At 46.5% G+C, this 123,578-nt stretch overlaps 1 protein-coding gene across 1 annotated transcript; it reads left to right on the forward strand.

Moving 5' to 3' along the window:
- Window positions 1–41,531: 41,531 nt before the first annotated feature.
- LOC137562388 (embryonic protein UVS.2-like) lies at window positions 41,532–102,467 on the forward strand. The gene is made up of 10 exons (XM_068273725.1): window positions 41,532–41,538; window positions 42,928–42,993; window positions 45,971–46,084; window positions 82,012–82,093; window positions 82,189–82,316; window positions 84,586–84,701; window positions 90,698–90,923; window positions 91,504–91,658; window positions 97,024–97,243; window positions 102,412–102,467. Exons 1-10 carry the CDS (start codon window positions 41,532–41,534, stop codon window positions 102,465–102,467), a joined length of 1,170 nt encoding a protein of 389 aa, XP_068129826.1.
- The last annotated feature ends 21,111 nt before the right edge of the window (window positions 102,468–123,578 follow it).

Below are 123,578 nucleotides of genomic sequence, written 5' to 3' on the forward strand. Positions count from 1 at the left end.
TAAAGGTGAGGTACTGAACACTTTTTTGACCTAGGCGACTTCTCTTCTCACTGACAATGCCTCCAGCTGCACTGAAGGTCTTTTCTGACAAGACGCTTGAGGAAGGGCAAGCCAGATGTTGGATGGCAAATTGTGACAGCTCTGGCCACAGGTCAAGCCTGTGCACCCAGTAGTCCAGGGGTCGATAGCCGCTTAGAGCGTCTATATCTGCACTTAAGGCCAGGTAGTCGGCTACCTGCCGGTCGAGGCATTGGTGGAGGGTGGATCCGGAAGGGCTAAGGCGAGGTGTTGGAGTGAAGAATGTCCGCATGTCCGACATCACCATCAGATTGCTAGAACATCCTGTCCTTGCCTGCATGGATATGGGAGGAGGAGGAAGATTACTGGCAGTGACACCTTTATTATGTTGTGCTGTGACATCACCCTTAAACGCACTGTAAGGCATACAGTACTTGCCAGCTTGTTGTGCAAGTGCTGTATCCTTTCTGCCTTCTGGTAATTTGGTAACATCTCTGCTACTTTGTGCCTATACCGAGGGTCTAGTAGCGTTGCCACCCAGTACAGGTCATTCCCCTTGAGTTTTTTTATACGGGGGTCCCTCAACAGGCTGGACAGCATGAAAGACCCCATCTGCACAAAGTCGGATGCCGACCTACTAGCCATCTCCTCTTGCTCTTCCTCAGTGGTGCAGGGCAGGATCTAGCTACAATGGGGCCCCAGGGCAAAAGTAACTTGGGGGCCCCCTAGCACAGCCCCACCCCTCACAGCAAATTCACCACCCTGGGCCTCCGAGCTGGCTGTCAGGCCCCATCATCCCCCATCCCAGTCACACAATATCATTAGTTGTCCATCATATGTCCCCAAAAGCATTGTTGGGGTCTCCATTATCCCCTCCGTCTTTACCTTACAAATGCAGAGTGTACACTAGGGATGATCAATGCAATGCAAATTCTTCTGAAATTATGCAAATGTATTCAGTTTGAAAATGGACCAATCAGTTTATACCCAGGTTTACCCAAATTGATTGGTCCACTTTCAAGCTGCAAATGTTTGCATAAAAATGTGCATACATTTTCATCAACCTTGAAGAATTTGCATATCTGTGATCACCCCAATTGAACACACAACAGAGTCTTATCTAATCCAGGCAGGACACAGGAGGCAGCACCGTACTCTATGCTCTGGACTTCTTCTCTTCTTCGTTTCCTGTAGGCATGAATAGGGTCACCATAGCTGGAGAGGAGGGGGTGAGACACCTTGGGGAGCCCTTAAAGGCTCTGGGGCCCTGAGGTAATTGCCCCCTTTGCCTCTATGGAAGCGCCGGCCCTGCAGTGATGTCAGGAAAGTTCTCCTCCTCCCCCAGCCATGAACAATACCACGGGAAAGGTGAGCAGCACAAGCCCCCTGCAATGCCTGCTGCGGTTGTTGTTCTTCCGCCTCCTCCTCAAAGCCACCTTCCTCCTCTGACTTCTTTTCCCCAGACGACTTCTGCTCCCCCTCTGTGATGCTGCAGGTGTTGATGATGACGCAGGTGATGTTTCCAACAACTCTTCCTCCTTGTAACGATCGGTGTAACACAGAGAGGGTCTGATTACCGGTGATCTGCAGTATCACCGAGAATGCAGAATATACCCGATTATTGATGATCTGCAGTATCACCGATAATCAGATATATATTCTAACCTCTGGACACCTGAGAGATAAGAGTGTTTTGGTGTAACAGTAATACTTTGAGTATTGCACCTTAGGAGAAGGTACAGAAGCAGTAAGGAGTACTGCACAGAAGTAAGTTCCTTCCGTATGCCTAGACTCTCCCGGGGGAGGAGCTAGGCTGAGGGTAGGAAGGACAGAACGTGAGTGACACCAGTGAGGGGGTGTCACTAACAGATCTGGGAACTGCCTCTAACAGTAAGGCCAGTTCTCATGGTCGGGCAAGCCAGGTCGTCAACACACAGACAGATAAGGTACCAATACAGGAGACAGAAACGTAATCCAATAGACAGGCAGAGTTTGGCAACGGGGTATCAGAATAACGAGGTACAGAGTCAGGAGGCAAATACAGGGTTCAGGAACGAGCAGAGGTCTGCAACAGGATATCAGAAATAGCAAGGTACAGAATCAGAGATCAGGAGGATAAGTCAGGCAAGCAGAAGGTCATAACAAATAATACAGTTCAATTTCCTAACGCTAAGGTGTGAGGTCCGTGATCATCAACACCTTTGGAAACTATGCTAGAACACAGATATGACAAGGTCTGAGTGCTACCACGTTGTGATCGCAACGCCAGACACCAGAGAAATGACCAGCACCCAGTATATACACATCAGCGCCTCCAGCGCCTCCCCTAAGTGCTGGACCAATGAGAAGTGGTGGAAATGTCAGCTGACCAGCTGGGTCAGCCGGCCCTCTTCTGGCTGTCATATAAACTCTGCCTCTCAACGCGCGCGCGTCATTCTGAACCTGTGTGGACCATCAGCCCCAGCCACACCAGCCACGCCCTGAAATGTCTCTGCTGGCCTGCACGCGGGGTGGGACGCACCGCTAACAGCACATGCGGTGGCCTCCCCGCGCCTGGTCATACTGTCAGTAGCAGGCCTATGTGCACAAACCGCCGCGTCTGACGCTATGCCAGCCTCGGAAACAACCGCCTCATCCTGCGTCCATGCGGCGGCTTTTCCGCGTTTCTTCACAGTACCCTCCCCCCCCCCCCCCCTGAGGAGTGGACTCCGGACAGCTCCTTCCAGGCTTCTCAGGATGTAAAGCGTGGAATTCCCTTCTCAGTTTGTCAGCATGCATGCGACATTCAGGTACCCATGATCTCTCCTCAATACCATACCCTTTCCAATGAACCAGATATTGTACTGAGTTCTGAACTATGCGTGAGTCTAAAATCTTCTCTACCTCATACTCAGGTTGGTCATCTATCATCACAGGAGGAGGAGGAGTGGGACCCACATGGACTGCTGGCTTAAGCAGAGACACATGAAAGGATCTTACGCCACGCATACTGGCCGGAAGATCAATGGCATAAGTAACATTGTTGATCTTTCTAGTTACTGGAAATGGACCACAAACCTGGGCCCCAACTTGGCTGAAGGCTGTTTCAAGGTCAAGTGACGTGTGGACACCCCAAAAATTGTTCCAATGATTGGTTGATTCTCTCAGTCTGACCATTGGTCTGTGGGTGGTAGCCCGACGAAAATGACAGTTCCATGCCCATTTGATGACAAAATGCCCTCCAAAATTTTGAAACAAATTGGACTCCCCGATCTGACACAATGTTTTCCGGAATGCCGTGCAATCGGAAAACGTGGATGATGAACAAATCGGCCAACTCCTGGGCCGGGGGGAGTCCTTTCAAGGGCACAAAATGGGCCATTTTACTAAAGCGGTCGACTACCACCCAAATGACCGACATGCCCTCAGACCTGGGGAGCTCATCCACAAAATCCATGGACAAGTGGGTCCACGGCTCACTCGGGGTGGGCAAGGGCTGCAACGTTCCCACAGGTGCCAGCCGGGAGGGCTTACTTTTTGCACACACCGCACACTCTCTAACATACTCCTTGCAATCCGTTGCCATCGAAGGCCACCAAGCGCACCTGGCAACCAGATCCTGTGTTCTGGAGGCCCCAGGGTGTCTTGCATTTTTGTGTGAATGAAACATCTGTAAGATCTGAAGACGGAATGGCAGTGGTATAAACATAACCCCCTCAGGCTTCCCTCCTGGGATGTCCAGCTGAAAGGGCCCTAAGGTCTCCGTCCAGTCTTTCCATGTCTCAGTTGTTGCTAGTACCAGTCTTTGCGTCTCTGGGGTAGAGGGCTGTGCTGTCTCTGGCTCAAAGCATCTGGACAGAGCATCTGCCTTAACGTTCTTGCTACCTGGAGTGTACGTAATTACAAATCTGAACCTCGAGAAGAACAAAGACCATCGAGCCTGACGGGGGCTTAATCTTTTAGCTCCCTCGATGTATTCCAAATTTTTGTGATCAGTGTAAACTGTGATCGTATGTTCTGCTCCTTCCAACCAGTGACGCCATTCCTCAAAGGCTAACTTGATGGCCAGGAGCTCCATGTTGCCTATGTCGTAGTTTCTTTCTGCCGGAGAGAACCTACGAGAAAAATAGGCGCATGGGTGTAATCTACCCTGCAACCCTGATCGCTGAGACAGCACAGCCCCTACCCCAACCTCCGAGGCGTCCACCTCAACAATAAAGGGGTAGGAAGTGTCAACGTGTCTCAGGATGGGTGCTGAGCAAAACAAGTGTTTTAAAATAGAGAATGCTTGCAGGGCTTCTGGAGACCAGTGGGTAGTATCCGCCCCTTTTTTAGTGAGATTGGTGAGGGGTGCAATGACAGTGGAGTACCCCTTTATGAACCTTCTATAGTAATTGGCAAAGCCTAAGAATCTCTGAAGAGATTTTAACCCCACAGGTTGAGGCCATTCCAGCACAGCAGAGACCTTGGCCGAGTCCATCGACAGGCCCGAGGTGGAAATTATGTATCCTAAAAAGGTGACAGATGTCACCTCGAATATGCATTTCTCTAATTTAGCGTAAAGCATGTTTTGTCTGAGTTTGTCCAATACAAATTTGACATGCGACCTGTGCTCAGAGAGGTTGTTAGAAAAAATAAGTATATCATCCAGGTATACTAACACGAATTTGCCCAACACCTCCCTAAATACCTCATTGATCAATTCCTGGAAGACGGCCGGGGCGTTACACAGCCCGAAGGGCATCACTAAGTACTCGTAATTCCCGTCGGGCGTGTTAAAGGCCGTCTTCCATTCATCGCCTTTTCTGATCCGCACCAGGTTGTATGCACCCCGTAAATCTAATTTCGAAAACATTTTAGCGTTGGTAACTTGTGTAAACAGGTCATCTATCAGGGGCAAAGGGTAGCGATTCTTTTTTTTTTTTTAAAGAGACTTTTTATTGATTTTGATCACACAAACAACACTAAAAACAAAAACATGTTTCCTCCGTTAGCCATAGTAACGTACATTATATATATCAATTGTATGACAAGAGACAGCTGTATTCCACTTTATACATACAAAGTACATATATATCTATATAATAATATATTATGTAGTTGGGCATTGTATCTGTTAAGTAAAAATATTACAACACAGTTTTATGTTTATCAACCATCATACAGATATTATACTTGCAAGTCTTGTACCATAGCTGTGATATCTAAGTTAGAGATAGGTGCTATTGTTTCAAAGGAGTCTACCCAAATACTCCATACCTTGTTGAACTTATTAAATTGTGCTCTAGCCTGATAGGTAAGTTTATATAGAGGTATCGCATCATTGACTAGTTTTATCCAATTTTTAATTAACGGTGGGGTAGGTTGTTTCCAATTTATCGTTATAGTTTTCCTAGCGTAGTAGAGTAGGATTCTAATTAGAATTTTTTTGTATTTCCCGCAGGCTATGTCTCCCAGCATACCCAGCATGCATGTTTGAAATGAAAGGACCACAGGTAGTCCTATTTTGGTGGATAGGAAATGAATAACAGATTTCCAATACTTTTGAACTTGCGGACAGGACCATACAGAGTGTATGAAATCCGCATTTGGTGCAACACATTTAAAGCACGTTCCATTTTGGGCTTGACTTATTTTTGCCAACCTGCTAGGGGATAGATATGCGTGGTGTAACCATTTGACTTGAATGATTCTATCTTTTGATGCAATAGTTGTGCCAAAGTATGTAGTTTGGAATTCCTCCCAATCTGAGTCTGTTATTTCAGGATCTGCACGCTGCCATCTATCTCTATATGTACCCCGTCTGGTTGTGTATTTGTAAGTCATAATAAAGTTGTAATACTTTGATATTAATTTTGTGGATTCTTTATTTAGTAATAGTGATTCTAATAAGGATGGTATAAGGGGAACTTGCTGTAGGCCCAGTTGTGCTCTGATGGCGTGCCGCAGTTGAAGATATCTGAACAGCGAATGCCGGGGGAGGTTAAATTCCTGCCGGAGTGTTATGAAGTCTTTGAACAGGCCACCAGAGTACAACTGATTAACATATTTAATATTATGCCTACACCAAAAAGATATGTCCGGGATTGTCAACAGCTCCGGCAAGTTGTTATTGTACCATAGTGGAAAACTAGGAGACATAGCCATTGGCAATGGGTCACACAGCTTTTGTGTTTTTTGGTATATTTTAACTGTGTTTTTTATAAGAGTTGTGCCTTTATCCCCTGTGGGTACTGACCCCCTGTAGATTGCGTTGCATAATGCTTCATAAGAGGATGCAATATCAGCCTCCGTGTTCATGGCTGAGTCAGTTCTGCAGGAGCCCAGCCAGCCAGAAATCGGGACCAGCTGGGATGCCAAGTAATAGACATGGAAGTCAGGTAGTGCAAGCCTGCCTTGCGAGGTGGGGAGTCTGAGGACTGCAAGAGACAATCTAGGGGAACCCCCACTCCACAGGAAAGAGGAAATTGTAGAGTCCAGCTTTTTAAAGTGTTTTTGTTGTACCCAGCATGGTGCCATTTGAAGAACATAAAGTAGTTTTGGAGCTATAATCATTTTGATTGAAGACACTCTTCCCAATAAATTCAGGGGGAGTGCCATCCAATGTTTTATTTTCAGTTCAGTATTATTTATAAGGATAGTTAAATTATTGTCTACATAACTGTTTATATTTTTGTGTATCCATATCCCAAGATATTTGAATTTATCCACAATTTGTAATTTGGAGGCTGAGCATATAATGGAATGATCGAAATCATCTAGTGGGAATAGCACTGATTTGGTCCAGTTAATCGTGAGTCCTGAGATTTGCCCAAATTGTCCGTAAAGTTCTAGAACCTCAGCCAAGGAGTCCCCAGGATCTGCCAGATAAATCAGCATGTCATCAGCATACAAAGAAATTTTCTCTTCTATATGATTTATAGAGAGTCCATGTATTTGGTCAGATTGGCGGACTGCCTGGGCCAGAGGCTCCATTGCCAAAGCGAACAATAATGGAGATAGGGGGCAGCCTTGCCTGGTCCCCCTTGTTATTTTTAATTCTTGGGATATGGTTTGATGTACCCTAACTTTTGCTGTTGGGCTATTGTATAATATTGTTATCCATTTGCGGAACCCGGGTCCAAATCCAAATCTCTCCAAAGTTTGCAGTAAAAATGGCCACTCAATAGAATCAAAAGCTTTGTTGGCATCCAACGAGAGAATGACTCTTGTACTCGCGCATGCATGTGGATATTGTATGTTGGAGAATAGTCTCCTTATGTTAAGTCTAGTGGACCTTCCTGCAATAAAACCGCACTGATCTGGATGTATTAGTTTTTGCATTACTTTATCAAGTCTGATTGCAAGGATTTTGGCCAGAATTTTGGTATCAGTATTGATCAGCGAAATAGGCCGATAAGAATCGCATTCAAAGGGGTTTTTTCCAGGTTTTAGTATTATTGTGATAAGAGCTTCACGCATTGAGGCCGGTAGAATACCTTTTGCAAATATATCTGCAAAAAGGGCAGTTAATCTAGGGACTAAATCCGTTTTATTTTTAATATACCATTCCACCGGTATCCCATCAGGGCCCGGTGCTTTGCCTGTGTTTATTAACGAGATGGCCGTACTAATTTCATCTGCGCTAATGGGGGCATCTAGTTGCTCAGTATCGGCTATTTCTAGGGTTGGCAGGTGCAGATTAGTTAAGAAATTTGAGGTAAGGTCTGTGTACGAATTAGTCCTGGAAGAATATATATTTTCATAGAACTCTCTAAATGCATCAGCAATATCTGCTGATAGAGTGACTGACTGTCCATCTGGCAGATCAATCCTGGGAATGGCGGTTGCTTCAGTGTGGGTTCTAAGAAAATAGGCTAGTAATTTTCCGCACTTATTGCCGTATTCAAATTGTTGTTGTGTTTGAATTATATCTTTCCTTTTTATGTTTGTTAACAGTGTAAGTTCTAGTTTTTTACGAGCTACCTCCCATGCTTTGTATGTTTCGGGGGATGGGTTGGCTAGTAGACGTGTTTTGCAGTCCTCAGACTCCCTTTTTTTATATTCCTGATACGCGGTGTCATTGTTTCTCACTATAGACATTGCTGCTCTAAATTTATCTCGTAGAACTGCTTTACTGGCGTCCCAACAGATATCTACAGAAGCAGACCCCTCATTCTCCTTCCAATAGTAACGCATTCCTTTTTTACATTCAGCTAATACTGTTTCATCTTCTAGCCAAATCTGACCCATTCTCCAGAGGCCCGGGCAAATGGAGCTTGGGGTATTAAGAGTACAGAGTAGTGGTGTATGATCAGATATGCCATGTGACAATTGGTTAATCTCTAAAACTTGAGGTAGTAAGTCTGGGGAAGCTAGCGCTAAGTCGATACGCGACATTGTTTTATAGCTATCTGAGAAGCAGGAGAATTCCCTACGCGTGGGATGCTTCCACCTCCATATGTCTGTTAAATTGTACGTATTCATCCAATCTAGTAGGGGTGGGCATGATCTGTTACTTTTGCTAAGTCTATCAAGGTTTGGGTCTAATACCGCATTGAAGTCACCCATTAAAAGTAGTGGGCCTTCTAGGAAGGTATGCAGCCTTGTAGACATGCTTTGTAAGATTTGTACTCTGAAGGGTGGTGGCATATACATGGAGACCAGAGTAAACACCCCTCCCTCAAGACTATATTTGATGATGACGTAATTACCTTGGGTGTCAGTATAAGCATTTAATACTTTACCAGTGAAAGATTTTGAGATAAGAACTGCTGTGCCCCTGGAGAATGTGGAGAAGTGTGCCAGGTAATAGCTTGATATCCATGGCTTTTTTAATGATAAAGCTCTAGCCCCCACCAGGTGAGTCTCCTGCAGACAAATAATATGTGGTGCCTGTTTACGGATATGATCAAATACTAATTTTCTCTTTATATTATTATTCATACCCCTAACATTCCACGATAATATTCTTAATTGTCCCATTCTAGTTTAGGGAGTTTATATAATCGCTGGGGACTCTGAGAGTACCTGTCTCTGTCAATTGCATACAAATACCAATACCATTTACATAGTGAATAGCTTCTGGAGGAAAACAAACGCAGTAAAAACATTAAACCAAACACCCTTCCCACCCTGCTTCCCAGATTAACCTTTCTAGGAGGCTTATTACCCTAACTTACCCTTTAGTACTAAGTACTAACTATTAGAGGGAGCTGGTTGTAGGTACCTGCTACCCTGCACCCGCCTTATATTTATTTATTTGGCCAACCGCCATGAGTTCTTTTTGTGTTATAACACTAGAGAGAGAGGAGGGGGAGGGGGGGGGGAAGGGACCATAATCACAGGGGTAGTTCACGGGATAGTGCCAGCAGTGAACCTGAGGGAGGGAGGGGGAGGGGGGGGGTTGCATTGTGACAACAGCAATATCATTTATAATCATTCAGTGACATTTCTAGTATTGCAGTTTTGGGACTTTAAAGTTCACCTTTGTATTACACAAAACTATTCCTGCTGAAAGAAAATGAACTATTAAATGTTATAAAGACACATAATGATTTCAAGTTCAATACAAGCTTTTCTGCCTTGTTGCTCAAATTGGCATGTTATTAAAGAATCAGAAATTTAAGAAATGTGAGCAGAGTTCCTATACCCATGCTATCAAAGCATTGTGATTGTTCTTTCAAGCTCTGTTAACTTTTTCCCAGAGTATCTGCTGCCACCTACTGGACAGATAAACATTGTGCATGTTGTAGTAGAAGATATAATTTTTCCCCCCCTCTTTTGCATGTTCCCTTTCCAACAGTACCGCCAGTTCACAACGACAGTGGCCTAAATTCACTAAGATTTATCAAACACTTTATCAAACGTTTGATAATTTACCTCATGCGTAAAATCTAATTTTGAATTCACTAAAGTGTTAAATATTTATCAAATATTGTATTGATAAAATGTTCAATAAATATATAACATAATATAACACCTTAGTGAATTCAAAATTAGTTTTTACCCATGAGGTAAATTATCAAACGTTTGATAAAGTGTTTGATAAAGCTCCGTGAATTGAGGCCAGTGTATATAGACCAAGTTGAACTGATCCCTTGATCAAACAGAGATAAACGTAGATAGTAGTGATCCGCAGAAGAGGTGTATCCCACGATATACTTAACAGTTTTTACTTGCACACATATTAGTATTGCTTCTTAGCAATAGGTTGTCGCGCAGTGGCTACATTCATGCCTTTTTGCTCCATCCAGGCTATTGCGTCCTCCGGAGACACAAAGAAGTGTGTTTTTGTTTCGTATTGTATCCGAAGTTTTGCCGGAAACATCATGCTGTATAATACCTGAAGTTCCCGTAGACATTTCTTGACATTATAAAAAGTAGCTCTTTGTTTCTGGATTTCATTAGAGAAGTCCTGATATATAGATATTCTTGAGCCATTAAACTGAATGTCGGGCGTTTTACGTGCAGCACGAAGTATTTCTAACTTGTCTCTATAATTAAGCAGTTTCGCTATTAGTGGTCTAGGAGGGGTCCCAGGCTTAGGAGGGCCCCCTGGAATACGGTGGGCCCTTTCTACTGCGAATGCGCGTGATGGGGACATTTCAGGCAAGTTATCTTTTAGCCAATCTTCAAGAAAGAGTTCCGGCTGATTACCTTCTGACTTCTCTGGAAAGCCCACAAATCTTAAGTTAGATCTCCTGGAGCGATTCTCCAGGTCATCCAGATTTGCTGCTTGTGTCTCAGAGGTTTTGATAGTGTTGGTGTGGGCACGCTGCAGGGGATATACAATGTCCTCTAATGCCCCAACCCTCCTCTCCGCCTCAGCAGTTCTGTCTTTTACCTTTCCTAGGTCTCCTTTGAGAAAGGACAGTTCTGTGTGAATAGTGTCCAGCCTGGATGTCAGTGTGATCTGGAGGGTTTGAATGGCTGCCATCAATTCAGCTCTCGTGGGCTCCACCTCCCTTTCTTCATCCCCTGTGACTCCATCTTGGGGCCTTGTACCTTCTTCCTCCCACTCCCCCATCTCGCCGCCTCCTCTGTCTCTGTGGGGCCTGGGTGGTAATGGCTGCAGGGGCTGGCGTACCTGTGGTATCTGCGCCGGGCTGGGAGGCCTGGATGCCTGGGAGTGCTCTGTGTCTGAGGCTTCTGTCGGAGGACAGGGTGATGCGCGCTCCTCCCCAGTGCCGGCGCCATCTTGTGGGGCATCTCGGGCGAATCTCGCCAGCTTCTCCACGGCTGCTGTGGGGGCAGACGGCCCGTATTTTGTCATGGCCGTGTCCCCTGATCTCTCCCCTCTCTGCCCGTGTGAGCGGCGAGATCGGCGGCGGCGCTTTCCTCCGGTTTTTGCCAGGATAATTGTGCGGGTGCAGAGGAGCCGAGAAGAAGACGTCCTCACGCGCTCATCGCAGGCCACGCCCCGGGTAGCGATTCTTTACTGTGATTTTATTCAGGCCCCGGTAATCTATGCAGGGTCGCAGGCCTCTGTCCTTTTTCTTAACAAAAAAAGAACCCTGCGCCAGCGGGCGACCGAGAAGGGCGAATGAACCCCTTGGCTAAATTCTCACTAATGTACTCCTGCATGGCCACTTTCTCTGGCCCAGACAAATTGTAGGTTCCGCTATGCCAGCCGCGGAAACAGCCGCCTCGTCCTGCGTCCATGCGGCGGCTTTTCCGCGTTTCTTTACACTCCTCTTCCTGTTCATGCTCCTCTACAACTTGATCCACCACTCTACGCACGGCACGCTCCAGGAAGAAAGCCTGCAGGCATTACGCATGAGTGTCCAGTACTTTGGACAGAAATTGCCCAGCTCCCAAGACTAGCACTGTAGCTGTACAGATACTCGTTGATGACTTTCTCCTGTTGTAGCAGGTGGCCAAACATGAGGAGCGTTGAATTCCAGCGAGTCAGGCTATCGCAAATCAAGCGCCTCACCGGCAAGTTGTTTCTCCGCTGAATATCGGCAAAGCACGCCATGGCTGTGTAGGAACGCCTGAAATGCCCACACACCTTCCTGGACTGCTTCAGGACCTCCTGTAAGCCTGGGTACTTACACACAAATCTTTTGGTTATAAGATTGAGCACATGTGCCATGCAGGGTACATGTGTCAACTTTCCCAAATGCAAAGCCGACAAGAGATTGCTGCCGTTGTCACACACCACGTTGCCGATCTCCAGTTGGTGCAGGGTCAGCCACTGATCCACCTCTTTGTTCAGAGCAGCCAGGAGAGCTGCTCCAGTGTGACCCTGGGCTTTGAGGCAAGACATGTCCAAGATGGTTTGACACTGTTCGTACCTGGCATGCAGCATAGTCCCTGGGGAGCTGGGGGTGTGTAGCTGGAGAGGACTACCACTCAGCCGAGAAGGAGGAGGACAACAGTAAAGAGGATGTAGCAGGAGGAGTAGGAGGAGAAGGAGAGGAGGTGGCAGCAGGCCCGCCTTAAATCTGTGGAGGTGTCACAACTAAGTCCGCTGCACAGCCTAGTACTCCCTGATGGCGGCGGTCACCAGGTTGACCCAATGTGCTGTATAAGTAATGTACCTGCCCTGACCGTGCTTTGCAGACCAGGCATCCGTGATCAGATGGACCCTTGACTCAACGCTGTGTGCCAGAGATGACACCACTTGCCTTTCAACTGCACGGTACAATTTGGTTATCGCCTTTTTATAAAAATAATTGTGGCCTGGTATCTTCCACTGCGGTGTCTCAATCACAACAAATTTTCTGAAGGCCTCAGAGTCCACCAGCTGGTATGGTAACAGCTGGCGAGCTAACAGTTCCGTCAAGCCAGCTGTCAGATGCCGGGCAAGGGAGTGACTGGCAGACTTTGGCTTCTTCCTCTCAAAGATTTCATTAACGGACACCTGGCTGCTGTGGGCAGAGGAGCAGGAACCGCTCAAGGTGAGAGGCGGAGTGGAGGAGGGTGGCTGTGAAAATGCAAGGGATAAAACGGCTGAAGATGCGGCACCTGAAGAAGGAAGAGGAGGCGAAGGGTGTCTTTGTATTTGTGTGCTGCTTTTCCTCAGGTGGTCATCCAATTGCTGTTTGTGCTTTTTCATCATGTGCCTTCATAAGACAGTTGTCCCTACATGGGTCTTGGTCTTTCCACAACTCAATTTTTGGTGGCAGAGAGTACAGATGGCATTTGTCTCATCTGAGGCAGACACACAAAAAAATTCCACACCACTGAGCCCTGGAATGATGGCACTTTGGTGGTGGTGGCAGAAGCTGACCTTGAAGGACATGTTGGCTGGCAGTCCATAGGTGGCGATACATGCCGCCGGACGCTGCCATGAGCTGTTTCTGACGACGAGCTCCCCCTGCTTCTTTCAGCAACTCGTCTCCTCCTACTCCTTTCTGACTCCCCTTCTGAACTTTCACCCTGTTCATCTCGTCTATTGGAATGAATGGGAACCCACGTGACATCCATGGCAGTATCATCATCATCATAATCATCCTCCACAGCTTCGCTTGTATCAGACACCTCCAAAACTGCACCAAAAACAGCTTTATCATCCTCACACCTTACGTCCATACTGACGCCTAACTCAGACATATGAGGTGGTGGTGTAACATTCTTAGCGCCGTCATATTGTAACATTAATGGCTGTGAATCAGTTAATTCCCCACCAAATAACTCCTGTGAACTGTCAAGTGGAGCGCATGTGGTGCTAGTAGCAGCAGTGGTGGCTGCCAGCTGAGAGTTGAGTGGGGTGCCAGAATCAGAGGAGGAAGATATGTCACGGTTCCATGCGGAAGCTGAGGAAGATGAGGTGTTCTGTATTAAATAGTCAACAACGTCCTGACAATCTTGGGAGTTGATGGCACGTGCCTTCTGAACACTGTACTTTGGTCCAGGGCCACACGAAATCACGTCAGCATGACCTCGAATAGACCTGCTGGGTGGCCTGCCTCTGGCTCTGCCTCTGCCTCTGCCTGTTGTTTTGTCCATATTGGGGAGGGGGGGGGGGGGATGAAGTGAAAGGTATGCACTGACTTGACTAATACAATGTGCAGTCACAGAGATGCAGTGAAAGGTACTGACTGCTGGTATAATACAATGTGCCGGAACACAGATGCAGTGAAAGGTATACATTGACTGCTGGTATAATACAATGTAAAGTCACACAGATGCAGTGAAAGGTATACACTGACTGCTGGTATAATACAATGTACAGTCACACAGCTGCAGTGGAAGGTATTGACTGCTGGTATAATACAGTGTGCAGTCACACAGATGCAGTGAAAGGTATACACTGACTGCTGCTGGTATAATACAATGTGCAGACACACAGATGCAGTGAAAGATATACACTGACTGCTGGTATAATACAATGTGCAGTCACACAGATGCAGTGAAAGGTATACACTGACTGCTGCTGGTATAATACAATGTGCAGGCACACAGATGCAGTGAAAGATATACACTGACTGCTGGTATAATACAATATGCAGTCACACAGATGCAGTGAAAGGTATGCACTGACTGCTGTATAGTGATGAGACAAATACACTTGAAATCCTATAATGAGAATCTGTTATGGAGGGCAAGTCTGCCATTGTTTCAAGTGAAAGGTATGCACTGACTGCCAGGTATAATACAATGTGCAGTCACACAGGTGCAGTGAAAAGGTATGCACTGACTGGTGTATAAAACAGTGTGCAGTCACACAGATGCAGTGAAAGGTATGCAGTGACTGGTGGTATAATACAATGTGCAGTTACACAGGTGTAGTAAAAAGGTATGCAGTGCCTGCTGGTGGTATGATACAATGTGCAGTCACACAGATGCAGTAAAAGATATGCACTGACTGCTGCTATAATACAATGTGCAGTCACACAGGTGCAGTGAAAAGGTATGCAGTGACTGCTGCTATAATACAATGTGCAGTCACACAGGTGCAGTGAAAAGGTATGCAGTGACTGTTGGTGGTATGATACAATGTGCAGTTACACAGGTGTAGTGAAAAGGTATGCAGTGCCTGCTGGTGGTATGATACAATGTGCAGTCACACAGGTGCTGTGAAAAGGTATGCACTGACTGCTGCTATAATACAATGTGCAGTCACACAGGTGCAGTGAAAAGGTATGCAGTGACTGCTGCTATAATACAATGTGCAGTCACACAGGTGCAGTGAAAAGGTATGCAGTGACTGCTGGTGGTATGATACAATGTGCAGTCACACAGGTGCAGTGAAAAGGTATGCAGTGACTGCTGCTATAATACAATGTGCAGTCACACAGGTGCAGTGAAAAGGTATGCACTGACTGCTGGTGGTATGATAAAATATGCAGTCACACAGGTGCAGTGAAAAGGTATGCACTGAATGTGCTGGGCCTGGCACAGTATAGCAATTAGCAAGGGCCAGCTGCGACAGACAGGGCTGTATATGCAGTTTCAGTGCAGTGGGCCACAAAAAAAAAAAAAAAAAAACACATCACAAGAACATGAGCTCTCAAAAGAGCTGTTTTGGTTTTGCTTTTCAGCAACAAATATCAGCAAGGAGCAAGCTAACAAGACCTGTCTAAGCTTTCCCTATTTCTGCAGCAACCTCTCACTTCTCTCACTAAAACAGCAGCACACAGAGTGAACATGGCCGACGCTGCTGCATTTTATAAGGGGGGGGGGGCTCCAGGAGGGAGTGCAGCCTGATTAGCTGCCATGTGTCTGCTGACTGTGATGTACACAGTCAAAGTTTAGCCCAATTATGTAGTATAGGGGGCGGGTCAAACTCGCTATATGTTCGCGGTTCACCGCAAAGTCGAACCAGCGTTGTTTGCGCAAACATGTTAGCCGGCGAACCATTCGGGCCATCTCTACTCCAATCCACCATACTTATCAATGTTGCCTCAGCTGAGTCGATAATGGTCTGGACGCTCTGGGGTATTCCCCTTTTCCCATCTACTCAATCCCAGCCCCTGGAGCCGCACCTATTTGTGTTCAGGAAGTGAATGGATAAATTAAGAGGGAAAAGAGAAAAACAAAAACAAAGAAAAGAACAGAAAGAGAAAAAACATAAGATTTTCTAAGAATGAGACTCACCCTCCACCCCTTTACGACACCGTGGCATCCAAAGCCTTCTCTCTGGCTGGCTACATTTTTTTTGATCCAAGACTTCTGCCTAATTTTGTCCCTATGCCCTGGGCCCTAATTTCTTTCCCTGCTGTCAACCTCTCCTAATCCTCCTATACTCCTCAGAGCTGGTAAATTCCAGCCACCTTCCCCACATCAGTTGGTTTATGTCTTCACTCCCATACACCAATAGAGATGGCCCGAACGGTTCGCTGGCAAATGGTTCCCGGCAAACTTCCGTGGTTCGCGATCACTGCGAACCGGGAACTTTTTTTGAAGTTCGGTTTGCCCCCATAGTGCACCATTAGGGTCAACTTTGACCCTCTCCATCACAGTCAGCAGCCACATTGTAGCCAATCAGGCTACACTCACTCCTGGAGCCACTTCCCCCTTATAAAAGGCAGGCACCGCCGGCCATTACACTCACTCGTGTGCCTGCAGTAGGGAGAGAAGGGACAGCTGCAGGAAGACTCTCATAGGGAAAGATTAGTTAGGCTCTTGTAGGCTTCTTAGCTTGCTCCTGGCTGATTCTCATCGCTAAAATAGCACCCCACAACAGCTCTTTTGAGAGCTAATCTTGTTCTGGTGATCTATTTTTTTTCTGGGTGTCCCAGCACATTCAGTGACTACCTCATACAGGTGCACATTGTAATACCCATTACTGCATATACCTACCTACCAGTTGTTCACAGTGCACCCACCTACCTAAGTGAGCGCACTTAGTGTCACTGTGCCTGTCCACTACCTGTCTGTGTGACAGGTGCATATTGTAATACCCATTACTGCATATACCTACCTACCTGTTGATTCATTGCACATATACAGCATGGCCTCGAAAGTCCTCCTGTATTGTTATTTTTGGTCACTACCTTGGGACGTGCATGCAATGCCTGCTGCCTTCCTTGGATGTGTGTGTTAGCCGTTCCTGCTCCTTTGCCCACAGCGTGCCTGCTGCCTTCCTTGGATGTGCGGGGTGGTAGCCGTTTCTTAGGCTCCCACTCCGGACCGGAATCGTACCCTGATTCCCCGGCCATTACCCGTGGTCACTCACAATGGCAGACTTGCCCTCCATAACAGATTCTCTCCTCCTTGAGGAGGTGACTAACCTGGTGCGTCGCAGTGAAGGCACCATCAGACTTGCCCTTCATAACAGATTCTCGTTAAAGGATTTAAAGTTGATTCATTTCACATATACAGCAGGGCCTCGAAAGACCTCCTGTATTGTTATTTTTGGTCACTACCTCGGGACGTGCATGCCATGCCATGCCTGCTGCCTTCCTTGGATGTGTGGTGGTGGTAGCCAGGGCCGGGCCGAGGCATAGGCTGGAGAGGCTCCAGCCTCAGGGCGCAGTGTAGGAGGGGGCGCACAATTCATTCAGCTTTCATTCCTAATTGTGTTTGAAGCAGAAAGAAATAAGAAAAGGGGATACATGGCAGTGACTGCAAGCCAGATAACTAGATATTAAGGTGTTGGGGAGGCTGTGGGGCCTGTGGCGCTTCTTAGTCTAATAGCAATCAGTGTGTGATGGCTTGGGTGGGAGGGATTGAGGGGCGCACTTTAGTGTCTCAGCCTTGGGTGCTGGAGGACCTTGTCCCAGCTCTGGACTGGTAGCCGTTTACTTAGTCTCCCACTCCGCTCCGGAATTGTACCAGGATTCCCTGGCCATTACCCGTGGTCACTCGCAATGGCAGACTTGCCCTCCATAACAGATTCTCGATGCAGGTACTGAACTGCAAGCAGAACAAGTATTTACAAAAATAGATGTAAGCTTTAACAGTGGTAGAGAAAGAACCATCGAAAGTTGATAAGGCAGTCAGACATTACCTGACATCACTGAGTGAGGAAGAGCAATCTCGCCATGGAGCGCACCAGTCCAGCACGGCCGTCACTACGCAAACAGCTGTTTGCGGTGCGTTACACAGTGAGTTTGGTGTGTCAGTGTGAAGCAGTACTCTAATTACACTCCCTGGTTGATGTATACACATGCAAGATGTTTTAAAGCACTTTTGGCCTGCAATTTAGCATTCAATGCGATTTCTGCCCTTAAAACACTGCTTTGCGTCAAATCCAGATTTTTCCCCAGGACTTTTGGCGGGTATCCCACTCCGCCATGCCCCCCTCCAGGTGTTAGACCCCTTGAAACATCTTTTCGATCACTTTTGTGGCCAGCATAATTTTTTCTAGTTTTCCAAGTTCGCCTCCCCATTGAAGTCTATTGCGGTTCGCGGAAGTTCGCGCGACCCAAACTTTTTGCGGAAGTTCGCGAACCGAAAATCGGAGGTTCGGGCTATCTCTATACACCAACTGAGTAAGTTCCTTCATCCATTTGGTATGATTGATTTCCGAGAACCATTCCACTACCAAAGGGGTCACATGTGATTTCGAATATGTACAGACTATCAATCTTGCAGCATTAATCAGGTGTACTCCCAAGGATCTCCTATACCTTTTATTTCCATATGAATTGAGATGTAGCAGGTAAAAACATGGGTCTTCTGAAGGTGTAAGGTCCGTCAGCTCCCTAAGATAAAGCTTCACCACCTCCCAGAAACCTCTGATTCTTTCACATTCCCATAAAATATGTAATAATTCCCCCCCCGTCCCCTTTCTTCCCACACCTCCAGCATCCCTGGTCTGAGCCATACATTCTGTTCAATCTATCAGGTGTGTAATACCATCTTATTGCAATCTTGTATCCTGATTCCTGTACCCTAGTTGGCAAAGAGGTCTTTGGGGCCATAGCTACCACCCTGTCCCACTGAGCATAGGTAGCCCTATTTTGGGGGGGCACGTGCCCCCAATCTGTCCTGGGGCGCCACGGATCTCTTCCCCAGGGGTGCTCGCAGGGCCGCGCCTGGGCGGGTGCATTGCACCCAGGCGCCTGTCTCTCACCCCCTCTGTCCGCGGCTCCCTCCAGCCCTGCCGCCGCCGCGTCACTCAGACCTCGATCAGGCGGCGACCAATCGTGCGGGCGCTAGGACCCAGCGCCCACACTGATATGCGGAAGTGACATCACTTAGAGCGGGTGTGTCCGGCGCCCGCTCGTATTGGTCGGGTTGCCGCTGATCCCAAGGTCTGCGGGGGGAGCGGTGGCGGCGGGGGCTCCCTGTCACTCGCTCACTACCTAAAGGGGCTCCCTGGCACTCACTCACTGCCTAAAGGGGCTCCCTGTCGCTCACTCACTACCTAAAGGGGCTCCCTGTCACTCACTCACTACCTAAAGGGGCTCCCTGGCACTCACTCACTACCTAAAGGGGCTCCCTGGCACTCACTCACTGCCTAAAGGGGCTCCCTGGCACTCACTCACTGCCTAAAGGGGCTCCCTGTCGCTCACTCACTACCTAAAGGGCCTCCCTGTCACTCACTCACTAACTAAAGGGCCTCCCTGTCACTCACTCACTACCTAAAGGGGCTCCCTGTCACTCACTCACTGCCTAAAGGGGCTCCCTGGCACTCACTCACTGCCTGAAGGGGCTCCCTGGCACTCACTCACTGCCTGAAGGGGCTCCCTGGCACTCACTCACTGCCTAAAGGGGCTCCCTGGCACTCACTCACTAACTAAAGGGCCTCCCTGTCACTCACTCACTACCTAAAGGGGCTCCCTGTCACTCACTCACTGCCTAAAGGGGCTCCCTGGCACTCACTCACTGCCTGAAGGGGCTCCCTGTCACTCACTCACTACCTAAAGGGGCTCCCTGTCACTCGCTATCGGGGTCCCTGTCACTCACTACCTAACTGGAGGCGCCTGTCACTCACTAGCTAACCTGGGGGTCCCTGTCACTCACTACCTAACCTGGGGGGCTACCATATTAACCTCCCTGGCGGTTAATTTTTTTTTGCCAAATTGGCAAAAAAACTTTTTTTTTAATTTTTTTTTTTGTTTCATGTAAAGCTACCAGAGTGGTAGCTACCTGAAACACCACTAGAGGGCGCATGTGTCCCTCTAGTGTGATCGTCGCCGGCATCTATAGCAAACAGGGGAACGCGTATACAACGCGTTCCCCTGTTTGGCTTCTCCTGTCGCCATGGCGACGATCGGGATGACGTCATGGACGTCAGCCGACGTCCTGACGTCAGACACCTCCGATCCAGCCCATAGCGCTGCCCGGAAGTTATTGGTCCGGGCAGCGCAGGGCTCTGGCGGGGGGGGGGGGCCTCTTTCGCCGCTGCGTGCGGCCGATCGTCGCAGAGCGGCGGCGATCAAGTTGTGCGCGCGGCTAGCAAAGTGCTGGCTGCGCGCACAGCAATTTACAGCATAAAAATCGCCCCACCAGGGGCTGAGATCTCCCCCTGCGCGGCATAGCCCGAGCTCAGCTCGGGCTTACCGCCAGGGAGGTTAAGGGGGCATTCTGCCTATTTATGTGAAATGCTGCCTATTTATGTGCCTCATGACTGCTGAATTTGTCTTGTTTGGAGCCTTATGATTTGTTGGGGGCCTCAAGATTGCTGAATTTGTCTTGTTGGGGGCCTCATGATTTGTTGGAGGCCTCATGATTGCTGAATTTGTCTTGTTGGGGGCCTCATGATTTGTTGGGGGCCTCATGTTTGCTGAATTTGTCATGTTAGGGGCCTCACGATTGCTGAATTTGTCATGTTGGGGGCCTCACGATTGCTGAATTTGTCATGTCGGGGACCTCATGATTGCTGAATTTGTCATGTCGGGGGCCTCACGATTGCTGAATTTGTCATGTCGGAGCCCACACGATTGCTGAATTTGTCTTGTCGGGGGCCTCATGATTGCTGAATTTTTTCTTGTTGGGGGTCACATGATTGCTAACTGCGAGACTATGAGAAAAGCTGAATCCTTATCATATGAGACAATAGCATTAAACCTACTTTTTTAGCTTTTTAAAACAGAAAATAAAACTGGGAGGTTCTAAAAAATTGAATACATTTTTCAGGAGTAGGATGGATGAAATTGTTTATCTTCACAGTTTATTTTCAACTTGGATTTTCCATAATGTTCATGTATGAGTTAAAACGTTTGTACAGTATTTAGTTTAAATTGCTGTTGCCACTTTGCGATAGATAAGTGACTTTTGGGTTGCAGTTTGGGCACTCGGCCTCCAAAAGGTTCGCCACCACTGTCATAATCTAATGTCCCACCATTGCTAGGCTCATGTAAATTTGTCTCCACCCGTTATCACACCTATATTCTGGTCCATGGCCCACCCATTTTTCGGTGCGGCGCGATAAGCACGCCGCACAACGTGATCCTCATATTTTTGGCATGCTAGCTGCAGTGTGCTGAATTCTGATGCCTACAGTATGTACAGTATACGCTGTTCTCTAGTGCCTGCACTGTGTGCTGATTTACCTCCAATGTGTACAGTGTAAGGTGTTACTCTGTGCCTTTACTGATTGTAAACCAGCTGTATTGTATGCTGATACCTGCTACTTTCAGTATGTACAGTATTAGCTGTAAAGCCTGGTACACACATACAATTTTGATTAGCCAATTTTGGCCCTGTTCATAAAATTCATTGTCTGTTGGCCTACTTACTGCACGGGAGTGGTAAAATTGGGGGTCAGTGATTGACCAATCAAAATTGTATGTGCGAATACATCTTTGATCTATGCCTATACTGATTGTAAATTATCTAAATAAAGGACAGGGGGCTCCATCCAATATCTCGATGGGCAGGCCCGTTATCTGTAGCTTACACTGCTGCTAAGTTCATGTACATTTGGCCCCACCCACTCACCTCATGGCCACGGCCATTTTTTGCCGCAGCGCGCAAAAAATGGCCTCCCCACCTGGTGCCCACAGGTGCCCCTGATCTCCAAGGACCCTAGAAACGCCCCTGCCACTGAGTGTCCAAAAACTCTCTTTTTAATTCTCCTTGCCACCTATCTCTAAAACCGTGGGTTTAATCCTTAGCCTCTTCCAGTATACCATTCACATGAACTAGTGACCCCCTAACTCTACCCTCCCTTATACATAGCCGTTCAAACTGGGTTAGTTCTTTTGAGAAGTTCACCTTTCCCCCAATTAACATCAAAAAGTGTCTGAATTGCAGTAAACTCAAAGCATCAATATCATTCTTATGCATCATCCTAGCTATTTCTTCCAAAGACCTTCATGCCTCCATTTTTACCAGGGTTTGGGCCTGGATTACCACATTCCCCTGTCAGTGTCTATAAGCTCCCCTCTGACATCGTTGCTCAAATTTTGATTATCAAAGACTGGCATCAGTTGGGAGCAGGGTGGCGAGATATTTTCCTTCCCTCTTACTCTGCTATATACTTCCAAGGTGTGCTCCACCAGGAGACTTGCTGGGTGGTGACTTCTATATTTATATGGGAGCCAGGGCATATTTAACAAAGGGATGTTAACCAGATTTGGTTTGCACTAGTAGTGCTATTTTAATCCTCGTTTTCTTTTGCCAGATAAAGTTTGCAAATTCTTTCCGGACCAGATCCAAAAAGGCCCTCAGTAATGGTTTAGGCATAGCCTGAAAGACATATAGAAGCCTTGGCATAATATTCATTTTTAGCACGTTTAGTCTCCCAAACCAGGAGAGCTTTACCCCTGTTATCCAGGTACCTTTTTATTTTTGTCAGCAGTCAGTAATAGTTCAGGTGCACCATATTTGGGATGCTGGTAGCCAATTTTATGCCCAAGTATTTGAAGGATTACCTTACCCACCTGAATGGGAAACTTGCCTTAATTATCCCTATATCCTCCTCCTTCATCATTATCCCCATAACTTCACTTATCCCAGTTTTTTCTTAGGTTAGACCAGGCATGGGCAAACTCGGCCCTCCAGCTGTTACAGAACTACAAGTCCCACAATGCATTTGCCTTTATGAGTCATGACTGTGGCTGTCAGACTCCTGCAATGCATTGTGGGACTTGTAGTTCCTTAACAGCTGGAGGGCCAAGTTTGCCCATGCCTGGCTTAGACAGTTCCTTTTTATTCTCCAAATTGTTTTATTAAATTGGGGAGCATTAGCCTTGGCCTGGTCACGTAAAACATAAGGTCATCAGCGTAAGCAGCGACCCTGTTTTTCACTCCCCCAACTCTCAGTCCTGTTATGTCCTTATTTTTCCTTATTGTCCTCAGGAAGGGTTCCAGTGTGAGGGCGAAGATCAATAGTGAGAGTGGGCATCCCTGCCAGGTACCATTTGAGATCTCAAACACCTCAGACAAGACCCCATTAACCTTAAACCTAGCTGTCAAAGATGAATACATTAAGAGAATCCATCCCCTGAATTTTCCCATACCTATATGCCATAGTACGGTTCTTATAAAGCCCCACCTGACCTTGTCAAATGCCTTCTCGGCGTCTGTGGACAACAGTATGACAGGGTCAGGTGCCGTCTTAGCCCACTAGATAAGGTTTATTGTTCTGATTGTGTTGTCCCTGGCTTCTCTATAAGGGACAAATCCCACTTGATCATAATGAATCAAACTTTCCAGGCAGGGGGAAATTCTGTTTGCCATTATTTTAGCGAACATCTTTAGGTCTATATTCATATGTGATTCCACAGAGTCCCAACTAAAACCATTCCACTCCCAGTTCCTCCCAAATGGTAATTTTATGCCTCCGCCAAGTTGGGTTATAGGATCTCCTTGTATTTTCTATAGTAATTAATTATCAACCTATCTGGGCCCAGGGCCTTTCCCCTGGGCATTTGTGACACCACTTGGCTCAGTTCCTCTGCCGTTTTTTTGGCTCCTCCAATCTAGATACCTCTTCCTGTGAGCGTTTTTTTCATGCGAGAGGCCTCCACATATTCCCTCATTCTATCTCCATTCTCCCCCTCCCCCCAGGGATCACCCAGGGCCACTTCGTGGATTTTATATAACCTCTTATAAAAGTTCCGGAACATTCTGGTTAAGGACTCACTTCTGTAATGTTTCCTGGAGCTGGCGTCACAAGTGGACATAATTAGAAGTCTGCTTGTCCTTCAACATCCGTGCCAGCAGCCTCCCACTTTTATTGCCAAACTCGTAGAATGCCCTACTACATCTTTGCACCGCGTACTTTGCTCTGTAACAAAGGAGAGCCTTAATGGACTAGTGTAGGGGGGTAGAGGGAAAAAAGAGTTGAACTTACCCTGGGTTTCTAATCACCCCCCACAGACATCCTGTGCCCCCACAGCCACTCACCGATGCTTCGGTCCCCGCCTCCGGTTCACTTCTTGAATTTCCAACTTTAAAGTCGGAAAACCACTGCGCCTACACAGCTGTGCCCTCGCTCCTGCTGACATCACCGGGAGTGTATTGTACAGGCACAGTAAGGTCTGTGCCTGTGCAGTACACTCCAAGTGACGCCAGCGGGAGCAAGGACACAGCTGCACAGGCTCAGGGTTTTCCAACTTTAAAGTCGGGAATTCCAGAAGTGAACCAGAGGCGAGAACCGGAGCATCAGTGAGTGGCTGCGCGGGCACAGGACGTCAGTGGGGGACCATTAGAAGCCCCAGGTAAGTTTAACTCTTTTGCCCCCTACCCCCCTACAGTAGTCCTTTAAGCTTCTCCTTTTCTACCGTCAAACTCTTCAGTACATTATCAGCTAGGGAGTTTTTATGAAACTTTTTCAGGTCTCTTATTACTCCGAAGCTATTCTCTATTGCCTTCTTGGCCCTAGCCCCCTCTTGGATCAGTATCCCCCAATCACACTTATGTGCATCCCAGGTCACCAAGGCTGTCACATCATCCGTACAGATAATTTCAAAATAGGTTTGAATTTCACCTGCTACTCTCTCTGCTATTTTCTGCCTCTCTAGCATTGACGCATTCAGTCTCTAGCTAAATGACTTCTTCCCCCTCTATAACCCAACCCCAAAAACCCAAGGGGGTAATGCAGCCAGTGACCAAACACAAGTACTTGTAAATTAAAGGAAACATTTCAAGCTATTGTTAGTGTTATTATTTTGTATGTAGTATGTACTGTATATATTGTGTATTTATATCATGCAGACATTTTCTCAGAAACTATCGCCATGTCACTAATTGTCCCTTACAGGAGCGCACAATCTAATTTCTGCCATAAGACAAAGAGAAAGAGGCGCCCAGTAGGAATAAAATACGTTAAAAACAATTAAAACTAAAAAATGTGAGGTAGCTTACCTCAATGAAGACCAATTTGTATATGAAATGAATAGGAATTTATTATAAAGCACAGGCAACACATTTCATGGGACTCCGCCCACTTCCATAGGCCAAATAAAAATGCCAGTTGATGCTATTAGCCACATATGGAGCACCTCTCATATGCAGCTAATAGCATCAACTGGCACTTTTATTTGGCCTGAGGAAGTGGTCAGAGTCCCATGAAATGCATTGCCTGTGCTTTATAATAAATTCCTATTAATTTCATATATGAATTGGTCTTCACTGAGATAAGCCACCTCACATTTTTTTAAATAAAAAAAGGGTCATTATGGGATAGTGTCGGAGGTAATGTGTTAATGTGTGTGTATTTGTGGGTCTTTTTTAAATTAAATGTGTTTAGCTGTAATTTTACTATTTGGCCACAAGATGTCCTCACGCATTACTTCCTATTGTGTCTCTATAGTACGCTAAATAGGAAGTAATGCGTGTATAGGTTTTGTCGGAAGTAAACAAATGATTGCGGCATCTCTTTGATGCCTGCGACCTTTAAAACAGGGACAGAGATTAATGAATGGGAACTGTCCCTGCTCAGATTATGTCATATTTAACTCTTTAGAGTTAGTATAAGAAGAGCTAACGAGCTCCCGGGCGGGAGGGGGGGGGGGTCTGCTGCTACTTCTGACTTCCACTTTCTACTCTTTTTGTAATGTCTTGTCAACTTACCTAACTGTATGCTGTATATAGGCCTAAGTGCAATGTAGGATAGATGTAACATAAGAGAAAGCCTGGTCTCCATTCAAAAGGAATGGACCAAGAGCTGTAACGCAAAGAGGACTTACTACAGAACAATTGCTTCGCTGAGGTGTAACGAACATGTAGAGATAAGCATCTGTATATCTGTTGTTACTGAATAAACTCCTGAAACTTTGACGATATCTAAGAAGTTCTATGTCCTATGCTGTTGCTGTGATGAGAGTCAAGTTATCACACTTCCTGTGATATGGTGCCGAACGAAGGTGTAGTGTTGTTGCCAATAGCAAGCAACGTATAGATTCTTACAAGTGCCAAACCTCTTGCAGCACTTCCGGGCACCCCCAGCCCCAAGCAATTCACCGCTCAGTGCAGGGGCATAACAATAGGGGTTGCAAAGGTAGCGACCGCATCAGGGCCCTTGGGTCAGAGGGGCACGAGGGGCGCTCCCTCAAGCACAATATTAGCTCTTTATTGGCCCTGTGCTGGTAATAATCACTCAAACATATGCTTTGAATAGCAGTAATCATTAACAAACTGTTTCCCACCCCCTACTTGCACCTCTGAAACCGTGAAAATCCTTGGCAGGTTTTGGTGCGCCATATCAATTGTTATGTATAAAGTGCTTGGGGGGCCCCATGTAAAACTTGCACCGGGGCCAATAGCTTCTTAGCCAGGGGCGTAGCAATAGGGGTTGCAGAGGTTGCGACTGCATCGGGGCCCTTGGGCTAGAGGGGCCCCAAAGTGCCCTCCCTCAACTACAGTATTAGCTCTCTATTGGTCCTGTGCTGGTAATAATCACTTCTATAGATACTTGGAATAATGGCAATCATTAACAAACTGCTCCCCATCCCCTTCTTGCACCTCTGACTCTGTAGTTGCCATTGGCAGGTTTTGGTGCGCCGTATCAATTGTTATGTATAGAGTGCTTGGGGGGCCCATTATAAAACTTGCATCGGGGCCCACAGCTCCTTAGCTACGCCACTGTTCTTAGCTAAGCCTCTGCCTCAGTGCCACCTATTATCAGCTCCCCCTTGCCGCTCTATGACAGGACACTTACCACTGTAAAATACTCTGAGCACCGGCAAAGCATCTTTGAAGCTCCTGCCAGACCTCCCCATTGGTCCATTGTCTGGACCAATGAAAATCCTTCCCAGGGAAGATTTCAACAGAAATTATGTTGGTTTAAACAAAAATGTACATTGCAAAATATGATATATTCCCTGCAATATTCATTAAAAAAAACAAGATTCTGAACCAGGGCTTTGAATAATGCATTAATAATAGTAATATTAGGTCCATATAATTCACACAACACCTGTGCATTACACATAAAACATTTTTGTAATTCTTATTACATCTTGTCTCACTGGATTTTCAGTGCTGACTCCCTGTGCTATGCCAGATGCAGGTTGGCCATACTAGGCAGCAGTCTATGAGGTGCCAAACTTTACCCCATCCCATCATCACCTACAGGAGGTTGTCAGGGAAGAGATGGGAGGGGGCCCTAGACAGTCATTTCCTGTGAACACAGAGCTGACTTTGCCCACCTCCTCCTTCACAGGTCAGTGAAGAGGGAGGGTGTGGGCATGGTTAAATGATGGTGCTGTACAGAGGAAGAAACTCCCACTCTGATGGCAGCTCCATACTTTCGCATAGATCTGTTAGTCATGTGGCTGATTCCAAAGGGAATTTGAAATATATAAAAACTGTGTGAGATTGGCCTTGCCGCTGTCTGAGGAGCTTACCCACATGTCTGTGAATATGTGGAACCAACAATGTCATTTTTGACAAATAAAAAAAGGCGCCCAGAGAATGATAACATGAATTAAAAACAATAAAATAAATAAAGTTTGAGGTGGCTTACCTCAATGGAGACAAATTCATATAAAATGAACTTTAACCATTTCAGCCCGCGGGTATTTTTGACTGTATGCATCAGAGCAATTTTCACCTCTAATTCATTCGCTAATAACTTTATCACTAATTATCACAAAGAAACAATCGATATCTTGTTTTTTCCATCACCAATTAGGCTTTCTTTGGGTGGTACATTTTGCTAAGAATAATTTTTTTCTAAATGCATTTTAACAGGCATATTAAGAAAAAAAGTTTTCATCCATTATAGCTTTAAAATAATACATGCTACCATAATTAAAACCTATGTATTTTATTTGACCATTTTTCCCGGTTATAACACCATTTAAATTATGTCCCTATCACAATGTATGGCGCCAATATTTTATTTGGAAATAAAGGTGCATTTTTCAGTTTTGCGTCCTTCACTTTTTACAAGCTTATAATTAAAAAAATGCTTGTGATATACCATCTTCACATGCATATTAAAAAAGTTCAGACCCTTAGGTAATTATTTATATTGTTTTTTTTATTGTAATTTTTTTTTCATTTTATATGAATTTGTCTCCATTGAGGTAAGCCACCTCAAACGTTATTTATTTTATTGTTTTTAATTCATTTTATCATTCTCTGTGTGCCTTTTTTTATCCTGTTGTGCATTGTATACCCCCCAGCTCAGGGTAGGGCCCTTGGATCCCGTTAATGGGCCCCTAGGGCCATTTTCTCAAAAAGTGCAACCACCTCCGGCTAGCCTGGACCCCCAAGTTGGTGATTCCAAAGGGAATTGGAAATATATAAAAACTGTGTGAGATTTGCCTTGCCGCAGTCTGAGGAGCTTACCCACATCACTGTGAATATGTGGAACCAACAATCTCATTTTTGATGTACAACAGGATAAAAAGGCGCCCAGAAATAATAAAATGAATTAAAATGAACTTTAACCATTATAGCCCGTGGGTATTTTTTACCTTATGCATCAGAGCAATTTTCACCTCCCATTCATTCGCCAATAACTTTATCACTAATTATCACAAAGAATTGATCGATATCTTGTTTTTTCCGCCACCAATTAGGCTTTCTTTGAGTGGTACATTTTGCTAACAATAATTTTTTTAAAATGCATTTTAACAGGAATATTAATTAATATTAATTAATATTAATATCAAATGGAAACAATTCATTATTTTTAGGTTTTCATCCATTATAGCTTTAAAATAATACATGCTACCATAGTTAAAACCTATGTATTTTATTTGCCCATTTTCGTGACACAGCTGTCCCTTCCTGAGACACATAGGTGAACGGCTGTCATAGGCTGAAGCCTATGACAGCTGATCACGGGGATTGGCTGACGGGGGGACGGAGGGGGGCTTACAATGAAATTGAAAAAAAAAACACTTTTTATTAAAAAAAGAACAAAAAACGTAAATAAACAAACACAGACAAACAAACATTGGGGGGGGGGGGGGCGATCAGATCCCACCAACAGAGAGCTCTGTTGGTGGGGAGAAAAGGGGGGGGGGATCACTTGTGCGCTGTGTTGTGCGGCCCTGCAGCTTGGCCTTAAAGCTGCAGTGGCCAATTTAATGAAAAAATGCCTGGTCTTTAGGGGGGTTTAACACTGCGGTCCTCATGAGGTTAATATTGTCACAATTCTTGATTTTTTTGGGGGGAATGTGTTTAAAGTAATATTCTTTTCCAATATATTTTTTTGAAAGTGCAAGTAAAGGTTACAACGTATTTAAGATGATATGAGCATATTACAGTCAGACAGTATAAGAGATAATAATTTAACAAGAAACTCAATAACAATACAGCAGGCTTTAACATTGGATTAAGCTACACTGCTGCAGTTGGCTATATAGACAGTATAAATAGAACAGACACCTCTAGGTTACCCAGTGCTTATTGGATCTGTTAAGTATTGAGAAGAAATTTTGCTTAATAGGAGATCAGTAACGTTGTGCTGGTAAAGGAGGGTCACCAAGAGGAGCTAGGATGAAGCCTATCAGAAGAGGAGTTGGGGTAAAGAGAAAGATCAAGGAGAAAATAGTACCGAATAGAGAGAGAGAGTTCCTGTGGTGGTAGGGTTAGTGGGGGGTCACTATGGCTCCTTTTTTTACATGATATTCTTATATTCAGTAGAGTCTGTGTAGTCATACCAACAGGCCCAGATCTTAGAGATCTTGTGGACTTGGTCATGAGCAGTTTGGACCAGTTCCTCTAATTCTTTTGTTCTCTCAGCCCTTAGAAACCATTTTTTCAGAGTGGGGATTGATTTGGTTTTCCAGAGTGCAGGAATGGTAGCTCTGGCTGTTGTGATCAGATGTGGTAGTATAGATTTTTTATATTGAGTGGGAGAGATGAGTGAGCTATGTAGTAGAAATGTTTCTGGTTTGAACGGAAATGTATAACCGGAGATTTGCTGAATAATCCTGTGTACATCTCTCCAGAATCCAACCAACTGAGGGCAAGAAAAGGAAGACTGTATGCCCATGTCTGTGAATCCCCTGATAATAAATTTTTAATGAGGGTCACTCTCTGACTTTCTGTCCCTGATGAAATAGGTCTCATCTCAAAGTAAGAGAGGCAACGATTTCTGAAATTCTGAAAGTCAGATTTGTGCCCTGAAAACTTTTCAGGGAGAGGCATTCTAAGATCTACAACCGGAGGGGACTGCACTGGTGCGGTAGCAGGCTGGAGGGTTTGCACAACTCCAGACAGCTGGGTGATCTGAGTCTGTTGGGTATTGACCAGCACAGTTAAATTGTTCACTGCTGTGGTCAAGTCCCCAACTTGGCTGCAAAGTGCGTCCATAGACATTTTGATCTGCTGTTCTGTAACGATAAGTGTCAGCAAGTAACAGAGTTCTGATTATTAGGTGATCTGCAGTATCCCCTATAATGCAGATATATACCTGATTATATGGTGATCTGCAGAATCACCAATAATACAAGTATACCAGCAGCTGATGTGATAGCAAGGATAGTGCTTGGTGCAACAGTAGTACTGATAGTTTGGCTGTACCTCACCAGAGGAGCTGGAGGGCACTAACAGTACAGAGCCTCTCACCAGAGACAAGGGCCCTCTGGTGAGAGTAGAGCGGTCAGACTAATCGAGTTGGCAACAGACAGACAGATACGGTACAAAATCAGAAGGCAAAGACAAGAAGGTTTTAACAGGCAGAGTCTGCAGCAAGATCACATGGACAGAAGTACAGAATCACTGGGAGTAAGGATAGTCAGAACGAGCAAGAGTCATACACAGATAATAAACAATATTCTGATTATAATTATAGCTATCAAACAAATCCTATCACTGTGTGAAATCCCCGGTTTCCTCCCGGATCAAAGCACACCGGATCTATCTAAGGTCTGAGCGCTAACACGAAGTATTCGCAACAGCAGTCAAGTTGCGAGTGAATCAGCAAAGCTTAAGAAGCAGAGGAGACCCCTTAGGCACGCCCACTCCCATCAACCAATGAGGAGCGGCGAGCGTCTCCTCTGACGTCAGCCGACCGGCCGGTCAGCTGACGCGCCTCCTCCCCGCATAAAGGTCCCGTCTGTGCGCGCGCACGCGACAATGCAACCCTATGTGCAACTGACAGCCCCGTCCTCGGCGTGCTAGACGCCCGAGGCCCAGATAGATCGCTAGGCAGATCGCTGTTCCCCGCAGCTGTCTCTTCCATGTTTGTTACACCAAGGATTTGGCCTTGTCAGAAGACCATGAAAATAGATTCCTCTCTGACCTACAAAATATCACTGTTCTAATAACCATGATGCTGCCACACCTGACATAATTATACATCTACAATATCCATGACCCCAGATCTAATCTCCATGTGTGTCACGCTCACGCCACTATCCTGGCCTGTGATTGGTCAGGACCTCCCCAGATCTGTATAAAAAGGGTTCTGGAGACTGAGCACAACAACAGCTTCAGACTGACGATATTTCACATTACGGTGAAGAAGTCTGAGCAGCAGAGGCGGGACAAGGTCCTCCAGCACCCAAGGCTGAGACACCAAAGTATGCCCCTCCATCCCTGCCACCCCAGCCGTCACACACTGATTGCTATTAGACTAAGAGGTGCTACAGGGCCCACAACCTCCCCAACACCTTAATATCTAGTTATCTGGCTTGCAGTCACTGCTATGTATCCCCTTTTCTTATTTCTTTCTGCTTCAAACACAATTAGGAATGACAGCTGAATGAATTGTGCGCCCCCTCCTACACTGCTCCCTGAGGCTGGAGCCTCTCCAGCCTATGCCTCGGCCCGGCCCTGCTGAGCAGGATGGATAGAAGAGTCTTTCTCTTGGTTTTGGCTTGTGCTGCTGGCTCAGTGATGAGTCTCCCGGTGGACTCTCTATCATCACAGGTGAGAGAATACAAAGACAGAAGTCTCTTCTGATTTTTTATTCTGGAGCAAGGTGTGCTGTAAATTGAACCTACATTATTTCCTTTTGTTGCAAAGAGCCTGTACCCTAAAGGTCAGCCATACACTTTGCCAGGATTTTAGGAGACATTTCAGCCTGCTTCTGCTTTGCATCTTATATGTTGAGTTCCCAGCAGGAGGCGCTATCAGGAAAGATCTGCCAGCTTTAATCGTATTGTCAACCATGCAGCTGTGAAGGTTCAGATGTTTCAATGATTTCCCAGAGCAATTAAGATGTGGATACTGTAGCCACTGATCTCCTGATCACACAGGGATTGCTCCCCCATTGCTGCAAGCAGCGTTTTGTGATCGCTCCATAGTTACAACACCACTAGTGGGACCACCCCCACAAGGATACACTGGCATAGCGCTTTGCTGATAAACTGCCAAAGCAGGCTTAGTGGGTTCCAGCCCCAAAAGAGAGATGCACCCAGTTCTAGACTTTTTGCTGCCTGAGGCAGGATGTGAGGATGCGCCCCTCCCCCTGATTTGCAATGATCGCACAGCAACTGAAAATTTTCACTCTCTGTTGTGCCCCCTGTATAGGGTAGCTAGTATAGTTACCCTCAGTATAGATAGTACAGTTGCCCCAGAATAGGTAGTATAGTTTCCCCAGTATAGATAGTATAGATGCCCCAGAATAGGTAGCTAATATAGTAGCCCCCAGTATAGAAAGTATAGTTGCACCAGAATAGGTAGTATAGTTTCCCTTAGAATAGGTAGCTAATATAGTTGCCCCCAGTATAGGTAGTATAGTTTCCCCAGTAGATAGTATAATTGCCCCAGGATAGGAAGTATAGTTTCCCCCATGCCTGCTCCCCCTCCCCTTCTCGGCAGCCACTTCCTACAGTCCCCATCCTGCTGCTCACTGATACACAGACCTCAGATCAGACTGAGCCACTGTGACAGAACAGCAGCTCGCCTCCTATCAGCGCGTGTAAAGTAATTACTTCCTGTACATTCGCTGATAGGAGGCGGACCGCTGTCCTGTCACAGCGGCTCAGCGGGTCTGTGTAGCAGTGAGCAGCGTTGAGCAGCGGGATGGGGACTGTTGGAAGTGGGCGCCAAGGAGGTAATATGATCGGTGGCTGGGAGAAGGGTGGGAGGGAGGCGGGCAAGATGCTGCTCTTGCGTACATGCCGCCTGACGCAAATGCATCACTCGGCTTCATAGGCAGGACGGCACTGGATGCAGCACCCTCATACTCCTGCAGACAGGTAGGTTCTTAGAATGATATAGAAGAAATGCAAAACAAATCTATAGTGAATTCTGTAGCAATCAGCTATAATCCTTCCTGTGAGCTGTGTGATCAAACAATGGAATGTGAGTGCTGAGAGCCATAATCAGAGTTATTATAACATGAATACCGCTGCACCAAAAACATCTATAGACTAAAAGCCTTTACTTTTCAGATGTCCCAGCCTGGAACTGATGAGAGCGGTAAGATGAAGTTTTATCTCTGTTTATGTTTGTACATATCTCCAGTGATGCTCATCTGAGCTAGGATATCCGAGGTACTCGGATATCCTAGCTCTTTTTTCACTATTCGAGCTCGAATAGCGAGCTTGAATAGTATTAGCTATCCGGGCTGTGCTATCCGAGCGCACTCGGATAGCAAGCAGCTATCCGGAGATATCCTAGCTATCCGAGCTCGGATAGCGTCACGACAGACGTCACCTCGAGTCCTCACAAGCGAATCAGAGGGCTCCAAGCCCTCTGACTGTAGCCAATCACAGAGGGGGAGCCTGGCCAAGCCCCCCTCTATAAATAGCGGACGCCATCTTGCCTCACTCGTCCTGCCTGCGACTTACTGACTAATTGTACTGAGAGAACTGTTCCAGTGCTTTTTGTCTGTGTGCAAGTCCATTGCTATTGTTCTAAACCTAGCTTTTTTACACTCCAACACTTGATATTCAACTGTATTGCTTTATATTGTAGATAGATTGTATTTTAGGCAGTTTAGGTTGTGTGATTAGGGACTAGGGAGGGAGACCGTCACTGGTGCTGCTGCAGGCCTGCAGCCAGCAGCTAGGCCTTGTGCCTAGGCAAGGCAGCCTGCCCTGCTCTGTGCTCTAGTCTCTACCTTACCTGTGCTCTCACCTGTCCTACTCTACTCCTGTACTACTACTTCTGTGTTAGATAGATTATTGTACTATAGTATTTTGTAGTTAGCAAGGCCCAGCTTTACTGCTATACCTGTCCTGCTTTATCTGCTCTCTGTAATCTAGTTACACCGGTTGTATTATTTAGCTAGATTCTTCTATTGTTTAGTTAGTATTACTGTAGTCAGTGTACTCTAGTCTGTGTATAGGTACCGTCCGTCACCGCGTTACCTAGGGTCTTTGTGTGCGCAGTGCACATCTGCGCTGTCCGCACCCTCTCGTTAGTGCTACACCCGTCCTATTGTTTATATATTACTTCTATTGTGTATTCGCTGACTTGTACTGTAGTCTGTGTATAGGGACACCGTCAGTCAGCGTCAGCTAGGGTCTTTGTGTGCGCAGTGCACATCTGCGCTGTCCGCACCCTCTCGTTAGTGCTACACCCGTCCTATTTTTTTCTATTACTTCTATTGTGTATTTGCTGACTTGTACTGTAGTCTGTGTATAGGGACACCGTCAGTCAGCGTCAGCTCGGGTCTTTGTGTGCGCAGTGCGCACTCTCTCGTTAGCGCTACACCGATCTCTGCTGTAGAGTACACCTGTCCGTCACCTCACACACCCACCACCACCAGTCCCACCCCATTAAAGTACCCCACTTGTCCCACCCACCTTTACATACATAAGTTTTTTTTTCATTTGTATAATATTAAAAATATACAATGTCTGGCACTGGCAGCCGCGGTCTGGGCAGGGGCAGCAAGGGCAGCAAGGGTATCGCCAAGAGAGGAGGTCGTGGGCGTGGCAGCCGCGCCACCACCACCATGCGCAGTTCTGCGTCTGCACCAGTGGCTATTCCGCCATTAGCCACTGGCTGTGGACGCCTTGGCCGCCCAACAGCTGGGAGTCACGCTGCAGAGACACAGCATCAGCAGCAGCGTGTGGCCCAGATGTTCCTCCCACTGCCAGGTCGTAGCTGTCCTATTGAGGAGAAGGATGCAGACGCTGTAGTGGAACTGATGGTGGATGAGCAGGCCACCATTAGCTCTGGAACCGAGTCCTCCACCCCCGCCACCATTCCTGTTCGCAAGAGCAGCAGCAGCCGCCCAGCATTGCCTGGGGAGCAGGAGGAGGAGGAGTGCAGTTCTCCAGCCCCAGCGGGCGACATCAGCACCCTGTCACTCAGCACCTTCTTATCCCCAAGCACAGCGGGGTTATGGAGTGCTGTTGCGGAAGAATTGGCGGAGGAAGGAATGCTCATGGGCACTTTGGGGGATGATGCTTTGGACAGTCAGACAGTGGTGACTGTCATCCACCCATGCATGCAGAAGGGGAGTTTAGGGGATCCCAGCAGGACATGTTTGTGGAGGGGGAGGATGATGATGACATTGTGAAAGACAAAGACTGGTTGCCAGGTCCTGGGAGTGGGGATGTCATCAGCTCTGAGGAGGAGGAGGAAGAGGATGCGTCTGCGGGCCTTGCTAGAAGGATCAGCATCGCAGGCATGGGCAGGATCACACGTGAGCGTGGTATGCAGGCCACACAGCGTGCTGATCAGAAGACGAGTTCTGCCAGTGCCACCACCAGCCGCACCAAGAAACCCCCCCCCCCAACCACAGGGAGACCAGCGGCAGCAGCACCTTCCAGCCGAAGGGGCAACTTCACCTCCCCAATATGGAATTTTTTCACCCTTCCATATTTGGAGTGCAAGTATGCCACCTGCAACCAGTGCCGCAAGCAGCTCAGCAGAGGGAAGGAGCCCTCTGTGTTTGGCACCACCTCTCTGGTCAACCACCTTGCAGGGAAACACTTTCACGAGCATGAGGAGTTCGTGAAGTTGAAGGAAGCTGGCAGTGGCAGTGGCAGACCCGCCACCACTGCGAAGCCGTCGGCAGCAGGAGTGCGTCAGCAACGCACTGCTCCTCCTCCCTCTGCAACTCCTGCCGCCGACACTCAGGCCTGTTCTGGCAGCCAGTCCTCAGTGGCCTCCTCTGCTCCCTCCACTGCTTCCCGTGCCAGCAAAAGACCTCGCCAGACCCTGCTCAGCGACACCTTCCAGGGGGTGGTCAGGGTTCTGCCTCCCAGCAGCCATCGCGTGCGTCAGCTGAACGGCTTGCTGGCACGGGCCATGTGCTCCCAACTCCTGCCTTATTCCCTTGTGCAGGAGGGGCGCGACATGCGTGCGCTCCTGATGTGTGCAGCCCCCGATTGGCCAATCCCCAGCCGACATTATTTTGCACGCACGGCCATCCCTGCACTTCACCGCTCTGTGATGGCCAATGCCGGGAGAGGGCTGGAGCACGCGGTGGGTCAACGGGTCCACGTCACCATAGACTCGTGGAGCAGCCGGTTTGGGACAGGCCGCTATCTGTCCTTCACCGCGGATTGGGTCAGCTTGGTGGAAGGGGGTGAGGAGGGGGTAGCAGCATCGGGCACTGTCAGAGCAGCAGCAGCACCAACAACGCAGTGGGTGGTGCCACGATGCAGGGTCAGCAGAACAGCAGCAGGTTCCTCTGATCCGCTTCCATCCTCCGCCACACCAGCCCAAACCCCCCACCTCAGCAGCAGCGTGAAGCCCCGCCACTGCCAAGCGCTGCTGGAATTGGTCAGCCTGGGGAAGACCAAACTGACGGCGAACCACGTCCTGGCCAAACTCCGAGAGCAGGAGAGGAATTGGCTGACCCCCAGAAGCCTCATAGTCGGAGAGGTGGTGTCCGACAATGGGGCAAACCTGGTTGCTGCCATCAGCAGGGGAGACCTGACCCACATCCCCTGCCTGGCGCACGTCCTGAACCTGATAGTCCAAAAGTTCCTGCGGACCGACCAGGGGATGGACCGACTCCTTGAAGCGGCAAGGAAGGTTGTGCGTCACTTCCGGCACTCGCCTGCAGCCGTGGCGAGCCTGGAAGAGGTGCAGAAGGAGCTGCACCTGCCACAGCAGCGGCTCATGCTCGATGTTCCAACTCGCTGGAACTCCACCCTGGCGATGTTGGAGCGTCTGGTTGAACAGAGGCAGGCTGTCAGCCAGTACGTTGCACGAGCAACAGTTGTTTCCCTCACTGCAACTGGGCGTGCCGCCACCAACCTCCCGTCCATCATCTCTACGGAGGACTGGGGCACATGCAGCAGGTGTGCTCAGTCCTGGTACCCTTCCTGCAGGCCACCAACATGGTGAGCAGGGACCATGCAATGGTGTGCGAGTGGGTCCCCTTGGTGTGTGTGCTGGACAGGGCCCTGTATGCACTGGTGGAAGAGGGAGCGGCAGCCTTGGACCAGCAGGAGCTGCAGGCAGCCTTACAGGCCACCTCTGAGGAGGAGGGCTCGGAGTTGGTGGAGGTCCCTGACCTTGCTGCTGATAAGGGGGAGCAGCAGAGCGCAGCTGGACTGGTGCGGGGGTGGAGAGGGGATGAGGTGGAGGAGGCAGAGGAGGACAGCAATGTCGGCTCTGGGGCTGCCGATAATGTGCCAACAGACGTGGCCAGACTATTCCCAATGGCAGCGCACATGCTGAGGTGCCTGCGCAAGGACCCAAGGGTGATCCAGATGAAGCAGAGGGAGGACATCTGGATCTGCATGATGCTGGACCCACGTCTGAAGGGCAAGCTCAGCCAGTTCCTGCCTGCAGGAGGAGACCGTGTGCAACAAATGAGGGATTTGCAGCTGTACCTTGTTGAGCGCTTGGAGGAAGCCTTCCCTCAGACATCCACCCCCACTGTCCAGCCAGCACAGAGGCAGCAGCAGGTGCCTGCATCCACCAGCAGCAAGCGCACACGCACCACAGACCTGCTGTCTCTGACCCAAGAGCTCTACATGAGTGTAGAGCTGCCAAGGACTAGAGAGGAGGTGCCTGCAGCAGCATCCTTCTCCAGTCACAGGCAGCGCTTGACCCGCATGGTGGCTGACTACATGGGGTCCTTCAGCAGGCTTGACAGCGTGGCCTCTGTTGATCCCATGGAGTATTGGGTCAAGCACCTGCCGATCTGGAGCGAGCTTGCGCAGTACGCCCTGGAAGTGCTCTCCTGCCCCCCTTCCAGCGTACTGTCAGAGCGTTGCTTCAGTGCAGCCGGTGGAGTCATCACTGAGAAGAGATCTCGTCTGTCTCACAAGTCTGTGGACAGACTGACGTTTCTCAAAATAAACCAGGCTTGGGTGGAAGGCGAATTCATGGCCCCTGTTGTCGGCGAGAGAAGTACATGAAGTTACGACTGGCACACACACATACACCTGCTGCTGCTGCTGCTGTTATATTTCATCCTGCTGTCTGTGTCTCCACTGCCAGGGAACACATTACAAGGTGCTGCTTCCCAAGCGCCACCAGCTATTACGCTCAACAATGGCTGCATTAATTTGAAAAAAAAAATTGTAATTATTTTAGAGGTGTCCGGGTTGAAAACTGTGCTGTCACGACCGCCGTCTGGAACCTCATGCTGTTCATTTACGGCCCTGGAACCACCGCTAGGAACCAGGGCCTACTATGTCTCACTGCCTGCCCTCCTGCCTGCTGCCAAATGCCAGTCTGCCACACACACTTATCCTCCTCACGCAGCCTGCTGTTATATTTCCTCCTGCTGTCTGTGTCTCCTCTCCACTGCCAGGGAACACATTACAAGGTGCTGCTGCCCAAGTGCCACCAGCTATTACGCTCAACAATAGCTGCAATAATTTGAAAAAAATAAAAATTTTAATTATTTTAGAGGTGTCCAGGTTGAAAACTGTGCTGTCCCAATTGTGTATTGGACACAATGTGGGCTTCACGACCGCTGTCTGGAACCTCATGATGTTCATTTACGGCCCTGGTACCACCGCCAGGTACCAGGGCCTATTATGTCAGTCACATCACACTGCCTGACACACATTACTCCTCCTCCTGTAGCTGCATTGAGCTTCTGCTGTCTGTGTGCTGCTACCACTGCCAGGGAGAACAGAAGAATAACTATTTTCTACTGCCACCTGCCCACCCACTCTCCTACCGAGTACCGACCGACAATTACCACACACTACAAATAGCTGCAAGCCTGCAACTACTTCCTCCTCCTGCTGATGTCTGTGTTTTACCACCGCCAGGGTACACAGAAAAAGGCGCTGTGGCTTGCAATGTGCCACTACCTACCTATTATGCCATCAACACAAATATAACTGTGTTATTAAAATAAAATATTTCCACAAATGAAGTAAAAAAAAATATTACAAAGGAAAGGAAAACCAAGACACATAATATAATGATAGAGAAGAAGAGGAAGAAGAAGATGAAGATGAAGAAGATATAGAAGAAGAAGATATAGAAGAAGATGAAGAAGATATAGATGAAGAAGATATAGAAGAAGAAGATATAGAAGATGAAGAAGATGAAGAAGATATAGAAGAAGCAGATATAGAAGAAGAAGATATAGAAGAATAAGATACAGAAGAAGATGAAGAAGAAGAAGAAGAAGATATAGAAGAAGAAGAAGAAGAAGAAGAAGAAGAAGATATAGAAGAAGAAGATATAGAAGAAGAAGAAGATATAGAAAAAGAAGAAGAAGATATAGAAGAAGAAGAAGAAGAAGAAGATATAGAAGAAGAAAATATAGAAAAAGAAGTTATAGAAGAAGAAGATATAGAAGAAGAAGAAGAAGAAGAAGAAGAAGATATAGAAGAAGAAGATATAGAAGAAGAAGATATAGAAGAAGATGATGAAGAAGAAGAAGATATAGAAGAAGAAGAGGAAGATATAGAAGAAGAAGATGAAGATGACGTTAATGAAGACTTCCAACAACCATTTTGGACATACCTTCTCATGCAAACACTTTTCATGAAGTTAATTTACTTTTTTTTAGACCTTTTTTATAACTACTACATCACCACATAATCACGTGATGTTTTTCTTCATAAAAAGGTGGTTTCATGCATCATTGACCTCCAATACAAGTTTTACAAGCTATTTATGGCCAGCTCGAATATTTTACTCGAATACAGACTCGGATAGTGACGTCGGATATCCAAGGTCGAATCGGATATTCGATTACATCGGATATTAAACTTCGAGTGAATTCGGATAGTTTACTATCCGAATTCAACCAAACTCGAATAGGATAATGGGGTATCCGAGCAACACTGCATATCTCCCTGCTTCTTCCTCTTCCTCTCTAACATCATGATAGTATGTTGTTTTTCTACCTGTTTCCCTCCCGTTACAATACTTTTTACATTTTTTTACCTCCCCTCCCTACAAAAGGTGAAAGTTGATATTAGTCATGAAAAGAATAGCGCAAAGCTAAATAGCACTTTCTCTTACTCAGTATTGTAACTACTTGCGTAGTCGCATCCATCTTCCCAGATATAATCATATTTTATAAACTGGCTTTTTTTAAAAAAAAAAAACAGGAACAGAAAACAGGACATACGGGGTCCAAAGACATAAACATTCTGGCAGTATGTTTGTTTGAGACCACAGACAGGAGAGTGGCCTGGGTGGGGAGAGGGCGGATCTTCAGCAGCAGGAGGCATGGAGCAGGCACATATTTTACTACAATGGGCGTGCACTGGGTTTTCCCATTGCAGCTGATGCCTCTCATTCTGTTTGGCTCTTCAATCTTGAAGAGTATTCTCCATTTTACAGGTAGAGAGTGCAATGAGCAAACGATTGGTGTAATGTGACAGTGGCAAGGTCAGTTTGTTAGCAATCTGGCAGCAGAATTCTGTACTAATTGCAGGCGGTACAGGTCCTTGTTTGGAAGGCCTATATTGAGGGCATTGCAGCAGTAGTCCAACTGTGATGTGATGAAGGCGTGAACTAGGGTTGGACGATCCTCTGGAGGAAGGAGAAATGTAATTTTTGCAATGTTCCTCAGATGAAAGTAAGAATATTTGACTACATACAAGATTTGGTTTCTAAAGCTCATTTCCCCATCGATGAGCATACTAAAGTTGCCCACGTGGTTGGAGCTCTTTATATCTGAATTCCCTATCTTCATTGGTGTTGATTTAGAGAAGAGCTGTTTTGATGCCACACGCTGGCCTTGGACAACAAGGACCTCAGTTTTGTCAGCATTCCATTTCAACCAGTTGTCATTCAGCCACTCCTGTAGCTCAGCTAAGTAACAATTTATTTTTGGAGCAAGGTCTGCTCCACCAGGTTTGAAGGACAAGTTATAGCTAAGTGTCATCAGCATAGCAGTGGTACTTTGGTCCGTGTTTTTGGATAATTGTACCAAGTTTTAACATATAGATAGTAAGTAGCAGACAGGAAAATCTGAGCCTTGTTGCACTCCAAATTTTAGCGGTGTAGGGTTGGACATGACAGGTACTAGGGATGCATCCATCTGAAAATGGCAACTGTGAATAATGGCGCACAGTGTTGCCGCTAATCCGTTTGCCGCTTATCGCTATTTAACGTTATAGCCTTATTGTTATTTAGCGTTAAAGCCTTATCGTTATTTAGCGTTAACACACAGAACCCTCTCTGCACCTATCCCTAACCCCTAAACCCCCCCGGTGGTGCCTAACCCTAACCACCCCTGGTGGTGCCTAACCCTAAGACCCCCCTGGTGGTGCCTAACCCTAAGACCCCCCGAGAGGTGCCTAACCGTAAGCACACCCCTGGTGGTGCCTAACCATAAGACCCCCCTGGTGGTGCCTAACCCTAACCATCCCCCTGGTGGTGTATAGTGTACTGTAACTATACCTAACCCTACTCTCACACAGAACCCTCCCTGTACCTTACCACCCCCTTGGTGGTGCCTACTGCCTAACCCTAAGACCCCCCTGGTGGTGCCTAACCCTAAGACCCCCCCTGGTGGTGCCTAACCCTAAGACCCCCTTCCCCCAGTGGTGCCTAACCCTAACCTTGACAGTGTTACATTAAATCCATTCACCATTTTGCAGTTAAATGACGTCTGCAGTTTGGCTTATGTAGGGCGCTATTGATAAATAACGTTAGTGTGTGCCACTATTGATAAATAACGTTAGTGTGTGCCACTATTGATAAATAACGTTAGTGTGTGCCGTTTTTCTTCTTTTTTCCCTGTGCGCCATTATTATGCAGTACTAACGATAAATAGCGATAAGCGTATCTTTTTAATGCGGCGCCATTTTTATGCATAGGCGCTGTGCGCCATTATTCACTGATCCCACTAGGGATACTCTCTGTGTTCTGTCAGTCAAGACACCTCATAAACTGTACTGGCAAGATGGGGCTTCATTTCCAATGGTTATGTTATATATCGGCTGAAAATTAATAAAATGGTTTATTCATCCTGCATTTTATATTTTGTTGGTAAAGGAGTATTTATATTTACAAATATGAACTTCCATTTAAATTCTGTAGCAAACTATCCTTGAACTCATTGTTCCCAGCCTCTGTTTAAAAGGAGTATTTTCCCCTTGCTCATTTTCTTTTGTATTTTAAACTACAGAAGAGGACGTCCAAAACTTTTTAAAAGAAGCAGCTGGCCCTCCCCCAGGTAAGAGCCATCAAGAAAATTACCAGTAAATTGTGATTGTAACATGTCCCAAGATAGCCTTTCTTTGTCCCAAGATAGCCTTTTCTCTGTCCAAAGATAGCCTTGTCTCTGTCCAAAGATAGCCTTGTCTCTGTCCAAAGATAGCCTTGTCTCTGTCCCAGGATAGCCTTGTCTCTGTTCTTATGCGTTTGCTGTAAGTAACTTGAGAATCACTTCTATGTTTTTTGCAGCTCCTGAAACTCATAATTCCGAAGCATCTCCTGGAACCTTCTCAGCGATTATAGAAGCCAATAAGAGTAATTATGATTTTCTTATGAATAATAACTATTAAATGACCCCAGTAGGGATGATCAATAATAATACAAATAATTGTCTTTACATTAAAATTTCATGTAAATTATATGCAACTTTAGTAAAGCAGAAGTGGTGTTCATATGACTGATTCCTCCAGACCCTGGAGCCGTGGGAAACAGAACTAAGAAAAACTTCCCTCTAACCAGCTCTGTAAAGGGTAAAAGTGACTTGTGCGCTGAATTTTTAGGTTCATTGCCATTGGGGGAAAAGTTGGATGGAGCACCATTACGTACATACAGGGTGCTGCTCCTCTGGCCCCCGGCCCATACAGCATGCTGGAAGCTTCTATCAGCTTTATAATTGCTGGCGTTGTCACACAGGTGCATATGAAGCAATACATGCTAGGAGATATACATCTCCCGGCATGCATTGCACTGTGTGTGGGCGCATGACACCGCCGTAGGTAAGTAATGATGCCCCCCTTAAATGGCACACACCATTACAGACCTGGAGATAGACGGTGATTCATGTAAGAAGGACAGAAATAAGGAAAGATATGGAGAGGTTTAGCACTGATAAAAGAACAGATTTTCTAATGCAAGTTGTATTAGAAGTTTAAAAAAAAGCCAAAACAAAACAGTTTTTCAAGTGCCGGTTTTGTGGTGTCCTCTATCTTTCAACCTTGATCAAAAGTCTGCTTACACCCATGTCTTCAAGCTTGAGTCCAATCCCAGTGTAGATCTCTCTGTGTAAAGGTGGCCACACACCATATAATAAAAAGATATTATTCAAAGGCAATTCGATAATAAATGTTTGGTTGTACAAAAGAAAAATAATCACATTTTTATTTTTTTATCATCGATATAAGTCAATCAGGAGTGGAAGATTTTTCTGTTAAATTGTTTTATGAAAATAGAACGGTGTAGGGTAGATTGTCAGTTTCTCAATATACAAAGACCCAATTTCTACGTTTCCAATCATTCTTTTGTTCATAATTTGGTAAAAATTGAGCACATGTATAATACATTTGTTTTCTTTTACTTCTGGGTCACGATGCTGCAAGGAGAGAGATATGTTTCTTCTTACAGCATGCAGGGAGGTGGGGGAGCGGCAGGGGGCATGGCCAGGGAGAGAGTTGCCCAATGGTAGCTCTGGAAACCCTGCAGGAACGCCCCTGGTGGGAGTTTTGAAAAGGGAATCCCTCTCCTCTATATACCTTCTAGAATAGCGATAAATATTGTCGCTAATTTTTTTTTGGGGGGGGGGGCTGTAGTGTGAGAGTGGGGGGACAGAGAGGGGCAGTGTAGGGACACAGAGGCATGTCATGAGGCAGAGAACATGCCTCTGTGTCCCATCTGCCCCCCCAGGACCTGCCTTGGGTTCTCTTTAAGATGGTTAGCCCCCCACCCTGACTTGGATCTTGGCCATTTACCTATTTTCTATGCCAACAAGAAATAAGGCAGTATGCAAATTTTCCTCCAACAGAACCATGACATCGGTAATGTCCAAAATAGTTTGTTAGCCTTTTCCGATGTATCTAAAGCGAGAACAAAAGTTTTGGATGGAGTTGCACTCTAATGGTCGCCATGTTACTGGAGTGTGATTCAGCATTCCTCCTCTCCCGTAGAGTCAGAGGAAGGATGGGAAGTCTCAGAAACTGGGGAAGTCACATGACCACCACTTCTCTCATAATAAGAACAAATAAGAATAGTGTATTTTGTATGGTATGATCAGCTGACATTGATCAGCCAGACTCAGCTATTTTCGTTGCATTGGACAAATTACTTTTCTTTGTAATGTTACATTTAGACCAAAGTTTGTTGACGCAAGGAGGTGACATGCTGGTGCCACCTGGACGTAGTGCCCTCCGTTATGCAGGCAAATGGCCTAGTGCTGCCGATGGGACTGTGCCTGTTCCCTACGCCCTAGACCCAGCTTACAGTGAGTAATTGCCTCTTCCTCATCTTATAATAACATCTTCATTGCTTGGTGGCAACACAGCTGAATAATATACATCTGTAATATACTTCATGGAAACTTTGCCTGAGTAAAATGAGTTCCATTCACCCAGCTCCTTGATGTGGATAGTTTAGCCCTTGACATGAGGGGGAGGACAGAGACACTTTGGCCTGGACTGGTGTTGGAAGTGGTGAAAAGGGATGTGTTCACAGTCACCGCAGTTTTGGTGGCTAGGTCTGAGCCAAGCTACATTGCTTACACTACCGAGTACCTTTTGCTCTACAAATATCGCTAGATTTCTGGACCACTAAAGCTTTTGATCTACTTGGCGTGGGGATAATATGGAGGTTCCAAGCGGTACTTTTTGATGAGTATGAGTATACTCCATATATATTTAATTATCAAACAGGGTTCCATTTTTAGATAGTTGAAGCACACAAAAAGTGGACCTGAACTCAGAACGTCCTCTCTGCTATAAAAGATATGCAACAGCATAATAATCTTTAAAGAAATTCACTCCTTTGTTACAGCTTACAAAACTCCTGCCATAAATCTGCAGTGTGTCTACTTCCTGCTTTCATGGAAGCAGACAAAGGATTAACGTCCTGTGTTTACATGTTAGCTGTGTCTGCAGAGGACTGCCAAATTTCTGGGCTGGCGCAGCTGAGAGATCAAATTACACTTGTGACTACTTACAGGTGAGGAGAAATTAGACAGGCTCTTCTCTAAAAAAACACACAGGTTGCATTTATCTCAGATTTCCTTGTGTCGTGTGCAAGAGTTCAGGTCCACTTTAAGTAGAAGTACACTAATACTTCAACTGGTAACTTTATTTTACATTTTTATGCAAAGTTCTCGGACATAGCTTGGTTTTGTTCCATGAATAGAGCAAAGACTTGAGTGCAACACGCATGGCTCTCAGAAAGTAGTCAGAGTCTCTCTTTTAATGGTTGACCCCATTCACCATTGTTTATTACAATGCAGCATGTCATCTTGTTTCCATTTTTCCTTTCTCCCCAGATGCCAACCAACTTAACTTGTTCACGAGGGCCTTTGAGGAGTTCCAGACTTTGACTTGCATAAGGTTCATTCCTCGAACAACAGAAAATGACTATGTGAACATTGTGAATGGAGGCAGGTAGGTTGTTGGCTGTCTCCTGAGTCATTCCCAAGAGAGAAGCTTATGTCGAGTACAGACAGATGAAAGAATAGAGGACATGTATATAGCATAGCAACCCTGGGCAGGGATGCTTGAATGTACCAAAATTCGATTCGGGTACATTCAAATTCGGGTCTGGGACAAATTCGGATTCGAATTCGATTGCGATCGCCGAATTCGATTCGAATTCGGTTCGGGTTCGGTAACTAAATTCGCATAAAAATTCGTGTTCGCAAATTCGGATGGTTTTCTTTTCTTTTTTTTTTAAAGGGAAATCACATTTAAATAGGTGTAATAAAAAAAAAAAAGTGATGGAAAACTTTTTTTCTGTGTTTCTTGTTTATTCTTCTTCACCGTCTTCACCTTCTTCTTTTTGTTCTCTCCATCTTTTTCTTCACCGTCTTCTTTTTCTGTTTTACCATCTTCTTTCTCATCATCAATCATTACTATCATCTTCATCATCTTCTTCTTCACTGGCATCTGGTTCTTCAAGTTCTTCTTCTTCACCTGGTTCATCTTCAATTGGTTTTTCACTTTCTTCTTCACCTGGTTCTTCTTCGTCTTCTTATTCTCCTTCTTCATCATCATCTGGTTCTTCTTCTTCATCATCTGGTTCTTCTTCTTCTTCTTCAATCATCTGGTTCTTCTTCTTCTTCACATGGTTTTTCTTCACCTGGTTCTTCTTCTTCATCTGGTTCTTCTTCTTCACCCGGTTCTTCTTCTTCTTCTTCTTCACCTGGTTCTTTTTCTTCTTCATCTGGTTCTTCTTCTTCACCTGGTTCTTCTTCTTTTTCTTCTTCATCTGGTTCTTCTTCTTCACCTGGTTCTTCTTCTTTTTCTTCTTCATCTGGTTCTTCTTCTTCTTCACCTGGTTCTTCTTCTTCTTCTTCTTCACCTGGTTCTTCTTCTTTTTCACCTGGTTCTTCTTCTTCTTCTTCACCTGGTTCTTCTTCTTTTTCTTCTTCACCTGGTTCTTCTTCTTCTACTACTTCTTCACCTGATTCTTCTTCTTCTTTTTCTTCTTCTTCACATGGTTATTCTTCTTCACCGTCCACCACCATTTTTTTTTTGTTTTGTGTTCATATTCGTCTTCTTGAACCCAACTTAATGTTTTTTCCCTTACAGAACTCTACTGTTGTAAAATGTTATATTCAACACCAGCATAGCTAAATTTGTGGCGTAATAGCTAGTGGCGCATGGCAGCAGCGCATAACTCTGTGGACCCTGGCGGTGGGAACACAGACAGCAGGAGGATAAATACAGCAGCAGCAGGAGGAGGAGTGACGTATGGCAGCAGGCAATGTAACGGGGCCATGGTACTTAGCGTTGGTACCACGGCTGTAAATAAAGACACCAAGATTAAGAGGTTCCGGACAGCAGTCGTGGAGCCCACATTGTGCCCAATGCACAACTGGGACAGCACAGTTTTCAACCCAGACACATCAGAATTATTTTTTTTTTACAACAGTATATAGCTATTGTAGTGGCGTAATAACTAGTGGCGCATGGCAGCAGCGCATAACTCTATGGACCCTGACGGTGGGAACACAGACAGCAGGAGGATAAATACAGCAGCAGCAGCAGGAGGAGGAGGAGTGACGTATGGCAGCAAGCAATGTATTCTGTGGACCCTGGCGATGGGAACACAGACAGCAGGATGATAAATACAGCAGCAGCAGGAGGAGGAGTGAGGTATGGCAGCAGGCAATGTATCGGGGCCATGGTACTTAGCGTTGGTACCACGGCTGTAAATAAAGACACCAAGATCAGGAGGTTCCAGACAGCAGTCGTGGAGCCCACATTGTGTCTAATGTACAACTGGGACAGCACAGTTTTCAACCCAGACACCTCAGAATATTTTTTTTTACAACAGTATATAGCTATTGTAGTGGTGTAATAGCTAGTGGCGCATGGCAGCGGCGCATAACTCTGTAGACCCTGGCGGTGGGAACACAGACAGCAGGAGGATAAATACAGCAGCAGCAGCAGGAGGAGGAGTGACGTATGGCAGCAGGCAATGTATTCTGTGGACCCTGTCGGTGGGAACACAGACAGCAGGAGGATAAATACAGCAGCAGCAGGAGGAGGAGTGACGTATGGCAGCAGGCAATGTAACTGGGCCATGGTACTTAGCATTGGCAGCACGGCTGTAAATAAAGACACCAAGATCAGGAGGTTCCAGACAGCAGTCAATGCACAACAGGACCAGCACAGTTTTCAACCCAGACACCTCAGAATTTTTTTTTTAACAACAGTATATAGCTATTGTAGTGGCGTAATTGCTAGTGGCGCATGGCAGCAGCGCATAACTCTGTGGACCCTGGCGGTGGTAACACAGACAGCAGGAGGATAAATACAACAGCAGCAGGAGGAGTGACGTATGGCAGCAGGCAATGTATTCTGTGGACCCTGGCAGTGGGAACACAGACAGCAGGAGGATGAAAATCAGTGCAGCGTAATATGTTGGCGCTTTATAAATACAATAAATACATAAATACAAAAATAAATAAATTCATAAATAAATAAATACAGCAGCAGCAGGAGGAGTGACGAGTAGCAGTAGGCAATGTATTCTGTGGACCCTGGCGGTGGGAACACAGACAGCAGGAGGATGAAAATCAGTGCAGCGTAATATGTTGGTGTTTTATAAATACAATAAATACATAAATAAAAAAATAAATAAATTCATAAATAAATAAATACAGCACCAGTAGGAGGAGTGACGAGTGGCAGCAGGCAATGTATTCTGTGGACCCTGGCGGTGGGAACACAGACAGCAGGAGGATGAAAATCAGTGCGACGTAATATGTTGGCGCTTTATAAATACATAAATAAATTCATAAATAAATAAATACAGCAGCAGGAGGAGTGACGAGTGGCAGCAGGCAATGTATTCTGTGCACCCTGGCGGTGGGAACACTGACAGCAAGAGGATGAAAATCAGTGCGACATATGTTGGCGCTTTATAAATACAATAAATACATAAATAAATAAATTCATAGCTAAATAAATACAGCAGCAGCAACAGGAGGAGTGACGAGTGGCAGCAGGCAATGTATTCTATGGACCCTGGCGGTGGGAACACAGACAGCAGGAGGATGAAAATCAGTGCGACCTAATATGTTGGCGCTTTATACATACAATAAATACATAAATAAATAATTTCATAAATAAATAAATACAGCAGCAGAAGGAGGAGGAGTGACGTGTGGCGGCAGCAGGCATGTCACGGGCCATGGTACCTAGCATTAGTACCACAGCAACTAAGGAAAAACCAGGCCAAATTATCAGGACCCAGGGACTGAAGGTTGATGTCAAACAATAATTCCCAGGCACCTCATGTCCTCCTGTCGCCGACAACAGGTGCCTGGAACGTGCCTTCAATCCAGGCCTGGTTAATCTTCAAAAATGTCAGTCTGTCCACGCCCTCTGTGGACAGACGAGAGTGCTTCTCGGTGACCACGCCACCGGCTGCACTGAAGCACCTCTCGGACAGCACGCTGGAAGGGGGGCAAGACAGAACTTCCAGGGCGTACTGCGCCAGCCCACTCCAGATGTGCAAGCACTCCACCCAGTACTCCATGGGGCCCACAGGCTCCTCGCTGCCGGTGTCAAGCCCTCTGAAGGACCCCATGTAGTTGGCCACCATCCGGGTCATGCACTGGCTGTGGCTTTCTCGGCTGCTCTACCGTCATGTAGAGCGCCTTAGTTAATGACAGCAGGTCTCCTGGGCGACTGACGCTGCTGCTGGCCGCAGGCACTGGCCGCTGTGCTGGCTGGACAGGGACAGAGGGGGTGGAAGGCTGGGGGAAGGCTTCCTCCAATCACCGAACAAGGATCTCTTGCAACTCCCTTGTTCGCTGCTCATGGTCTCCAGCTGGCAGAAACTGAGCACCCCCTCAGCCGTGGGTCCAGGATCATGCTGATGCAGGCGTCCTCCCTCGCTTGCATCTGCTTGACCCTGGGGTCTGTGTGAAGGCAGCGCAGCACGTGCGCTGCCATGGGGAACAGGGTGGTCCGTCCAACAGAGACATCAGGGTCAGCGTCATCCTTCTCCTCTGGCCCCTGAGCCTCTTCCTCCTCTCTCCACCCTCGCACCACTGCTGCTGCGCTCCTCTGTTCCCCCTCAGCAGCAACTTCCAGCACCTCCAACTCCTCCTCCTCCTTATCCTCCTCCAACAACTCAAATTCCTGCGCAGAAGTGGACTGCGCAGGCGACTGCTGTTCCAGCTGGTTCAGGGCCTCCTCTCTCAAACCCACCAAATCGCCAAATACCCTGTCCAGCAGACAAACAAAGGGCACCCACTGGCAGAGGGATACCCGTTCCTCACTCACCAGGTTGGTTTTCTGCAGGAAGGGAGCCAACACCAAGCAGACCTGCTGCATCTGCCCCCACTGTGCGTTGGAGATGAGCTGGAGTTTGGTGTTGCCAGCGACAGTGGCATCATAGATGTACCGGTGGACAGCCCTCCTCTGCTCAACCAGCCGCTCCAACATCGCCAGGGTGGAGTTCCAGCGAGTTGGCACATCTATGACAAGGCGGTGTCGTGGCAGGCCCTCGCGCTGCTGGATCTCTGCCAGGTTTGCTGCGGCAGCAGCTGAGCGGTGGAAAGTGCGCACAATTTTCCGCGCCGATTCCAACAGCTCCTCCATCCCCTGGTAGCTGTGCAGGAACTTCTGCACCACCAGGTTGAGGATGTGGGCCAAGCAGGGGACGTGGGTCAAGTGTCCCCTGCTGATGGCAGCCAGCAGGTTGGCGGCATTGTCAGACACCACCAATCCGACTCTGGGGGTCAGCCACGTTGTCTCCTGCTCCCTCAGGTAGCAGAGCACGTTTGCTGCCATCAAGCTGTTCTTCCCCAGGCTTTTCATCTCCAGCAGCGCTTGGCAGTGGCGGGCCTTAACGCTGCTGTTGATGTGGTGTTGCTTGATGGTGGGAGCTGCTACTTCTCCCCTGACCCCACGCGGTGACCCCACATAGTGGGCGACTGGTGCCGCTGCTGCCGCTGATGCACCCGAAAGTGGACCTGCTGCTTCCTTGCTCGGGCTTTCCACCAGGCTGACCCAGTGGGCCGTAAAGGACAGATAGCGGTCTGTCCCAAAACGGCTGCTCCATGAATCCATAGTTATGTGGATCCACGCACTCATGGCGTGATCGAGCGCGCAGCCCACGTTCACCATGGCAAAGCGGTGCAGTGCTGGGATCGCCGTGCAGGAGAAGTAATGGCGGCTGGGGACTTGCCTCTCTGGGATCCCAAACTGCAGCAGCGCTCTCATGTCAATCCCCTCCTGCACAAAGGAATATGGCAGGAGCTGGAAGCACTTGACCCGGGCAAACAACCCGTTCAGCACCAAAATGCACCTGTGGGCGGGAGGCAGCACCTTGGTCACACTGGGGAATGACTCGCTGAGCAGGGTCTGGCGTCGTTTGCCTGCATGGGAGGATGAGGAGGCCACTGTGGAGGGAGCTGATGAAGCCACTGAGGACTGGCTGCCCGGGGGGGGGGGGGGGCAGTGAGTTGCTGCTGTGCTCCTGCTGCTGCTGCTGGATGGGCAGGAGGGTGGGATGCTGCTGCTGAAATCTGGTAGCGGCTGAAGCAGCAGGCTGTGGCTCCTGCCTTCCATGCCCTGTGCTGGCCGCCTTGCTGCTGCCGCACCTCTGTGCCAGAGACACCTCCTCCTCCGATGACGAGCTGCCTTCAACCAACTGTGCTGGTGGTACTGGTGGCACATAAGAAGGATCCAGCACGTCATCATCATCATCCCCAAACAGCTCCTCTGAGCCCGCCTCAACCAACTCCTGTACCCCAAAATCCCCTGCATCACGCCCCTCCTCATCAGCGCCAACAACAAACTCCTCCACCTCAAACTCCTCCTCCTCCTCCTTGCGTGTCCCCGTTATTTCCACCTCAAACTGCTCCAAAACATCCCTGTAAACGTTCGCAGTCCCTGGGGTGAGGAGCGAGCTCAGTGAGGGCAGGCTGGTTGATGGGGTCACCGTGGCCATGACCTCAAGCGGTAGTGGAGGCCTGCTGCGGACAAGAGTGCTGGTGGTGGTTAGTCCGAACCTCCGATTTTAGGTTCGCGAACTTCCGCGGAAGGTTCGGTTCGCGGAAAAGTTTGCGAACCACAATAGACTTCAATGGGGAGGCGAACTTTGAAAAATAGAAAAAATTATGCTGGCCCCAAAAGTGATGGAAAAGATGTTTCAAGGGGTCTAACACCTGGAGGGGGGCATGGCGGAGTGGGATACACGCCAAAAGTCCCGGGGAAAAATCTGGATGTGAAGCAAAACAGCGTTTTAAGGGCAGAAATCACATTGAATGCTAAATTGCAGGCCTAACGTGCTTTCAAACATCTTGCATGTGTATACATCAATCAGGTAGTGTAATTAGAGTACTGCTTCACACTGACGCACCAAACTGTGTAACTGTGTAACTGTGTAACGCACCGCAAGTTACCAGCTGTTTGTGTAGTGACGGCCATGCTGGACTACTGCGCAACATGGCGAGATTGCTCTTTCTCACTCAGTGATGTCAGGTAATGTGTGACTGCCTTCTCAACTTTCCATGGCATTGTTAAAAAGCTTACGTTTTGTTTTTAAATTACATTTTCTACTTGTAGCGGTACTTGTTCAGTACCGCTACAATGGAGGCGGGCAAGTCTGCCAATTGTGACCCCGGGTAAAGGCCGGGGAATGAGGGATGGAATCCGGTGTGGAACCTGAGCAACGGCTACCACTACACAGGCAAGGAGGGCAGCAGGCAGGCATGCACGCCCGCCCCGAGGTAGTGACCAAAAATAACAATACAGGAGGACTATCGAGGGCTTGCTGTATTTGAAATGAATGTACTTTAAATCCTTTAACGAGAACCAGTTATGGCGGGCAAAGATGACACCACATTCCTTTCACGAGAATCATATGGAGGCGGGCAAGTCTAACATTGTCACCACGGGTAATGGGCGGGGAATGAAGGTTGGATTCCGGCCCGAAGTGGGAGCCTGCTGAGACCCATGCTGTAGCTGCCCTGACCGTGCTTTGCAGACCAGACATCTGTGATCAGATGGACCCTTGACCCAGCGGAAGACAAACCAAGTCGAAAGCATTTGCCAAGAATGTTTTACGGAGGGCAAGTTTTTTGCCTTTTTTTTCAATTGTTTGAAACTGTAGATGGTTGTATTTTTAAATTGTTTGAAAATGTAGATGGTTGTATTTTTAAATTGTTTGAAAATGTAGATGGCTGTATTTTTCAATTGTTTAAAACTGTATCCATTCAAGTGCAAGTTATGCACTGACTGCCAGGTATAATGTGCAGTCACAGATGCAGTGAAAGGTATGCAGTGACTGCAAACAGCCGTTTGTGTAGTGACGGGCGTGCTGGACTGGTGCGCACCATGACGAGAGTGCAGGTGATGGTGGCTTTTCAGCCCATATGGTCGCTCGGCTAATGTAGCTGAATGACAGAACAGTGACTGTCCAGCTGATCAAATTTGGTCTGACCACAATGAAACAACGACCTTATTATCTTTGGTGTGCCACCCCCACCCGAGACACTCATATATCATTGCTTCATTGTGATACGCAAGCCCCTTCACCGCGGCAAGGTAATGATCACGAAGGGGGATGGGCACATGTACATGCCTTTTGTTTTTTTGTTGCAGCCGCCTGCAGTTCAGCCAGAAAAATTAGGCAGGCATGTGCACGCCCCAGAAAAATTAGTATAGCGGCCGCTGCTAGCAGCGGCCTTAAAAATTCTGAAATCCGCCTAAAATCGTGGACCCTGGTGGTGGTGGCGGCGAAGGCAGTCAAGCGGCCTGCAGGCAGAGATGCTGTGTGTGGGGACTGATTTAGTCTTCGGTCGTGCAATAGCCCTCAGGGATCCATGCCTTGTTCATTTTGATAAAGGTCAGGTACTAAACACTGTCATGACTTAGGCGACTTCTCTTCTCAGTGACAATGCCTCCAGCTGCACTGAAGGTCCTTTCTGACAGGACGCTTGCGGCAGGGCAAGAGAGAAGTTGTATGGCAAATTGGGACAGCTCTGGCCACAGGTCAAGCATGTGCAACCAGTAGAGCAAGGGTTCATCCTCGCTGCTCGCAGTCGCAGTGTGTACATCCACACTTAAAGAGAATCTGTATTGTTAAAATCGCACAAAAGTAAACATACCAGTGCGTTAGGGGACATCTCCTATTACCCTCTGTCACAATTTCGCCGCTCCCCGCCGCATTAAAAGTGGTTAAAAACTGTTTTAAAAAGTTTGTTTATAAACAAACAAAATGGCCACCAAAACAGGAAGTAGGTTGATGTACAGCATGTCCACACATAGAAAATACATCCATACACAAGCAGGCTGTATACACCCTTCCTTTTGTATCTCAAGAGATCATTTGTGTGTTTCTTTCCCCCTTCTGCTCTCATGCACTGAAATTTCAGGCTGCTCTTTTCTTCTTGCAAACAGCTTTGCCCTTGTCTGTAATCCTCAGTATGTGAAAGCCCAGCCAGCTCAGAGGACGATTTATCCAGCTTGTAAAAGATAAGAGAGAAGAGAGAATCTGCCATAATCTAAATAACACACAGGCAGTGTGCAGAGAGGGGCCTGGAGGAGGGAGATTCATCACAGAACCACAACACTGAAGAACTTGGCAGCCTTCCAGACACAGGCCGACAAGTCTGACAGGGGAAAGATACATTGATTTATTACAGAGACTGTTATAGTAGAAAGTGCTGCAGTAAGCCAAAACACATTATAATAGCTTTTGGAACTTGTAGGATGATAAAAAAACAGGATGCAATTTTTGTTACAGAGTCTCTTTAAGGCCAGGTAGTCGGCTACCTGCCGGTCCAGGCGTTGGTGGAGGGTGGATCCCGAAGGGCTACTGCGAGGCGTTGGACTAAAGAATGTCCGCATGTCCGACATCACCCCGAGATCGCCTGCGTGGACTGGTAAGGAGGAGGAGGAATACTGCCAGTGGTACCTTTATTGCGTTGTACTGTCACATCACCCTTAAATGCATTGTAAAGCATCATTGACCGCTTGTTCTGCAAGTGCTGCATCCTTTCCGCCGTGTGTTGAGTTGCTAACAGGTCTGCCACTTTGTGCCTGTACCGAGGGTCTAGTAGCGTGGCCACCCAGTACAGGTCATTTGCCTTGAGTTTTTTGATACGGGGGTCCCTCAACAGGCTGGACAACATGAAAGAGGCCATCTGCACAAAGTCGGATCCAGACGTACTCTCCATCTCCTCTTGCTCTTCCACAGTGACGTCACGCAACTCCTCTTCCTCCCCCCAGCCACGAACAATACCACGGGAACGTGGAGCAGCAGAAGCCCCCTGTGACGGCTGCTGTGGTTGTTCTTCTGCCGCTGCCGCCTCTTCCTCCTCCACAGAAACACCTTCCTCATAATCATCCGAGTCTGACTCCTCTCCTTCCCCACACGACTCCTCTTCTTCCTCCTCCTCCCCCCTCTGTGGTGCCGCAGGTGTTGAGGAAACCTGTGGTTCGGCTAAAAATTGGTCCCACGACTCCTCCTGCCGTAGCTGTTCCTGTTCCCGCTCCTCCACAGCTTCATCCACCACTCTACGCACGGCACGCTCCAGGAAGTAAGCGTAGGGGATCAAGTCGCTGGTGCCTTCAGCGCGACTCACCAGGTTGGTCACCTCCTCAAACGGCCGCATGGTCCTGCATGCATTCAGTGTCCAGCTGGTGGGCCACAACATCCCCATCTTCCCAGATTGTGTCCTTCTACTGTAGTTGTACAGGTACTGGGTGATGGCTTTCTCCTGGTCTAGCAGGCGAGAGAACATGAGCAGGGTGGAATTCCAGCAAGTCGGGCTATCGCATATCAAGCGTCTCATCGGCAAGTTGTTTTTCCGCTGAATGTCCGCAAAGCATGCCATGGCCGTATAAGACCGCCTAAAATGCCCACACAACTTCCTGGTCTGCTTCAGGACGTCCTCTAAGCCTGGGTACTTTGAGACAAATCTTTGCACGACCAGATTCAGCACATGTGCCATGCAGGGTGCATGTGTCAGCTTTCCCAAATTCAAAGCGGAAAGGAGATTGCTGCCGTTGTCACACACCACGTTGCCGATCTCCAGCTGGTGCGGGGTCAGCCATTGCTCCACCTGTTTGTTAAGAGCAGCCAGGAGAGCTGCTCCAGTGTGACTCTCCGCTTTGAGGCAAGACATGTCTAAAATTGCGTGACACCGTCGTACCTGGCATGCAGCATAGGCTCTGGGGAGATGGGGCTGTGTAGCTGGAGAGGAAGAGGAGATGGCAGCACCGCTAGAATTCAACTGACACTCAGCTGAGGGGGAGGAGGTTGACAGCGAAGAGGATGTAGCTGGAGGAGAAGGAGAGGAGGTGGCAAGAGACCTGCCTGCAAGCCATGGAGGTGTGACAAGTCGGTCCGCTGAACAGCCACATACTCCCTGCTTGCTGCCATCGGGCACCAGGTTGACCCAATGGGCTGTGTACGTAATGTAGCGGCCCTGCCCGTGCTTGGCAGACCAGGCATCCGTGGTCAGGTGGACCCCCCTGACCCAACGCTCTTCGCAATAGATGACACCACTTGCCTCTGAACTGCACGGTACAGTTTGGGTATGGCCTTTCGTGAAAAATAAGTGCAGCCTGGTATCTTCCACTGCGGTGTCCCAATGGCCACAAATTTACGGAAAGCCACTGACTCCACCAGCTTGTATGGTAATAGCTGGCGAGCTAATAGTTCCGCCACACCAGCTGTCAGACGCCGGGCAAGAAGGTGACTGGCCGAAATTGGCTTCTTCCGCTCAAAGACTTCCTTCACGGACACCTGGCTACTGCTGTGGGCAGAGGAGCAGGAACCGCTCAAGGGCAGAGGCGGTGTGAAGGAGGGTGGCTGTGAAGGTTCAAGGGAGAAAGCGGATGAAGACGATGCACCTGAAGGAGGAAGAGGAGAAGGAGGGTGGCTTGTCTTTTGAGGGGTGCTGCTTTTCCTCAGGTGTTCTTCCCATAGCTGTTTGTGCCTTCTCTCCAGGTGCCTTCGTAAGGCACTTGTCCCTACGTGAGAGTTGGCCTTTCCACGGCTCAATTTTTGCTGGCAGAGACAACAGATGGCTTTGCTTCGATTTGAGACACACACGTTAAAAAATTTCCAAACCGCTGAGCCCCCCTGGGGTGATGGCGCTACAGTGGCATCAGCAGCTGACGTTGAAGGGCATGTTGGCTGGCTGGCCATAGCTAGCGATACATGGCGCCGGACACTGCCCCCAGCTGTTTCTGAGAACGAGCTCCCTCTGCTTCTATCATGGAGTCGTCTCCTCCTACTCCTCTCTGGCTCCCCCTCTGTACTGTCCCCCTGGTCATCTCCTCTATTGGGAACATACGTGGCATCCGTATAATCGTCATCATAATCCTCCTGCCCAGCTTCGCTTTCCTCAGACAACTCCACAACTGCACCAACTTCAGATGGTTCATCATGCCCCTCCTCAGACATTACGTCCATACTATCGCCACCTAACTCAGACGTATGAGGTGGTGTACCTGCGCCTTCTTCTTGTTGTTGCAGTAGTGGCTGTGAATCAGTGATTTCACCACCACCACCACCAAATAACTCCTGCGAAGTGTCAAATGCAGCGGATGTGGTGCTTGTACTAGCGCTGGTAGCACTGGCTGCGGGAGATGAGGTCTTCTGTGTTAAATACTCAAGCACGTCCTCACAATTTTGGGAAGTGATGGCACGTGCCTTCTTCTGAGCACTGTACTTTGGTCCAGGTCCGCACGAAATCACAGCAACACCACCTCGCACAGACCAGCCAGTGCCAGGTGGCCTTCCTCTGGGTCTTCCTCTGCCTCTTCCGCTACCTGGTTTGTCCATTTTGTCCATCTCGGGGAGAAGCTAGGTATATGCAGTGAGGTGAGTTTACTCAACAGAAAAGGTAGATATGCAGTGAGGTGAGTTCGCTCAACCCAAAGGTAGCTATATATGCAGTGAGGTGAGTTCACTCAACCCAAAGGTAGTTATATATGCAGTGAGGTGAGTTCACTGAACGCAAAAGGTAGCTATGTGCAGTGAGGTGAGTTCACTCAACCCAAAGGTAGTTATATATGCAGTGAGGTGAGTTCACTGAACACAACAGGTAGTTAGATGCAGTCAGCTGAGTTCACTCAACACAAACATAGTTATATGCAGTGAGGTGAGTTCACTCAACAGAAAAGGTAGATATGCAGTGAGGTGAGTTCACTCAACCCAAAGGTAGTTATATATGCAGTCAGGTGAGTTCACTCAACCCAAAGGTAGTTATATATGCAGTGAGGTGAGTTCACTGAACACAACAGGTAGTTAGATGCAGTCAGCTGAGTTCACTCAACACAAACGTAGTTATATGCAGTGAGGGGAGTTCACTCAACAGAAAAGGTAGATAGGCAGTGAGGTGAGTTCACTCAACCCAAAGGTAGTTATATATTGTGAGAATCCGCTTAGCTGCCTGCGCAAGCAGGCAGCCTTTTGACCATTGTTTAGGTTTGCATGCTGCAGGACTCTGGAAAGGAGACCTTCCGTCAGTTTTGCAGCTTGTGCTTGCTGAGGAATTTGCATATGTTGTCATGCAAATTGCCTGGCCACATTCATTGGAGGCGTGTACTATAAGTACTATGTGTTTCCCACAATGCTTGGCTGGTCGTAAGGATTCCTTCCTGTGAAACACTCCTAGAGGAGTGTCAGCCTTACTCTTTGTTTGAAGTTCAGCTTAGAGTTATTCCTGAAACTGCGCTAGGCAGGTTCTCCTAGTGCAGTTAGGATTGCTTATCTGTTTTGTTTGTTCTGTTGCGATTGTCCTGTCCCAGCGGTGGTCGACAGGAAATCATTCTGATCTCTGTTCTTGGAGTATAGCTGGTGCAGCGGTTGCTACCAGCTATCTCTTCTGTTCTGCCTCCCTGGATCGCACTAGCATCCTGCGCTAGTGCTGTGGATCCTTCTGTTCTGTTACTCTGTACCTGGATCGCACTAGCATCCTGCGCTAGTGCTGTGGATCCTTCTGTTCTGCCTCCCTGGATCGCACTAGCATCCTGCGCTAGTGCTGTGGATCCTTCTGTTCTGTTACTCTGTACCTGGATTGCACTAGCATCCTGCGCTAGTGCTGTGGATCCTTCTGTTCTGTCTCCCTGGATCACACTGGCCTCTTTTCGCTAGTGCGGTGGATCCTGTCTCTGGCTTGTTCCTGTTTTCGTGTGTCTGTCTTGTCTGCTACGAACGCTTGCTGGAGGCTCGGTGAGGTAACCGTTAAGCAAGCACTCGCGTCCTCTGTTTCATGTTTGTCTGTCAGTGGTTAGTTAGGCGTGCTTGTCTCTATTGTGCTTATCACGTGGAGACCGCGCATGAACGCGTGCACTGTTGCGAATGAGTGCGGTGTTCGCGTTCAGTTAGCGTTTGTTGTTTTCTTTACCTTCTCATTGTATGATTTGCTGTGCCTTTGCTACTCTCGTGCTCTGCCTTGCTGTAGCCTTGTGTCACGTCTGGCGATCGCACCTCTCGCAATCGCGTTCCTGCTTCATATCTGCTGTGGTGTGTGCACCGTCGCGGGTTGGCGACTAGGTTGGTGCACACACATACAACCTGTCCCTTTGCTCGTTCTCATTCGCAATCGCTTCTCTTGCGATTGCGTTCTGCGCTTCGTACAATTCCTGTCTGCCATTTGTGGAGGTACAGAGGATTGGTTCCTCTGCACTCCCCAACGCCATCTGCCGACAGGAATTTCCCTCTACGGGTGCGTAGCACCTTTTGCTGGGTTCCTGCAATTATACGCTTGTGGAGGATTTCCGCGTTGTGCGCTGATCACGGAGGAAGTTCCACAATCGTTACATATATGCAGTGAGGTAAGTTCACTGAACACAAAAGGTAGCTATGTACAGTGAGGTGAGTTCACTCAACCCAAAGGTAGTTATATATGCAGTGAGGTGAGTTCACTGAACACAACAGGTAGTTAGATGCAGTCAGCTGAGTTCACTCAACACAAATGTAGTTATATGCAGTGAGGTGAGTTCACTCAACAAAAAAGGTAGATATGCAGTGAGGTGAGTTCACTCAACCCAAAGGTAGTTATATATGCAGTGAGGTGAGTTCACTGAACACAACAGGTAGTTAGATGCAGTCAGCTGAGTTCACTCAACACAAAGGTAGTTATATGCAGTGAGGTGAGTTCACTCTACAGAAAAGGTAGATATGCAGTGAGGTGAGTTCACTCAACTTAAGGCCTCTTGCACACTGCATACATTTCCGATTCCGATTCCACTTTTTAATCTGTTTTTACATCCGATTCCGATTCAGATTTTTAATCTTTACTGCATGCTGCGTTTTTTGATCCGTTTTTCTGTTGAATGTATTTAGGAAAAATCGGAAACGGAATCGGAATCGGAATCAGAATCGGAAAACGGATTTGCAGTGTGCAGGGAGCCTAAAAGGTAGTTATATGCAGTGAGGCAAGTTCACTCAACACAAAAGGTAGTTATGTGCAGCGAGGTGGGTTCACTCAACACAAACGTAGGTGTATGCAGTGATGAGGTGGGTAAACTAAACACAACAGGTACTAGTAGTAGGTAAATGCAGTACTGGGTGGGTAGTACAATGTGCAGCTCCCTGTCACACACACAGGTAGTCACTGAATGTGCTGCTGAATGCTGGTGGGCTGCTGGCAGTGGGACACACACATTATGAATTAGCAATGCTGTCTAAGCAACACAAGTGTCTCACACACACAGGTAGTAGTCACTGAATTAATTAGCAATGCTGTCTAAAAAACACAAGTGTCAGTTTCAAACACAGAAAAAAAAATTGATCACACGAGCAGGCTGAGCTCTGAAAAGAGCTTTTCTGGTGCGCTATTATAGCAATAAGATTCAGCTAAGCAAGCTAAGAAGGCAAGAGCCTGACTAATCTGTCCCTAGCAGAACAAGTCTGCAGCAGCTGTCCCTATTCTGTCTCTAGCAGGCACACGAGTGAGGCTAATGGCCGCCAGAGCCTGCCTTATATAAGGGGGGTGGGGCTCCAGGGCTTAGTATAGCCGGATTGGCTACAATGCACCTGCTGACAGTGATGCAGAGGGTCAAAGTTGACCGTCATGGAGCATTATGGGGTGAATTGAACTTCCAGGAAAGTTCGCCTTCGCCGGCGAAGGCGAACCACCTGATGTTCGCCTGGAACCGTTCGCCGGCGAACCGTTCGGCCCATCTCTAGTGGTGGTGGCACTGGTCTCGCTGGTGCTGGAGGCCTGGCTGGAAACGGTGGCTTGCTGCTCTGCCATCATATCCACCACAGCCTGCACCTGACTCTCCACAATGGGCCGGGGGCGACGACCCGTTTCAAAGATGGGGGTAACGTGCTGCTGTTGTGCCTCTGCTCCCTCCTCCACAACTCTGCGGTCAGTGGCTGGCGGCGGACCAGTCACAGACCTGCTGCTGCTGGCAGTGGCTGCTGCAATGCCGCTGCCTCTCCTGGTGGTGCCTCGCCCTCTACCTCTGCCAGTCATTGTGCAATACTATACAAATACAGTAAAAAAAAAAAAAAGTGTAGAAAAGGGCGGGAAAGGGTGTAAACTTTAATAAAGTCTAGGTTGGTGGTGGTGACTGGTGTTGAGTGACAACAAAAAATTTAAGTTTTTTTTTTTAATTTAAATAGTAGTACTAGTACTACTAACAGCAGTAGTGTAGTCTACAGTACTAACTAACTCATGTGACGGACAGTGACAATTAAAGTCAGTCACACACGGTCAGACGCAATCAATAGGGTCGGGCAGATGACAGTCACAGGTCACAACGGATGCTGGCCTGTGATGTAACTATTATTTATTACACAGTACAGAAGCTAATAAACTCACAGACTAACAGTAGAAATTAACTGAACGGGTATAGTAGTACACAGGTAACTAATAAATCCCTAGTGTACTACACAATATTAACTAAGTCGTGTGCCAAAATAAAGTCAGTCACACACGGTCAGACGCAATCAATCAATAGGGTCGGGCAGGTGACTGTTATAATTTAAGTATTATAAGTAGGCCTCAGTTATTTGGACTGAGTTTTAGGTAAAAGGCTTGTTCGCAGAATATACCTTTTAAGTAAGGAGTTTCTCGTTGTCTGCTTGAAGCAGATGATGCAAGCAGATACTGAGAAGATGTTCCTAGTACAAGGTCTTAGGCCTACACTGCCCCAGACAAATAGACTACGGGAACAATCAACATACTAGGCCATATTTACAAAACATAACATTCTTGCAACTAGGACAAGGGGCTCATAGAATATTAATCTAGTAGGTGGGTATTATGACACCACAAGGGGTCTGAGCCAATTGTAGGTTTTGGGGGGACGGCTCAGATGAGGTCACATTTAACTCTTTCTGGTTCGTATAAAACCAACAGCCGGTTTACAGAGAGGTACTTTCTGTCCCTGTCACCGCTGGTCTTAATCTTTACTTATATATTTATTTATGTCTTGTTAGTTTATCTTGTATGCTGTATATACTTAGTTTAGATGTAATTTAGTATAGAAAGAAGATAACCTGACTAACATTCATGAGGACTGTTAGTCAAGAGCTTGTAACGCAAATGGACTTAAAGAAGAATCTGCTTTGCTAAGATGTAACGAACTGTATCTGTATATCTGTTTGCTGAATAAACTCCTAACTCTAAAGACGCCTGATGCTGTTGCAGTGATGAGAGTCGTGTTTGCAGCTCTTACTAATGAGTTGCTGGTGCCGGAATACAGGTGTGAAACGTGAAGTTCTGACAACTGTCTGTCACAGATTACAACAGATGCTGGCCTGTACACAGTCAGTAAATAACTATTATTGATGACAGTCACAGGTCACAACGGATGCTGGCCAGTGATGTAACTACTAACTATTATTTATTATTACACAGTACAGAAGCTAATAAACTCACAGACTAACAGTAGAAATTAAATGAGCGGGTATAGTAGTACACAGGTAACAATCAATAGGGTCGGGCAGATGACTGTCTGTCACAGATCACAACAGATGCTGGCCTGTACACAGTCAGCAAATAACTATTAACTAACACTAACACAGTACTGAAGCTATTAACTAACAGACTACAGCAGTACAAATTAACTAAACTAGTACTAGTACTGTACACAACTAACTCCCTCTGATTGGTTGCTAGCGTTGCCAGGGCCTCGGCTGGAGGACTTCTGATTGGCCCACGTCACCTGCCCACGTCACTCCCGAATCCCGAAGCCGAACCCACCAGGTCATCCGGCCGAATTCGAGTGCGCATATTCGGGAACCTTCGCATTTAGATTCTGCATGATGTGGAGAACTTCGGGTTCGGCTTCGACTTCGGCAATGAGGAAAATCTACCAAATTTTACGGGTACATTCGAATTCGGGAGTCCTGGAGAGAAACCCTGACCCTGGGAAAGCCAGGTAACTTTACCCATGCCAGCTATTAGCTGGCAAATACTTCCAACTCTCACCTTGGTCATAATAAAATGCATAAAGAGTTGATGAAAGGTCAGTGAGTAAGAATTAGTGCTAATGCAAGTGTGTCTATCATCCACATCCACTTCAAGAACTTGTCTTTCAATCTGTCAAAATCCAGGACAGATTGTGTTTGTTTAAAAAAGAACACAGTTGCTGCACATCTTCTATTTTACTAACCTTCTAGCAGGGGTGCTCATCCAATATTCGGGTATCCGAACTACCCCGATAATCCGAACTTTTTCAGCTATCCGAACCTCGGATTCGGATTACGGATATCTGTGCAAATTCGAATAGCGTTATCCGAGTTAACTCGGATATCTATCTGAAATCTGGTCGGATATCCGAATCCAGATACTGTAACCATGGAGATAATGTCATTGAGCCAATCAGAGGGCTCCCAGCCTAAGCCCAAGCAACCAATCGCAGAGGGGAACCCTGGCCAGCCCCTCCTGTTGTCATTGAGCCAATCAGAGGGCTCCCAGCTAGTGTTGGGCGAACAGTGTTCGCCACTGTTCGGGTTCTGCAGAACATCACCCTGTTCGGGTGATGTTCGAGTTCGGCCGAACACCTGATGGTGTTCGGCCAAACCGTTCGGCCGCATGGCCGAACTAAGAGCGCATGGCCGAACGTTCCCCGAACGTTCGGCTAGCGCTGTGATTGGCCGAACGGGTCACGTGATTCGGACCCGAACGCGCTCTGATTGGCCGAGCGGTCACGTGGTTCGGGTAAATAAATACCCGAACCACGTCATATCTCCGCCATTTCTCTGTGGGTTTAGCTTTGGGTAGGCAGGCAGGGTAGTTCTCTCTCCAGCCACGCTAGCCAGGGTCCCCCCAGTCATTGTGTGTCGCTGCTGGGAACAGTAGTACACCGCTCGCTCAGCCAGAGTATATAGCATTCTGTTTACTGCCACTCTGTGTACCTCGCTCAGCCACACTATATAGCATAGTTTACTGCCACTCTGTGTACACCGCTCAGCCAGACTATATAGCATTGTGTGTACTGCCACTCTGTGTACACCGCTCAGCCAGACTATATAGCATTGTGTGTACTGCCACTCTGTGTACACCACTCAGCCAGACTATATAGCATTGTGTGTACTGCCACTCTGTGTACACGACTCAGCCAGACTATATAGCATTGTGTGTACTGCCACTCTGTGTACACCGCTCAGCCAGACTATATAGCATTGTGTGTACTGCCACTCTGTGTACACCGCTCAGCCAGACTATATAGCATTGTGTGTACTGCCACTCTGTGTACACCGCTCAGCCAGACTATATAGCATTGTGTGTACTGCCACTGTGTACCTCGCTCAGCCAGACTATATAGCATTGTGTGTACTGCCACTCTGTGTACACCGCTCAGCCAGACTATATAGCATTGTGTGTACTGCCACTCTGTGTACACGGCTCAGCCAGACTATATAGCATTGTGTGTACTGCCACTCTGTGTACACGGCTCAGCCAGACTATATAGCATTGTGTGTACTGCCACTCTGTGTACACAGCTCAGCCAGACTATATAGCATTGTGTGTACTGCCACTGTGTACCTCGCTCAGCCAGACTATATAGCATTGTGTGTACTGCCACTCTGTGTACACGGCTCAGCCAGACTATATAGCATTGTGTGTACTGCCACTCTGTGTACACTGCTCAGCCAGACTATATAGCATTGTGTGTACTGCCACTCTGTGTACACCGCTCAGCCAGACTATATAGCATTGTGTGTACTGCCACTCTGTGTACACCGCTCAGCCAGACTATATAGCATTGTGTGTACTGCCACTCTGTGTACACCGCTCAGCCAGACTATATAGCATTGTGTGTACTGCCACTCTGTGTACACCGCTCAGCCAGACTATATAGCATTGTGTGTACTGCCACTGTGTACCTCGCTCAGCCAGACTATATAGCATTGTGTGTACTGCCACTCTGTGTACACGGCTCAGCCAGACTATATAGCATTGTGTGTACTGCCACTCTGTGTACACCGCTCAGCCAGACTATATAGCATTGTGTGTACTGCCACTCTGTGTACACCGCTCAGCCAGACTATATAGCATTGTGTGTACTGCCACTCTGTGTACACGGCTCAGCCAGACTATATAGCATTGTGTGTACTGCCACTCTGTGTACACCGCTTAGCCAGACTATATAGCATTGTGTGTACTGCCACTCTGTGTACACCGCTCAGCCAGACTATATAGCATTGTGTGTACTGCCACTGTGTACCTCGCTCAGCCAGACTATATAGCATTGTGTGTACTGCCACTCTGTGTACACGGCTCAGCCAGACTATTTAGCATTGTGTTTACTGCCACTCTGTGTACACCGCTCAGCCAGACTATATAGCATTGTGTGTACTGCCACTCTGTGTACACCGCTCAGCCAGACTATATAGCATTGTGTGTACTGCCACTCTGTGTACACCGCTCAGCCAGACTATATAGCATTGTGTGTACTGCCACTCTGTGTACACCGCTCAGCCAGACTATATAGCATTGTGTGTACTGCCACTCTGTGTACACCGCTCAGCCAGACTATATAGCATTGTGTGTACTGCCACTCTGTGTACACCGCTCAGCCAGACTATATAGCATTGTGTGTACTGCCACTGTGTACCTCTCTCAGCCAGACTATATAGCATTGTGTGTACTGCCACTCTGTGTACACGGCTCAGCCAGACTATATAGCATTGTGTGTACTGCCACTCTGTGTACACGGCTCAGCCAGACTATATAGCATTGTGTGTACTGCCACTCTGTGTACACCACTCAGTCAGACTATATAGCATTGTGTGTACTGCCACTCTGTGTACACCGCTCAGCCAGACTATATAGCATTGTGTGTACTGCCACTCTGTGTACACCGCTCAGCCAGACTATATAGCATTGTGTGTACTGCTACTCTGTGTACACCGCTCAGCCAGACTATATAGCATTGTGTGTACTGCCACTCTGTGTACACCGCTCAGCCAGACTATATAGCATTGTGTGTACTGCCACTCTGTGTACACCGCTCAGCCAGACTATATAGCATTGTGTGTACTGCCACTGTGTACCTCGCTCAGCCAGACTATATAGCATTGTGTGTACTGCCACTCTGTGTCTGCTGGGAACAGCAGACACAGAGTGGCAGTACACTGTATATCATTGTGCTCTGTGTCGCTGCTGGCAATAGTGGTACACCGCTCACCCACCACTGTATAGCATTTCTGTACTGCCACTGTACTGCTGCCAGTCAGCGTGTACTGTAAGGATAAGTGAAATGAGGAAGAAATCCGGTGAAAGAGGGAGGGGCAAGGGAAGAGGTGTTTCCCCTGACGGTTCACGTACAGGCCACAGGGGAGCACCCAAGAAAACCCACTCAATACCGCCCATGTTGTCCAGGACAACAACCCTCACAAATCCAAAAGAACAGGACCAGATAATTACTTGGATGACCTCTCAAGCGTCCAGCAGTGGGTTAAGCAGCACCAGCACATCACGCACGAGGTCCGAGTCCTCAGCCAGTTACAAGGAGCCAGTGGACACAAAGCTGACACAACCGGCAGCGACACCACGCACACAACTGCCAGATAACCAGTCCGATGAATTACCTCAGGACACAATGGGGTATTCGCAGGAGCTATTCCCAGCCCAACAAACTTCCACCTTTCAAAGGTCAATGGAGGAACAGCCAGAAATGTTGTGCCCGGATTCACAACCATTAACTGTGGGAAATGCACCGCGCACTGAAATACAAGGCGAGTCCGAGGAGGACTCGGAAACCCAAATCCCAGAGCAAGTTGGGCAGGAGGGGTTGCAATTGCAGGAGGTCGGCCGACAAGATCTGGAAGACGACGTTGGAGTGAGCTGCGCAGAGGTTGTTCTGGGGAGCTCTACTCCACGGCGGCGGCCCCCCACAATGACATATGACGAGTTTGAGGAGATGGAAGAGGAGGGTATGGACAATGTGGACAGAGACCCAGATTTTGTTTGTGAACGAGAACATCGCCGTCGTAGCAGCAGTACAGATGAGTCTGTTGAAGAACCCACTGCTGCACGAGTTCGCCTTGTGCCACAAGGTAGGCGGCGCTCAATTTCAGGCACCACAAGCGTGGAAGTTCAAGTGAGAGGCAAAAGAGGAGCAAACAGAAATCGCCAGCAAGGCAGGTGCTCCAAAGTCTGGGCTTTCTTTGAAGACTGCACTGAGGATGTTACCATGGCGATTTGCAAGGTGTGCAAGACCCGCCTGAGCAGGGGGAAAAGTATTAACAACCTCTCCACCACCAGCATGAGCCGCCACATGCTATCCAAACATCCCACTCTGTGGGCAAACGCGGCAGGACAGGGTACCAGCAACACTGCCTCCCTTGGGTTCACCAGACTCACCACCAGACCCGCCTCAGCAGCAGCAGTAGCCCAGCCATTGCGTGGTTCACAACATTCACAAACATCAGACGACGCTGACACTGTCACTTTCCGGAGTAGTGCTCTTGAGGTCTCCCAGTGTTCATCAAACACAACAACCAACAGCCCTTCCATGTGCAGCGCTATGGTTCAGTTGTCTGTGTCGGAGATGTTTGAGCGCAAGAGGAAATTGCCAGCAAATGACCCCCGGGCCGTGGCAGTAACAGCCAGCATAGCCAAGCTTCTGGCCTGCGAAATGCTGCCATATCGAGTGGTGGAGACAAACAGCTTCAAGGGCATGATGTCAGTGGCCATCCCACGTTACGTGGTTCCCAGCCGCTACCACTTTGCGCGCTCTGCAGTGCCTGAGTTGCATGAGCACGTGGTCAGTAAAATAACCCGAAGCTTGAAGAATGCCGTTGCCTGCAAGGTTCACCTCACCACTGACACCTGGACGAGTGCGTTCGGCCAGGGTCGATACATCTCCCTTATCGCGCACTGGGTGAACCTTGTGGAGCCTGGCAGCGATTCCTCACCTGCTACGGCGCGGGTGCTGCCCACGCCGCAAACAGCTGCACCGCCGTCCCTCCCACTGGATAACAACAGCAGCACCTACCTCTCTGACTACTTCTCCTCCAACGCATCTCAAAGCTGTACCTCATCCGGAAACGCTAACCCAGCAGCAGTAGGATCGTGGAAGCAGTGCAGCACAGCTGTTGGCATGCGTCAGCAAGCGTTGCTGAAGCTGATCTGCCTTGGGGATAAGCAGCACACAGGGGAGGAAATTTGGAAGGGAATAAAGGAACAGACGGATTTGTGGCTGGCACCGCTGGACCTGAAACCGGGCATGGTTGTGTGTGATAATGGGAGTAATCTCATTCGCGCTTTAAGGTTGGCTAAGCTGACACACATCCCTTTGCGTGGCGCACGTGATGAACCTAGTAGTTCAGCGGTTCCTGAGGACATACCCAGGCATGGCCGATCTTCTGTTGAAGGTGCGTCGAGTGGCCAAACATTGTAGAAATTCCAGTACTGCTTCGGGGGCACTCGCCAAGATGCAGGAGCGATTCAATCTCCCCCACCATCGCTTGCTGTGTGATGTCCCTACGCGCTGGAATTCTACGCTGCACATGCTAGCCCGCTTTTGTGAGCAGAAGAGTGCAGTGGTCCAGTACATGACGGCGCAGTACCGAGGCGCATCCGGACAGCTGCCAAGCTTCTGTGGATCCGATTGGGCCAACATGTTGGACCTCTGCCAAGTCCTCCAAAATTTTGAGCAATCCACGTTGCTTGTGAGCAGTGACAACTCTTCAGTCAGCATTACCATACCACTGCTGTGTTTACTGAAGAGGTCAATGTTGAAAATCAAGGAAACAGCTGTCATGATGCAACTGGGGGAATCTGAAGGAGAAAACGATCAGCGTGATGGTACCAACATCAGGCCATCCGCCTCAGGGAACGCTGGCCCCAGCAGCTATGACGAAGAAGAGGAGGTGGAACAGCTGGAGTTGGAGCAGGAATCTCATGCCACCACTGACGAGGGCCAGAGCGGTGCACGTTGGACTTCCACAATTCAGCGCGAATGGTCAGCAGAAGCAGACCAGGAGGAAGGTGACGACTATGATGCATCACAACAACTATCACAACGCTCACAAGAGGATGATGAGGATTCTGGTAGGACTCTGGCACACAAGGCTCAATTCATGCTAGACTGCATTGAACGTGACCCACGCATTGTGCGCATTCTGGACAACACCAATTACTGGGTTTATACCCTTCTGGATCCACGGTACAAACACAATGTTCCAAAACTGCTTGAAAAAAGAGTCAGACAGGTCAAAATGGAAGAATACCAGCAGGCCCCTGTGGAGACTTTAGAGAGGAGATTGACATCCTCCCCCTCCTCTAGCCAGTTGTACGCCGACAGACTGACTTCTGCAAACCCAGGACGACCAGGAGGGCAGCAAACAACGCAAGCCGCAGCTAGTGCCAAAAAGGGAATGGTATCGGCAGTGTCCTTGGAGTGGGAAAATTTTCTGACACCCATGCAGCAGCAGCCCACTGAACAGCAAGCGTGCAGATCCACCTCCAACACCGATCGCCTGGAGAAGATGGTCAAGGACTACATGTCAGATGACGTAGCTGTGTCGAACAATCCATCTGCACCCTTCAACTATTGGGTATCGAAGCTAGACACCTGGCACGAACTGGCAATGTACGCAATAGAGGTGCTGGCTTGCCCGGCAGCCAGCGTTATGTCGGAACGCTGTTTCAGTGCTGCCGGAGGCATCGTCACAGATCGGCGTATCCGTCTCTCCACAGAAAATGCAGACCGTTTGACTCAAATTAAAATGAATCAATCCTGGATTGGAAATGACTACGCAACACTCCAGGACCCCAACCAAGTAACATGACCAATGAACATCTGGGATGGTGTAGCGTTTCCGGTCCCTGTTTATTGAACCTCTCATCTGTATTACATTGCTGCTATATCCGCACGCTTTTTGTCCTCATGCAAGGCCTGGGTTGTTGTGTCTCACAAAGCGTGGCCTTCTCCTCCTGCGCCTCCTCCTGTTCCATCACGTCTGCTGCTGCTGGGTTAGCGTTGCCGCGTGGTCCCTGTTTATTGAACCACTTATCTTTATTACATTTATGACTGCATGGCGGTACAAAGCATGCTATCCGCACGCTTCTTGTCCTCATGCAAGGCCTGGGTTGTTGTGTCTCAAAGCGTGGCCTTCTCCTCCTGCGCCTCCTCCTGTTCCATCACGTGTGCTGCTGCTGCTGAGTTGGCGTTGCCGGTCCCTGTTTATGGAACCTCTTATCTTTATTACATTTATGACTGCATGGCGGTACAAAGCATGCTATCCGCACGCTTCTTGTCCTCATGCAAGGCCTGGGTTGTTGTGTCTCACAAAGCGTGGCCTTCTCCTCCTGCGCCTCCTCCTGTTCCATCACGTCTGCTGCTGCTGGGTTAGCGTTGCTGCGCGGTCCCTGTTTATTGAACCACTTATCTTTATTACATTTATGACTGCATGGCGGTACAAAGCATGCTATCCGCACGCTTCTTGTCCTCATGCAAGGCCTGGGTTGTTGTGTCTCAAAGCGTGGCCTTCTCCTCCTGCGCCTCCTTCTGTTCCATCACGTGTACTGCTGCTGGTGCTGGGTTAGCGTTACCGGTCCCTTTTCCTGGAACCTCTTCTCTGTATTACATTTATGACTGCATGGCGAAAAAAAGCATGTTACCTGTGCAAAGAAACATGACATTTTCCACATTTAAAAGACAGTTTTTCCTTTGAAACTTTACAATCAATTTTCTCAAAAACTATAAGCTCTTTTTCAAATATTTTTTTTCCTCTTGTACCCACTCCCAAGGTGCACATACCCTGCTAATTTGGTATGTAGCATGTAAGGAAGCTTTACAAAGCACGAAAGTTCGGGTCCCCATTGACTTCCATTATGTTCGGAGTTCGGCGCGAACACCCGAACATCGCGGCGATGTTCGGCGAACGTTCGCGAACCCGAACATCTAGGTGTTCGCCCAACACTACTCCCAGCTTAAGCCCTAGCACCCAATCACAGAAGGGAACCCTGGCTAGCCCCCCTGTATATAAGGAGGGGTGCCATGATGAGAACTCTCGTCCTTGCTTGTGTGATTGCTCACTGAGAGACATGCTCCAGTGCTGCTGCTGGCCTAGCAAGTGCTGTATACAGTGATAAACCTAAAGCTTTTGAGTGCTAAACACCTTCACTACACTATTGTTCTATTGTTTTTTAGTTAGCTAGCTTGATTTCATTCAGTGACAGTCAGACTCTGTGCTGCAGCAGCTGCTAGTTAGGTCCTGTGTCTGTGTGTGCTGTGCACAGATCAGGCCTGCTGCTGGCCTGCTATTAGCCTTAGCTACAGTATAGGTTAGGGAATAGGATTACTGTGTTATTGTGTAGTTAGTAGTACTGCAGTGCTAGTTAGTTAGAGTAGTACTGTGTTAGCTTACTACAGATTTCTGCAGTGCTGCTGTGCTGAGCAGTGTCAATGTGACAGTTAGACAGTTAGTGTGCACTGTCTTCTACTCTGCTGTCTGTCATTCCGTGCTGATTTGCTTTAAAGTCCAACCCCAATTTTAATAAAGTACAAGTACCCCACATCATCTGGCTGAAGCAAGCTGGCACTGGCAGTGGTCAGACTCAGAGCACCAGAACCCTCTCTGCCACTCCTGCCGACACTGAGGCCTGTTCAGGCAGCCAGTCCTCAGTGGCCTCCTCTGCTCCCTACACCACTTCCTGTGCAAGGAAAAAACTCCGCCAGACCCTGTTGGGCGAGTCTTTCCCTGTTGTTGGCAAGAGGGGGACATGAAGTGGCTGGGAATCACTATGCCTGCCTTACCACCCTTTTCCACCCTTTACTACCACCACCACAACCTCCTGGCTCCTCCTGATTGTTAACTATTACTAACTAAGCTGCCTGGTTAACAATTTTTTACAGCCGTGGTACCAAAGCTATGTGCCATGTACACGTGCCACGTACACGTGCCACGTACCATGTCCGGCATGATCCTGGCACACGTTACACCTGCTGCTGCTGCATTGCCCTGCCTGTGCTGCTCCCACCGCCAGGGTGCCACAGGCCACTGCTGCTGTGCTGATACCACCTATATTTAACCCAAAACACAATTGCTGTGTAATTTTTTTTGAGGTGTCTGGGCTGAAAACTGTCATGTCCCAGTTGTGCGGTTAGACTTGGGACACCATGTGCGCTGCACGACCGCTGTCTGGAACCTAGTCCTGATGATAATTTACAGCCATTTTTTTTGTATTTTATCTCCCCACACAATCAATTAGTGTTTCTCTTTAAAAAATCATGATGCTACATGCCTCATTTACCCTAAAAATCGTTTTGGAAGCAATTTAAAGGCCACTTCCGGTTTTCTATCCGGATATCCAAATCCGATCAGATATACCGGATACTGGGTTCGGATATCCGATTTTATTCGGGTACCAGAACATTTGGATTCGGATATCCGATTCGGATCTGGATATCTGGGTATCCGGATCCAAATTCAATTAGGATTTTAAAAACTGGTATCCGATCACCTCTACCTTCCAGCAACCCTTCTATGTTCTGTTATGACCCATGCAAATCATGCAAGCTTTTTCCACCCAATAGCAAACATTTTGTTTGAAGCTCAGTCCAGATTTACTGTATTACTTATTTCTGGATGCAGTCTGTCCTATTCTGCTGGGTCTGGAGTCACTTTCTCATTGCTTTGAATTCATTAAGTGGCTTGCTGACGCCATACATGTTCTTAATGCATCCCAAATATGTCCCAAGCATGCTATTTTTGCCCCTTTGTATTGTGTTTGGGATAGCTTTGAATAATTGCTGTAGAACTACTGGGGAAACTAGACCCAGATGTACACTGAGTAGCCAAAGAATTAGTCCAACTTGATCACAGCCGATATTGTTCTTGGCATGGACGCAACAAGATGCTGATACTGACTGACATAATGGCAGCTCTAAGTTGGGTCAGATTGGATGGTAGTTTCCAAGCTTTGAAGTGATCTTTAAACTTTGTCCCACAAATGAGGTCAGGGGACTGAGCTGTCCATGGAAGCAGGTTAAACTCTGATTCCCATTCCTTTAACCAATTTAAGACTAATGAGACTCTTGATGGTCTGCTGCTGCTAAAGCCCATCCTTTGCAAAGTCCTTTTGTAGTGCATTGTGTCAAAAATGGAATTGACAGAAATGACTCGGACACACCTCTCAAAGTGACAACCCTTTATTTGTATACCAGTGGCCACTGGTATAGCCAGAAGTGAGATACAAGATCTGATTACATTGTGTACTACAGCAGTTTTTATAGGGTTACAATCATGCAAAAATATACACGCCCTGGGGCTGGCCAGGATATTTATCATTATTACAAAAGCCAATCACACATTGATAATCAATACAGTACATAAACAGTTAACAGCTTGTTCTTGGAAATCTCCTCCTATATTTAAATTGAAATCTCCACCCACTAGCTTCGTTACTTGTGAAATTCTTGTGGTCATTGTGGTAATTCAGAACACATCTGGACCTATAGAAAAAGGAACTAGGTCGTGTCACAATCAATAGTCCTGCTTAGGCAAGCAATATTGTTACCAGAAACCTCTTTTTGTCTGGTTCCTGTCCCATGACATTCCCAAGAACTATCACGTACAAACATTTCAACAGAATGTCCTAGGTCAGATAAAGGACAACATAATAGCAGAAGTTCAGGCCTATTTCAAATAATCTGAGTAATATATATCCTTTACTAAATATGGATATTTTAGCTACCTTGGCCTAGATTTCTCTTTCCACAAAACAAAACGTGTGTCATAGAAACAAGAAAAGCGCCACATCTTTATCAATTGGTATATGCTTTGTGTTTGTGATGCACCTGCATTGAATTCAGCTGTAGTTTGTTGTGTTCTTGCCCTTCTGTTGCTGCAGACTATGCGTGCTTCTCACTAGAGTTGGGCCGAGCCTCCGATTTTCGGTTCGCGAACCGGGTTCGCGAACTTTCGCGAAAGGTTCGGTTCGCGTTAAAGTTCGCGAACCGCAATAGACTTCAATGGGGATGCGAACTTTGAAAAAAAAAAATAATTATGCTGGCCACAAAAGTGATGGAAAAGATGTTTCAAGGGGTCTAACACCTGGAGGGGGGGATGGCGGAGTGGGATACATGCCAAAAGTCCCCGGGAAAAATCTGGATTTGACGCAAAGCAGCGTTTTAAGGGCAGAAATCACATTGAATGCTAAATGACAGGCCTAAAGTGCTTTCAAACATCTTGCATGTGTATACATCAATCAGGTAGTGTAATTAAGGTACTGCTTCACACTGACACACCAAACTCATCGTGTAACGCACCGCAAACAGCTGTTTGTGTAGTGACGGCCGTGCTTTACTGGTGCGCACCATGGCGAGAGTGCAGGTTTTGGTGGCTTTACAGCCCATATGGTCACCTGGCTGATGTAGCTGAATGACAGAACAGTGACTGTCCAGCTGATCAAATTTGGTCTGACCACAATGAGGCAACGACCTTATTATCGTGGGTGTGCCCCCCGAGACACTCATCTAGGCGCCGGTCATTGCTCCATTGTGATACGCAAGCCCCTTCACCACGGCAAGGTAATGATCACGAAGGGGAATGGGCGCATGTACATGCCTTTTCTTTTGTTGTTGCAGCTGCCCGCAGTGCAGCCAGAAAAATTAGGCAGTCATGTACACGCACCCGAAAAATTATTACAGCGGCCGCTGCTAGCAGCGGCCTAAAAAATTCAGCAATCCGCCTGGAGTCCCGGACCCTGTTGGTGGTGGCGGAGAAGGTAGTCAAGCGGCCTGCAGGCAGACATGCTGTGTGGAGGGACTGGGAGCGACTTAGTCTTCTTGGGGCAGGCCAGGCAGCCAGTCACACGGCGTGCAGGCAGAGATGCTGTATGTGCGGGGACTGACTTAGTCTTGGGGCGGGCAGCAGCCCTCCGGGATCCATGCCTCATTCATTTTGATAAAGGTGAGGTACTTAACACTTTTGTGACTTAGGCGACTTCTCTTCTCTGTGACAATGCCTCCAGCTGCGCTGAAGGTCCTTTCTGAGAGGACGCTTGCGGCAGGGCAGGAGAGAAGTTGGATGGCAAATTGGGACAGCTCTGGCCACAGGTCAAGCCTGCGCACCCAGTAGTTCAAGGGTTCCTCATCGCTGTTCACAGCAGTGTCTACATCCACACTTAAGGCCAGGTAGTCGGCTACCTGCCGTTCCAGGCGTTGGTGGAGGGTGGATCCGGAAGGGCTACGGCGAGGCGTTGGACTAAAGAACGTCCGCATGTCCGACATCACCATGAGATCGCTGGAGCATCCTGTCTTTGACTGCGTGGACACGGGAGGAGGATTAGTGGCAGTGGTACCTTGCTGGCGTTGTGCCGTCACATCACCCTTAAAGGCATTGTAAAGCATAGTTGACAGCTGGTTCTGCATGTGCTGCATCCTTTCCACCTTCCGGTGAGTTGGTAACAGGTCCGCCACTTTGTGCCTGTACCGAGGGTCTAGTAGTGTGGCCACCCAGTACAGCTCATTCCCCTTGAGGTTTTTTATACGGGGGTCCCTCAACAGGCAGGACAGCATAAAAGACGACATCTGCACAAAGTCGGATCCAGTACCCTCCATCTCCTCTTGCTCTTCCTCAGTGACGTCAGGTAAGTCAACCTCCTCCCCCCAGCCGCGAACAATACCACGGGAAGGTTGAGCAGCACAAGCCCCTTGCGATGCCTGCTGAGGTTGTTCTCCTGCCGCTGTCCCCTCCTCCTCCTCCTCCTCCTCCCCCAAAGAAACACCTTGCTCATCATCCTCTGAGTCTGATTCGTCTTCTGCACACGACTTCTCTTCTTCCTCCTCCTCCCCCCTCTGTGCTGCCGCAGGTGTTGAGGAAACAGCTGGGTCTGATGAAAATTGGTCCCATGCCTGTTCCTGCCGTAACGGTTCCTGGTCACGCTCATTCACAGCTTCATCCGCCACTCTACGCACAGCACGCTCCAAGAAGTAAGCGTAGGGAATTAAGTCGCTGATGGTGCCCTCACTGCGGCTCACCAGGTTGGTCACCTCCTCAAACGGCCGCATGAGCCTGCATGCATTCTCCATCAGTGTCCAGTTGTCGGGCCAGAACATCCCCATCTTCCCAGACTGTTTCATTCTACTGTAGTTGTAGAGGTAGTGGGTCACGGCTTTCTTCTGTTCTAGCAGGCGGGAGAACATGAGCAGGGTCGAGTTCCAGCGAGTCGGGCTATCGCAAATGAGGCGTCTCACCGGCATGTTGTTTTTGCGCTGAATTTCCGCAAAGCGTGCCATGGCTGTGTAAGACCGCCTCAAATGCCCACAGAACTTCCTGGCCTGCTTCAGGACATTCGCTAAGCCAGGGTACTTTGCCACAAATCTTTGAACCACTAGATTCATGACATGTGCCATGCAGGGTATGTGTGTCAGCTTCCCCATATGCAAAGCGGCAAGCAGATTGCTGCCGTTGTCGCACACCACGTTGCCTATCTCCAGGTGGTGCGGGGTCAGCCACTCATCCACCTGTTTCTTAAGAGCAGCCAGGAGAGCTGCTCCAGTGTGACTCTCCGCTTTGAGACAAGCCATGTCTAAGATGGCGTGACACCGTCGTACCTGGCATGCAGCATAGGCCCTGCGGAGCTGGGGCTGTGTAGCTGGAGAGGAGAACTGCCACTCAGCCAAGGAGGAGGAGGACAGCGAAGAGCATGTAGCAGGAGGAGAGGAGGTGGCAGGAGGCCTGCCTGCAAGCCGTGGAGGTGTCACAATTTGGTCCGCTGCGCCCTGCTTGCCATCGTTCACCACCAGGTTCACCCAATGGGCTGTGTAGGTAATGTAGCGGCCCTGCCCGTGCTTGGCAGACCAGGCATCCGTGGTCAGGTGTACCCTTGACCCAACGCTCTTCGCAAGAGATGACACCACTTGCCTCTCAACTTCACGGTGCAGTTGGGGTATGGCCTTTCTCGAAAAATAAGTGCGGCCTGGCATCTTCCACTGCGGTGTTCCGATGGCCACAAATTTACGGAAGGCCTCAGAGTCCACCAGCCGGTATGGTAACAGCTGCCAAGCTAACAGTTCCGCCACGCCAGCTGTCAGACGCCGGGCAAGGGGGTGACTGGCCGAAATTGGCTTCTTCCGCTCAAACATTTCCTTCACGGACACCTGACTGCTGCTGTGGGCAGAGGAGCAGGAACCGCTCAAGGGCAGAGGCGGAGTGGAGGAGGGTGCCTGTGAAGGTGGAAGGGAGAAAGCGGCAGAAGCAGATAATGCACCTGATGGAGGAGGAAGAGGAGAAGGAGGGTGGCTTTGCTTTTGTGTGCTGCTGCTGCTTTTGCTCAGGTGGCCATCCCATTGCTGTTTGTGCCTTTTCTCCAGGTGCCTTCGTAAGGCACTTGTCCCTACGTGAGTGTTGGCCTTTCCACGGCTCAATTTTTGTTGGCAGAGCGAACAGATGGCTTTGGTCCGATCTGAGGCACACACATTAAAAAATTTCCACACCGCTGAGCCACCCTGGGATGTGGGCACTATGGGGACCTCAGCAGCTGATGCTGAAGGGCAAGTAGGCTGGCTGTACATAGGTGGCAATACATGGTGCCGGACACTGCCACCAGCTGTTTCTGACGAAGAGCTGCCCCAGCTTCTTTCAGCAACTTCTCTCCTCCTCCTACTCTCTGACTCCCCCTCTGAACTGTCCCCCTCTTCATCTCCTCTATTGGGTACATACAGAGGATCCCTATCATCGTCATCATCGTAATCATCCTGCCCAGCTTCGCTTGCCTCAGACAAATCCAAACATGCACCAACATCAGTAGGTCCTTCATCCTCCTTACACGTTACATCCATAATGTTGCCGCGTAACTCAGACATATGAGCTGGTGAAAATTCATCTGGCTGTAACAACAATGGCTGTGCATCAGTGATTTCACCACTAAATAATTCTTGCGAAGTGTCAAATGCAGCGGAAGTGGTGCTAGTAGTAGCACTGGGGGCTGAGCAAGATGAGGTGTTCTGTGTCGCTAAATACTCAACCACGTCCTGACAATCTTGGGAGGTGATGGGACGTGCCTTCTTCCGAGCACTGTACTGTGGGCCAGGTCCACACGAAATTACATTTACACGACCTCGCGCAGACCTGCCGGGTGGCCTTCCTCTGGCTCTGCCACTACCTCTTCCTCTACCTGTTTTGTCCATATCGGGTATGCACGGAGTGGTATATCACACTGCGTGCACTCACGTAGGTAGGTGGGTTCACTTAACTGCACAGGTATGCGCACTGATGCGGTGGGTTCACTGAACAGAACAGGTATACAGTGGCGGGTTCACAGAACAGGTATGCAGTGGCGGGTCCACTGAACAGAACAGGTATGCAGTGGCGGGTTCACTAAACAGAACAGGTATACAGTGGCGGTTCACTAAACAGAACAGGTATGCAGTGGCGGGTCCACTGAACAGAACAGGTATGCAGTGGCGGGTTCACTTAACTGCACAGGTATGCGCACTGATGCAGTGGGTTCACTGAACAGAACAGGTATGCAGTGGCGGGTTCACTAAACAGAACAGGTATGCGCACTGATGCGGTGGGTTCACTGAACAGAACAGGTATGCAGTGGCGGGTTCACTAAACAGAACAACTGCACAGGTATGCACACTGATGCGGTGGGTTCACTGAACAGAACAGATATGCAGTGGCGGGTTCACTTAACTGCACAGGTATGCGCACTGATGCGGTGGGTTCACTGAACAGAACAGGTATGCAGTGGCGGGTTCACTAAACAGAACAGGTATACAGTGGTGGTTCACTAAACAGAACAGGTATGCAGTGGCGGGTCCACTGAACAGAACAGGTATGCAGTGGCGGGTTCACTTAACTGCACAGGTATGCGCACTGATGCGGTGGGTTCACTGAACAGAACAGGTATGCAGTGGCGGGTTCACTAAACAGAACAGGTATACAGTGGCGGTTCACTAAACAGAACAGGTATGCAGTGGCGGGTCCACTGAACAGAACAGGTATGCAGTGGCGGGTTCACTTAACTGCACAGGTATGCGCACTGATACGGTGGGTTCACTGAACAGAACAGGTATGCAGTGGCGGGTTCACTAAACAGAACAGGTATACAGTGGCGGTTCACTAAACAGAACAGGTATGCAGTGGCGGGTCCACTGAACAGAACAGGTATGCAGTGGCGGGTTCACTTAACTGCACAGGTATGCGCACTGATGCGGTGGGTTCACTGAACAGAACAGGTATGCAGTGGCGGGTTCACTAAACAGAACAGGTATACAGTGGCGGTTCACTAAACAGAACAGGTATGCAGTGGCGGGTCCACTGAACAGAACAGGTATGCAGTGGCGGGTTCACTTAACTGCACAGGTATGCGCACTGATGCGGTGGGTTCACTGAACAGAACAGGTATGCAGTGGCGGGTTCACTAAACAGAACAGGTATGCGCACTGATGCGGTGGGTCCACTGAACAGAACAGGTATGCAGTGGCGGGTTCACTAAACAGAACAGGTATACAGTGGCGGTTCACTAAACAGAACAGGTATGCAGTGGCGGGTCCACTGAACAGAACAGGTATGCAGTGGCGGGTTCACTTAACTGCACAGGTATGCGCACTGATGCGGTGGGTTCACTGAACAGAACAGGTATGCAGTGGCGGGTTCACTAAACAGAACAGGTATGCGCACTGATGCGGTGGGTCCACTGAACAGAACAGGTATGCAGTGGCGGGTTCACTAAACAGAACAGGTATACAGTGGCGGTTCACTAAACAGAACAGGTATGCAGTGGCGGGTCCACTGAACAGAACAGGTATGCAGTGGTGGGTTCACAGCACAGGTATGCAGTGGTGGGTTCACAGCACAGGTATGCAGTGGTGGGTTCACAGCACAGGTATGCAGTGGTGGGTTCAATGAACAGGTATACAGTGGCGGGTCCACTGAACAGAACAGGTATGCAGTGGTGGGTTCACAGCACAGGTATGCAGTGGTGGGTTCACAGAACAGGTATGCAGCCAGACAGGAACAAGCTAAGCCTAACTAATCTTTCCCTGAGAGACAGTCTGCAGCAGCTCGCCCTACTCTGACTAATGCAGGCACACGAGTGGCCGTAATGGCCGCCGCTGCCTGCCTTATATAAGGGGGGGTGGGGCTCCAGGGGCTAGTGTAGCCTAATTGGCTACACTGGGCCTGCTGACTGTGATGTAGAGGGTCAAAGTTGACCCTCCATGTGCATTATGGGGCGAACCGAACTTCCGCAAAGGTTCGCCTGCGGGACGCGAACGCGAACCACTGAAGTTCGCATGGAACCGTTCGCAGGCGAACCGTTCGGCCCAACTCTACTTCTCACTTCACCTCTCTCGTTCATCAGCCTTTTTCGACCAGAATAGTCCTAATCGCTTGAAGTTTTTATTTATTTTATTTATTGACTCATTACAATGTTTCATGTTTGTCCATATTCATTTTATCATCCAAGCTGACACCAGGGGGTGGAGCAATAAGTCTCATGCAAAAGCAGGAAGCAAGTTGTGGCAAATGTATAAGACATGCCTTGGCTATAAATATAATAGAAGACTGTGATACAAAACAATGATATAATAAGAGAGGCGTGGTGGGAAAACAGCATGCGGGGAAGGAGCAGAAGAAAAAAAAACATTGTATCAACATATGTGATAACAGTACTGATACTTCATCAGGAAGAAATCAACTCTATTTTTTGCTGGCCACACCTTTCATCACATGTATATGCCCTCTGTGTCCATATTTACAGGTCCACCTTCATTATGTACTTCCTCTTTGTTTGGCCCCGCATGGCATCTTAGTTCTCCCAAAATAAATGTAGCATGTCAAAATTTTACTGCAAACTCCCCACACCCTGTCCCTTCCCAATAATTACTGTCTCTTATACCCACCTTCCATATTTATTGCTTTACAGGAGACATGAGGTGAGAAAAAAAGAAACATTTTACTCATCTGGGACTTCTTCCAGCCCCTAGAAGTCCATTGGTTGCTCTTCTCCAAGCCACCACTTCACCCTCTGTAAGATCGTGACCCATGACTGAGTCGGGATCTTTTGCACATGCGAGGACACGCCGTGCGCCTCTCGTGATCATGTTCCTGTAGCTGGAAGTACTCTGTGCTTGTGCAGTTCAAAGAGAGTTGAAGTGCACAAGCGCAGAGCGTTCCTGACCATGTGAAAGCGTTCACAAGAGGGGCGTGGCCTGCCTGCGCAGAAGATCCCAACCCAACCATGGGTCACGATCTTAAAGAGGGAAAAGCACAGCAGCGTGGACAGAGATAGACTTCTAGGTAACCTGTACTGCAACCACATAAGGAAACATATTTACTAGAGTCATATAATAAAGGAAATAGGTTGAAACACTTGCGAAACAATAGAACAGTCATCTACATAGAATGGTGTCCATAAAAAGTGAAATTAAAATTGTGTTGTTCTTATTGCAGAGTATTATGCTGATTATAACAAAGTGAACACTGATGACCAAGGCTTGGAGTATGATTATTCCTCAGTGATGCATTATGACAAGTAAGTGCATTCTGCTGTGCCCATCATCAAATTACTACTGATCAGTGATAAACATCATGCAGTGACATCTTTACATGCTTTTGTGTTTTGGTCAGCACTTCCTTTGCCAACACTTCAGGCCAGCCCACCATGGTTGCCAAACCCGACCCCAACATACCGTTTGGGCAAATAGATGGACTGAGTGTTCTGGATGCCTCTAAAATCAACCGCCGGTATAAATGCAGTAAGTATATGTAGCTGTAGACCCTGTAAGGATGATGTGTCTGGCTGACTACCTGGAATAGATTGAGCTATAAAAGACTGGGTCATATTAATTTTACTCTGTTGGTGAGATCCCATCGCCCCACATTCCAGTATTCTCACTACATTTACATAAGCTGCACACATGTAACATATACAAATAACTGATCTGGCAGAACCTGTTACCGTATTTTTTTGACCCCAAGACATACTTTTTTTGCCCCCAAAAGTGTGTGTGTGGGGGGGGGGGGACGAGTCAGTGTGTCTTATGGTCCGAATACAACAATTCCACCAGTGTAAGTTGTCCCCCCACAAGTGCTATCCCTGCTGTGTCCTTGGAAACCCACCACAAGTCATCCATTCATTACCTTAAGCCACAAGCCATTCATTCATTACCTTAAGACCCTCAGAGCTGTCTCCTTAAGGTCCAACAAGCCATCCATCCATTAATTTAAGACCCACTAAGCCGTCCCCTTAAGACCCACCAAGCTGACCATCCAATCCTTTAAGACCCTTGGAAGCGCTGTGATTGGCTCCACTGACAGAGCCATGGATCCGCCCGAGAGACCGTCGACTCCTGTCAGCATGCAGAGCAACTGTGATTGGCGACTCTCGTTCCAACAGCTGATATGCTGACACATGTCTAGTGGATGATGATTGGAGCCCGCCGCATGCTGCTTCGAGCACGGCAACAGCTGGGATGGCTCGGTGGGCCTTAAAAGGATGGCTTGACGGGTCTAAAAGGAACGGATGAATGGCTCGATGGGTCTTAAAGCGGTATTGTCACCATAAAAATCAAATTTCAACAGCAACTGGTCTGAGTGTATTAAGTGATAAAGTTGCTAATCCTGCATTCAAAACTTTCAAAACTTTTTCTGCTGTTATGATTTGGAGTTATCACATACTTAAGGAGCACTGGCCCTTCAGAAGTCAGTGACAAACAGTTGCATGCTGGGGGTTCTTTTTATCTATAATATATTCCTCCTCTTCCATTTATTTACTTGCCTAGCTGCTTTTCTGAAACACGATCCCCTGCTCATTTGTGATTACAAGCAAGGCTGAGGTGACTCAGCGATTGGAGGAGAAAAGAAAAAAAAGTAAAGGGCAGAAATGACATCAGGATTTAGCCTAAACTGTGGCCAAAACACATGGTTCCCACCAGGAACAGAATTCTCTTCATTTACTATATAACATTCACTGAAATCAAAAAGGTGGACAGTACAATACATGTGTTATATAAGTAGATCAAGTATTTATCTACTTATATATGTGTTTTTTTCCCTGGCATAGTATGGCTAATCCTACTGCTTTAAGGGGACAGTCTCGGCGGGTCTTACAGAAATGCATGGATGGCTCTGTGGGTCTTAAGGGAACTTCTGGATGGCTTGGTGGGTGTTATGGGGACGGCTCGGCGGGTATTAAAGTAATGGAGGATAGGTCCGCGAATCTAAATGGGACTGCTTGGTGGGTCTGAAGGGGATGAATGGATGGCTTGGTGGGTCTTAAAGAGAACCCGAGGTGGGGATCTTACAACAAAATCTATACACAGAGGCTGGGTCTGCCTATAGTGCCCAGCCTCTGTTGCTATTTGAATCCCCCCTAAGTCCCCCCTGCGTTTCGCTCTCCCCCATAAATTACTGCCGCGCTGGCAACACGCAGCGTGTCGCAGCGGGCTGTATTTACCTCCCTAGTGTCACTCACGCCGCTCCCCTGCCTCCTGCAGAGCGCCGGTTCCCGCCCACGTCCCTTCCCTCGCCGCTGATTGGAGGGAAGGTACGCGGGTGGGGACCGGCGCTCTGCAGGAGGTGGGGGGAGCGGCGTGAGTGACATTAGGGAGGTAAACATTGCCCGACAGCATGGCTGTAATTTATGGGCTAGAGCGGAGCACAGGGGGGACTTAGGGGGGATTCAAATAGCAACAGAGGCTGGGCACTATAGCCAGACCCAGCCTCTGTGTATAGATTTCATTCTAAGATCCCCACCACAAGGGGACAGAGGGGAACACAGAGGGACAAGACACCCCTAAACCATGGACGCACCTGGTTTACTATACTTTTTCCAATGATTTTTGTTGTCTAAACCTAGGTCTTATGATCAGGAGCATCTTATGGTCTGAAAAATATGGTACTTCAGATGAGTATAAATGAAACATCTGTAAAATGAGAACCCCCTGTACACATGGGATGACTAATGTTATAAATCTGCTATCTTCACAGAGTGGACTCACTCATTGCTCTCCCTCTCTTTTTCAGATGTCTGTGCCAATTTGCTGAACAAGAATAGTGGAGTTTTCACATCAGCCAATTATCCCTCTCCTTACCCCAACAATGTTAACTGTGTTTGGTTGATCAGGACCCCAACTGGACAGGTAATTGCATGCAGAAGGAGGAGACACCCAGGGATTTAGTGTAAGGCCTATTTATATGGGCTTTAATTCAGTAAATGCTTATTTTGGTTGATCTGTAGCTTTATTTAGAGAGAGGGGTGAATAGTAGACTGATTAACAGTAAAACAAAAGTTTGCTTTCTTAAAACAGAAAGAATTTGCGATAATTCAGGTTGGAGTGAGCTTCGAGATGTCTCCCAGTGCAACACTGCTGAATTTATGCAAATTAACCATTGTCGTCCTTACAAGCTAAACACACCTCCAGATCCGCTGGAATGCAATGCCAATGTCAGCTTGTAATTAGGCATGGTCGGAAAATTCCACAGAATTATTAATTCCGTGATTCCGGTTGGAATTAATAATTCTGATTTTGTTAGTCGGAACGGAATTTCTATATATCTCGAACGGAATTCTGCCTCCTCCTCCTCCTCCTCCTCTCCATCCATCTATCCATCCATCCACCCATCCATCCTCTTATATCATCCAGTAGGGAATTGCAGATTTTCAAAACAGCTTATATACCATAGCTAGGATTTGAACCCAGGATGCAGTGTGTAGTAGGTATCTGTCTTAACCTCTAGACCATGAACCACACTACATGGTAAAGCTGTCCTAGCATAAACCATACTACCATTATGATCAATTCAATAGAAAAAGTAGCATGATTAAGGATTGGTACTTTTTGAAAAGCATGCTTATATACCATAGCTGGGATTTGAACCCAGGACACAGTGTGTAGTAGGTATCTGTCTTACCCTCTAGACCATGAACACACTACATGGTAGTAGGTATCTGTCTTACCCCCTAGACCATCAACCACAGGGCCGGGCCGAGGCAGAGGCTGGAGAGGCTCCAGCCTTAGGGCGCAGTGTAGGAGGGGGTGCACAATTCATTCAGCTGTCATTCCCAATTGTGTTTGAAGCAGAAAGAAATAAGAAAAGGTGATACATGGCAGCGACTGCAAGCCAGATAAGTAGCGATTAAGGTGTTGGGGGGGTTGGGGGCCCTTGGCACCTCTTAGTGTAATAGCAATCAGTGTGTGATAGCTGGGGTGGGAGGGATGGGGGGGCACACTTTGCTGTCTCAGCCTTGGGTGCTGAAGGACCTTGTCCCACCTCTACATGCTAAAGCTGGCCTAGCATGTACCATACTACCATTATGATCAATTCAATAGATATGCTATGGTATATAAGCATGCTTTTCAAAAAGTACAAATCCTTAATCATGCTACTTTTTGTATTGAATTGATCATAATGGTAGTATGGTTTATGCTAGGACAGCTTTACCATGTAGTGTGGTTCATGGTCTAGAGGTTAAGACAGATACCTACTAGCTACTACACACTGCATACTGGGTTCAAATCCCAGCTATGGTATATAAGCATGCTTTTCAAAAAGTACCAATCCTTAATCATGCAGAGAGAGAGAGAGAGAGAGAGAGAGAGAGAGAGAGAGAGAGAGAGAGAGAGAGAGAGAGAGAGAGAGAGAGAGAGAGAGAGAGAGAGAGAGAGAGAGAGAGAGAGAGAGAGAGAGAGAGAGAGAGAGAGAGAGAGAGAGAGAGAGAGAGAGAGAGAGAGAGAGAGAGAGCTGCGTAATCCTCGACCGGACCCTTGCCTTGACGCAAAAGCTTGAGCTTCCGCTCAGAAGTCGCAGCAAGGTCTGGGTCGTCGTAGATTACTGCCATAGCTTTAAAAAATTCATCCACTGAAGTGAGGGCTAAGTCTCCGGTGGGCAAACTGTACGCCCACTTCTGAGAATCGCCTGATAACAAAGTCTTAATAAATGTGACCCTTTAAGCCACAGTTCCAGAAGATCGGGGTCTCAACTCAAAGTAAGATAACACTCTACTTCTAAAATTTCGGAAGTCCGATCTGTGACCAGAAAATTTCTCAGGTACAGGCAAACGTATGTCAGAGCTAGGAGGGGATCGCACCTCATCCACTGCTGTCTGGAGGGTTTGTAAAGAACCAGACAAGGCTTCGATCATAGTCTTGTGGCTACCCAGCACTAGGTTGACGTTTTCCACCGAAGTGGCAAGTGCGCCCAGACGGTCAGTGTGTGCGTCCATTTGCATTTTTGGGTCTGGCGTTCTGTAACGATCGGTGTAACACAGAGAGGGTCTGATTACCGGTGATCTGCAGTATCACTGAGAATGCAGAATATACCCAACCATTGATGATCTGCAGTATCACCGACAATCAGATATATCTACTAACCTCTGGACACCTGAGAGAGAACTGAGTGTTTGGGTGTAACAGTAACACTAGAGGTCTGTACCTAAGGAGTAGGTACAGAGGCAGTAAGGAATACTGCACAGAAGTATGCTCCTTCCGTAAGCCTAGACTCTCCCGGGGGAGGAGCTAATCAGAATGTGGGGAGGACAGAGCGTGAGTGACACCAATGAGTGGGTGTCACTAACAGATCTGGGAACTGCCTCTATCAGTAAGGCTAGTTCTCGAGGTCGGCTAAGCCAGGTCGTCAACACACAGACAGATAAAGTATAGAATCAGAAGGCAGATACGGAATCCAATAACAGGCAGGGTCAGGCAACGGAGAATCAGAATAACGAGGTACAGAATCAGGAGGCAGGTACAGAGTCCAGGGACGAGTAGAGATTGGCAACAGGATATCAGAAATAGCAAGGTACAGGATCAGAGTTCAGAGGAATAGTCAGGCAGGCAGAAGGTCATAACAAATAATACAATTCAATATTCCTAATGCTAAGGTGTGAGCTCCTTGATGTCAACACCTTTGGAAACTATGCTAGAACACAGAAGCAGACAAGGCCTGAGTGCTACCACGTAGTGATCGCATTGCCAGACACCAGAGAAATGACCAGCACCCAGTATATATACTATAGCGCTCTCCAGCGCCACCCTTAAGTGCTGGACCAATGAAAAGTGGTGGAAATGTCAGCTGACCTTCTTCTGGCTGTCATATAAACTCTGCCTCTCAGCGCGCGCGCGTCATTCTGAACCTGTGTGGACTATCAGTCCCAGCCACACCAGTCACGCTTTGCAATGTCTCTGCTGGCCTGCCCGCGGGGTGAGACGCACCGCTATCTGCACATGCGGTGGCCTCCCCGCGCCTGGTCAGACTGTCAGTAGCAGGCCTGTGCGTGCAAACCGCCGCGTCAGACGAGGCGGTTTCTCCCCGTTCCGCTATGCCAGCCGCGGAAACAGCCGCCTCATCCTGCGTCCATGCGGCGGCTTTTCCGCGTTTCTTCACAATTGGTTGTAAATAATCTTCATTGGTGGACACAATCGATTATGAACGAGTGAAAAAAATGTCGTCCGAATGAATTTTCGTCGAACCAAACCATAATTTAAAAAAAGTTGCGGTCAAATTTAGGCGCGATTTATCGGCAAAAAATATAAATAGATACCATAATTTAGAAATATTGATAATTGTATTTGTAAAATCGTTAATTCCGATTATTATTATTACAGTTTGTAAAAAACATATGTGAGTTGAAAACGAAAATATAATAACGTTAAAAATCGTAATGTAATTCAACAATACAGCTTAACCCAACCCTACTCTCACACAAAACCCTCCCTTGGTGGTGTCTAACCCTAACCACCCCCCTGGTACTGCCTAACCCTAACCCCCCCATGGTGGTGCCTAACCCTAAGTATACCTAACCCTACTCTGACACAGAACCCTCCCTGTACCTATCCCTAAACCCTAAACCCCCCTGCTGGTGCCTAACCCTAACTACCCCCCTGGTGGTGCCTAACCCTAACCACCCCCCTGGTAGTGCCTATTGCCTAACCCTAAGGGCCCGTTCACACTTAAAATCGCAGAACGCCGGTGATTACCGCCGGCGTTTTGCGGGAGTGATTTTCCCGCGATTAACGCGGAAAAATCACTGGACACTGCGGCGGTTTTGGAGTGATTGCGATTAGCGTGCTATGCGCGCTAATCACGATCGCAAATCGCGGAACGCTCGTCGCCGGCAAACCGCTGCATGCAGCGCGGTTGTGGTTATCGCTAACCGCAACTGCGGCAGTGAGAACACTGCTACTCGCTACATTGTGTAGCGGTTCTTGCAGAACTGCTAGCGGTTTGCCGTAAGCGGGAATCGCGCGATTCCCGCTCAGGTGTGAACGGGCCCTAAAACTCCCCTGGTGGTGTCTAACTCTAACCACCCCCCTGGTGGTGCCTAACCCTAAAACTCCCCTGGTGGTGCCTAACCCTAACCACTCCCCTGGTGGTGCCTAACCCTAAAACTCCTCTGGGGGTGCCTAACCCTAACCACCCCCCTGGTGGTGCCTAACCCTAACCACCCCCCTGGTGGTGCCTAACCCTAAACACCCCCCTGGTTGTGCCTAACCCTAAACACCCCCCTGGTTGTGCCTAACCCTAACAGCCCCCCTGGTGGTGCCTACCCTTAACCACTTCCCCTGCATAAACACCCTTTTATACATAGAAAGGATAATATCGTAATAACACATATTATCATAAATAAATCATTAAATATAATGACCTATTATCGTAATTGAATCATTACACATATTTTTTTTATCGTAATGTTACATATATTGATATATTCTACATATATCGATATATTCGTGACATTACATATAATGACCTATTATCGTAATTACAACATTACACGTATTTTTTTTATCATAATTTCACATATATCGATCTAATCCACATATGTCGATATATTCATAAAATATCGTAATAAACATACACAGTATCAGACAATCAAAGTATACTGTAGATTTAGTTTCACAAACCTCTATTTATTATCGATCGTACTTTATCGTTTTTGGTAAAATTTCGATATTTCGTAACAGCACCAAAACTTGTGTAAAGTTGAACGAAAAATTACAAAATCAATATTTAATATTGAAAAGATACCCGCGCCCAAATTTATTAGCGCTATAATTAACTGCTTCGCAGAACTTTGCCCCTTCTCTGTCCTCACAGCTTGCCAGAACTGTACCTCTTCTATGTCTGCATAGGCACCTAGAACCTTACATCTTCTTTGCCTAAACCTCAGGTGTCGAACTCCAGGCCTGGAGGGCCAGATCCATGCCAGTGTTTAGGATGGACTGAGAAATAGAGGAATGTGTTGTACATGATAGACCACACCTTTCCTGATTCAGACCCATTAATTAATTTGAGTTGTGTAAAAAACGTTTGAGGACCTTGGCCCTCGAAGGACCATTTTGACATCCCTGGACACAATCACTTAGAACGTAATCCCTTCTCTGACCACAGCCAGACAGAACTCTACTCCTTCTTTGCCTGCATAACCAATATGAGCTTCACTTCATCTTATGGCCCATACTCACAGGCTACAATTGTCGCCACCACGTGGCACGCGTGTGTTGCACTGACAGGTCGCCCGTGAGTATGAGGCGCAGCACGGTGCAACACGGGCGCGCACCCCGAGCCGTCGCTCATCGCTGCTGTCGCCAGGCGATTGGCAACTTCGCCGCAACTGTCACTTGTCCGCGTGTGTATGCGGACTAGCGACAGCAACCAGCAGGGAATACCCTGAGCTTTCGGCGGGGGGAGGAACGTCGGCGACAGCTTCCGCCGCATCAGTTGCCAGGTCCCTCCGCCGTGTGTATGCGGAGGGACCTGCCGACGAGCTATCGCCGGCCTGTCGCGCACACGCTCCCGTGTGCTAGCGACAGGCCAGAAAAGTAGCCCGTGAGTATGGGCCATTTGTCTTTACAGCCATTCTCTGCTTCCTCAGCCACCCGGGACAAATCTTATTCTGCTAATCATATGTCCTATTTTGTGCACCGTGTTTTCAAATTTTGTTAGTCTTTATTTATGGTGATCTTTTTCACAAATTAAATCTGAAAACGAGGATTTTAACCAGGCTTAATTCCTGTTAGAATCAAGTCTTTGTCACACTATAGTGCTATGTGTGTGGAGTGTCTTACAGAAGAATACAGAAGAGTTTTCACAAGTAGCTATAACAATTTTAAAAGTTGTTTTCTATGTCTTTCAGGTTTCCCTGAATTTTGTTGCATTTAATCTGCAGTCCTCTCCTGGCTGTACAACTGACTATATAAAGATCTATGATGGCCCCACCAAGTCTTACCCTGTGCTGCTGGATAATGTGTGCGGCAGCAGTCCACTTCCCCAAATCATTGCCTCTACCAATCAGATGCTAGTTGAGTTTGTTACGGACAGTGACTCTACCGATGTCGGCTTTAAGGCCACATACAATTCAGGTAAGGGACTATATACATATATTTTTGTACCTTTTTTCTTAATTAACTAACCCAATTCTGATGTCTTGGTTGATTTGGGCCACAAATATTGTTGGTTGTGTTTTGGGTGGGTTGTTGGCTTATGTCAGGCAAAAAGGATTATATGCTCAGACACTGAGATGGTATAAATATTAAGATAAGGATGCGCTCTTGAAGTGGAGGGTGAGGGTAACAAGGCAGAGGCAGGCGCGCAGCAAGGTCATCTCCAGTCTTCATGTCAGCATGTTTGCTGGTTGGTGGAGGAGGTCAAAGAGCACAATTTCCATCTTCCATCACTAAAGGGCAGAACTGGCTGATTCCATAATGCGCAGGGGTTGAAATTGGATACGTTGATGTCATTTAATATAGCCGGAGTCTACACCCCCTGTTCTCTGGCAATCACAGTAGAAATGTCTAAGAGAAGAGACAGTGACTTCCCATAACACACTGGAGGTTTCCCTGCTGAATTTCTTCTTGAGCAGGATTGTAATTCATAATTTAAACCTTTAATTTTGTAGTGTTTACATATTATACTGACACTGCTGTGTTATTTTCCTAACAGTTCCATGTGGAGCAAATTATTTCTACCCTACTGGAATCATTGCTTCTCCTGGGTATCCTAACAGCTACCCCGCAAACATGAAGGCCTGCAACTTCACCATCACTGCGCCTCCGGGAATGAGGGTAAACATAAACGCCTCCTGTTTAGACATGGAAGTGACCTTGTCAGTGTGGAAAACTCTTGGAACAGGGATGAAGGGATTTTTTTTAATGCTGTCTGCTGGTGATTAGGCATTTTGCATGGCGATGGGTTGTCATCCTAATGATAAAGAACAGAGATTTCCCTGTCAGGGACACACAGAGCAATAGGAAATCTGAAAAAGTTTCTAACCTACTCATAACTAAAAAGGAAAGAGTAATTCTGTATTTTGATCCTCATTTGCCATAAATTAAAGCTGAACGCCATTAATTTTTTATCTCCTTCCAACCCTACAGGGCCCCTATCTGTCCAGACCTTTCCCTCAAAATCACTATATTTTTAGAAAGCATGTAGGAGCTGCCAGCTAAGACCATGATGCCTTTTGTGGAGGAGATCCCAGCTGTCCAAAATCCCCCCTGGAAGGGAATGTTACCCAGATACCAGTAACATCTTTCTTCTGCTGATATTGAAAGATACAATTGTCATAGTCCTAACAACACAGTCCTAATAAGGTAAATGAATACATTTTAGCTAGTAGGTGGGTGGGGAACACCTGGGGGAGGGCCTTGTGGGATGTAGCATGGCAGTTTGGTAGTGCTGTAGGTGGAAAAATGAGAGCGGAGTGGGGTAGGCGTACCGCTTTGCCAACCTGCCTCCTGGTGTTCCTTATATCACTGCTTTCTAGCTTAAATTTTTTTTGTGATAAATGGCCCTTTTTCTCCGTTCAGGGCATTATTTTTTATCCATGGTGCTTCAATTTAGCATTTTGAATGACAGAAGTTGAGAATTGGCTAGAGTCAGAGTTTAGGAATAGGTGCTGAGATTAGTAGTGTTAGGGTTAGGGTATTGGGCAGGGGAAGGTTTGTAACTTGGCAAAGTAATAAAAGTTAGGGTTCAAGCAACCTGGATACATACAGTATAGGTTAGAGGACAGGTTAGGATTTATGTTGCGGGAGGTCGGGGTGAAGAGGAGATGTCGGAAATGGTATAGATGTAGGGGGAGGGAGAGATTAGGTTAGATCCTGAGAACAAGATTCATCTATGAGGGCAGGGGTGTAATAATACCCCTACAATCCTGCCATTGTTGGGGGTGCCCAGGGGCTAGTGAGGCCCGCTGTTGTGGTTATATGCAGAGCAGCAGCAGCTGCGCTTCATACTTTACAAGCAAGACAGGGCCTTATACCTCTATTTAGTGTAGCCCTGTGCTGTATAGCCTGCTTGTAGCGCCAAAACCTCAGCTTGCAGCTCCAGATGCCTTTCACATGACATGCAATACAATAATAATAATACAATAACATTTCTATAGCGCTTTTCTCCCATAGGACTCAAAGCGCTTAGGCTCTCTCAGATTCAGTAATTAGTAGGATGAAGTATTCACACAACAAAAGTTATATTTCTGCAAATGCCAGACTGAACAGGTGGGTTTTCAGTCTGGATTTAAACACGTCCAGGGATGGGGCTGTCCTGATCTGTTGAGGTAAGGAGTTCCAAAACGTAGGGGCAGCATGACAGAAGGCTCTGGGACCAAAAGTTTCTAAGTGGACTCTGGGTATGACTAGATTATTAGAACCTGTGGATCTGAGAATGCGGGGATTGCTTCGCAGCTGTAACATATCTTTCATGTATCCAGGGCCCAGATTATTCAGGGATTTAAATGTCAGTAGGCCGATCTTGAATAGGACCCTCCATTCTATAGGTAGCCAGTGAAGGGAATGCAGGACTGGCGTTATGTGGCAGTGACGGGGTTGGTTGGTTAGCAGTCTGGCAGCAGTATTCTGTATCAGCTGTAGGCGGTACAAGGCCTTTTTTGGAAGGCCAGTGTAGAGAGCATTACAGTAGTCCAGTCGGGATGTGATGAAGGCGTGGACTAAGGTTGGCAGATCTTCTGGGGGTATGAGGTGCTTGATTTTTGCAATGTTCTTCAGGTGAAAATAGGATGATTTCACCACAGCAGAGATTTGAGTTCTGAAGTTTAAATCCCCATCAATTAGAACTCCCAGGCTACGCACATGATCAGAGCTGCGTAGATCCGTGCCTCCTATTCCCAGTGGTGAAGACTGCAAGTTAAGTTGTTTTGTTATCATGCTCTGCCCTCCAATCAGAAGGACTTCAGTTTTGTCTGCATTTAGTTTCAGCCAGTTGTCATTCATCCATTGCTGTAGTTCACGTAAGCAGGCGTTTATAGTTAGAGTTGGGTCTGTCACACCAGGCTTGAAGGAAAGATATAGTTGGGTGTCGTCTGCATAGCAGTGGTATGTCAGGCCATGTTTTTGGATTAGTTTTCCCAACGGTAGCATGTAAATCGTGAAAAGCAGGGGAGAGAGGATTGAGCCCTGGGGCACCCCATACTTAAGTGTTACAGGGGTGGACAGGAAGGGCCCCATAGACACTTTGTGGGTTCTGCCACTCAAGAAGGATTGGAACCACTGAAGTACTATGCCATCAATGCCGCAGTATTCCTGTAGCCTGTTTATCAAGATGTCATGGTCAACTGTGTCAAAGGCTGCAGAAAGGTCTAGCAGTATGAGGATCGAGCACTCTCCTCTGTCTCTTGCCATGAGCAGGTGGTTGCATATTTGGATGAGGGCAGTTTCAGTGCTGTGGTGTTTCCTGAAGCCAGACTGGAATGGGTCATAACTGTTATTTTGTAGGATTCTGGCTTCTAGCTGGAGGTATACAGCTTTTCAATTAGCTTTCCCAGAAAGGGGAGGTTAGAGACAGGTCTGTAGCTGGTCATTGCATCTGGGTCCAGGGAGGTCTTTTTGAGGAGAGGCCTGATGATTGCTTCCTTCAGTAAAGCAGGAAATATCCCTGATTGTAAGGAACAGTTAACAATTTTGAGGAATACCGGTACGAACAGGTCGGGGCAGTTCAACATGAACTGTGTTGGGCCAGGATCCAGGTCACAGGTAGTTAGGCGGACGTGAAGGAGGATGCTTGATGTGACTTCTTCATCAATTTCTTTGAAGTTTGACCAAGGTGTTACGTTGTCTCTGCTAATGATCTTCGGCGCTATATTAGGCTCAGATGCTGTAAGTTGGATGGCGGACCTTATAGCGGAGACTTTGTCTGTGAAGAAATGGGCAAATTGGTCACAGAGGTCCTTTGAAGACTCGATATTAAGTTTTTGACATGCTGGGTTGCAGAGTTTTTCCACTGTGCGGAACAGTTGGGCTGGTTTGTTAACTGCATTTGCAATCTCTTGTGATAGAAAGGATGATTTTTTTCCCGTGATTACCTTTTGGTAGCTCTTCAAGTGGAAGATTAAGGCATGTTTGTCTTCTGGGGACTGAGATTTGCGCCACAGCCTCTCAAGTTTTCGGCCTTGTCTTTTCAGCTCTTTTATAGCGTTATCAAACCACTGTGCATGATGGTGTGGAGTAAGATATTTGGTGCGCAGAGGAGCAATGGTCTCAAAGGTGGAGGACACACATTTGTTGTATTTAAACACCAGAGTATCAGGGTCCAAGCTGGAGTCAGTCAATTCATCAAAGCTAAGGTTATCTCGGATATGTTGAGGTGTTAGCCCTTTTAAGCGGCGATATTTTATTTGATTCTTGACCTGGTGTTTGGCGGCTGGTATTGAGAGGGAGAAGTGGATAGTGTGATGGTCTGACCAGGCAACAGGATTAATTTCCACATTGGCTATTGACAGCCCAGTATGGAATATAAGGTCCAGAGTGTGACCTTTCCTGTGAGTAGCAGAGCTGATTGATTGGAGGAAGCCCAGTTCATGTAAGGCACGAGGTAGCTCTTTTCCAAATTGTGAGGAGGAGTCGTCCACCCATGTATTGAAATCTCCAAGAACAATCCATCTGGGGTGTTCCAGTGTTAGGTTGCATAGGAGGTCTACAAGTTCCTCAAGGAAGTCTGAGTATTTTTCTGGTGGGCGGTAGATCAGCAATATGTTAATGTTTTCCTCAGCTGAAAGTTGCACCCCCAAGCATTCAAACGAGTTGGTAGGACCTACAGTAAGTAGTCTGATTTTCAAAGCTGATCTAAAGCAAAGTGCAACCCCTCCTCCCCTGCGTTCTTTCCTGTTGCAGTATATCACGGAATAGTTTGTTGGCACAGCTGCCTCCAGGGTGGGGCCAACAGGTACAGAAAGCCAGGTTTCAGTCAGGCAGGCCAGATCAGAAGACTCTATTAGATCATGTATGATTGCTGTTTTGTTGTTTATTGATCTGATGCAGAGACAGAAGCCCAGGGAGATAGGCTGCATGGTGCAAAGATGCACCGAGGAGGAGTGAGGAAGACCTGTCCTGCCGCTGGAAGCAGGGAAAGATTAACACTCTTCTACTGCTGCTGCTCTGTCTGATCGTGGTGGCTGAAGCTACCCAATACTGTGACATGGGGAGGCAATGGTGGCAGCAGGGTTTTTCCAGCGGAAGGGCCTGGCTGGAAGATTATGGAAGGCAAATTATATATACACCCCTGTATGAGGGAATTGGAAATGAGTATTCTCTGAAACAGAAATGGCTGGAGATGAGTGACTAACATTAGATTGTGCTTAGTGAACAAGGAAACAGCATCTCAGAGCCAACATATAACTGTACCAGTAACTGCATTTCTCTGACACTATTATCTATGGCTTCTCCCTGCCCCCAAATCAAATAGCACTATAAATATACAGACCTCCTCTAAATGTACATTGGGCTTTGTGTAAAGGTTGTCTGGGAGGGCTTAGGCTCCCTAAATACCACTGCTATCCAACGTTTATCTGTTGAATTTACAATTAGCCTCTTCTATTGGCAGTCTTGGAGCTGATCTGCAGTATATACGATAAAAGGTGAGTATTATCCTATTGCGCTGTAACATGGCCATCTACTATGCTAAAGCACCCCAACTGAAGGAATCATTGATTATCTCTCTTGTGGAAATCAGGAAGAAGAGATCATTTTATCACATTGCACCACCACTTAATTTCATTGTGCACCCTTCCCACTAGCTGACTTGTATTACGTGGTAATCACTCCATTGCATGCTCTGGTACATTGTATCCTTGTATGACCTTGTGCCATCTGTCACCCCTATTATCATTGTCTGTGACCCCATTTATTGTACAGCGCTGCCCAATATGTTGGTGCTTTATAAACAGAATAAATAAATCATAATAATAGCATATTGTGTCCTTGGGACTCCACGTAGGCCATATTTGAGATAAACATTCTAAAAAAAAGAAGTGATTATTTATTTGCATATTAATACATGATATTACATGATATTCATTTAGCAAAAGCATTATTTTCATCACTTTTGTCAATGCTGGAAACGGTCATTGATACCTGTCAATATGCATTTTTGGGACCTGAGTCATTTTAAACAGGATTCTTTCCTGGTATTTTCCCAGCGAATAACAGTTATGACCAATTGTCTTTACAGGTTTCACTGAAGGTTTTAGACTTCTATCTTGAGCCGTCCCCATCCTGCATATATGACAGTGTAAGGTTCATAGTTTATGATAATAACAAATGGACTGGTAAAGTCTGCGGCTCACGACTTTTCACAGTTCCAGTTATTTCTGCTGCCAACGTCATGGTGATCCAGATGACCACTGACTTCACGATAACAAACAAAGGCTGGAATGCTTCCTACTCCTTCAGTAAGTAAAACCAACTCACCTTTATGTGTAGCTGAGCTATGGTGGGAATTATCAGGTCCCCCCAGATAAAGTGCAATATATAACAATGATATGCCGTTTCAATGGCACGGCTCTGGTCTCTTTAGTGAAGTGATCCTATTGTGATCTGGAGGTAAGGCTGAATAATATGATTTGCTGCCAAGTGAATTGCCACCCTTGTTAAGATAGATAAAAAAAATGCTATGACACATGCAAGTATAGTTTTTGCAACTTAATTTTCTGATAATTTAACTTCCCAATTCTCTTCCCTACTTAGAACTTTGTTATATTCTTTCTTTCTTTTCTTTCCTTGTCAGGCTGTGTTGTCACTTCCACGGATGCAAAATCGACATGCTAAGCGAATGCGCTCCATCCATTTTGCACCCGCCCTGCGTCCGACCACCGTCCAAAGCGATGACCGCAAAAATGTCCTTTCTCCTCTCTAATGGGAACAGAGCTTAAAGGTGGCCACACATGATACAATAAAATGATCCGATTTTACAGAAATTCGATAAAAACGATTTTTAGAGAAATCAAAAGCTTTTTTTTTTTTTTTCTGAGCAAGATATCCGATCGGATTTCCCATTTTTATTCGATAAAAGTCTATCGAGATTGTTGGATTTTTCTGAAAATTTTTATGAAAATTGAATGGTGTGTGGTATATTCAGTCAGTTTCCTTAAACACTTAAAGAGACACTGAAGCGAAAAAAAAATATGATATAATGAATTGGTTGTGTACTATGAATAATTACTAGATGATTAGCAGCAAAGAAAATATTCTCATACTTTTATTTTCAGGTATATAGTGTTTTTTCTAACATTGCATCATTCTATAATATGTGCAGATTACACAACACTCAGCATTCAAAATGATTCTTTCAGAGCAGTCTGTGAAGTAATAATATCTCCTCTAGCAGAGGAAAAGTAAATAGTCCAGGAACAGTTGAGATAATAAAAGTCAGATAACAGCCCTCTCCAGGACTAAAGGTGCCCATACACTCGTCAGATTGGCAGCAGATAGATAAGAAATGCATCTGATGATCTATCTGATGCGTTTTTAGAACATTTTTTACCAGGATAGAATTCCAATAGATTTCAGTTTGAAATCTATTGAAATTCGATCTGATGGCATTTTTTTGCCATCAGATTTCCATTAAAGAGGAACTGTAACGACAAAACGGCCCCTGGGGGGTACTCACCTCGGGTGGGGGAAGCCTCAGGATCCTAATGAGGCTTCCCACGCCGTCCTGCGTCCCTCAGGGGTCTCGCTGTAGCCCTCCGTACAGCCGTGACGCAATATTTACCTTCCTGGCTCCTGCGCAGGCGCTCTGATGCCTCTCGGCGCCGAAGTAGGCGGAAATACCCGATCGCCGTCGGGTCTGCTCTACTGCGCAGGCGCAAGTTTCCGGCGCCTGGGCAGTAGAGCGGACCCGACGGAGATCGGGTATTTCCGTCTATTTCCGTGCCGAAAGTCGCCACAGCGCCCCCGCTGGAGCCAGCAAAGGTAAATATTGAACTGACAGTCGGCACAGTCGCCGGCTGTTCGGAGGGCTGCGGCGAGACCCCCGTGGGACAGAGGACGGCGTGGGAAGCCTCATTAGGATCCGGAGGCTTCCCCCACCCGAGGTGAGTACCCCCCAGGGGAGGTTTTTGTTGTTACAGAGTCTCTTTAAGGCCAATGCAAACTGATAAGCAATCTCATCAGATCGACCTAAATTTTCCACCCAGCCAGTTCGATGGAAATTCATCGAAATCGATCGAAATCGGCCATCGATCGGTCGATTGGCCAACCGATTTGCAATCGATCGATCGATCGGGATCGATCGGTCGGCCAGAAAATCGGCTGAGTGTATGGGCCCCTTAACTTAGTCGGAGAGCTTAACCTCCTTGGCGGTCTGATTCTTTCCAGATTTTAGGGTCCAAAAGCGGTGCAATTTTTTTTCACTCTTTCAGACCCTAAAACCTGAAAAAAATCATTCTGGCAGGGAGATCTGCAGCAAAATAAAAAAAAAAATGTACCTTCCTGGGCTCCTGTGCTGCAGTTTTCTCTTTGCCCACAAGATGGCGCTAATATACATATAAACGAACTTCTCTATATTTCTCTAATATAGAGAAGTTCGTTTTCAATATTAGCCCCGCCCCCGATGACGTCACGCTGCCACCACTGCTCTGCTGCCACCACGGCTCCGCTGCTCCAACTGGCTGCCGGGTCCCCGGAAGAATAGCGGGGACATGGGGGATCCCGGCGGCCAGGGAAAGAACCCACACTGCCGGGGAGAGAGGCTGGAGTCCCGCTGCGCAGCGAGATCGCGCGCGGGACTCCACAACTTCAAGTAAAGCTCTGCAATGCATACCCCGACCTGAGCTCGGGATCCCCGCTAATAGCTTGTTTTTTCTACCCCGAGCTCAGGTCGGGAAAACCGGCAAGAAGGTTAATGGCTTGTTTGCATAGAGATAACAACTGGAGTTTCTCAACTCTTCCTGTACTGGATACAATTACACTGATGTATCTGATCTTAATGTTTTATTTCTTAGCTGTACTACACATACAAATCATAATATCATAATTTTTTTTTTTGCTTCAGTGTCTCTTTAAGGGTGGCCACACACCATACACTTTTTTAAATATTTGTTCAATTCAAGAATAGCAATTGATTTTTCTGACTGATTGTAACAATTAAAACATTTGACCAATGTACCACACACATGTGTTCAATTTTTCCCCAATAATTTATAAAATAATTGAAAGCTCAGAAAAAATTGACAATCCATCACAGACCATACAATTCTTGATAAAGTTGGTCTAAACTTTGCAACATGTCCAATCTTCAAAAATTAAAAAAAAAATTGACCAGATTTATCGATCGAAAACAAAGAAAAGCTCTCGATTTTTCTTGACAACTGTTCAAAATTATCGAATCGGTAAAAAATTCGATGTTTTAATTGTATGGTGTGGGGCCACCTAGGGTTGGGAATCAGAGCTGTACATTACAGTTTCTCTGCAGTCAGAGTGCAGCTGGACTGAAACATAACTCTAAAGGCAGCCATACACTAGTTGATTGCCACCAGATTGACCAACAGATAGATCCCTCTCTGATGGAATCTGATCAGAGAGGGATCTAATGACTTCCCATACACTGCACACAGATTTTTAATCGATTTCAGCATGAAATTGATTCATAATCTGTGGAGCTGCCGCCTGTCTCAGGTCACTCCTGCTCCCCCTGCCAGCAGAAATACATTACCTGTTCTGCCAGGGCGAGTCCCCAGGTCCCTGCAGTCCTTTTCTCCGGCTGGCCTTCATCTCCTCTTCACTTCCTGTCCCGTTCTGTGAAAAGGGGACATTCAAACAGTAGACTGCCCTCTAGTGTTTGAACTTCCGCTGGTTACTGGACGGGACAGAAAGTGAAGAGGATATGCAGAAGAAGACCAGCTGGAGAAAGGGACTGCAGGGACCTGGGGACTCACGCCGGCAAAACAGGTGAGATTATTGCTGCGTCGGTTGTCACTGAATCGAATGCCGCTAACGACGCGCTCCCAACGCGACGGCGATCTAGCAAAATTTTCAGATGGTGACAGATGGTGGAAGGAAGAAGTAGAAGAAGAAGAATAATAAGCCACATTTTTAGCATGCATTTTCAATTTGCTATTGAGCTGCCCTGGGAGTTAAAAATGATCTTGGTTCAAAATAACATACCACATCTGTTAACAAGAATAACAAATAATTAATCCTGTCAGTTCTACACATTACAAGGTATAAAGACAATCATTATTTCATCTTTCTTACTTTGTCTTTATTGTGGTATAAAACACAGCCATACCACAGTGTTTCCAGCAGGAAGTGGCAGGAAGTGTGGCAGAGTCAGCTGACACAATCACTCCATTAGTGTAGGTGTGTAAACAAAGTAAGCAGGGCAGGGCTGGAATTTGTGTGTTTTTTTCCAGTGTGGTATTTCGTGATCGCCTTGAAAATAGCCAGGCACAGGGAAAATAGATCTTATAGAAAAAATAAATGAATGTCTTCTAACTCGTTTGTTTTTTCTTTATTCACAGTTTAATGAAGGAAAAACTGACTGCTGGAAAGATACAATGAATGGGATTGGCAGACCCACCACAGAATTGGGACATGCAATTTAGTTCTCACTTACCAAAGTTCAGCTTTACCACTAATTCATCGACCATCTTGCAGATCCTTCTGCAATATGTTACTATCCAGCCCTGACTGCTTTATCCTCTGAGGTTTATGGTGTGAAAGGATTAGGATTTTCTTATCAATTTACATATTAATCACCAATTATCCCCAAATAACATCAGGCCTTGTGCTTGTTCTGTGCTGTCTGTCTCCATTAGGCTCGGTTCACATTGAGCCTTAAATAGCTTACGTTCGGCTCCGATGAGCTAAATGCAGCAGCGGAAACAATGCTTTCCCAATGGGAAAGTGGGAAAGTTCACATTGCTACGTTCCGCTTCCTGTGTTCCGCTCATCGGAGCGGACGTTCCCGACCTGCACGATCCCACCGCTCTGCTCCGATTCGCAGAACGCAGCGCAGGAGCGGATGCCGGCTCAATGTGAACCGAGCCTTATACTCCTGTTATTGTTCTCTTATTATCACTGATGTTTCTACTCTGACTTTCTTAGAGTCAGGCTTGCTCAAATCCGATCTGGGAGACATATGGATAGTAGCTATCCGGATATCTCCCAGTAAAGCTGTACAGGGAAGGGGGGGGGGACGGGACGGGGGGGATGGGGGGGTCAAGCTTACCTGTCTGACTTCTTCTTAGGTATGTCCCTCGGCACCTCCCACGATGTGGTCCACGTGCGTCACATGATTACAAACACTTCCTCCTTCAACCTGGAAGGAGGTAGTGTTTGTACTCACGTGACCGCCGTGTGGAGCGTATCGTGGGAGGCGCTGAGGGAAATACCTAAGAAGACATCAGCCAGGTGAGCTTGACCTCCCCCCCGCACAGCTTTACTGGGAGATATCCGAATAGCTACTATCCGGATGTCTCCCGGATCGGATTTGAGCAAGCCTGCTTAGAATAGATTGAGGTCTTTATTGGGATTTTTCCTCTTATATGGGTGTAAACAGCAAATAAAAAAAGATATTGCTTCATTTCTGAGTATTTTGTTCGTTTGTTTCTTGTAGTATTGTACGACTTCCACTATAAACCCTTTCGGGAGAGGATTGTTCTGGCCCCTTAAAGCTGACCTGAACTCAAAATATCCTCTCTGTTCTAATAGATAAGCAACAGCATAATAACCTTTACAGAAAAACATTTCTTTGTTACAGCTGATACAAATCCTGCAATAAATTTGCAGTGTGACTACTTCTTGCTTTCAAGGAAGCAGACATAGGGCTTGATTCACAAAGTGGTGCTAACTGTTAGCACGCCTGTGAAAACCCCCCTAGCACGTCTAAACAAGCTTTTCGCGCGTAAAACTTTTAGGGTGCGCCGCGCAAAGTGCCCATTAAAGCCGATGGGACTTAGCGAGCGCATAGGACTTTGCGTGCGCAAAACTTTGCACACAAAACTTTGTGCGCGATCTGATTGAGAAATCTGGTGCTAACCTACTTAGCACCCTGGTTAGCACGTCTAAAGTCTTTAGACGTGCTAAGTAGGTTAGCACCGCTTTGTTAAACAAGCCCATAGAGTTAACATGCTGTGAGTACAAATTAGCAGCTCTATCATGGTAGAGGAGATTCCTGAGCCGGCACAGCTGAGAGATCAAAATGCAGTTGTGATTAGTCTCAAATGAGGGGGAATTACATAGGCTAAACTCTCTAAATACATAAGTGCAATTCTCTAAGTCTTCCTTCTGTCCTGAGCAAGAGTTCAGGTCCACTTGTGGCCTGTTATTACTGTGATTGGCTCAAAGTAATCACGAGGTCAGGAGCCAATGTAGCTGAGACAGCAGAGGGAGCGGGTGCAGTGACGGAATAGTGGCGCAGATGGTGTGAGTGCGCGGCGGTGAGAAGTTGGAATCTACATCCTGTCAGAGCTGCACAGCCACCAAAACTGGTTAAAAGAGCACTGTACAAAAATATCTTACAATCCGCTCTCTGTGTAGTCTCTATGTAGTCATGCAAAATTAAGAGGATTAAATCCTCACTTGTTCTAAAACCTATAAAACGGTATCTGACTGTGGATGTCTGAAAGGTGCATTATATTACTTGGCAAAATGAATAAACTATAGGAATACTAGGAGAAGTGAGGACCAAGAAAATCCAAGGCCCAGAAAAACACAAAAAGGAAAAATACACAGGAGCCAATAGTACAATATATCAAAGTATATGGGAATTATTTGAGGATTACTCACACTTTTCTGGTTGCAAGGGAAGTACAACCACCGATAAGGGTTGTGGAGGAATTCCTGCCACTGCTCGGCTTTGGGAGGATCCTCACCGGTCATGCTCCTTGTTTGTAGGAAGGATTAAGCTAAAACAACTCACCTCTAACACAGGTGTAGAAGGTAGGTGGAGGTGCACCAAAAATATAATACAAAACAGTTAAAAATCAGTTTAAGGTGATCCCTAGGGGAAAATAAACTGATGAGATAAATAATTGTATGTATCTTCCTACTTCTCAAAATGACTTTTAGATATCCCATGGTTTTATTTTATATGTAAACATTTACAAAGCAGATTAAATGTTTTGTTGCTCAGTGGCAGCCTATTAAGTGTCCCTGAGTGAAAATACATGAACTTTTGACCTTTTTTTATCCCTCCCTGAACTCAGAAGTTGATTTCTGCCATGAAAACTTTTATGGCTGTAATTTGTTTTTCAGTGATTACTATATTCCTGACAAGGTACCGACAAGACAGAAGCAGTCACTTCCATGCCCTCTTTCAGGCAGCAAAATAAAACAAGTAAAACTGCTTCGTTATTAATGTTTTGCCCTTGCATACACCTGTTTATCTCATCATGTCACATGTCACCTCAGGTACAATTTAAGAAGGAGAGGTAGTGGTTAGCGTGCCTCTCCTGGAGAACAATAGCCAATGCGATTTTGCAGCAATTCAAAAATTTTATTTCACAAAAAAAGGGTATGGCAGTGCATTTCACTGGCTTTTCGTGGGCGTTACCCCCTTCCTCAGGTCAACAACACCCACAGAAAAAATTGCCTTACAGTAAGAAAGTATACATTGGTTTCTGTTAGACTAAGCCACAAATTCTTGTATATATAAAAATTAAAACATAATCTATAAAGCATAATATAATGGTCCATTCCCAATATACTGTATACCTGAAAAACAGACCACATGGTTAGGTAGCAATATACCATCAGGAATGCTTAGCTGTGGACGGTGTAGTGTGTGTGATATGGCCGTGCCTGAAAGTGGATGCTTGTAAGACCACCCAAGGCCTAGTTAGATGGTTCAGACCTTTGTCTGGTACCAGAATGAACCTGTTCAGATGAAATAACAAGACACATGCAACATGCTTGAACAGTCTAATTTAATGAATATGCTGCAGGCCTTTTTCAAGATACAGACTTTTGCAGAGGCGTAGTATCATTACGTAAACATCCGCTGTACATATATAGGACATCACTTACAATAAGTCACATTTTACAAGAAATGAAAAAAAATGCAAAGAATGTTATGCCAAGATTCAGGTGCTTCCTATATTGGCTATATTGGCTAGATACACAGGTTAGCTATTTGCCTATCTTGAGTATTTTAAGCCTTGCTGTTACATGGTTTCCTGGCCATCGGCAGAGAGCAGTGAAGACAAGAAAAACAAAACAAAATAAAAACCGCTGTCAATTCCCCAAAAGTGGAAATACATAATATCAAAGTACTTAATACATATTGTCAAAAATACATTTGTCTAATAAGAAAGCTTGAAGCTTTCACAATATGGAAGTTGTATGTGTGAACGCACTTATGTGTTTATTTCTCTGGACCACCATATGTGTATTTGTCTCAACACTTAAGCTACGTACACACATAAGAGAACGATCGTTCGTTGTGAACGACGAACAATCTTTTAATTGATGAAAGAACGACTTAAGCAAAAGTAGTTTTTAAAAGTGTGTAAGAATCTGATCGTTTGTTAACGAACGATCCGGAACAACGTCACATTAGAATACAGGAAAATGCGTGTTTTCTGCGACGGGCTCACGTCTAGCCATTATTATATCTTCTGTACAGTGAAGATGTCACATACTGTTCCGGGAAGTGACATCATAGGAAGTTCCGCCTGCACGTAACGAACGGTTCAAAATGTACGTTACACTATAAAACGAATGTTACGTATATGACATTACACTACGAGAACTCATACTGTAGGTATAGCATTTAGATAATACAGCTTGAAAACACTAAAAAAAAACCAATCTGTCCTGTTTAAGTGTCCATTAAAATTTCAATTATGGTATAATCATGGAGCAATTAACGTGTCACAGGACACATTCATAGAACAAACGTTAAATAACGAAAACCACGTGTTGCGCTTGCGCATTGAAATGAAAAGTTCTATGGAGATATAACGAAATGTGCATGTCAAGCCTAGTACGAACGACTGTTTTCGAACGATGTACTACTTTTGCTAAAGATCGTCATTTAAAAAAATCCGCCAAGGCAGATCTTTTGTTTTTAACGATCTAGCTCGTCCATCGTTTGACTTAAAGCGGAATTTAAGCCAGAATTTCTTCTTTGCTCTAAACGATTATTTACAGCATATAATATACTAACACAATTGTTTTTTTTTAGTAAAACAGAATTCAAAGGGTTACATTACAGAGCTGACTCTTTCTTCTGCAGGGAGAACCCACATCTGAACTGCTTATAATCTTATCTTGTGTACACATTCTTTACTTGATACATTTATGTAAACATTCTCTAGCTGTACAGGACTTCAGCTGATGAGTCCTGGGGTGAAACACAGGTCAGAAATCACTGGCGGCTGCATTCACAACATGAATAAAATGCGCCAGCAGCTTTCAAAGTAAATTAACTGAACTTTGGGAAATTATAATATCTAAAGGAATATTAATACTTGTGCTCAAAAGCAAATATGATAATTGTGTGGGTTATAAAAAGTAGGAAAACACATTTTTGTTGAAAATGTTGTCAGAGTTTTAAACCGCTTTAATGATCGTTGGAGATTTTTTTTAAACGATCATCATTTGAAATGATCGGAGAACGATCGTTTCAAACGACTAGAGTCGCATGTGTGTACGCACCTTTACATTCAGTGGTTTTGCCAGTTATCTGTCCACACCTAAAATTGTAACATTTTTCAGAATTAGGAGGATTCTCCCTATTATATGGAGAGTTGTTTAGACTCAGACACAGTGCCTTGAATAGGCCATGGTTAAAAAGCCTTATAATGACAGTTAGTTCCCAACCAAATAAAAGAACAAGCAAGTATGGTAAAACTAATTATGAAACAGTAGGGAGGGCCAGAGTTCGGTATTAATAAATATGCTGAACAAAATATTTGCAAAATTAGAAAAGCCTTTATTGATGTCTACACACTGACAAAAAAAACCTATTAAAAACATATAAAATTCCCTGCAATGGGGATAACCATAACCCCTGCTTGTTAAGTCAGTCATATATGAGTTGTGAATGCAAGGGTAGAGGCTTCAGCATATGGAGGAGGAAAGAGAAAAAAAAAAAAAAAAAAACAGGACAAGTGTTCTGTCCAGAAAAACAATTTGCATAAAAAAGTGTGAAATGTGTGAGAGAAAAAAAAAATATTCTTAGAAAAAATGTGAATAAAAAATAAATAAAAAATGAAAGTGAAAATATCTGGAAATAGTGCTAGTGCACTGGGTCAAAGAAAGTGAAAAAAGAAACAAATCTAAAAAGCCTGGACAGTTGGCATAACTATAAATGTATGTGCAATGAAAAAATCATCAAACAATCATCATGCAGCCAAAGCCATATCATGTAGCCAAAAGTTAGCACATATGGCCGTGTATGGGGGAAAAAAAACGATATGTAATGTGACTACAGTGCAAATAAATATAACCTGGGATGGCTGCAGCTATCTGTATAACAGTATCACAACACTGTGTATAATAGTGCAAATAGATTCAATAAGTGCATAAATACAAAAGGATAAGAAGAATAAAACACTAATGCTAAAGCTTACCAAAATAGTGAGAGCAGGGGTTCAGGGAAATGCCTTACGCGCTCGCAGCTCGCTGATGCATCGATGGAGACTGAGGAGAGGACGCCAGAGTGTGTCCTTATAGGCTAGGGAAATCATGTGACACCTATTACGCATGGCCATGCCTATAACGCAAGTTGCCGTGCGCCGTTATCGGCGCACCCGCAATTGCGTTCCTAGGGGTAACCAGGATGCGACCATTAGGGAGCATGACTGGTATAGAATGATCCGTGCGACGATAACGGCGCACCAAAAGGGTCAAAAAGGTAGAATGGCAATGCTAGGAGGACGCATGCGCTGGTAAGCTAGAAATACAGAAAAAAATACACATGATTTTCTTAATTAAAAAGGAAATGCATATTTGCAAAAAGTATAACATTATATTAAACATTGATTGATATCAGCAATAATAAAATTATAAATTCGTCAATGTGACAATATATAAAAAAAACTAGAAAGAAACAAAAAACTGTTCCACAAGTGATACTCTGGAGCCATCAGGTGGTCAAACTAAGGAATGACAGTCCCAAACGATTTCATGGACATAGATGGTAGAGTTATGATGGAAATGTTCATTTTATCATAAAACAGTGATGGATCTGGCTGAATGTTAGGATCTATGAAAAGATAAAAATAAGAATAAATATAGAAAAAGGGCATAGATAACTATGTGTTACAAAAACCCATATATTTCTTTTAAATAGCCACATAAAGAGGGTACACAAGAATTTGCAAACCATACCCTATGGTGACAGCCATTTATATTTATGGTGCCCATGTCCAATACTCACCACGGATATATGGCCCCAGAAAAGGTGTAAGTGAAACACACTAACATGAGGCAAGCGTGTTAAACTGAAGCCCAACCATACAGGTATGAGAAAACATTTTGTGGACGTTATGCCTAATACTTACAGCTAGAGATCGCCCGAACCTCAGATTTTAGGTTTGCGAACTTCCGCATAAGGTTCGGTTCATGCAAAATTTCGCGAACCGCACCAGACTTCAATGGGGATGCGAGCTTTGAAAACTAGAAACATTTATGCTGGCCACAAAAGTGATGGAAAAGATGTTTCAAGGGGTCTAACACCTGGAGGGGGCCATGGTGGAGTGGGATAGATGCCAAAAGTCCCAGGGAAAAATCTGGATTTGACGCAAAGCAGCGTTTTAAGGGCAGAAATCACATTGAATGCTAAATTGCTGGACTAAAGTGCTTTCAAACATCTTGCATGTGTATACATCAATCAGGGAGTGTAATTAGAGTACTGCTTCACACTGACACACCAAACTCACTGTGTAACGCACCGCAAACAGCTGTTTGCGTAGTGACGGCCATGCTGGACTGGTGCGCACCATGGCGAGAGTGCAGGCCGTGGCGGTGTTCAAGCTCATATGGTCGCCGGGCTGTGGTAGCTCAATGATAGAACAACAGTGACTATCCAGCTGATCAAATTTGGTCTGTCCACAATGAAGCAACTACCTTATTATCTTCTTGTATGTAGATAGGCATAGGTAGGTGCCCCAGTATAGGTAGGTAGGCATAGGTAGGTGTCCCAATATAGGTAGATAGGCATAGGTAGGTGCCCCAGTAGTTTGCTAGGCATAAGTAGGAGTCCCAGTATAGGTAGGTAGGCATAGGTAGGTGTCCAAGTATAGGTAGGTAGGCATAGGTAGGTGTCCCAGTATAGGTAGATAGGCATAGGTAGGCGCCCCAGTAGTTAGCTAGGCATAGGTAGGAGTCCCAGTATAGGTAGGTAGACATAGGTAGGTGCCCCAGTAGTTAGCTAGGCATAGGTAGGAGTCCCAGTATAGGTAGGTAGGCATAGGTATGTGTCCCAGTATAGGTAGGTAGGCATAGGTAGGTGTCCCAGTATAGGTAGATAGGCATAGGTAGGTGCCCCAGTAGTTAGCTAGGCATAGGTAGGAGTCCCAGTATAGGTAGGTAGGCATAGGTAGGTGCCCCAGTATAGGTAGGTAGATATAGGTAGGTGTCCCAGTATAGGTAGATAGGCAGTATAGGTAGGTGCCCCAGTAGTTAGCTAGGCATAGGTAGGAGTCCCAGTATAAATAGGTAGGCATAGGTAGGTGTCCCAGTATAGGTAGGTAGGCATAGGTAGGTGCCCTAGTATAGGTAGGTAGGTAGGTAGGTAGGCATAGGTAGGTGTCCCCGTATAGGTAAGTAGGTGCCCCAGTAGTTAGGTAGGCATAGGTAGGTGTCCCAGTATAGATAGTTAGGCAGGGCCTGGATGGCACAGTAATAGCAATTACCAAGGTCAAGCTGCAACAGATAGGGCTGTATAATGCAGTGTCAGTGGGCAACACAAAAAAAAAACACATCAGGAGAACATTAGCTCTCAAAAGAGCTGTTGAGGGGTGCTATTTTAGCAATAACAATCATCCAGGAGCAAGCTAACAAGCCTACAAGAGCCTAACTAATCTTTCCCTATGAGAGTGTGCCAGCAGCTGCCCCTTCACTAAGTAATGCAGGCACACGAGTGCGTATAAAGCCCGGGGCTGCCTGCCTTTTATTAGGGGGGAGTGGCTCCAGGAGAGAGTGTAGCCTAATTGGCTACAATGTGCCTGCTGACTGTGATGTAGAGGGTCAAAGTGACCCTAATGGCACACTATAGGGGGGGACCGAACTTCCGTAAAAGTTCGCCTTCGCTGGCGAACGCGAACCACCGAAAGTTCGCCTGGAATCATTCGCTGGTGAACCATTCGGTCCATCTCTAGTCAGAATTCTAGTGGTTTATTTATGCAGGAAAAGCTGTCAAATGTGTATGTTTTAAGTTTTAATGTTCTATGCAAAATTTCATTGTAAACTGTAAAGTTGGGGTACTTTTTTTAAAATATTGCTCTGGGACATCTCAGCATATTCCAGGTAGTGAAACGCATAATATTATTTTAGTTACAGAAGCTAAAATATTTTTGTTTATGTTACAAGCATCTTTTAAATGTCAAGGTTACTGACACTAATCACATTACTGCAGCAATCATATAATGTATATTTGCTCAGTTATTACATATAATATTAATAATCAATACAGTCCTTCTAAAGAAAGAAATAGTTATTGTTAAACCCTATAAATGCATATAATATGATTTAATACTTTATAATATATTTAAATGCTGGATTCTACAGTGAAAGTTTTCAAACACATTAGATGTGTTCCACAAGGATGTTTTGACTAGGAATGTCCTTTAGAATGTAAACAACTTTGAAAGGTTTTTTCTATTGTCCCATATTTAGGAAAATTATGCCACCTGGCGGTTTCATAGTCTTATAATTAATATTACTAATACGGCTTGTTATTTACATGATTAAATGGTAACTTCTGCCAGGTGGAAAAGATTACATTTAGTTATTTCTAAGAGATAAATATATAGAACATGATTTTATATTATTCAATTTTAATGTGCAATTATATCTTATATGATTAATTGTTTTCAGAAGAATTACATAATAAGCTGTATATTTAAATGAGTGTTTTAGAAGCCCTGTGTACCTCAATAAGCATCTATTTGCTGACGAATTTTTACTTGGTCAACATGACTGATTTTATGTTTGGGAAAGGACAGACACATTCCAAACTAATTAGCAGAAGGACACATTATCAGAAATGCATCATAAATGGCATTGTTTAATGTTTGAAAATACAAATGTCTGGGGCAAATAACTCAACCAGCAGACAAGATGGCTGGTGACGTCCATTTTTAATTAACTGCGTCAAATATGACCCGATATCAAATGTCAGAATGCATAAACATTCCAAATGACATTAATTCTCACAAGAGAAGTTAATTAAGGAATTTATAAACAGCAGTAGGTGCAGAAATGCACAACCCCCTAGATCATCAAAAGTTGTGCCACGGCTACCTCAGTACCACCTGAGTGAAATCTTCAAAAAGGATAGAGCCGGCACCATCAAATAGCTCTTATTGTATTTATTTAAAGACTGTCATCAAGTACAAACAGTACAAAGAGCGACGTTTCGGGGCGTTGGAACATGCCCCTTTATCAAGCCATGACAGTCTCAGTATATTACACAAACAGTGAGTTTAAATAGTACATCACGTTCAAATCCACCAATAATAGGCTGTCTAACTATCTAGCCAATCCCCGACCACTATGTTCAAAGTGGACCTGATGGGGAACTTAGTACATTTGGTGAGAGCCAATAGATTCAAAAAACCTTCACCTATGCGTGTCAACCATCCTCCCAGCCCGCATCAGAACAACCCCTAACCAACGCCGCACGTAGATGTACACGCCCATCGGTCCGCCGGACCTGATGGGGAAGCTGCAGGGAAGGTGGCACTAGAACGTCACTGACATTACCAGGGAGACGTAAAGGACGCGGGCGGAGATCCGCTCGCGTCCTGAAAAGTCAGGACAAAACGTCACTACCTAACGCCGGCTGATCACGTGGAGCAAACCACCAATCAGCCGGCCCTGCGTCTCCCTGAATGGCTATAGCGGCTAAAAAGACGCGATGCCATAGCGATGGATAAACCAAGGGGGAGGAGGTGATGCGCTGCTGGGATGGATGGAACACACACAGAGCGAGACAAGGGACATCGTAGTAGTCACATCATTATGAGACAGGAGGGCCCATAATGTATATTCTAGAAAAAGCAACATTCTTTTCTAAAGCTGGATAAATATAACAACTAATAAGAGGGGAAAAATATTGTTATTAAAGGGACTCCGAGCAGTGCAGAAACTATGGAAAGATGCATATCATTTTAAAGCTCTCTTTCTCCTCTTTCCAATGATATATAAACCACCGCCCTACCCCTTTTAGTTTAAGTTATTTTCGCGATTAAAATTGCCGCGGCCGCAATTTCGATCGCGAAAATAGAGAAAACTAAAAGGCGTAAGGCGATGATTTAGGGGTCATCAGAAAGAGGAGAAGGGGAGCTTTAAAATTATATCCATCTTTCCATAGTTTCTGCACTGCTCGGAGTCCCTTTAATCAGAAGAGGGAAAGAACCTGGTTCATAAAAATGGTGAGAGATCATATTCTCGATTCAGTCCTCGGGGTTGAATAGTGTCAAGCGTCCGAATCCAATGCGCCTCGCGGAGCAATAATTGTCTATGCCTGTCACCACCTCTTTTTAAGATTGGTATGCTGTCAATAATCTGACAGCGTAATTGACTAACATTATGTCTACAAAGTGTAAAATGACTTGCAACAGGTTGCTCCACGAGACACTCACGGATTGCATGCTTGTGTGCTGACAATCTGACTTTACATTTTTGGGTAGTCTCCCCCACATAAAGTAGCCCGCAGGGACATTTTAAAATATACACCACATACTTTGAATCACAATTATAGATCCCTCTAATGTTAAATATTTTTCCCGTACGTGGATGTCGAAAATTATTAAAAAAACATTGGTCTTCTCTTGCCCAATTTCTCCCTTTGGTCTCTGAATTTCGAAGCACTCCATTATTTTCTTATACGAGAGCCCCTACGCTTAGGGACAAACTAACGCATGCTGAAATGAGGACCCTAGTAAGACCCCCTGAAGGGTCCAGGAGAGGCATGTACCCCTGCCTTAACTGCGTCCACTGCAATTCGGTTATCAGGAGTAATGTATTTACACATCCACGTACGGGAAAAATATTTAACATTAGAGGGATCTATAATTGTGATTCAAAGTATGTGGTGTATATTTTAAAATGTCCCTGCGGGCTACTTTATGTGGGGGAGACTACCCAAAAATTTAAAGTCAGATTGTCAGCACACAAGCATGCAATCCGTGAGTGTCTCGTGGAGCAACCTGTTGCAAGTCATTTTACACTTTGTAGACATAATGTTAGTCAATTATGCTTTCAGATTATTGACAGCATACCAATCTTCAAAAGAGGTGGTGACAGGCGAGGCGCATTGGATTCACACGCTTGACACTATTGAACCCCCCCTAGGACTGAATCGAGAATATTATCTCTCACCATTTTTATGAACCAGGTTCTTTCCCTCTTCTGATTAATAACAATATTTTTCCCCTCTTATTAGTTGTTATATTTATCCAGCTTTAGATAAGAATGTTGCTTTTTCTAGAATATACATTATGGGCCCTCCTGTCTTATAAAGATGTGACTACTACGATCTCCCCTGTCTCGCTCTGTGTGTGTTCCATCCACCCCAGCAGCACATCACCTCCTCCCCCTTGGTTTATCCATCGCTATGGCATCGCGTCTTTTTAGCCGCTATAGCCATTCAGGGAGACGCAGGGCCGGCTGATTGGTGGTTTGCTCCACGTGATCAGCCAGGTTAGGTAGTGACGTTTTGTCCTGCCTTTTCAGGACGCGAGCGGATCTCCGCCCGCATCCTTTACATCTCCCTGGTAATGTCAGTGACGTTCTAGCGCAGGTTGTAGCGCAGGTTCCCCATCAGGTCCGGCGGACCGATGGGCGTGTACATCTACCTGCGGCGTTGGTTAGGGGTTGTTCTGATGCGGGCTGGGAGGATGGTTGACACGCACAGGTGAGCGTTTTTTGAATCCATTGGCTCTCACCAAATGTACTAAGTTCCCCATCAGGTCAACTTTGAACATAGTGGTCGGGGATTGGCTAGATAGTTAGACAGCCTATTATTGGTGGATTTGAACGTGATGTACTATTTAAACTCACTGTTTGTGTAATACACTGAGACTGTCATGGCTTGATAAAGGGGCATGTTCCAACGCCCCGAAACGTTGCTCTTTGTACTGTTTGTACTTGATGACAGTCTTTAAATAAATACAATAAGAGCTATTTGATGGTGCCGGCTCTATCCTTTTTGAGGAATTTATAAACAATAATATTATGACTTAGATATTCAAAACATGATAAGCATTGATGCACGGAGGTTTCAGCCAATCAGAACCTGGGATTTAGGGAAATTTCAGATTAGGCAGCCATATTGCATCCAATCACTATAAAAGTAGGAGCTGAAAGCTCATATTTTGCACTAGCCTACCAATCTCCTGAGAAGACACACGAGACAGAAGCTACCTTCCCACACGTGGTTCTAGATGCTGAAGAGATGACAGAGAAGGGGTAATATGTTTAATATTCTGGTGATTTACTTTATTAATTTTTCAGCATTAAGTTCTGATAAGATGTTAGCAAGAAGTTTTTTTAGAAGCTATTTTTTATGCTATTTCTTTAAGAATATTACTACAAGTTTTACACAGCTTCTAGATACACAGTTATTGATACAGATGAGACTACTTTTGATCTTATTCTACATAACACAACTGTTATATTCTTTTTTGAATGTACTTAGAAGATTGATGATCACTTGGCTTTAAAGCCTTGATGAGATGGAATACTGTTAGAAGGAAACACTACTTGGAACTGTTCATATTTTGTATATTTGCTGTATGATAAGCAAAATACATTTTTTATATAAAGTCATATACTGAGTGCTCTGATTCATGTCAAGGTATACCATCAATCTATAATTACTGGTGTTATAGAGAGTTCCGGCCCTGCTATGCCAGATTGATATGATAGCAATGCTTTAAAGGCTGATCCTTTACTGAGTTAGCAATCATGAAAAAGGCAATAACCATTCAGGTTTTTGACAGCATGGTTTTACTGAGGACAGGTCCTGTCTCACCAACAAGCTCAGCTTTTATGAAGTGGTAAATGAAAATTTGGATCTTGGGAAGGCTATAGATGTAGTGTTCTTGGACTTTGCAAAGGCTTTTACACTGTTCCCCACAATAGCCTGGTGCAGAAGCTGAGGATACAGGGACTAGGAGGAAATGTGTGTGTGTGGATAGAGTACTGGTTAAGGGATAGAAGGCAAAAAGTGATGGTAAACAGAACATACTCACTGCTGTTAGCAGTGGGGTACCGCAGGGGTCAGTACTTGGGCCAATTCTAATGATCAAGTAGACAGAATACAGAGTAATGTAGCCATCTTTGCAGATACAAACTTATAGTATGGGATACAGTTTTGGGCACTACACTATAGAAAGGACATTGACCTTCTGGAACGGGTACAAAGACCGGCAACTAAATTAATCAGAGGGATGGAACATCTCAGTCACCAAGAAGGGTTGGACAAACTGGGCTTATTTAGGTTGTAAAAAAGGCGACTGAAAGGTGCCCTGATTAACATGTATCAGAGGGCAGTACAAAAGTTTGGCAGACAAGCTTTTTTTTTTGCTCCTAGGGTTGTACAACGGATAAGGGGACATAATTTGAGCATGGAGGAAAAAAAATGTTGCCATCTATTTAGAAAAGGGTCCTTCACAGTTAGTTAGTGGTTAAAATCTAGAACATCTTACCTCAGAAAGTAGTTATGGCAAACTCTATATCTGCATTTAAGGAAGGCTTGGATGCTTTCCTTGTATTGAAGAGCATCCACAGCTATAATTATTAGGTTAGTCCCGGAAGAGATGATCCAAGGATTTATCTGACTGCCACCCGGAGTTAGGAAGGAATTTTCTCCTTTTAAGTCTAATTGGCCCATGCCTTACAGGGCAATACAGAAATTAAAAGAGGCGCCTAAAGTTGTCATTAAAGAGACACTGAAGCGAAAAAAAAAATATGATATAGTGAATTGGTTGTGTACTATGAATAATTACTAGACGATTAGCAGCAAAGAAAATATTCTCATATTTTTATTTTCAGGTATATAGTGTTTTTTCTAACATTGCATCATTCTATAATATGTGCAGATTACACAACACTCAGCATTCAAAATGAGTCTTTCAGAGCAGTCTGTGAAGTAATGGCCTCTCCTCTGGCAGAGAAAAAGTAAATAGTTCACTTACAGTTGAGATAATAAAAGTCAGATAACAGCCCTCTCCACGACTAACTTAGTTGAGAGAGCTTAATGGCTTGTTTGCATAGAGATAACAACTGGAGTTTCTCAACTCTTCCTGTACTGGAAACAATTAGACTGATGTATCTGATCTTAATGTTTTATTTCTTAGCTGTACTACACATACAAATCATAATATCATATTTTTTTTTTTCGCTTCAGTGTCTCTTTAAACCCAGTGATAAAGGCGGCAATGTGGTCTTACTTAGAGAAGGTGACTACATTCAGGAGGCTGCCAGACAATTGAGTGATCTAGAGTCTTATCAAAGGCTAAGCTCAGATCCATTCCTTTTTCATTAGTTAAGGATGAAGTCCAGGGCCAGATTTGTACTTTTTACCGCCCAAGGCCACTGTCACCAGCCTCCCCCTTGAGTATAGGTAGCCAGATGACCCTTCCCCCTTACCCCCTAGTATAGGTAGCCTGGTGACCCCTCCCACTCAAGTATAGGTAGCTAGGTGACTCCCTTAATCCCTCCCTTTCCCACTTCCCCAGTATAGGTAGCCAGCTCGCCTCCACAACGCAGTGTCCATCAGTGTCACCTCTGCACTCGTCTCCATTGCAGAAGCTTCTTCTTCCCCTGCATCTCCATCAGCGGCTGTTGTACACCTGTCCCTCCAACCAGCATCTCTTACTTGTGACTTGCCGGCATGCAACCAGCACATCAGATGGGAAGAGGAAGCTTCTACGCTGGAGACGAGCAGAGATGTGAGCGACTGCTCGATGGCGGCTGCTATTCCACATCTTCCGCTTGTAATTCTGAAATGCCGCCCATGTTCATAGCCACTGGACACAACACCAATGTGCAGAGAGAGCAGGGCGGCCACTGCACAGACGGCTGGCAGCAGAGTACCGTGGTAAGGCACTCGCCTGATCTCCTTGCACTGCAGCATTTGCAAGCTTGCAAATGCTACACCAGTTTAGCCTGCTGCTTTGGTGCCCTTGCTCCTGTGGTGTCCTAGGCCATGGCCTAGGCGGCCTTGGCCTAAATCCGGCCCTGATCGAGTCAATGACCTGTTAGATGAGGCACTCTATACAGGAGCTATCAACCAAAATAAGTGGAAATATTCGACAGTGGACAATTATAACAAACCCACTTTACATATTGTCCCCAAGGTCCACAAGGGCCTTGAGAGACCCCCCAGCCGTCCTATAGTGTCAGGAAATGGGGGTCTGACGGAGCGGTTGGGCCAATATGTTGATTGTCTGCTCAAGCCAATTGTCATGACACTACCATCTTATATACAGGGCAACGGGGATGTCTTGAGGGTCCTTGCAGAATTTGTGGTCCCCCCGGGTACCCTCCTGGTGGGGATCGACATGGATTCACTCTATACATTGATTCCCCACTGGGTGGAACTCGAGGCCTTAGAATTTTTCCTATGCGAATTCTACCCCAATGCATATAGCCACAGTTATTTCGTATTGCAGGCTATGCATTTAATTCTGTGAAATAATTGCTTTACATTTGGTGGCCATTATTTCCCACAATTGTGTGGTATGTCAATGAGGGTAAGTTGCCCTATAATGTATGCCTGCTTACACTGGGGATAATGAGAAAGACTGGTAGTCTATAGTACCCAGGAATACCAAGATAGAGTAGCACTATGGGTGCATTACATTGATGATGTGCTGCTGGTGGTGGAGGAGTGAGGAGGACTTGAAAAAAAAATTTGAATATGAACGAGAGTAATATCAAAATTACGTTCACTCATAGTAAAAATGAGTTAGCCTTTTTGGATCTCAAACTAAAAATAGAAAATGATCGAATTAGCGCTTCATCCTACCACAAACCTATGGTGGGGATTAGTCTCCTCCACACCACCAGTTACCACCCTCACCACATCATCAGAGGAATCCCTTATGTCCAATTCATAAGGCAGCAGCATAATTGTTCGTAGCATGATGACTTTAGAACTGAATCAAGGCAACTGTATGATTGTTTTAGAGAACGCTGATGCAGTCATCAAATTATTTGGTCAGCCCTTAGAAAGGCATGGGGTAGAGAACGCGTGGATCTACTTGGTTGGGCAAATAACAGATGTAATGATAGGTCTAATCAGGGTGAAGTGAGATTGATAAGGTCATATGGAACCCATTGGTAGGAACTGACAGATATCTTAACACACACCACTGGTCTATTCTTACTGCTTCCTCTAAAATTTCACAAGTCATTGACCCAACTCCCAGCATAACTGCAAAAATGGCTCCCAATTTGGGGGCATTCTACTAAAAAGTGAATTTATGAAAACACCAGCACCAGCAGAATTTTATTTAGCCCTTAAAGGGCTAAATAGAATTCCCATTAAAGGGATGTATAGGTGTGGAAAATGTAAAATGTGCCCAGTTGTACACAGAACTGACTAACATCTCTGGAGTCAAACAATTTCAAATTGCCTCCTACAAACAATTGCCTAACGGAATACATGGTATATATGATCACACGCCCGTGTGGCTTGATGTATATTGGTAAAACAGAAAGATCATAAAAGGCCCGAATCCATAACATCCAAATAATATTCTAGGGGGAGTACAGGGTACAGCCCTAGGTGAACATAACAGAAATTTCCACCATTGTAGTATACAACGCACTTTAGTGAATGGTATTATCATGATCACCCAGAAGAGGAGACAGTATCAATGAATTATTGTGCAAAGACACAATGTGGATACACTGTTAACCTTTCTGGCGGTAAGCCTGAGCTGGAGGATTTCTCAGACCCTGCTGGGCCGATTTCATAATTTTTTTTGCAACACGCAGCTAGCACTTTGCTAGCTGCGTGTGCACTCCGATCGCCGCTGCTCCGCATCGATTAGTTGCCGCTCGTCGCGCCGCACACGCGCCCCCCCCCAGACCCCGTGTGCTGCCTGGCCAATCAGTGCCAGGCAGCGCTGAGGGGTGGATCAGGACTCCCAATGACGTGATGACGTCATCCCGCCCGACGCCATGGCGACAGGGAAGCCCTCCAGGAAATCCCGTTCTTTGAACGGGATTTCCTGATCAAAGAGCGCCGGAGGCGATCGAAGCGGGTGGGGGATGCCGCTGCACAGCGGCTATCATGTAGCGAGCCCTGGGCTCGCTACATGATTTAAATAAAAAAAATTCAAAAAGACTGCTGCGCTGCCCCTGGCGGTTTTTAATAGACCGCCAGGAGGGTTAATAGAGTTTTCCCTACTGGTCTCAATAGAGAAATTGATTTCAAACCATTTTTGAGGAAACATATGTATACATAGTGATAATCACTGGTGTGAGTCCTCTGTATGAATGATTAGACAAAATATGGAAGAAAATGAACCCAGAGTTGTTGGATAACCAACCTGATATACTTCCGGACAAAGGCCTTGGTTTCAGTAACCCATATGTGATTCTTTATAATCATGGAGTTTCCCTTTAATTACTCCCGTAGATCTGCAATGATCTCTACTGCTGGTGGTAATAATTCCTTTTTTTAATTCCTTTTTTTGTATAGCGCTTTTCTCCTGTCGGACTCAAAGCGCTCAATGAACTTTGACGATGATTGACCTACAATGATTCTTGTGAAGTGGATACTATCAGCGGATACAATCCTGTAAATCATGATGGACGGATGAATATATATAGGTGTTGGTGGTATAATGGTGTGGATAGCAGCCTACAGAGAGGTAGGCCTGGGTTCGATTCCTGGCCAATGTATGTGAGTTGGCTTTTGAAATCCTACAAATACCTAAGCAAGCTAATTTTTCTCTTGGGTATATCACAATGGTACATGCTAGGCTGGCTTCAGCATTGTAGTGTTGGTGGTGGTATAGTGGTGAAGAGAGCTGCCTACCAAGCACTAGACCTGGGTTTGATTCCCGGCCAAGGTATGTAAGCTGGCTTTTGAAATCCTACAATTCCCTGGAAGACAAGACCCTCCTCTGTGTGGTGGGGTGCAATATAAGGAATAACAATCAGCCAGGAGCAAGCTAACAAGCCTACAAGAGCCTAACTAAGCTTTCCCTAGCAGAGTCTGTCAGCAGCTGTCCCTTAACTAATTACTGTAGGCAGACGAGTGAGTAAAACGACAGGAGAACCTTGCCTTTTATAAGGGGGGGGGGGGGGGCTCCAGGAGTGAGTGTAGTCTGGTGACAATGTGCCTGCTGACTGGGATGTAGAGGGTCAAAGTTGTTCTTAATGGTGCATTATGGGGGCGAATCGAACTTCCGCAAAAGTTCGCCTTCGCCGGCGAACGCGAACCACCTAAAGTTCGTCTGGAACCGTTTGCGGGCGAACCGTTCAGGCCATCTCTACTCCCAGATGCCACCATGACCCCCCCCCCCATGAGGGAGTCATCACCCCCACCTCCTCCTGGGGCAGCGGAGGTGGGAAAAAGCCCCTTGTCCAGGGATTGGACAAGGGCTCTGGGCGAAAGGGAAAGGCTTGGTCGTCCCTCTCCCCCGGAGCCCCCCTATACCATGGAACATGCGGGCTTGTATAGCTCAGGGTGCGAAGCCCTAGTCGGCCAGGGCTCCGCATTCTGGCTATCCCAGCCTGCATTGGAGACAAGGGGTTACAGAGGCTCGGGAGGGGGGACCCCACGCCATTTTTAAAAAAAAATTCCCCACACTTTGAACAAAAAACAAATTAAAATATTTAATTTTTTTTTTTTAAATATTGTTTCCCCCTATCTTTTTAACATATCCTGCACATTTGGTGTTGCTGGGATGTAAGGGGCCTTTGCTATTAACTGCTAAAGTCGGTGGGAATTGTTTCACTAAGAACTGTCAGTACCGCATTTAAATGTACACTTTTTTCCTTTGAAATTTTAAAATCGATTTTCTCAAAAAGTATAAGGTCTTTTTTAAAAAGAAAAAAAAATTCCCCCTTGCTCCCACTTTTCTTCTTAACCACTTGCCGACCGCGCACTCATAACGCGTGTCGGCAAAGTGGTAGCTGCAGGACCAGCGACGCACATCTGCGTCGCCGGCTGCAGGCTAATTAATCAGGAAACAGCCGCTCGCGCGACTCGCTGCTTCCTGTCAATTCACGGCAGGGGGCTCCGTGAATAGCCTGCGGGCTGCCGATCGCAGCTCGCAGGCTAAATGTAAACACAAGCGGAAATAATCCGCTTTGTTTACATTTTTACAACGCTGCTAACAGTAGCAGTGTTGTACTAGATCAGCGATCCCCGGCCAATCAGCGGCCGGGGATCGCTGTCACATGACAGGCAGGAGCCTGTTAGAGGCTGCACAGGACAGATCCGTTCCTGTGCAGCCTCCGATCTCCGGGGCAGGGAGGGAGAAGAGGGAGAGGGGGAATCCTGCCGTGGAGGGGGCTTTGAGGTGGCCCCCCCCCCGCCACCACACGCATGCAGGAGCGATCAGAATCCCCCAGCACATCATCCCCCTAGTGGGGAAAAAAGGGGGGCGATCTGGTCGCTCTGCCTGTTATTTGATCTGTGCTGGGGGCTGTAGAGCCCACCCAGATCTTCGAAATCAGCGCAGGTCCTTAAGGGGGGTAAAGGCTGAGTCCTGAAGTGGTTAACATAACCTGCAAATTTGGTGATTCTGGGTTTTAAGGGGGCTTTGCTATTAACCGTTAAAGTCGGTTTTGACGGTTAATAAACGCCTAAATCCGGGATCACGGCCGGATTTGGACCACGATCACGAGTGCATTCTGATCTGAATTCATGACTGAGAGGCAATCACGAATTCGGATCACGATGTTGGATAATGAAAAAATGCTCGTGAATCACGACTATGCCGTAATCACGAAGTCGTGATGAGCAACCCTGGTGGCAACCTCACAGTAGGCATGTCATCAGTGTGATACTTTCGCATCAATACATTGCCCTGCTAACCCAAATTGCCTACTGACGCACAAGTAAACGGGAAGTCATGTGATGCTAGATGCACTTCTACTGTACACTGATCCGGAGTTCCGCTTGTTTGTACAGCTGGTTGCTCAGCAACCAAGTGGCGATCATGTTAAAAACTAAGTACTTCCACAATGATGTAGAACTGGGCTTGATGGCCTATCACGTGACCTACAGTATAAAAGGGGGGTGGCAGAAATGGGCTGATGAATTGTCCGTACAGGACAGGAAACATATAGGTGGGTGGGGGCTCAGCTTGAGTGATGCATCACACTACACATGGACTCTCATGGCCGGCGTTCAGGTGAGCATACCAGAAAATACTTCTTCCGCAATGAACTTTTTCCTCATCCTTCCATTGTGAGTGGGTACCCACAGGACTGTTTGAACTTGGTGGGATCCATCCATTCATCATTTCATAAAGTGAGCTTGCTACACTGCACAATTGGCATATACAACCTTGATATCCTATTGTGGGGAACTCTTGATGCAGAGTCATGGTGAATATTACTTTGCAGTTGCTTTGCCATAGCTTCTTCGGCCTGATGAGAATGTATGTGGTGGCCACGTGTATGTAAGTGTGTGATATGCCGGCTTAGCTTATTGTATGCAGCGCAGCATGTTTGCTTTTTCATGCATTTTGCACTTTAGCCCATGGCCCTCTCGTTTTTAAACTATTTTGGCAGACAATTGCATGCGGTCGCCATGTGTGTGCTTTTTTGACACAATAAACTTATCTAAGTTATCCTTAATTTGAGCAGAGAAGCTTTGTTTTATTTTATTACTGTTTCTGGATTATTCAGGTTGCTCAATTTCTGAAGTGGCATAGGGAGATAGTTCATTATCATATTATTCATTGATTTATATAGTGGTATCCATTATTATTGTAGGTTTTTCACCTTTCCTTGGATTAACTGGGATATGTGCAAGTTCAGGTTGGTGGTTTTTTTATTACTATTACTAACTGATGAGCCAGCATTGCCCGGGTATGTATTTGGCTGCTGTTAGCTCTGCCCACTTTTTCGAACCCTAACACACAAACACTCAATGACCAAGTTTGTGAGCTTTGCGGTCCTTGGCATCAATAATTTGTATTTTTCCAGTGAAATGAAACAAATCTGATTGGTGTGTTTGTGGTTCCACCCCCTTTTCTGAATTTTAACTCCAGTGACCCAATGACCAACTTTACCAGGTTTGAGGCTTGTGCCATTAAAGGATACCACAACCGAACGGGTTGTGGTAAAATGAAAGTTGCAGTGGCTAGGAAAGGAAAATTAGATACTTACCACCTCGATTGTTCCCCACCGTCAGCCGCCGATCTTCTCCAATAGATGCCGGTGTCCGGGCGACTCTCCTGACCTCTAAACTGGACATACTGCACCGCGCATGCGCGGTATGTCTTTTCTTCACCGCTTCTGCCGGCGCATAATTTTGGCAGAAGCAAGTTCACTCCCCTGGCTCCTGCTTCATAGCGTCTTGCGCTCCACGGAAGGAGGAGCCAGGGGAATGAACAAACAAGAAACAATGAG

This window comes from Hyperolius riggenbachi, chromosome 3, assembly GCF_040937935.1.
Source record: "Hyperolius riggenbachi isolate aHypRig1 chromosome 3, aHypRig1.pri, whole genome shotgun sequence".
In the NCBI taxonomy this organism is placed as follows: Eukaryota; Metazoa; Chordata; class Amphibia; order Anura; family Hyperoliidae; genus Hyperolius; species Hyperolius riggenbachi.

What these genes read in the sequence shown, in the direction of transcription:
- LOC137562388 (XM_068273725.1), top strand. An exon ending in GATTATAGAAGCCAATAAGA is followed by an intron (nt 42,994 to 45,970) that starts GTAATTATGATT and finishes CTTTCTCCCCAG; the next exon opens with ATGCCAACCAACTTAACTTG. An exon ending in CAACCGCCGGTATAAATGCA is followed by an intron (nt 82,317 to 84,585) that starts GTAAGTATATGT and finishes TCTCTTTTTCAG; the next exon opens with ATGTCTGTGCCAATTTGCTG.